This window comes from Gigantopelta aegis, unplaced genomic scaffold (assembly GCF_016097555.1).
Source record: "Gigantopelta aegis isolate Gae_Host unplaced genomic scaffold, Gae_host_genome ctg3594_pilon_pilon, whole genome shotgun sequence".
NCBI classification, from domain to species: domain Eukaryota; kingdom Metazoa; phylum Mollusca; class Gastropoda; order Neomphalida; family Peltospiridae; genus Gigantopelta; species Gigantopelta aegis.
This window is the reverse complement of record NW_024533414.1, coordinates 1-108,716: the sequence shown is the minus strand read 5'-3', so window position 1 is coordinate 108,716 and position 108,716 is coordinate 1. Positions and strand designations below refer to the sequence as shown.

The window sequence follows — 108,716 nt, the reverse complement described above, 5'->3', positions numbered from 1 at the left end:
ATGCTCAAATAGTAATTAATTGAAATGTGGTGCAATGTATCAGTTTATTTGACTACTAAATATTAGCAGCTTAAAGCTACTCAAGGTTTAATCGTGACATTTTACTTAATTATAATGACAATTTCTCATTAATGGAGAATGGAAAGCCAAGCAGATGTTGTACCAGTAGTTTCCTTCTTGCATCTTCTGGAACCTATCCTTATTCCACCTTGCTGATTTTTTAATATTCGTATCAAGGCCAAAGTCCTACAACTACTACCCCTCAAACCACAAGATTGTTCAAATATCAGATTGTTCCTATTGATCTCATTCAAAAAGATATCACCAGGACTTACTCCAGATCAGTTAGCCTTAGTGAGTGCTGAAAATATGAACTTTAACAGCCGGTGGTCCTTCCATTCCTCAGTCGACCAACAAGATAAAAAAGGAGGTATTGATGATATTAGGTGTGTTATTTAAAGCTTGAAGGTGTGGCACTTGAACACATACTCAAATGTAAACTAACTTTCTGTGGAACTTATATATATTATTTGTAGTTAGCAATCATAAATATAACATTTATTTTCATGTTCTAACCATGATTGATTTGAATAAGAATGAAATGAGGGTTTTGACAAATTCTCAAAATTTAAAAAAAAAATAAGTTAAAAATAAATAGTTCCACTGTATCTAACAATTTCTATTTGATTAGCAATTTTTATGTACTTTGATGTCTTAAAAAGATGGCACTACATGTAATAAATGTGTCATTATAATTGCATATCTTTTAAAGGCAATAGCTATATCCTGTTGTATCTTTTACTATCAAACTTGCGTATTTTGCTAACTTGTATAAGACTCATGATCATTTAAACCTTTTCTAACACTTATTATATTGGCAGTCTCCCAACAGCAACAGATCCTTCTGGATTATTCTACTTACCACACACTGTTATCAATAGGAAGTGTCAAGGTAATTAAATTTGCCATAACTTCAAACGAAACATTTAATGAAATCCCCAAATTGAAATTGTAGACAATTGTATTTGTGCCCACAGTAGTTTTAGTGTTGGCCACGCTTGTTCCATCTTGCCTGTGCTTTTTAGAAGATCTTTATGGCTTTTCAAGCTTTGTCTTCCCTTAACAACCTTTTTATCTAAAACGACTTGCTAGTCATTACCTTTTATCGCTTCTCTGATAAAGTTTTGTAACTGTAGCGTTGTAAGAGCGCATTGCCAGGCCCTCCACCCACTTTGACCTTCGCCCACGCAGTGAGAGGCTAGATACTCTTGTATATCAAAAGCACAATGTCATTCCCTTCTCTGGCCAATTTTAGGACTATCAATAATAGCTATCTATAATATTGAGTATGAGCTTGAAATTACAAGTCTATGTTGTATGATATATTAATGAGACAATGATTAACAGTGATATCACTCCAAACCAATGTCTGTTAACATTCAGAATATAATTGCTCTCAAATTGTAAAATAAAGTGGAAATTCACAGTGTTGGACTAGACTGTTGGACTGTCGGTAATAGCTACTCACAAAGATTGCTCATAAAATGTTTTATATGATTTATTATTCAAGTCATATATGTTATTGCAATGAAGCCTTATTGTAAATCAGTTCGCTGCATGGTGAATGACAAGTTAAATCAGAACCCAGTTCCTCTAGTTTGTTTCAAATTATTAAACTAATTTTGTCCCACTATATAAACTCAAAATACACAACTTACTTTAGAATGTATTTCCAATTAAGACACTCATTACATTTGATTATTCGCACCCTTTCACATAATCATTACAATGACCTGATTGTTATAATGCTTGCTCAAGCTCATTTTAAATTTGTATTCATAATGATATTTTAACCCAAATTGTTACTACCATACTTGTACAAAATGAATACTCATGCCATTATAGTATAGCTATTAATTATATTAACTTATTATATTAGAAATCCCTAGCCTATTCAAATCTTATTATAGCTTATTCATACCTTGAGAATTTCAAAGTTTTTCTTTAATTTGAAGTATACTAAAAGTGTTACAGTGATGCTGTACAACCATTTTTTCAGATGAATTTTAAGTGTTTGTCAGTTATTGTATATAGACACATACTTAGTATTACAGGTGTTTTTTTGTGTTAAATGTAGGTAATTTCCTGTTCCTTAACATAAAGATTCTTATTTTTTATAACTTAAGCTATACTATATACAAGGAAGCAATCTCTGTCTACATGTCTATCAATCTGATACTACTCTATTTTCTTCTACAATCAAGAGTTTGGACAAATGTAGCCCATGCTCCTGCTAGGCCTAGTAATGGTGAGTCTTCTATGAAGCAGGTATCAAATATGAAGTTTCTCTTTTAACAGGAGTTCAACTCTATCTGGCAAGTGAGTCTACGACTATAACAAACCTTCTTCATGATCAGGAGCTCCAGTTTTTGACAATACTGACAACAATAATGATGGCATTGTTGATGTCTTATGTGTCACAGTGCCAAACACAGTTACAATATAGGACTGTGGTACTTTCCTAATGGAAGCCAAGTATCAGTGTTCACTGGTATGCTTTGATGATACCTCTGCCCATCTCCGTTTTTTCAAAATGTTTCACGGGACAGATTGCTCTTTGTTAGAAAGACAGGGTTTAGCAGGTCTTAAGGTCTCTATCATGTACTATTCCAGATGAGATATGGAGTTAACAACACATTGGTTGTTGGTATATTATAGAAGTGAAGAAGTTATTAAAAATACACTAAACTTTAAGTATCTCATAATTCAACAGATGGTCCTAATGTTTTGTACAATGCAGTTTTGATGATACAATAGAGACAGTTTTTCATTAATATCGACTAGAGACATAGATCCTCCAACTATTTACACTCAAATTTTGAGGCTACAAATAGTCCTCCAACTATTTATTTGTTTTTATCATGACATACCACTTAATATAAATAATTACAATATCTCTCGTAAAGTGGTTAGATGGATCACGATCAAGGACAGAAGTTACCAGTAACTGTCAAGACAAGACTACGTGGTATAGTACAAGTGTTCTGTATCAAATATTAAAGAAATGCTAATAACAAGGAGACGATTAAAGGTTTGGTATATAAAAGTATATATAATATTGTTAAATAAATTTATAATCGTTCCTGGTTATAGTTGCTGGCACTCCACAAAATTATCAGTTACAAACTGAAACAGGTCTAACTCATCTCAATATATTACATGGTCTACAGTTGTTGGTGCTAAAGGTATGAATATTTTACAACAACATCAATAACATTTTTAGTTGTTAAGTGCTGGAAACTGCCATTGATACACCATTTATAATATCATCTGACTAAGACTAAGACATACTTATAGTTTGTTTGTAGTGGCATATGAAGTAAAGACAAGACAATGGCACATGTACTAACCCTAGCCCTCACAGTGATGCTTTAAATATCTCTTTAGGTAAATCACATTATATTATTCAGTATATATATATAGTTTTACTTCATTTAATCTTAGATGTCCCTATAGTTACTCCATGACAGTGAAGTCATCTCCTACCACTATTAACAAATTGGGACTTTCTCCTTCACTACCTCCAGTTGCTTACAATTGTGACTATCATCTGTAGTGAATTATGTGAATTAAGAACCACTTACCAAATGAGTGATATAGTTTCTTCAATATCTATCACATTTGTTAAAATAATCACCTGGCAGTTACTGTAACATCAACTCCTTGTTGGCTATTTGGAAGAGAAAGTGCAAGATTTACACGGCTCTTAGTGCTGTTACCAGCTTAGCAGGTAATATTTTATATCATATCGAGCTTTAAAAAAAAACTATTTTATCATTATAATGTTTATTTCTAGCTCCCTACCTCCTCAGTACAAATGTAACATTAGAAATTACTGATTTCTTATCAATCACTGTTTCATGGAATCAAGTTGACTGTTCTAATCAAATGGGCCCTTACTGTTATTTAGTGAAATATACTAATGTCACATATAGTGAGATTGTTAACATACCTGATGGAAACAGAAGAACATATACTGTCAATAATCTTAATCAAAACACTTCATATATTTTTACATTAGTCAGCCTAACAATGACAGAGGAATTGGGTCCATATAGTCAAGAGGAGACATTACAAACTGGTTTTTTAAGCTTAATATATGCCTACATTTGTACCTATTAAGAATCAATTTTTAACATAGAGTTTGCGTTGAACTCTTCAGTTAATTATGTATAGATCAGACACAAAGATAGAGCTAACAGCTTATTTTATATCACAACAGCAAATATTCTAATATTTTATTAATAGCTTACTTTGATCTGGTATCTTATATAAACTGTATGACCATAAATGTGGTTGCCTGGTCTTTATTTTGTAGGTATAATTGCAGGTCGTTAATAACATCAGTTACACTATAAGTTTTGGAGATGTTGTGATCACATGGAGTGAACCTGTCATATTAGCAGAAAATGTTACAATAATTGGCTACAACGTTTTGTTAGCGACAAACAATTAACAATGAGTGGATTTCAATGTATCACTACTACTAACACAAGTTTTCACATCAGATACCTATACCCAAAACACTGTATGTCACTAAGATATGTGTATAACAGATAAAGGCAGTGGTATTATGGAAACCATCAACTACCAAACATCAAATATACCTGGTAAATAATTCCTATATCAATAATCAATTTCCATATTCTGCTTATATTACAAATAGTTTAAGGTTTAATGATTACGATAATGTTTAGACAAGAATAGCCCTCTAATGGGCAAATAGCATTATCCATTCATACAATCTCTGTTATTGTAATACTAATTATTATTACTAATAATCATGTTCAATTTTTATACAGCATTAGAAGATATTCAAGCACATATTAAGAAATGTGTTCTCTTTATTAACTGGACTACACTAATTATTCAGCACTGGTAACAAACTATGCTACTCCAGTATAAGGATGAAACACTACATCATATCAAAACATATCCTCCCCATTTTCAATGCCAGTATCGTATCATCAATTCTAAACAATGACAGTCTGAGGTACAAGTCTATGCTATACTGAACATTAATGGAACAATGTATAATAGTGATTATATCACCTCCAACAACAGTGTACATTATCAATCAGTCTAATTGTTCATTAATTACACCTCACATCGCCTCAATGTTCGGAGAAACGTTCGCGAAACGTTCTATCTCTCACTTGGTATAGATTGGAATAGCAGTGATGGCTTTTATTGGTTCGTGTTATTGTTAGCTGTTGTGATAGCAGTTTTGATCATAATATTATGTTGTACATATAAACGTAGTAAGCCTAAAGTGACTCCTTCAACATGTACTGAATTTAGATCTGAGTTACAAGATAATAATATACCATCACAATCTAACAAAGAACCTCATTTATCATGAGCTTGAAATCATGTATGTAATTATGAAAAAAACCATGAGAATAATAGCTATTATTGTGTATTACTCTCTCTATAGCACTCTACCACATGAATATGAAAGAGCAATAATGTAGTCCCACCAGTGTATGAGTCAATTGGCAATGTGGTATATGATATCTTGTCCAAAAGATCCATAACTACAATGTAGTTGTTAATTGATTGTATGACTTCATGGTAATGACTTTAATTTCAAATAATTTATATCATATTATTAACATTGTTATATTAAAGCCATACTAATGATACTGTAATAAGTCCTTATGTTGTAAAGCATCATTAAACAAACACTATGTTCCTATTAGCTATAATGATGACAGGCAATATTTAATACTATTTGGTTTAATTTAATCTATAAGACTGTCTGTGAGGTCTACCAAATGTTTACTTATGTATTCATATCTCTTACTTGTAAAGAAAATTATTGATATTCTACAAAAATAAACAAATCAGGCTACATTGTAATAGATGTATAAATGATTACTTAGTATTTAACTTAATGTCAGTGAGTCTTGAAAGATCTAATGGTCACATTAAATTATATTGAGTTTTTAAAAACTTTTCAAAACTTGCTTAATAATGGTTATATATAACTGACCTGTTTTTTTTTTTGTAAAACTAATCATTTTGTGTTAAAAATGATGTTGTAAATTATGATGACTATGGTTAAGTAAATGTCTTTTAGCAAACTAAAAGTTCACAGCACCTAGGTAAACTCTTATCCCAATAGTACTTTAGTTCAATGTTGATTATCTTAAGCAATATGATACTTATGGGATTTCATTTATTTGGTGTGCATTTTTAATGTAGTACCTGTTAAAAGCTACCATTAGTTGTTAACGATAGACAATTAATGTCCACACACCATAATATTATGTTTCAAGCATTATACCAATAGCTCATCGATCCATTGGAAAGACAGCATTGACCTAATCAAGTTCACTAATGGTTTATACTTAGGAGAAACTGTTGAAATATGTATTACTGACCATGCATGTACCAAAATGTACCAGAGTAGTGAAGTTATTGTGAATAAATCAGTAGTAGTATTCCCAGGCAGCCAACAAAACTGGAAATGGTACTTTATGTTTTCTCATTTCAAAACTATTCCAACGTATAGCAGAGATTGAAGAGAGTAGGTTGGACTGTCAACCAAGACATATCAATTGGACAAGACAAAGTACATAAGTCTTAACATTTGCTAAGGGAAGTTGAGCCTAATTTTTAGTGTAAAGGTCATTCACTATATAGTGTGAGCGACTATACCTGGATTACCTGCCCACAACCATTAAAAATGTCTATCAATTTTACCTAAAGTATTTGTGAAGCAGCAGACAATGGAAATATAGATGGGCTTTCAAGGGTTCCTGTAACACTGATGAAGGTTATTAGTACTCTCTCATGTTAGTATAGTGTAGTAAATTATGCGTGGTATGTTTTCTTAATATATTGTTTTAACTTATTTAGTCATTCCTTTCCTCTTTAAATTTGTGGTTAGACAGATGATACAGCTGCAGTTTCAGCTTTGTTATTTGTCTTAATGTATGACTTTATTAGTTTCCAGTATGAGAAATGTTTGTCTATTACATCATGTTATAGTTCACCTGATCATTTTTTACAACTTCACACTCTGCACTTAGATTACCTCATTTGTCACTGATCATGTACCATTTACTTATAAGAATGAAGTGTTGTTGTTGTGTATATTATAAATGTACATTTGTTTCAAAAAGATATCTTCTTAGAAATTTAAAATATTTGTTATAGACAAGACAAATTAATGTATATATATGTGTGTGTGTGTGTGTGTGTGTGTGTTGAACAAGTGTGATAAAGGAGTCAATGTTATAGAAGGGAAAGAAATTACACAAAGGAAAATATGTCATGTTTAATATAAGCAACAATTAGGAAACTTTTACTGATGCAGATCAGGTCATTCACATAAAAATGTTATGGTTTTAATTATACAAAGGTCATTTGTCAACGTCAAAACATACAAGCTCATTGTATTTTTGGAACTTACTAATTTTTCCAATCTTCATAACCAGAATTCCAAACTTGGAACCCAGTTGATAAACATTTGAGGCTTTTTCTGTTTTGTTTTGTTTATAAATATATCACACATTGCCTTTTTTTCTGATCTCAAATGCATCCATAATTATTGAAGCATTAGGTAATAAATTATTGTTTAACTCTATGTATTGTAGTGATGGTGTTAGAAAACAAGTTCGCCAAAAAGTAATGTGCAAGTACTGACCATTTATAATATAAGGATTCACCAGTACACCCCTAGAATAATTGCATCATTTCTCTGGTAGGTCCCAAGTGATTGCATGTTATTTGAAGATGCTTCATGTTTCTGCAGGATATTAAGATGTTAGTAATACAAGTTAGTCCACATCATAGAACAGCCATGGTTTTACAATTGGATCTGGATTTTTCAGTTATTTTATACTGCCGGTTGAAATGCACTTTACGATCTGTGAGCTTCTTTCATGTTGAAAATAACATTAAATAACCTGTTATCAGTTCATAGTTATTATGTGACAATGGAATAGGTATACTTAATCCTTGTAGACTGGTGTTGGATGAAAGCCAGTTGTTAGAAAAAGATATGTAAGTGTTTGTTATTAACCAGCATTCATTTTAGGAAGGTTCAAATAATCCATATATAGAGGTATCATAGGTCCCTCCCGACTTCGTAAGCGGTGAACTTCCAGATATTTTTATCACTTTGTTTAATGTCACATGTCTTGTATACTAGGACCATGCTGTCCAAAATGTAGTATCCCTCCAATCCAGACTTTAAGAACTTTGAGTGTAGTGTTTCTTTGTAAGCTATAAAAAGATTTTCACCATTTGAGCTGTGCTTAGAGATAATTGAAGTTGTTGTAAATTTGAATAATAATCAAGCAACAACTAATGTTTTCCAGTAATATATCTGATATTTGTCTTTCCAGATTTGGGTGACCAAGTATAAGACAATCTAATCCTTTAATATGAAGAAGATTTATGACATTAATTGATAGGTCGTTTGTATTTCTAAAGCAGACAGTGGTGTGTTAACCTGTAATAACTTCGTTGATGATACATTGCCAGGTAGACCTAGTTGAAGAGCACCAGTGTGCAGTTATCTCTTAGTAATTGGTAGATTGCTTCAGAAAAACTGGGCTTTCATTCTCAATATTTAATATTGAAAGGTTGCCGTATGCATTTAAAAGTTTTTAATTGATTTATTTTTGGTTACTCCTTTTATCACGCTATTAATTAAAGCACAATCTTATCAGTGAAAGATACTTTTTCTGAGTCAGCAAAACACAATGATAGTTCATGTAGAGCAGTATTGTTTTTCTATTCAGATACAATTTTTCTCATTAGTCCCATTGTGTATTATATTTGTAGAATGTGATTGGACATAAAATGTAAAATCCAGTACTTTTAGATGTTGTAATTTATCAACTGCAATAATATTAAAGAAATGTCAGACAACTGATGAGGATGATTCCAAACTAATAAAACAATACTGAAGACTATGAGAAAGGAGATTGGAATAATTTCAATCCCAATTTTAAGTCACCAAAATCTGACTGTGCTTCTAATACTTTGCAGCGGCTGCTACCCATTATTAGTGAGTTATAAGAGTTGGCATTGTCTGTTTTGAATTATCTAGCCAGTGCAAACAATTCCACATCATGTTTACAATTTTTCAAGAAAAACTGAGACATAATTGATCATATTGAGAAATTTTTGGTTTTGAAAGAGACACAGTGAGTGGTTCTTTATTGCTTTCGATAGTACTTGACATAAATCCTTGTTTGTGATTCGTGTAAGAGATGAAAGATAATACCATCAAGGTCTTATCAGGGAAAAGAAAGGTATGATGGACCTATGTGTGGTCGATTAATATCTAAATCCTGATTGAAGTGGGAATGATACAAAACCTCAGAACCAAACAAAGGTCTTTTATTACACTCTAGGTCAACCTTTTTGTTGAAATATTGTTGATAACTATCATGTTTAAGATGAGATAACTGCCACAAACCTCATACACATTCGAAAGTTATCGTTAGCAAAGTATTCAGCAAAGATTTCCTCAGACTTCTCATATACATTGGCTATCCACCATGCTGCTAGAAATTCCTGGATAGTAAGATGAATGAACTGATATCCTCTTCATCAAATACATTAAAAGTTGTCATGAGTCCAAGATAATCTTCATTTACCAAATTTGAAGAGATTGATAGAGTTGGTGAGAAGTAAAAGTTAATTTATTTTCTTTTAAGTTGAGGTAAGCAACTGACACAATTCTTGAAATGGTACATTCAAAACTGATGTAAATGATGAAGGCTGTTCAGTCTTCTCGTTCAATTTTGTGAGTATTCTTAATTTTTACATGCCTTCTGATAGTTTGTAAAATAAAGTTCTCATACAGTTCTGTGAGTGTTTAGTGGTAACTGTCCCATCTGATTTACAATAAACTAAGACAACTCAGGACAAACAAGTGAATGTAAACATAAAGACAAGACATCACTTCGTACTTCAAGATCTTTGAGAAGTCTCTCAGCTAAATCACCTTTTTTGTTTGAAGTGTCCCTTTGATGACTTCCTTGATTTCACTTTCTAAAAATCCCAAGACCTTCATATGTCTGTCGATTGAAGATATTTCTAAAAGTGATGATGAAGCATAGCTACGAGAGGTAACGATCACGTACATTTTGCTAATGCATTTTTGCGAATTATGCGAGTTGGTATTGAGGATTGTCTGAGGTCAGAACTCAATTCATCCCAACCATCAAAAAACTATTAATAGTCCTTCCCCCTCTCTGTCTCTCATCATTGAACAACTTTAGATACTTTTGAACTCTCAATAACAATTAAATCTGCTAGTGAACTAGCTTGAGCCACTGTTTCATTCCTGAGAGGACAGTAATAGTGCCAATTCAAAGTGTCCACGAGTCAGTTCTCCATTCGCCCACATATTTAACAGTTTATGACAAAGTGTGGTCTTCCCAATACCAGAGGACCACTATTACAACTCTAAGTGATTGGCCACTATCACTTGTTTAGAATATCCTGATATCTATCTGTTTATCTTGAGCAGTGCAAGGTATTTTGTCAATCTCTCCTCGTAGCATGTGCCACTGTTTTTGCAGCAATGTTTTTTCAGATGAGATATCTTTGGTCTAGTGTTTCTAGAATGCTAGTCTTCCAAGAAATCTTTGCCTATTCGGGAGGGCCAATCAGTAACAATAATAGGTTGGTGTTTGTATTGGTCTCTAATAATTCCAAAAAATCAGGTTCAAACGAATGATCGATGGAACTGGAACAGTATATGCACCTTCATTTAATAAAGAAGCATTATTTATATGTATATTAAGTAAAAGGTAATTGATCATTACCTAATAGTTTAATATAGTGTTAGCAACCTCTCTTAGTTTCCTGACTTTCTTCAACTCTCAATACATTACAAACATTTACTAAATACTCACATTTGTTTCCATGTGCTCGTAGTTGTCTTTTGTAATACATTCATCAGCATGCTAGCTTTTTGTAATCTCCTACTCCTGTGGTTGATATGATATCACTTTTTATCTCAAAATGGTATCAGAGCTTTGGCATACAATGCATAGTAACAGCATAAAGTATTGGAGTAATAGCCTCAACAAGTTTAGCGAGTGAGTACGAAATGTTTCACCATGGATCAGACTTATCTATATTAAATTAGAGTTATAATTATGTGAATGTGTATTATTATACTTACTTCATCTTTAATATCTAACTGTTGTCTAAGTACAGTAGCAATGTCATCATCTGCACAATTCTTAACAGCTGAGATAAGTTCTTCCCAAGAGGGAGCAGTAGTATTTGCAATCCACCATTGTAGACCCTCCTCTAAAGCCAAAGTGAAAGCTTTGATCTTTGTTTGCCATTGTCATTAGTCTTTTCTTTTCCTCAGTGGTACACCTAGAATGACTAGTAAGCTCAGTCCACTTGTCCTTTATAGCAAATGACACTTGACAAGAATTGATAGAGCATTTTTTGATGTTAATTCTATTGGAATGAGAGATATCATTTAATAGTTAAGCAATGATAAATAGAGGCATTATCCCCTGCTAAACCACAAAAAAAAAATTCAAATCATCATTTAGCAGACCTACATAACATTTTATAAACGACACCCCACACACACACGGACTCCTTAACATGAAATCTGCCGACTATCTACGCCAGTTGCCATATACATAATCTGTGTTGCATTTACTTAATTTTTTTCGTCCGTGTATTATTATCTACTGAGAGCTCAGCAAAACATTTCCAGTTGGATTGGGTTCCTTGTTTCAAACTTTGTTCTCAGACCCGTCTGTTGAAAGTTCTTCTCTAGAATGACTTGCTAGTACTAAACTTTTGTTTGTTTTCAGTAAGTTTTGCAGCTATAGACACTGTCATTGACGAGTTAGAGCAGTTCAAGTGCATTTACAAGCCAACAGACAAAACAGATAGACACATATCACACAACACAAGTACTGCACCCCCACTGATGCAGAGAGCAACAAGGTTAATGACAGAATTCACACAATGCCAGAAACAATGGTTGGCATATCACTTTGCATCTCTGTATAGCAATATATAGTACTCTTAACAACCAGCACCCTTGCAAAAATTTAGTATTTATTATATTTATTAGGTTTTGATGTTAATTGTAAATAATGAAGCAGCTTTTAGCAGCTCTAATATAACTTCATCATAGCTGGTTTATAAATTATTGTTATATAATATAATTATATGTTTCAATGCTTACCCATTTAGGACCAGGATTAAGTTCGATATCACCTGATAAAATGGCGGAGAAACAACAAAATGAAGCCTATAACATTACACCACAAGTCCAGCCGATTGTCCAAGCAATATCGAATTCACACATTTTTGGTAAGTACGTTGGTATTCCTGTTTATTACAGGTATATTGTATTTGATGACAACAATACCATAACCCCAATAAGACTCCTCCATTGGCAGAACCAATCATGACTGCGTACAAGAAATGGGTAAACAAAACTAAGGAAGATACACCTACTAGGGAGCGGCTGGAGACTATACACCCACTTGTTTGATAGCAATGAATTTATTGATTAATAAATAATTAAATTATTTTATATCAATGAATATTAAACAATAAAAAATACCTGTAAGTGCCAGATGTTTTAATATACAAATATACATAATGCTAGTCTTTCGCTAGTGGACTCCTGCCTTTAACTAAGAATTCATCATCGATAATCTATAGGCACTCCTTTGTGACCAGCACACAATATTGAACTGATACAGATCCATTGTTAAATATATATTATTTCTGCCACTATATTTTAGTACAATGTCTTTCCATTGTACCATATAAATATTAATCAAAGTACAGTTAATTATAAATTTATATATTTCTAACAATCAAGATCACAATTGTATTAAAGGTTGACTTGTTTGTTTGTCATTTTGACCTTCTTTTCTTGCTAATATACTCTTGTAGAGCAACGAGAACAGATGTAGTTTCAGACTCATCTTGTGACTTTGCTTCAGAGAGAGAGACATTTGAGAAGAATGTCAACATTACCGGTAGCTTTGATAAAAATGTGTAGCATCTAAAAATAGAAGATATGACAATATCATTTGTATTTATACAGTATTACTATATGACTAACTAACTAACCACTCATAATATAAATGTTAAAGTAGTATATTATCAAATTCATACATCAGAGGGTTATTGGGCACTGCCTGTGTCAAAATTAAATATTGGGAGTGGCTCACTATTGTATGTTCAAGCATCTCTAGGGTTTAGGCTTTGGGACAGAATTTGTAACAGCATAAGAGTGTAGTATATGCTGACAATACACTCCCACAATCATCAGAACATTGACACAAAATCGAAACAAAGGAAATTAATGTGTTACTACAATGTACATTAATATCAATGAATCTAATTGTCAATATCAGGAGCACTACAACAAGAAGCTTGTCATAAACTCTATCTAGCATTTTAAGTTTAATTTATTATATGAAGATAAACGTCAACATCTGAACTAGCAAAACAATCTTAGGACAATTTTTTTGAATTGTGAATTTTGAATTTAGTATTTAAAATGTCATAATATGATGACACTCAGTTGCATCATATACATGAAAATATGTATGTAATCATACTTATAAAGAGTGTAATAAAATATGTACGTATGTAAATCATACTTATAAAGAGTGTAATAATTTCTTTCAGCATCTCCTACACCCGTCTCTTCAGAGCATTCATGTCTTGAATATCTATTTACATAATTATTGTTTATGATGTTTATTTATACAAATAATTAATTACCTTAATTTATAATTCTCTATGATTCTCTTGAGAAGAAAGGGTCAATTTCTGACACACCTCGTGATAATAATGCTTTAGACCATTTCTTGCAGAACTCATTAGTCTCTATATAAAATATATAATACATCATTGGATATATCACATCCTATAATACATCACTGGATATATCACATCCTATAATACATCACTGGATATATCACATCCTATAATACATCACTGACATACCTGTGAAGAGATTGTAAGACTACTGCCAGTTATACTATGGTAACAGTGGGTTGATCAAAGTCACTATCTATATCAATGAGCTATATAGTAAAAGAATATTTATCAACTAATTTTTTACATAAAATTTGTAAGATAATCATGTTAAATTGAGATATGATAGTTATCATGTACCTGTGTTTTTTGTGCCTGCATTAATATGTCAACACTACAACTACTAATGAATCTAAAGACAATAAAAAACTTATTACTTAATCATCTTTATTTATAACACAATGTTATATGGCTTGTGTTAAATAATTAATTGTATCTATTTTTAAAACAGTAATCTTCATGTCTCATATATAAGTACTACTTTATCATTGTTTGTAGTTTAATTACAATTATAAAAGTTATAACATAACGTATGACATGATCACAAACCTGTTTAATTCTTGAACAGTTTTTTTACAGTATTGTCTCCAGAAATATTAACTGAATTATTAAGAGCCTAAGAAATTAAAAATATTAATTAACAAACAATAGATGGTCATCAAATATTTAAACTATAAACAATTAAAATTGAAATAAAAGGTTAAGGTTGGGTAAAGGGTTAAAAATAAATAGATAGCAAATGATGCTTTGCTGGTAAAAGTCAACCATACCATATTAACATAAAAGGTAAGTAGTATTTACAAACAATATGTCCTTTAATGTAATTATGAAGAACATATACTTACAACATAGAGCAATGTTGGCAGATTGTCATGATATTTCAGAACAATTTGACTCAAATAGAATAGCTAAAAAAATAAATGAAATAATTAATAAAATTGCTTTAGTGTAGTCAGTAACAGCACAATATAACATGAGCTATAAAGTATGTATAACTATAGTATAAGTATCGATATATTTTAATTAATTAGTTTGTGTTAATTACATGTCCTAATAATCAGTAATTATTATGAAAATAGTAAAGATTGTATCAAATAACTTAATCAAACTCTTGGTATCAAAGTAACAAGAAGGTACTAAATAATGTACAAAATTTTAGGGTTCAACTTACAGCTGATGTCCAAGACTTTTAGCTGCTGAAATATATATGAATCTGATGTAACAGCTGTAGGCTAAAAGGAGACAGAAATAAACGAAATAAATGACTAAAATGAACTATATAATTTAATAATATTAAAATTATACAAATGTTATTAACAAAAACTATGACTGTTATTATTTTACTTACCAAATTTTGAAGAAGAAGGTGCTAAGTACTTGCAAAAGAGTCCAGTTCCTCCCGAAATAATTCTAGACCAGTTCCACGTGTTGATAGACAACATAAAAGATACTTTGGTTTTTCCATTTTGTCATTTGGTCAAGTAGTATCAATAAGACAAGTATAAAGTTGAGCAGGATCAGTAACTCTTAATGGAAATGATAAACAATAACATTAATGTTACATATATAATAATTGGTATCCAGTATTTTAACTAATACCTAATATTACTGTGGTACATTAGAAGAGGATAATTAAAGCATTATTAACACCAAATCAAATTATTGCTGTGATTGTGTTGCTGTTATAAGCAGAACTAACAGAATATTTACATAATTTATTCCATACTTGTTGATCCAACAATCAACCAATCATAATACACTGTCTGTTAAGTATGTCAACTATAACCAATCGCATATCACAGCATTACGTAATGTGACGATAACTTAGTATGATGTATGTTATCTTGATATACATACCCTGCATGAAAGGATGATCCTACTCCACATAGTGGTTGTAATGTCCAATATTTTACTCTCAAAGCAAGTAACAGTCTTAACAATTTAGCTTCTTCATCGCCTTTTAAAGTACTTGCTATAACTATTAAACTAACAAGAAAACAAATAATTAACAATAACTTATCTGTATAATAATAATAGTTAGTATAAAATATTGACATTATATTGTACTCATAAATTTATATATCCTCTCCTATCAGGTAGCAATGGTCCTATTATAACTGATGAGCTAATTGTGGACACATATGGTCACCCTGTTAGTAGAAAACATTCTATTCATGTATTACAGCACCAGTTATTATAAAAAGATAGGATACCTACTAAGATAGTATATATATTTGTTAAGATCAATTATGACTTTGGTATGTCCTAAATGGACTTAGTATACGTTGAAAAAAAGGATGCTCAGCTTTAAAATAGGCCAACAAAATATATAGTTTTAGAAGAGGCCCACCATATACTCATGTTGAGGTAGTGTGGATTGCTTTAATGATGGGAGATGTAAGAAAGTAGTAAGAACTTTAAAAAGAGCTAATCAAACAACATAGCACAAATGAAAATATATTATAAGTTTTTAAAAAGCTTGTTTTATGAGCATAATGGTCAAGTATACCAGTAAACAATAATTGACATTTACTTACCTTCTTAAAACAAACAAGGCAAACGTTCTCCTGTTCTTGGTTGTCTAGATTTGATTAAATCATGTAAAAAAATTAACTTTTGTAATTAGTTTATTCTTAAAACCAGATGTTCTGCAAGGGGAAAGAATGTCTGGGCAAACTCACATTTAAAGTTGGGGTTTTACTAGAATTCAGGAAGATCAATCAACCACAATGGTTGTGTCCTATTTTATTGTGTGACTCTTTATATTAGTCTACTATGAGGAAGAATAAGGTAAAGTTGACTTTAATGAGGAAATCACCACTAATATTAAGAAAAAAGGATGAAGTTGGGGCTCAATATCTTTCATTAGCTTCACTAGTAGCAATGTGAATTCGTATGTAAAAGAAGCCACAGAAAGTAAGTCATGTGACCTGAGGTATAACAACATTCATTAGTTTGTCCACACGTTCCCTCCTCCTACAGAACATCTAGCTTTGAGACTTTAATTGGTTGTAAATTGGTGCTACCAAAATCAAAATGGTTCATTGGTTTTAAAGTGCATATAAACTAGGCTGGCAGTCAATTGTATAACACAAGGTATAGTGTACATTGTTGATACATACTTATCACCAAGGCTCATGATATCACCAGATGAAATATCAGACATCTTCAGTGGTCTAAAAAGACAAAATCTCCATCATTCCACTCTAAGTTAACATCCTCCTCTTCCTTCGACCGACTACTACATCTTCTGATTGCTCAGTCTTTGAATCTACTACATCTTTTGATTGTTCAATAAAATCATCCATGTTTTCAACTGCCAATCAAAAGTACCACACCACAACGGAGGAAGTGCGTAGGCGAGATTGTTCTCTACTCTACGCTTCGTAAAGCTTTAAATAGCTCTACCCACTCAGCACAGATACTAGCTTGTATATAAATCTGGTAATAATAATGTTTTAAGGCTGTGTAATGATAACAAACAATAAAAATACTGAAATACATGTATATAGGGAAAATGTAATATTATTATTGTTGTTATACTCTGAGTATTTCTACTTTGTCCTGGAAACAGATAGCTATCCAATCTGATTGGTTAATAGACCACTGAACTTGATTGATCTCAGATTGTGCTAAGTATGCTAAAATAGGGACTTCAATTGGTTGAGGCATCTGTTGTATATCCCATATTAAGGCTTGATGATCATCAGCTGGAGAGAGAGAGAGGAGAGAGAGATTTAATTTAAAGTAAGGAATCAAATAAGTGGACAATCTGTACTGTCCAGACCATTCTTATCAGGGTTAGTGTATAACACACATGTTAATTGCTAAACAAGTTCAGAATAGGCTTGGTTCATAATATCATCCCCAAATGACAATTTGACAAAATCTATTTTCAACTGAATGTTAACAACCCAAAATGTCATTAAACAATGTTAACTATAATTTTTTTTTACTACCTAGCATGTACAAGTATGCCAGGTGATTTCTATAATTGTATTAGACCATGGTGTTCTAATGTGTAACAGACTGTTCATTTTTAATATATTGTTATGTATGGGGATAAACATACTTACCAGCAGTACATATTGACATGAAGAATGTGGGGCCCAAGTAATTCCATTAACAGGTGCTCTATGATTACACAATCTAGCTACTGGTGTACTGGGTGCTCTAATATCAATTATAATGACCTATAAAAGATTATTAATTGATATTAATTATGCATACAATATAATTAGAGCATTATTGGAGTGTATTTTTTACTTCTACTCACTTTTTAGTGACTAATGTACAGAGAGACTTATTCTTAACCTCTTGACTGTCAAGAGCAAAAGTAGCAGATAGTTTGGATCTTGTCTATTCCATGCTAGTCTGAGTAATGGATGTTGTTTGGGCTCTTCATACATATATAGTAGAGTGTTTCTAAATTTTCTGTGAAAAGGTAAAATAAAATACAAATACTATAATAATATATAATAATAATAATAATAAATAACAAGGATCATTAGTAAATCAATCTGTCTTACCACAAAGGATTGATGCTACCTCGATATGTGGGTCTCAACAGCTCTGCGCAGGCCGGAAATGCGGAATAGAAGGAGCAAATTCATGCCGCCTCTGATCTCTTCCACTCTCATGAAGGAGACTGGGTATGCTAATCGTAGACGCCAAGAATGCTTTCAACTCTATTAATAGACCTCTCCTTACTTTGGAATTGTTCGTATCCTATGGCCTCGGCGCCTCAAGATATATACTTCAATACCCATCGAGGCAGGTCCCCTCTTATTATCAAAAACTGTAAAGAGACCCTCTTCAGCTCAGAAGGGTAGTACAAGGTGATCCCAATATCAATGTTCTCTTATGCCATAGCCACTTTACCATTGATCAATGAATTAGAAGATCATCCTAATATCACCCAATTAATGGTATGCTGACGACTCTACCGCCTTAGGCAGTATCATCTCTCTGTTGACATGGTTTGAAAACCTCCTAAAATGTTGGTCCCGATACGGCTACTCTCCGGAACCATCCAAGAGCTTCCTTATAGTCAGTGAGTCTCTAGTCATGAAGCAACTAATTTATTTAATAATTATGGAGTTAATTACGGGTTGTTTACTGGTCATAGGTTCCTAGGAGGCTTTATTGGTGGACGAGAGAGGCCACTACCTCCTAGTAAAGTCAAAAGTGCAAAGAATGGTCTCCATCACATTGAACTCCTCTCCACCATCGCCAAGACACAGCCTCAGGCTGCCTTCATCACTCTAACTAAATCTTTACAACATGAATGGACATTCATACAGAGAGTGATAAGAGACAACGGTTCATCCTTAAACCTTCCAGGCATTGGAAGACTTACTCGTTTTCCACATTCATTCCCTCCCTCTTAGGTCATGACTGTTTCAGACTTAGACCGTACACTTTTCTCACTACCAATAAAGATGGGAGGTCTCAAATATCAGAATACCTACCATCACGGCTATCACCACTTTGACTCGTCCGAGCTGCCACAAGGATATGTTGGATTCAATTACTTGTCATTCAGAATTTTCTCTCATGGATCACATCATGACAGTCTCAGAAGCTCGTCATCAATTCAACCAAATTAAGTACATCACTGACACCAGATCTGGTCTTCTGTATTCAATCAAGCTGATCCAACCATCAAAGATCTTTACAACGTCACAGATATTCATGACTAACTGGTTGAATACCCTTCCCATTCAAAAAGATCACTTTGACCTCTCTGCCACAGAATTCAGGATACCCTATGTATACGGTATCTAAAAAACCTCTGTTAAATATCCACCTCACTGTGACGGCTGCGGGGAACCATTTAGTACCTCACATGCTCTCGACTGTCGCAAAGGCGGGATTGATAGTCCAACGACACAATGAGATACGAGATGTATTATCGAACTGTCCTTCCCAGATCTGGAGTCAGACAATTAAAGAACCTGTTTTTATCGATGACAGCCCCGATTCAGACAGGAATCTTAAAGCAATATCGGTATCAGAGTGTTCCTGGCAATCACAAGCGATGGTCATTATACGATGTTCGTGTCCTGGACTCGGATGCCCCTCTTATTGAAACATTTCACCTGCTCAAGTCCTTCGCAAAGCAGAACAAGAAAAGAAGTCAAAATATAACCCTATCTGTGAAAGGCGTCACTCTTCTTTCACCCCCATTGTGTGTGACGGTAGATGGATATAATAAATAAATAATAACATAAGTTATATCAGTATTGTGTATATACTTTAAATTAATATAGTAATTAAAATAACAATTCCGAGAAACCTAATCAATGTTTCTTTATTTTCTTCACACACACACACCACACACCCACACACACACACACACAGAGTGAAATGTAAATAACTCAAGGCAATCTTTATTGTCTTTCATTAGAAAACAAGAAAATTACTGATTGTACAAAAACGTGAAATGAAAACTATCCTTTATCTGAAGAATATTTGACACACATATAGGGTCAGTCTTTTGTATGTGAGGAACTTGGAGACACATATTATTGTTAAAGTTTGCCGGTATAATTTCAGATTTCCTTCTCATCTATTAATCATCTCATTTTAATAGTGGTCAAGTTATAGAAGACACTCTGCCAGTAATGACAGCAATCTACCCTGCTCCAATTGTTAGGACTAAACAAAAATCAAAACATTTGACTTTGAATCACCAAGGTCCTGGCATGCATTATTATTAAGTAGATTTTAAAAGTAAAAAAGTATGGTGAATGAGAGGAAAACAATGACGCAAGAACACAAAATATTGACTTTGTTTTGATTCTAGAATAGCTACAGACAAAAACACCTTCAACTTTTTAATTTTATACAAAGTCTATTTTATTCTTTATTATTAACAATGCTATAATCTTATTATTACTAAAAAGACGCTACATTGTCTTTGCCATCATCTCCCTCAGAGGTGACTAAGCTAGAAAAACCAAAAAGTTTGTAAAAAAGAGAACAAGTCACAACTTTCTGAAGCTATCTTAAGCCAAAACCAAGATATATATTCATTTTTACACAATGAATGATGAATTAATTTGGCATTCAAGTAACAAATTTTTTTTTCTTTCATTTCACAATACTTAATACAGTAACATCCTCAGTTATCCGAATACTCACTTATCGAACCCTCGATTATCCGAATGATTGCTTGTGTTTTACTGTGCATGCACAATCATGTGTTAATAATTTATTAACTTGTTAGACAATGGAGAAAGTGGCTAAGAAGAAAGAAAGTTGTTTTAACAATTGAGGAAAAACTTGAAATTCTGGAGTCTATAAAACTAGAACGTCTTATACCGTTTTATATCGAAAGGTAGGAGTTGGAAGATCACAGTGGTCGATTATCAGTTGATGAACCTTGTTTCCCCCCCCAGTCACAGAGTATGCTGCCGATATGCTTAAACAAATGCCTTACAATAGTTACAACACCAGCCAGAAGCTACGCCATGTAACACAAGTGTCTTACTATCTTTGAAAGACCTTGCTGCTAAAAAAAAAAGATTTCTTCAATGAAACAAAAAACTATAACTTTCATTTTATGAATGAACCAAATAACATAATCATTTCAATTAAACCATTATAACTTATTCATTTATCTGAACAAATTCACATATCCGAAAACAGAGACAAATTTCTTTAGTCCCAAGCTGTTCAATAACTGAGGATGTAACGTATTACTATATCATTGTATTTTACAATACTTAATTTTACACTTGAGTAAATCAAGTGTAATATTAATTTTTTGCATTTAAAAAAGCTTTGGACTCAATGAATATGAAGTACTATATTTGCTGGTTGTTAAGTACATGCGCAGTATCTCCACAGGAAAAAAAAATATGTTCTTAATAACAACCACATGGTGCTTAACAAATAGCCTTTTAGGAAAGAAAAAGTCCCATCTCATCAGTTCATTACGCAGTAAGTATAAAGCTCATCAGAATCTCACTTCTCCCAGTCAGGCCTAATCTTCAAAGTACAAGGACATCATAAAATGGTATTCAAACACTATAATCCCAAACCTCACCATCTTCTTACATGGAAGTGATTAAATTCAACTCCTGAATCCCGTGAGCGGCCTATGTTGTCACATCACTGGAGTTACTAGGCCAGCTGTTCTTTCATTACGTTACCTTCATATAACAGTTGCAGGCATAGCATGGCTTTTTTTTTTGCATACTTAATATACATTATAAATATCCATACCATAAGGTTAATTCTTTTTATTTTTTAATTTACATTTCTAACAAGATAATGGGGCAATAGTATTCTGGGGTAGTCTGTTTATTATAATATGTGACTACTAGGTATAATATTATATCATTACTATAATATACCTATAATTATCATAATTAAACCATCAAAATTTACATCTGAAAACTAATCAGGAAAATGCATCAGTAAAAAATACAGTGATCTCCCTTTTTTTTGATGTGCTCTCAAAATAATTTATAAAAAAATGTAAATTGATTTACTTGTTACTTAAATTCTATTTTGGTCATATGTCCAGGTACAAGAAATTACTTGACAATGTTCAATAAAGGTCATATAGTCCTAGTTGTAAAATATCATACTCCTGTCAATACAGGTGTAGTTTATTTATAATTACAATTATACCATGTAATAATCAATTGTATGCTTATTGAAGTCTATGGTAACAACTAAAGGATTGGATCATCAGCCCATCAATTGATGTAACAAGCAATATTGACAATGGATAACAACCATCACTTAATACTCCTCCAGCTTATGTAACAATATATCAAAGATAGTTAACCTGGTGTATATGTTTTCATTATCAATGAATACATAACTGAATTGTAAGTAGTTGGGCTATTAATTGATTTTAAAATATAAATTAATTTCAGTCATAACTCAATTGTGCAATATGACCTTCAAATTCTACAACTTTATCGCAGAACACCGACTTTAAATTCAAGAAAGCTCTGGAGACCCTAAAAAGAATACTTGGAGTCAGTTTACCGGGACACTCAAGACTAAGTCACAACACCAATAAGCCATTGTCAACTGTATACTCAAAAAGGTCTCAGACTGCTTACTCCTTCACTGGCATCTGGTTCCCACTCATCATAGTACTTGAGATTAGCGTATGTCACAGATGGTAGTGGGTCACATTTCACGTTACGTTCCATGTGCCCATTTTAAAGATTCGTCCCTGTAACATCTGCAAAAAGGCAAAGAAAAGGCCATTTGGCTAATATTGCCCAGAAACTAAGATATTGTGAAAGGAGTGAAGGTAGCTAATCTAATTGAAAGATATAGAGGAAAAACTTACAGACAGGAAAAGATCCTTATGCATTATATAATAGCAGTTTTGATGATGTAACTATAGATTATCTTAGAAGACCAGAGTTAATCGTGATTTAGATGAAGATGTCCTTGAAAACTTTTGAAAAAGACAAGATAGACGGCTCTGTCTTCATTGAACTAAATGACGAGTATCTGAGAGAGCTTCTGTCCCATCCTTAGAAGTCGTATCAAAAATTCGCGCAAACTTGTCCCCCCCAGATTTTCTACAGAGCCACATTTGGTAGATTCCACAAAAGACTTCTTATATTTTTTTATTCAGTATTCAGAGCAGACAAAAAAAAAAAAAACCGAGAGGCTCAAGCCCAAACATTTTTTTGTCAAAAGGCTCTGTCCTCGAAAAGTAACTGCTAAATCACCTGGACCTGATGCAAGTCCTTTTTGCAAAAGAGTTTCACAACACAAATCTTCATCCAGTGATCTCATGAATGAAAGACTCTCCCAAAATATTTTTACGTTTGGTACCCCAAGCCTAGACTAGATATAAAAAGGAATGATTAAAGTATACAAAAATGTTCATATTACTGTTTATCATTAAGAGTTACTGGAAGCCTATCTCAATATAATGCCAAACTAATTTTCCTAATGAAAAAGCCTGAGGTAGCCCCCTGTAGTGAGGATAATTTGGGTCCCCCCCATACTTGTCATTTGATATCCTTAACAATGTGTGATAGGGAGGCTCTCCTCAAAAAGAGTCAAGCAAAATCCAACGATGCCCATTATTACATTGATCGTTTAAATATAAGAGGCAAAGCGCATTAAATTGAATGTCAATAATATCTCAGATCTATGGTTGGAAAAATCACCTGTAATGCATATCAACTCATGCCACCAATACCCAGTCCCTTTTGCTTCAAAAAACCAAACAGATGACAATAGCAAAGTAGCTTTAACTTAATTGATGTTAAGCATTCAGTAAAAAAGACAATGACAAAAAGGAAAGAAGAGCGAACTATTAGACAGGTAAGTTCCAATGTGATAATTTTGAACATTGATCACCACGTTGATCACCACTTACACTTAAACGCATTAACGCATGTTGTGAAATATGGATGGGATAAGCCCAAGAGAAATGAAATTCTGTAGTTTTGTGATGTAGTTAAATATATAAGGTAAGTTTTTTTAAAATACCCTGATGATGGATGGTTCCCCCTCTTGTGATTTTTTTTTCAGTACAAGAATCATGCCCCTGAGAATTCAACATGAATACGTCAACTATATTGTAACTTATTTATTACCAGGGACAACATCTTGTATCTCAAATCAAATTTCGTCTTCCCTTAGAATGTGTAAAGATCGAGTTTATTGTGTGTGCAGTTTGGCTCTTCAAATAGCAGTCATGATATTATCAGTACTGAATGTGGTTTTTTGTCCAGCTGGTCAAGGGGATCTACTGGAAGTTGCAAGCATATTGGAACATTGTCCATAGTTTCCTTGCAGACTTCTTCAGATTTAGAACATCCACCTGAATACCTTATATTCACAGATATATTAAGTCAGCAGTGGAATCGTCCATGCTGCTCATAAGGTAGAGCCAATTCCAGTTGATCAGTCGGGAGATGACCATGCAAAAATACTTCCTTCAAAGTTCAAGATAAAGGATCTCAGATGATATATGAATCCTCGACCATTACATCTTTGGCAACCTGATCCTAAGGCTATTGAAAACCTTCGTGTGTGACCCTTTAACCATCAACTAACATTGTGGCTTCACTAATATACTAGTTTTTCCCCCATCCATCGAAAAGATCAAATGCATGATCCATCCTTACAGTTCTTCCTCCAGTCAGGATGGTGTAACTCTTTTTGAATATTCCTTTAGGCGGCCATAAAGGAAGATCTTTAAATTTTCATAAAGAGGCAAAATTAATCCAAGTTATATTGATTTGACTAAACTACTGTGGATACCAAATCTGTATCCTAGGTCCCTTTGTTTTGCAATAGGCCAAGTTGCAAAAACTAACGTCATGAAAAACTCCTCAAGTGGTGGCAAAAAATTTTCTTTGACGAAGACGTTTTTGTTGTTCTATGCACCCCTTTCAACGTCACAAACCTCTTGCCTTCTTGGACATACTTCAAAAAGAGCCACAGATGGTCCAAGAAATCATAACATGCTTTTCAAAGTAGAGAAAGACGGAAGCCCAGTGTAAAATTAAACCCTTGGTTTTTTTTCAATCATCTTTTTGATATTACTTAGTCGTAACATTGCCACAGAGTTTACTTCTTCTAATTTGGTTTTCTTCTAAGTTTGCTACCTTTGGTTTTTGAAGTGTGAGTAATTCTTCCCACTTGTTTCTTTTTTCGTTTGTTCATCTCAGTTTTGTGTGTAGCCATATCTTTTTATTTGCCCCCCCCTCTTCATCCCGCTTCCAACCCTCAGTATCAAAAATGCCTGAGCCATCACAAGCTTTGTCCCTGATCCAAGTGGATTAAAAAAATAGGTTTTCGATCTTTTTTGGGAGGTTTTTTTTCCTCCGCTTTTTTTACTCCAGCTTTTTCCTCCATTTTAGACGTTTTTTCCTTGGGTAGAAACAATGAAAGGAACTTTGCTTTGAGATACAAAAAATCTGGCCCTCTGCATTTACAAAATGCTTACTACAAATTCATGTGTGTGGGGGGTCAGCAGAAGGTTTTTTATGTCCAATTCACTGAACCCATCGCTTTAACAGTCTTTTATTTTCTTTAGAGGAAGAGAAAAAAAAAATAAAATTGCATCAACTCTTGCGAACAACCAGCATGAAACCATTTTTTGCAAAAACTATACTCCTATTAAACCACACTGCCCCGTAATTTTTTTTATTTAAATGATCTTAATAAAATAATGCTGACCTCCTATTAAACATGATGGTTCACTTGAAACTAGTAACAAAGTTAATTACAGTTGCTTAGCCAGGAAGGGTGCCAAAGCACCCCTCGTCCCATCTTCAAGCCTTTGTGCTCGCCGAATGGCGAGGGTGCGAGCCGCTATATAGCAAAATACGGCCATATCGTGAAAGCTAAGAGGGGGGGGGGGGCTGGCACGGCGATTTTTTTGGTTTTTGTTTTTTTTCGATTAAAAATGCGCATGCCCCCGCTAGTTTGTAATATTAATTCCCAAAGGGTAAAGATAAGATAGTTTCCAATGTATAAAATAAAATTGGCCAGTGAACGACTTCTAGAAGCTTTTACCATCACTCCCGGTGCCCTAGCAAGATGTCAATGTGAGATTTTGCTAGCTGCGATATTGGAAGTTTATATGAAAGTGAGAAATATATCCGATAATTGTTCAAGTTTCGCCTGCCTAAAAAACCATTTCAAGCCAGGTCCCACGTATTGTTTTTTTCCCTCAATTTTGCTACAGGGCGCAGATTTCCAACACAAATGTTGCATTCTATGTTTTTTGACTCCTGGGCTGGCTCTATATATGAAGTGGCAAAGGGTGGGGTTTTGTTTATCATGCACATTTTGTTTGCCAGTTTTCCAATCAAAGGTGTTGATCCCGGCCGTTTTGGTTACTCGGACCTTATTAATCTCACCAAGCCATTGGCAAAATACTGGCAAAACATAAAAGAAAAGCAATATCATCTAACAGCAATCACAAAATGTTATGAACTTTCCAGCGTGGTCCCCTAATTCAGCTTTGTCTATTACATGAGTAATTATGTAAGAACCATCGCTGTTCTTGGAATAAGAAAGCAGAACGAAGCATTTAACATCACTATAGTACACTATGATCCCTCCAAGCCAATTGCCTAAATGTGTAATGCACATCTAAACACAGTAAAAAACAACACTAAAACAACAAACACGATGTCTTAAACTGTTCTACTTGGATCCATTGGAACATCATCTGAGGAATACATCTCTTCAAATCCAACAAGAGGGCTTTTTTTGGGAACTTTTTCACTCAGACACCAGCCAAAGCTGTTAAAGTTGTTGGAGTTCTTGTAAAGAATATTCTATAAGTTCTATGAAATTACCAAGGACCATGTTTTGTTGTAATAAAGTTTGTTTAGGAAAAAACTCTTGAAACTACTGTCCAAGCAAGACTTAACAAGTGCTGTAGTGAAATTGCTCATATACACGAAGAAGAAATAGTTAATTAATTTGCCTGGCAGGGCTTTTTCTACCTAACCTCCTCGTTTAAGGCCCGCACTATTTTATAATAGTTACAGCCCCTCAAACTATAGAAATGCAAAGACTTCTGAATTAATTCCATATATGGATATTGTTCTCAAAACTTAACATTGGAACCTTAAGTTGATGCTCCTTGGCATCACTTTGCAATGTTTATGCACACAACTTTATATGAGTCAATGAAATTTAGCAATATGTATATTTTTCATGAATAGTTTTTTTACATATGAACTATGATATGAACCACACCCATATGGTATATACAGACTACTGACCTGAGATCAAACAGTCTAAACTGAGCCATCATAACCAACAGAAGCCAAACAAGTCCCGCCCACTACCAGCTCTAGTAAAGGCTATATCATGTACCTTAAATAGAAGAAAAAAAAATAAGTGTCAATTTTATATACAAAACCTAACACAAGCAGTACGTATATTTGTGAGGAAACCCTATCAATTATGAAAATCCATAGTATTGACTATTATTATTAAGTAATCATTTAAATATAACCTGTTCTTACAAAATAGTTTTAAAATTGGTAGAGTAGCAATAGTCATAAAATTTGTAATATCAAAACATTATAATAGTCTTTAAGTTGTGTGTGTAGTTGTCTCCTTATAATGGACTGGTATATAGAAAATGTTGTAATATAACAAACCATTTACCTCTTTATCATGAGCTATAGTTTGAGTTTTTACTGATCCATAACAGTCCTCCCACACTTCCTAATAACTTGACCATTCTAATAAAACAATTGAAGAAATAATAGTAATTATTTTCACATATGAAAGAAGTATACATTAAAATCATATAATTATGCACAAATTAGGTGAACACTTGTAAAACAGTACCAAGGTGCCAACTAAATTTGCTGCAACCAGATATGCTTCTATAGCCCCGTTTATGTAATAGCGTATATGTATGGATGTAACTATACAATAAATACCAATGCATAATACATTATTCAGTTAGTTCAGTATAGACTCTATGAACGGATGATCCATAGATGTGTTAAAGTGGAGCAAAAGTAAAAAAAAGAACAGAACAGCAATCGTGACATGTGTCTCAACTCAAAGTGTATCTGGGTCTTGTGTGTAAGGACAAGAAAAATTTATGGAGCTTTGGTTTTCCTTACAGAACTTCCTCTATAACATTGACAAAGATGACGAATCAAACTACGAAATATTTTATAACTATTTCAATGAAAGTTAATTGTCCATTGTTTTGTAGTTTTTGGAATGATGTGTGACTGTGCTTTAAATCATTTAAAGAGAAAAGTTAGTACAATCTATTGAGGGATGTCCAAGTTCAATGGAATTCATTTCTTCACAACCTAGCATATTCCATTGTCTATCCTATCCCCAATGTACTGTTGGACAAGTTATACTGTCAATGATACGCCTTATATTAAAACACAGGATTTTCACATTGTCCATCCTAGACAGTCTCATAAGATATTCTTTTCCCACCAGCAGCCTACCCAATCTTGCCTATTCTATTGCACTGTGTGATGGACTCCTTCTTGCTACAACCAGTATTATTATCCCAGTGTCCCAACTTATCTCACTGTCTATGGTAGACAAGTTATAAGACAGTAGTGAAAGGGTTCATTTAAATATAATAGCGCATATTTTCCATTGTCCATGTTATCTCAATGTAACTGAACTCCATTCACCACAACCCCAAGTATATCCCACTGACCCATTGATCATTCTTCTAACTTTTTATTATACAAGCAGGCTGTTATGTTAACCAAAATACATCAACTCTATATTATTCCATGTTAACCTAATCCAATATTCTATGGAACCTGAGACAGACGATTCCAATTCTATGTGCCCTTTTGTGAACTTGAAAAATCTAATTGTCAACCCTTTATAATTATTCAATGGCTTCTGATATGAATAGACAGGGAAAAAAAAATAACACCTGCAGACTGCCTATGGCACCTTACTGTGTCACGATGACATCATCTGGTACCGTGTTCATCATACAACCAACAATTCTAGTTTTACTCTTCACACACCACGAACTAAGCTTCAACTATCATATCCCAGCAAGGTACTCAACTCATTGTCTTAGAGGCACAAAGGGTCCCCCACTTATTTTTTTGGAGTGACTCATATTACGTATGAACAGACATGAGTATGTCCAAAGTGGAACCAAAGATCTGAAGCCCTTGGAATACCCATGTTTTGTAAGTGCCTTTACAGTCATACGTTGGTCACTCTGGACAATGTGATAAATGCCTGTTGAAGTATTGCTACTTTTAAACTGTGACCATGCTTTCACTATTGCTAAATTTTCAGAGTGTGATGATTGAAACTTTCTTCCTCTTTCTACATTGCCAAAGCACAATGTTCCTTGAAGAAATGAGACATTAACATCTACTTGGCTACTTGAGTTACAGACGAACCATTTTTGTAAAGGATCAGAAAAGATTGCCATGACTACTCATCCCTTGTATTCAATCCTGTCTACAACTAGCAACTCTCATGTGTTGACTGCTGCAGTTTATTGCCTCAAGTTGTGGCAGACCAAAATTTTGTAAGAAGAGTGTCATAATTTCTGTAGCATTACCTCCTAGTATCAGTAACATTGATAAAGTTGATAGGTACCACCAAGTTAGTAGATTAAGATCTTAATGGAGTAGAATAGCGTTTTCGAAAAAAAAAAAAAAAAAACATTGACTATACTAACAAAAGGTTTTATCTTGTTATTCAATCAGAAATCCCGACACGGAGTAATTGTTCATGCTAAATACAACTAATTTAGGCATGCCTTGTGGGTCTATTTAAATTCAAGTAAAAACTCCACAGACCGTCCATCTTGTCTTTAAACAACAATTTATTGACAACAAACTCTATTGGCATGTAATATGTTGTGAAAAATTACGGATTTTTGTGTGCTTAAAACCCCCTGTTGTTGGCAAACAATAGCAAAAACACATTTAAATATGTGTGAATCTGCATTCACTTTGCCAGCACCTGTGCCTAAGTGTAAAACGTACAAACTGATTCTACAAATAGGATAAACTATCCTATCTCACAAAATTAGTAACTCAAAAAGAATTTTCTTGCACTTGCAAACCGAGCAAATTGTATATAGATGATTTTAGCAAATGTTGGTTTAAGTATTAACTTAGTCACTTCTTATGTATTCTTATCATGTGGACAAATTTGAAATAAGAAAACCTAACCAAAATTAGTGTTATATGTGCCAAGAATGGAATAAGGAATGGAAACTCATCACTGGGTCATGGAAAAGAAACGCCTCAGGGTTTATTACTGAAATTTTCAAATATGAAGAAAAATAGATTGTCCTCCTTGGCTCGTAAATATATGTATGCTGTGTATCCACAATTACTGACTGATCCGACTCCATGCTTATTCTTAAGATTACATTCAGGGCTTTCAACCTTTGCATGCTAAACATCACAGATTAGTTTTGTGCACTGAAAACCTATCAACAAAATTTTTAAATATGAAAAAACGTTATATAAATCACCATTTTACATTAAAGTTAAAATCAAACATAAACTTCTCAACATACTGCAATCGGTGAAATATTATGCTTTTGGGTGATAACGAACAATGCAAGCAAGTAATATTGAGTATCAAAGGGAGATTTATAGCCAGCTATTGTATTGGTTTGTAAATCGATTTCTACTATAGAGTGCCGGTTGGCCAATCTTCTACAGCGGCACAAGCATTAAACGAAATGGCTGAAGCCAAGACTACATTGACATGGAGACGCCATGGATTGTTATTATTTCTAGTCATACCGATATACCTGTGGGCACAATTGATATCCTCAATGATCATTCTGAGATATTTACATTCACCCAATTTGCTAATGATATTATTTTTATACCCTTCGAAGATCTTGGGGTAAAATGTCTTACATCATCTTTCTCATTAATCGTATTCTCTGGGTATTACGTTTGTTAGATTGAGTAAGAGCCACTATTGTATTTTGGAAAACGTCAGGTTGTAAACAAAACAAACTCTTTCAATGCCCTTTGAGCATACTCCTCAACCCTTTCTACCATACTAATACAATAAACAACAAGATTCACATGAGAGAGAGAGTTGTCTTAGTTGACTGAGATATTCTTTGTCTTTGTTCAGCCCGTCTAATAATCCATGTGAATCCATACAGTAACTTATACCTTTTTATCCTCATATCGTACAGACTTTCTGGAAAGGCTTTTGCAATGAAGATAGGCCTGTACAAGGATCAGGACAACCAACCTTCCTCAGCGCCAATTTTATGACCAACAAGCCCATTTATTAGTGATGATTTTCCTGCTCCTGTTTTACCGGCCCAAAAAGAATGGAAACTGAATGCTCAGATTTGGCAAATTGTTCTATTATTCCCATGGCCAATATCTTTCAAGTTCCTATCATCAGATAATATTGCAGCAGTGTTCAATTGGTTTTAAAAAAATATGAAACCAAGCTTCATTTTCAAGGCACTCTTCTACTTTATTTTCAAGGCATACTTCTAATTCATCTTCAGCTGTACAGTGACACACCTTCATTTTCAGCGTCATTGACACCAGTAGTTCTATGGTGCCAATCTCCAGGTGTTTGGATGATTTGCTCAGATCCAATGTTTGTCATTTCAAGGTTTTCTGACACATCCAAACAATACTCAGTATAGGACATTATGCATGAAGATTCTGGTTCTATAATCAATTCTTGATTCCATTAAATCTTTGGAAGTAGCCATCACGAATAATCAAAGCTAACTTTATCTTTAGTGATATTGTGCTAGGTATTATAAACAATACTATATGTCATGTGAGTTAAGGTGTGTAATAGTACTACATAAGTTATTCCAGGAATTCCTTCTTTGTGAGACTACTTCTTAAACAAAGGCCACAGTCTGAATATGAACAGGAGACAGATGTGAGAGACAGAATGGCCATTTGTGTCTGCAAATTTGTCTCAAGATGTGATGTATTGACAGTACACTTGCATATACACAAGAATGAAAAACCGTATGTATGTTGTGAATATTGCGTTGTTAGGCACATATGGTTATTAAGCGCATACTGTTGTTAAGCCACACATTTACTTGGTCAGAACTCTTTTTTTATTAAGCACTAATGAATTATTAATAAATTATTAATGGAATTATTAATAAGCAATGTTACATTAATGTCACGTGGAAACACGAGTGTGAAAAAACGAGTGTCATAGAAGTGTCTGTGAATTTAGTATGTCTGAGGCATCAGTGATCCTTTCAAAAGAAACAGGATCTTTAAAACAGTCAAGAAGGAGCTACACAAGAGAAAGAGTTTGAGTTGTTATTGGTACAAAGCAAAATAATTCCAATCTATACAAAACATGTAAAAAGTTTACATTAAATACAAAAACGGTGATGAGGTGGATAAAAGATGAGGAAAAAATCAAGAAAAGCAAAAAGGTACCAAAAGAGTGAGTTTATTAAGAAGTGCTCAGTTTCCTTTAATGGAACGAGCAGCTCCATGCAGAGTTTCGACGCTACGTCAAAGGGGTATCAAAATTAAAGGCTGGTGGTTCAAGAACAGGGCCAAAACAGATTTTTAATGAACAATATCCTGGTCAAAATTTTCTTTTTCAGATGGCTGGTTTGCTGGTTTTAAAAAACATTATAAAATTAGCTTGAGACGTGACACCAATTCATGTAATAAACCACCAGAAAGCAAGAAAGAAGCTATTCATCATTTCCATCATTTAATTAGAGAGATTTCTCTAGAAGGAGAACAAGTTGATGAAAAGTGGGCAGATTTCATTTAGGTTGTATCGCCAATGTTGACCAAACACCACTTCCTTTTTCTTTCACTGATGGTCCCCTACATATGATGATGTAGGGTCGAAAGAGTGTATGAGTTCGTGCTGCATCTTCAGGGTTGGAGAAAAGACAATGCACTGTTCAACTTACCTTGTTTTCTCGAGTTAAGCCATTGGTTATATTTAAGGTAAAGGTAAAAGAATTCCTTTAGCTGAGTTGGCTCACTATGATCGAAGAGTAAACATCCATTTTCAAGAAAATGTTATGGTGTGATGAAACTGTTATGACTTACTGGGCTCATCATTGCTGGAAACCACACGTTGAAGCTCCCTACTCTCCTTATTCTTGATGAGCACAAGGCTCAAAAAACTGATGCACTGATGGACATTTATAGACTTGAGTGTCGTACTACTCCTGTCTTAGTCCCTGCTGGATGTATGAGCCTAGTTCAACCACTTGACGTCGTGTTCAATGCTCCATTTAAAAGTAAAATCAATGCTTTTGCAACTCAACATTTACAAGAGCATTTAAATGAATACCTCCATGGTAAATTTACAGCCAGATAACGAAGAGTACTTTTTACAAAATGGATTGGGGAGGCGTGGACAGAAATGTCATCAAAGCAAGAAATGATTCAACGAGGTTTAGAAAATGTGGAATCTCTGTAGCTGTTGATGAATTGGAAGATAATGAACACACCGACACTGGAGATGACCCTTTTTCTGATGGTGATGAGGATCCTTTTGCTGACATTGATGAGACACAAAGTCTGTCAATAAAGACTAATAGCACTAATATGTATTGTACAAGTAATCTTGAAAGAATAATCACATGCATACATTTTTTTAAAAAATAAAGTAGTTCTGGTATATATAATAATTATTATTACTGTACATTATTATTGTTATTAATATGGACAAGAGAGAGACCTTTTTCTCTTAAGGACCAATTCCTTTAACTTCTTCACCAACTTCTTTTCTCCAATAAAGATATAACAACTTCCAAACCATTCCCAAGTCTTCTGTGTCCTGTTATCCTAGCAGTGATTTCTCCTTTGTGGTTGTGTAAACAGTTTTGACAGCTCCCTAGGTGCATGACCGATGATGAATCTGTCCTTCATCACAGATACAGCAAAACGATCATGTTCATTTCCTTCCTCTTTCACTAATAGAAGAACTTCTCCAACTGAAGGCATCCATACTACTTTTTGTAAATGTGATGACCTCGAATCACGCTGTCAAACGAGAAGTCAGTAGAAACACCAGCCATATTCTCCACGTGCTCGAGTGAGAGCCACACCCAGAAAAGTGACATCATCCACAAAGGCTATTTGTTAAGTGCATATGGTTATTAAGTGCATATTTTCTTCCTGTGGAGATACAAGCGCATGCGCTTAATAACCAGCATTTACGGTATATACGATATATACTATATAATAAGAAACCTTATATATATATATATATATACTGAAGTATCTAAGTCTGTTGAAGAGTGGTCGATATCGTTTAGACAGAGCGGGTTAGAACAGAATTGAAGGACAAAAGAACAAAGCTGTTCTTTGTCCTTCAATTCGTTCTATATATATATATATCTATATATAATATATTACACATACACTAATTAATATTAATATAATTAATGATTATAACAGTCTAGTACAACAGTCTTACAACTTCCACTAGAAAATTAGAAATAGTGAACTGTCCCATAGCACAGTGGACCAGTTATATTTTCTTACCAACCACCCTAAATCACTGTTCTGTGGGACAAGTTAGACAGTTTAAGGTATTCATTTTATCATTATCTAGCACTATTCTGCTATCCTTCCTATCCCACTGTACAGTGGGATAGGTTAATTATATCTCAACTCCATCTTTGTGCAGGTTAATTTTATTATTATCATCAAAAAATGTACAACAAACAGATATCACATGGTCCAAAACAATCATAAGATTACATAGAAGAAAAACTACAAAAATTTAAAATCAGTCATTTTAAAGTTCACTTAATTGCAACACACTTAAGTATTAAGTTGATTTAAATCATTATATCATTATTATTATGTCAGAAAAGAGATTTTCCACTTAGACAAAAAATTGTCAAAAGTATTTCAGTCAGAAATCACAACAAAAATTTTTTCCTTCTCTCACAAAGTGACCGCGATTAGCAATACGAAACGCCAAAAGGACAGCCTGATATTTGTTATTAGGAATCTGATACCACTTCTCTTCTTTGCCAGATGGATTTATTATGCAAGAAAAATTGGCTGAAAACTCAACAGGTTTACTTATAACATCTTCATTTTCGTTGTTTGTAATTCGGTGTTCATTGGACATAATGAGTGCAGCTTGGCCAACTTCTTTACAACGCATAAGACATGCTAACCAAAATGGCTGCAACCAATGATTACAGTGAGCATGGAGACGCCAGGGATTTGGAATACTTCTTGTCACTCGATGATAACCTGTTGGCACTACAGGAAGAGCCTCAATGGTATCTTTTGAGACACCACATTTACTTAACGAGGCATCAATGTTATCTTTATAGTCTTGAAAGACCTTGTTGAAATATATTACATCACCTTCCTCATTATCGTATTCTTCTGGGTATGTTATACCGTTAGATTGAGTAAGAGCAACAATAGTATTTCGCAATATGTCAGGTTTTATTTGTATAAATGCTGTCAATGCCTTTCGAGCAGACTCTCAAACCTCTCTTTCATACTAATACAATAAACAACAAGATCAACACGAGAAAAGAACAGTCTTTAGTTCATGGAGATACTCTGCGTCTTTGTCTAGCCCGTCTAGTAATCCAGGTGAAATCCATACAATAATTTTTATCTGTTTATCATTATACTGCACATACTCTTCAAAAGGATTTTGCAATGAACACAAACTTGTACAAGGAGTAGCACACCACTACCTTCCTCAGTGATTTTTTTACCAACAAGCCCATTTATTAATGATGATTTTCCTGCTCCTGTTTTACCAACAAAAAGAATAGAAACTGATTGATCAGATTTGGCAAACTGCTCTATTATTCCCCCCAGCAATTTCCTTCAAAAAGTCCCAGCACCAGATATTATTGATGATGGATCATTTCCTTTTAACAGATTCCGAAATATATAGCCATTTTCAAACAAGCTCTTCTAACTCATCTTCAGCTGGTACATTGATCACATCTTCAATTTCAGTATAACTGACTTTGGCAGTTGTTATGGAGGAATCTTCAGGTCTTTGGATGTTTTGTTCTGATCCTCTATTTGTCATTTCATCGAGGCTTTCCAATGCATCAAAACCGATTATCAGTGTAGGACATCAACATGAAAATCCGGGTTCTACAGTCAATTCTGATCCATTAAATCTTTGGAAGTAGCCATTATATATATCAAAAACAGTCAAGGTCAACCAGACAACTTTATCTTTAGTGATATTGTGCTAGGTATTATATAACAATACTATATGTCATGTGAGTTAAGGTGTGTAATAGTACTACATAAGTTATTCCGGAATTCATTCTTTGTGTAGACTACCTATCTTAAACAAAGCCACAGTCTGATATGAACAGGAGACAGATGTGAAGATAGAATGGCTATTTGTGTCTTTGCAAAATTATCTCAAGATGTGTTGTATTGACAGTACACTTGCATATACACAAGAATGAAAAACCTTACATATATATGAATATGGAAAACCATTGAAAAGGTGTCAACTTTAATTGAACACCAATGTAAATGATAGACATTGACTTTCTTGGTCCTATTTTTCAGTCTATATATGTAACTTATGATTTAACAGAAACAAGTGATAGCTAAGAAAATGCTTTTGTGGCAAAACTCAAATTGCTTTAAGAAAATTAACATTGCTCTGCTCCTTTCAAAACCATAGACAGTCTCACAACACTATCACAATGTGATGACTGTAAGTATAGCTGAAGCTGAGAAGGTCAATGAGGGTGTAATACCAGAGAAGACAAACTGTAACAATGGCAGAACAACAAGAGATTTATTTGCATGCCCAATTTTGCAACTGAAAACAAAGACCCAAATTGTATTGCCTGTTGACAAGAAGTCTGTGATATCAAATCCTGTTGACAAGAAATTCAATGTTCGCGTTATCAGAACAGTTACAAAAACTGTGTGTCTAATTTGATATTTACACTTCAACTAATATTTGCATTAATCTTTAGGGTTTTCATGTTGGTATGAAATCACAAAGATTGGGATTAGGCCTGAGGAAAGATGCTTAGAATAATTTGGAAATTATTAGAAACCAGTTCAGCACAAGATAATATGACAATATATTATCTTGTGTTTGTCTATATATCTTGCTTGCATCTTTCTGTTGGATTGATGCTAGCCCTCCCCTAGATTTAGTTCATTTTTTAGAAAATATTTTATTTACTTTTCCTTTTTTTAAATTTTTTTTGTAAATGCAAGTGTTGATAGTCAGTAGCAAAAAAGCAGCATGTTGGAAGGCAATGAGGTTCTATCTTAAACACCTCCCCAAAAAACAACAAGGAAATTCTATTGCTAGGCTTGCATTCACTGGTTTATCAGTCATATCATATTGATCATGGATATTTTTTCAGTTGAATATCAAAGGCAGAAAATAGTGTATACCTACTGCCAGAAGTAGGAGAAAGTTAAACTACAACGAAATAATTTAACATTTGACCAACTGTGTCAGGCAATGACTAGTGGGTGATATGACCAACTGTGTCAGGCAATGACTAGTGAGTGATATGACAACTGTGTCAGGCAAAGACTAGTGGGTGATATGACCAACTGTGTCAGGCAATGACTAGTGAGTGATAAGACTTCACAACTTTTTATTTCAATGTCAAAAATGTGGTCATAATAAAATTATCAAGCTAACGACAGCATTGTTCACAATGATAATACTAGGGCCTGAACGAATGTCTCCATATTTGAACATTCCTTCGATTTAAGAATGTCCGATTTGAAAAATTAAAAGTTTTGGTTTAATAATTGTAAATTTAGCACATGTCATGGCTAGTTCAAGCTCATCGAGTGGCTCTACTCTAGACAGTACAAATGAAGACGCTAGTAACAGCACGTTTGCTATGAAGTGAGTGAGACAGAGACAGAGGCGTCTGACACTGTTTTTGACTCTTTGGAAAGGCCCAATCAACCTAAGTCGATCGTTTGGGACTTCTCTCCGCGAAAAAAGAACATGAAGAGTGTGACTTGCCGTTTGTGTCAGAAGCAGTATGCCTACCATGGAGGAACAACTAACCTGAGGGATCACCTAACACGTTGTCATCCTAAGGAGTTCTCGTCATCAACTAGTACTAGAAGCAGCCTTCTCTTGATACATTTTATCGAGATCTAAATGCTCGGCCGCTCGATCGAAAGAGATCACCGCTCGCATAGTCAACATGGTAGCTCTAGACCTTCGTCCAGCAGCAATAGTGGAAGGAGCTGGTTTTAAGAGCTACTAAACTTTCTTGAACCAGGATACAAAATCCCCTCTGCTACTCATATTTCAACAGAGGCTACGTAAGAAGCACTCATTGGCAAAGGACTTTGAAACGCAAACTTCAATGTGTTTGCAAAGACTAGCTCTGACAAGTGATATATGGACAAGCTGTGCTAATGATGCTTACATTTCTGTGACTGGGCACTTCATATCAACAGAGTGGAATTTGGTTTCCTGTGTTTTGGGTACTTACCCTTCCCTGGACATCACACTGGCGTGCTCATTGCGTGAGAACTAGAAGAAGTCTTCAAAGACTATGATCTTACTTTGGAAAGAGCTGTATCCCTTGTACACGATCAAGCCTCAAACATGGAGTTATCTGGCTGAATTACTGAAAGAGGGCTTTCAGTGTGAGAGTCTTGCTTGTGTAGCACATCGTCTCCAACTCTGCATTGGTTCAGGCCTTTCTATTAGTTGTATTTCGAGAGCTATTGCTGCAGGAAGGAAGTTAGTGGTACATTTTCGTCACAGTGCCCTGGCTACTAACGAGTTTAAAAAAACGCAGAAGGAATGGGTATGACACCTAAGAAGATTCAACAGGACTGCCCAACAAGATGGAACAGCACCTATTACATGGCAAAGTCTTTGATTGAGAATCGTTGGCCCTTAGTTGCTGTACTTTCAGATGAAACTGTTACTAAACATCAATATCTCCACCTTGATTTATCTGCTGATACCTGGTCATGCTAAGTGATCTAATCAAGTGTTTTACGTCCTTTAGAAGTAGCTACAGTTTTACTGTGTGAAGAAAATCATACCTCTCTGTCGTTAGTTCTTCCAGTGATACATGGTTTGATCAGTCAACTTGTAGCGACTGAAGAAGACTCTGTGCTTATCAGGCAGTTTAAAGTCACTGTGTCAAACAGAGCTCAGAAGAAGGTGGGTCATTTGGATGATGTGACCACAGCATCAGTTGTCCTCCACTGTAGCAACCGCACTTGACACAAGATTCAGATCCTTAAAGTTTCTAAACGAAGAAGAAAAGCTAGCTGTTAAGAAGTCCATTTTGTATCTTTCTGAGTGTGTTGAGTCTGTTGACCTCAATAATGGGCAAGATGCAGATCCAGGTTTCCTTCAAGCGTCTCAAGACTACAGCAATAGATATACTTCTAGGACTAGATGAGTCAGGACACACCTGATGACACAATTGAGAATGAAATGGCAAGGTATTTTGTGAATCTTCTTCTTCCAGGGATTGCAAAACCTCTTCAATGGTGGAAAGACAATTCACCTAGATATCCAAAATTAGTTAAAGTAGCCAGGGCTGTATTGTGCCATACCAGCTACCTCTGCACCTAGTGAGAGACTGTTCTCGATTGCTGACTAACTGTGACCAGGCTAAGAAGTTGCCGTAAAGCCAGAAATGGTTGATAGTTTGGTTTTTAAAATAAGAACTATGATTTTTTGTTTAGTTGAGCTATTGACCACAAGAATTTTTCACTTATTACAATTAAGTAGCTGTGAAATTATGATTATATTATATACCGGATGTTCGTTTGAATAAGATAACCATAGTATTCGAAGTGGTAATTTACTGATTTGTTCAGGCCCTAGATAATAAGATAATGATGATTGTATCTATTATACGCTGTTCATGTTGAGAATGAACACTAACTCAGTATTATGACTTGGGCTAGGAATGAGTCAGAGAGAAATAGTTTGGACCATTCAAAACGCGTGAAGAAACTACTCTATTTCCATATATACACATACAAGTACACATGTTACATCATTAATGTATTACTTACTTACCTCTAGTCCCCATACTGTACATATTGTATCATTAATGTATTACTTACTTACCTCTAGTCCCATATTGTACATGTTGTATCAATACTAGATGCTCCTAAAATGTTGGGATCTGTCTCGTTCCAATCAAATGAAGTAAGCGGAGCACAAAACTTGAATTCTTGCTCTAAAAAATACAAAATAAAATATACAAAAAACAATATACGCAATTATATAAAGTAGATAGATGAGTGACTTAAATGATGCAAACTTAAAAGGAGCTCAGTATGTTAACACAAACATTAAATGGTTTAATGCTTAAAGAAAAACCTATATTATATAATGTAATTTAATGGCATATTGAACTGAGTTAACAAAAACCCTCCACTCAGTCCATTGGTCAACCCGGTGTTAGAAAAATGTTACTGACATATTTTTGGAAAGGGTTCACAGTCTCTGATTCTACAAGTCTATTCCTCAGCCTGTAAGTCCTTCCTAAACTTTATATTCCTTATTCAATATCTCTTTCTTTTCCAAGGTAAGATCGTAAACATTTGCTATGTTGTGGCCCACATCAGAACCAAGGACACCAAAACCATTAATCCTACCTTCATGATTATGACACATTAAAGTAGCACTAGACCAACCCAATCCTTTTGGAAATACCAGGCTCCCCTAGACTTCCATATATGGTAAAAACAAACAAATCTAAGCAGAATCAGACATGATCACAAAGCAATCCCTACAAATCACATGCTAAGTCACTTATTTGCCGACTGGAAATGAGACAAGAGATATATGGATGCTGCTATGCTCCAGGTCACCTGCTACTGCTGGTTCATTGACTTCTAAGTTTGAATGCTGTGGCACTTTTTCAGACTCAGCTCTACATACTATCATGCTAAACGATAACAAAATGGCTTAAATACAAAGTATATGTATATTTATACATGTCCATTACATTGGTTATCACGTGCAACTTGAAAGAAAAACAGTCAAAGCTAATAGCAGACTCTGTTGCACAGATGTATTACAAGTCAAAGCATTATATACATTAAGCCCATGCTACATGTGGGTCTTGTCTGCTTGTATGATTTTTTTGTATAATTGTTATGTATAGACTCTGACGGAGCTTGCTGTGGTGAGTTGTTCATGTAACTATTCAAGCTATCAGTTTTAGAAAACTACTAAAACTGCTCAAATATTACTGCAGAGACAACATTGCAGTTCTAGTTGAAAAACATCAACAACACAGATAGAACTCCCATGCTACAGAAAAAAAAATATTAAAAAACACACCGAGCAGCTGTCACAACAAAGAGAACAAAAACAACTATACAAAACCAACCAAACAAAAAACTGACGAAGATGAAAAAACATCAAAAAACCATAACAACACCTCCACTAACCCACAACCCCACCATAATCAAGGTAAATAAATCTCTAAAAACAGAACGAGATAATACTATCCAAAGGACTATCTTTCTGGCCCATTCCACTACAACTACACAAGAAAAATTAGAAGACAAGAAAATGTTATTACAATTACAACTAAAAGAATTCTTCCTGAGTCACCCACAGGAACAACAATTATTATATATCTATGGTATATCTTCCAGATCTGTATCTTTTCCAAATTTATGCACAGAATGTGAAGTTTGTTTTCTAAACATTCTTGGAGCTATGAACAATGCATGCAGAAAACTGTGATAATGAGCCAAGGAAAGATGATAATACACAACAGAGATTATGAGCATAAAACATATAAAGGACAGTTCTATACGTACCCTGAAAGCAGCAATCATAGTCCTGGTCATAGAGGTTTTAAAACCAACAACACCCATCCTTCATATGACCAATGAGGTTTTTCTTGGATCACAACATTAGATACTTGATTTCCTCATACCATGATCGTTAGAAACAACAGCCTATAAACATTCCACCATATACAAACCAACCCCACAGCCATGGTGTTTACTATAATGAAACTGTACCATCTAACTACAAGTCACAAAACTTGTACCAAAGTATTAAAAGCACACACAATCATCATACAAAAAGTCATAAGACCAGACTACATAAGTAGGTTAACTAAACATTATATCATATACCCTGATGAAGGCTAATGATGACCAAAACTTACTTATTAACTTTCTAATAAAAACCTTATTCTCGTATTAATGTTAACAAAAGTGAGTCAGTCCTTGTTCATAAATAAGTCAGTGTTCGTAAAACAAGATCATCTAAAACTTTATAGATACGATTGAAAATAAGTAATAGATGATAGTATAGAAATCAGGTAAATAGTCATATCTAAAGTCAACGGTGCCTATTATGCCAAAGAACTTTAATTATATCTACTTTTAGAACAACCTGGATTATTGATTAACAATGTAGTGATGATTGATTTTATTCTTTTGCAGTAGAATACATATAGCTTTTAAACTTGTAAGATTTGTAATAAAATTGCCTCAGCTTTACTAAAGTTGAGTGTTAAAAGAAATTTTGTGCTTTGATGTGTTTGAGAGTCAAGGAAGTTTGTAGTTATAAAGAAGCAGTCAAACCCAAAACTTAGAGAAGAACCAAGCTGTACAGCACTTCTCCATTTGGATAAAAAATAGACAGTCTAGACGAGAGCTCTGTGTTTCTGCTTGTTGCAACACACTAAGATTTACAGTAGCTAGTGCACATGTCAGATGGTGGTTTCAAAAACAAAATGGTGCTCATGTGCACTTCAACATAGAATATTCCTAAAAATGTGTTGTTCTAAGCCGTACAATTTTGCTTACCTCATTTCTAATACAATCTTGTGTACATGTCTATTTCATGAATAACAATTACAGTATTAAAATAATTAATTAAATAAATAAACTCAGTGTAATCTCCAGACCTCTTAACAAAAACGTGAAATGGTCAACAGAAGTCAGCCTTTCTTGTTTTAAGGCAATGCATTAGCAGTCCATATACTCACACTCATAACAAAAACTAAAGAGAATACTAGATTGATATCCTGTTAGGCACAGAAGAGGACCCCACTGAAGAGTTTACTACCTTCTCCGACTCAAGATACTCACACTAATAGCAAAACCAAAAAAGAATACTATGATTGATATCTTTCTGTTAGGCCCAAAAAAGCAGAAGAGGAACCCAGTGAAGAGTTTACGCCACCTTACTCCGACTCAAGATACTCCACACTCTAGCAAAAACCAAAAAAGAATACTATGATTGTATAGAATGTTTGTACCTGTTATGCCCAGAAGAGGACCCCAGTGATTTTCAGTTTTTATACCTTCTCCAGACTCAAGATACTCACACTCATAGCAAAACCGGTCAAGAGAATTGCCTACTATGATGTAGATATCCTGTTAGGCCAGAAGATGTTATTATTAGAGAATATTCAAAAGATCTTTCAGAAATTTTTATCTAATACAGTAAATCTGGAAAATTTTGTCTTATAAAAAATTCATGTATTAAAACTTCCGTGTTTGATCTTGCCCACAAAATTTTTCAACATCGAAATAGCAGTGCACAAACTTGTACCTGTAAGGAATTGAAGAGCATGAATGAAACGTAAGACTTTCCCAATCTACGGTATCTTTGTTGATGCGTAAAGAAGGGTCTAGAAAGGTCACAATCAACTTAATTTCTGTTGACCAATCGATTTCATTACCAGACTCTGGGTAATAATCTATATGTGAGTAGCAGGACATTTTAGCTTTAAGAAAATAAATGAAGCTATTTGATTTTTGTTATCAAAGTGAGACTGTCTTATAACTCATTTAATATCCACCTTGCAAAAAATGTCAATGTAACCAGTATGTGTTGAAAAGCGAGGTTACAAGTACATATAAGGCTTTCTTATTTATCCTTTTTAGCATTATTTGAAATTCCACTTTGATCTGCAACAGCAAAGAGGTTCTAACTCTATAAACTACACTGTCATGTAAAGGCACAATAACATACTTGTGTTATTAGCTGTCTGTAGTGTCTGACATTGGAATGACTGGAGCTATCTATTGTTAATAGTTATAATAACACTTACATTATTGAGCATACATTCTTGTCTAATATCAGAACCATTGACTCTCCATAATCTGAGATAGTCACCTGATGTAGCAACAAGATCTGGAAACTGACCAACCTAAGAAGAAGTTATATGCTTATTAATGTTCATATACAGCAGTGTGTGTTTTGTAAATATGTAAATACTATATCATGACAATGGCCTTCATTGACAATTGCTTTATTCATAAGGGCAGGATTAACCAATCATTATAGGTATGTATATATATATATATATATATATAATATATATATAATTAATATCATATAATATATAGATATATATACTATATCATATATATATATATATATATATAATATATATATATATATATATATATATACACATATATGGAGGATTCATACCTTAATCATTATGTGTTGATACATATGTATATAGGTAGGATTATTCCAATATGAATGCAGAGCAGCTATGCTATTCACTATAATTATTTCTCAAATCCTAAACCTCAATCTTATGCCTACATGGGATTCTTGACTTGTGAGATTTAATAAATGTACATGCATAGTAACACTTAATATAATTTATATACAATATGTGTATAGTCAGGAAGTATAATGTTAATATTAACAAAGATGCTTACCAACATCTGGTATCACATGATTTTAGTAGTGGGATAAGGATGATCAAATGTGGCTGAATGTTTAAATACACCACACTCTTCATCTAATTGAATAATTTGAACCTATAATGTGTAAAAAAGTATGTAATTAGAATACAGGATATATTTGTTATATTATATTGAATATTACATAGGTGATAACCACAGACCTTTTCCTATTAAAAGTAGTGTTATGTAAACAAATTTGTGCTGTATTCTCAAGGTCAAACCAGTTAAAACTAGTAATTTCAACAAACTAATAAGACCGACAATATTTCCAGCCTTCAGCTTAAAATTAATAAAATTGCTTACCAATACACATACCACTATAATTATAGAAGGCTCAACTTTTACCACATACCTTATTGCAGTAGTCTTCGATAAAGCTTCCCACCGCTAGTCTAAATCGCTTGTCTTGTCTGACACTCCAGTTCATGCCATATACAGTCCATGGAGCTGTGTATCGATAGATTTCTTTCCTTTTCGAGGGCGGAGAGTGACCCAGCATACCACCACTTTGCTTAGCCATGTTGTGGCTATGTAAATTGTAAATATGTGAACACGAGATATTTCAATATTATTTTTCTTATTATACGTCCAAGGCGTGGATAACATGATTGATTGTTTTGGAAATTACTGATAAATTTCGTCCATGGCCGTGAGACTAGATCGAGCTAGTATATCAACAGGGAAATTGAGGACTTTATAACAATATTACTGTTTTCATGTCATACAATTAGCAATATAACATATATAAATGATAAAAATGTAATGTGATTCTAATCAGTAGGGACTGAATAATGTATCCTTACCTATAATATAAACCTTAATGATATATATAATACTGAGGCAATTATAAATTAAGATTAATAGGGTAATATGTAGCATGTGCTATAAATGTATGTGTTTCAGAATCAAGACAATTGTTTGTCTGTCATACAATGAATAAGATTTTTGTGCATGTAATGGTGACACTGAACCCTGAACTTTCTAAATCAGCTAACAAATTAACAAAAAATAATGATAATTAAACATTAATTTTAATCATTGAAATAAACAGAAATTAAAAAGACAAATTCAATAGTGAATATGTCGAGAATCCGATCAAAGATAGCCAGTCTACAAAGAGTCCGTTAATTACACGCTGGTAAGGCGGGAAAATATTGTCAGCACACACCTAGCAAGTAAAAAGCTAACACGTGACCAACCACATCAAAATGCATGACTACCGGTTAGCACACGTATAGCAAGTAATAGCAAACGCGTGACCAAGTCTCGTTTTAATTCTTGTAAAAAATGTTTATTGCTTTAAATATCATTAATTTTATGATAGTTTTTTTGGAAAAAGGGACATTAATATACTATAGTTGTAAAAAATAAGAATTCAGTATAAATTCGTATACAACAACAATGATAAGAAAAATAAAGTTTCAAAAGGGATTCAAACAATGATAAGAATAATCCTAAGCTAAAAGCTTAAGTTAAAAATTAAGTTAATTTTTAACTAAAATATCTTTAAAGTTAAGGATTGACTTTTGAAAACTTCAGTGAAAAATGTTTTTTAAAGACAATAATTATAATAGAAAAACTGACAATTTTTAAAGCTAAAAAACAAAAAACAAAAAAAACTAAAGAAAAAAAAGAAAAAAAAAAAAAAATGATGAAGAGTCCCTAAGAAGTCCAGTGAAGGTCTCCAGTCCAGCAATTGTAGGAAAGAGAAGATAGAGAGTTCCAAGAGTCCAGTCAGTCCACCAGTTGAGAAACATAGAGGAAGAGAGAGAGAGACAATAACAACTTGATTACTAAAGAAATAGATGAGAAGTGGATGATGGATGGATGGAAAGACAGCTCACCTTTTTCACCAGTGCTGCTCCTGCAGGGAAGAAAGAAAGAGAGAGTAGTTATGAACTGGTAATGACAATGAGTGAATAGAGAGAGAAGAGGGACAGAGGAAGTGAAAAGTAGCCAACCAACACGCACACACACACACAGCACACACACACGCGCCCTAGAAGATCAGAGCTCTCCCCCGCCACTCGGCGGCCTGAGATATTAAAAAAAAAATTTTTTTAGGCCGCCGAGCGGCAGGGGAGAGATAATTTTAGGGATTGTATGAATGTGTGTATAGTGTATGGGCTGGTTAGCCCAAAAAAATATAAAATTAAAATTAAAAGAAAAGGAAAGAAGGCTTGAAGGAAGAAGACAGGAGAGACCAGCCAGGAGAGAGCGACTCATCTTTTTCATCAAGAGAACATCAGGGAACTTCAAAGAACATCAGAGGACTGAGAACAGTCAGAACATCAGAGAGAACAGTCAAAAACATCAGAGAACAGTCAAAACATCAGAGAACAGTCAAAACAACAGAGAACAGTCAAAAACATCAGAGAACAGTCAAAACATCAGAGAAACATCAGATAACCCATAGTAAGAGCTTTCAAATTCAGTCCTGTAGAAACGAAATTAAAAGAAAAAACAATTAACGAACTAATTGATGCAAACAAAAATTAAAAGAAATAATAAGTAAATAAAAAATTACAGAAAAGAAAAATGAAAAGAGTGATCATAACTGAATGAAAAGATGATCCAGCGACGAACGAAGAGATGAGTCGTGGAGAGGGCGATCCAACGAAGAGATGAGTCGTGGAGAGGGGCGATCCAACGAAGAGACGAGTCGTAGCGACGAAGACCCACGGGGGTGTGTACAATGATATAGTGCAAAATGGAGTTCGTTATATATTTTCAGAGGCATCTCCTGTCATGCTTCATTTTGACAAACAGAAGATACAAACGCGTGAAGATTTGGCGGGAAAACATTACCACGTGTGACCAATATTAATTGATTTTTAATTGATCTGATTAACAATCAATTAAATGTCTTCTAAATACATACAATATTACAGTAATTTATCTATTCTAGCCCCACAATTGTTAACAAGTATAAACAGCTTCATCTTTGTAATGTAACAATGTTGACTGAAACAATGATCATAATTGAAAGAAGAATTAAGTTCAGTAATGATTATTAATATAAATCAACAGCTAACAATGCAATGTAGCCTTTTCAATTAACTGTACCAACCTGGTTTGTTGGTCAGTTTAGCTGACAACCAAAAGAAAAATAACGATGAAGAATGTGAACAAACATTGCTCTCAATGAAGTCATAGCTACATACATGAACACACATGTATAATATATACATGAATGTTACTGTTATAGAGAGACTTTCAGTCCAGTTCTGCTGCTGTACCAGATATATCTGGCTCCATTTCCTCTTTTACAACTGGTTTCTTAATGTTACATCCAATATATATAACAAAATTAAACAATTAAGGAGCCTATATTGAAATATCTCGTGTTCACATATTTACAATTTACATAGCCTTAACAAAAAAATCCAATTGAGCCTTTACTTCTACGATCATGTGACTCCACATTTGTCTCCCTTAATTTTAACAATTACATTACAAGCCCAATATTTACCTTATCAATTTGTATATTAAAATTAAGGAGGTGTGTTCATACAGGCTAAAACATGTGATAGATCAGTTATTATATTGGGTATCTGGACATATCTTCTCTTTGTGCTTTAGCTATTATCAACTCAATCATTCCTTTGCTTATTTTATCATATGTATCCTCTTTACGCCATCCAGTTATTCCTAATATGGAAATAAGATAAAGCTATCAGTATAATAGCTTAAAGTGTGTCATCTCGTAGATCTCATAACTAAATAAAGTGTTTTGTCTCTGATGTGGATATGTGTCAGGACTAAATATATACACAGACTTATCAAAGTCTTCGGTAAGAAAAAGAACTACTAAGACAAGTAGAATGAGTAAATAATGAACAAGACAAATATCCTTTATCTTCTCCCTCACAAAAAACAACCAGCTGTCATTTTAAGTGCTCCATTCCAGATATCAAGAATATTGCTTCTTACCAACAGTATCTCTGAGCTCTCTTCTGCTAGTCTAAGACACTCTTCCTCTGATACTTGAAGTTTCCATCTCTCCTCCTACACCAAGACGTTGTAACATACATTATTGATAGCATCATGAAGGTGCAACAACAGTAGACTCAAAAGCTTTGGGAACTCGGAAATCAAGACTCCAATATCTGCAATAAAAAAGTAATGGAGTGTAACAATCGCATATGGAAGGTAATGAGATTGGTTATTAACTTCAAATAAAGTAATTTGATTGGTCGGAACTTACAAGTTAGGTACATTTATATAATGGATAGTTTACATTTTATCAGAAGGATAGACTTGTGGATCATAACCAAATTTAACCAGAGTTTTTTCCATGGACAACTAGTGAAAATGTGCTAATCAAAGGCAGCAAACTGGAGCAAGAAAAAAAAGATAAATATATTATAGTATATAGTACATGTCATTAGATTTACAATGTAATGTGAAGCACACATTAAAACCTTTCTTTAAATGACACATTAGAAACTGCTATCAGTACTTGGGACAGAGGTTAATAGCAATAATATTAAAGGACGTCAAAGGTGCTCAATTTATGGTTACAATTGGATGGCATTTTAAATCAATATAGTTAAGATTCATACATGTTGATTGATAAACTAACATTCTTAGAAAAGTAGCAGTGATCTTCAATTTAGCTTGAAGAGTCACATGAGGCCATACAGCTCCCTCTTCAAATAACTAAACACACACAAGAGAGAGCAAAGGTATCTTTTGAGAATTTTGGTTTAAAAATTTCTACTCTTACCCATTTAAGTACTTTTAATTTTGGATGATTACTAGAAGGTGCATCAGGATGAGATTCTTGTGGTACTTCTAAACAAAAATGAAGTAAAATCACCCACTGTGTTAAAGACTGTGTTAAAACTGGATTAAATATATGATTAGTAAGTACTGCACCATTAGTGACCCTCTTGAGTGAAGGGGATATTATATGAATAATTACATCTTTTAGAGTGTCCTCTACCAAGTAACATTTTCTTTGCCTACAAGAAGATAAGGAAAATGTGAAAAATGTAAAGAAGCGATCTCAACTTGAACAGATTTTACACCAACTTGAGTCTAATGTCAGGTTTATATCTATAAGAAATAGTTATTATAATTATCATACAGGTTTAGTGACTAATGCAAATTTAAAAGAAACACAGAAACGTCCACGGAGAAACAAGAGTCATCCTTGAGCTCTAGTCAAAATGTATGAAGACCAGCTTGTGTTGCATAAGATATAAAATGAATGAACAGACCTTAGTTTAGGATTTGGTTCAAGTGGTAATCCTTTATTAGTCATGTTATTTAGACCAGGTTTTAATAACTTGATAATCTGTCATATCAAAACAAGAAAAGGGCTATAATTTACACACACACACACACACATATTATATATACACACTTTCAACTATTCATATGAAGAAATTATATGAAGAAAATATATACTTACCTGGAAATTAAAAAACAAGTTACAAACTAACCTCAACAGGTCAGCATTATAAAAATAATCTCTTCATTCTTTGCCATTCTTACAACTATTATCAGGAACATTTGAGCTACTAGATCTAGTTGTCCTAATTCTTCTCACCTTTGTTGTTATGCAATATGTTTTAGAAGCTCTGGCAACAGCTGCCTTATAATAGATATAATTTGGATGATATCTCAACTCAAGATGATTATAGACTTTCTCCTGTTGACAAACCTAATGAAATATTAAGAAATAGTGATGTGAAGGACAGACAAGAGACATTTGGGGTTTAAAGTACTTTGAAAATGTAAGTTATTTTTCAACGAATGTCAAAGGTTTTATATCGATTTTGGGAATGTATGTCTGGAAACAAAACTATTTAGTAAAAGTATCAGATATATTATACTAATTAAACAGTACAGATTATATACTGGGAATGATTTCACATAATTACAACCAGTGTAAATGATTAGTGCTTACAATGAACCATTTATTCACAAATGTTCTGATTAAGTAATTTGAATGTTTCACTTTTGTACTTGTCTTCATACCTCCAAGTATTTCAAGTCTTTTCTTCATTTTCAATAATTCCTACTATCACAAAGCACCAATAAGAACATATTACTCAACATAATCTACCTAGATATTCTATGTAAACCAAATCCCTTCATCTTTTAGGACATTCAGCTATAATCATCTTATTTCCAGGTTTATATTACTCCAACAGAACCTGCCATGAGCGCCATTAGGTTCTCCTTCAATTTTTAACCTTTTTGTCAATACTGGTCCACGCATGCGCAAACTATATACGTGTATTCGTGTAATAAAATTATAGCCATGCTGTTTTACATAATATTACAGCCTCCTTGTATCACCAACACAGCTAGCAATTGCTATGTTAGTGGTGTCCTCCAGTGTCTGGTGAACCACCCTATTTTTTAGAATTCCTGTAATCAACCAGCAAACAGCATGTTCAATTGTCAATGTACAAAGTCAGGTATAATATTTTAAAGTTAATATAAAACAATTCAAATTAATGCAAACTTATGTTGTCATGCAGGAGTATGTTTACTGAAGGTATTACTAAACTTATACAGGATGTAACAGGTATAGCAGTGGTACAACAACACTTTCATCAGAATCTCTTGTTCAAACTCTATCAAGTAAAAGAGAAAAAATACAATAAATATCAAAGCTTATTATTGAAAAAACAGATACACATGAATCATTTGTTCTGATAGATACCAAGATGCTCATGAGTATTATGTTCAACTAGTCAATAATTTAACTGAATTATTTGATGCAAGGTAAGGCCTTGTATCACATTTTAAAATGTTTTTTATTGACTACAGGACAAAACAACTAGTAGAAAAAAATTTTCTAATGACTGGATGGAAACAGATTACAATTCAGTAATAGTTTTATCAGCTATTTGACTCTTTTTATCATAGTGACATGTAGCAAATGCAATTATAGCAACAGTAAGATACAGACTAGTAGTGTGTGCTTGTATTGAAAATACATGTTAGTAGTGATATTAAGAGTGATACTCAATATTATGTTGAACAGGGTAACAAGAAAATTCACCTTCAAGACTTGATTTTTGATGAGTTAGATAATTCAGTCAATATTCTAGACTACATTTGTGAAGGGTATGCACCTATAATCTTGTTATTTGACAAGATCAGTCATAGATTTGTCCCTAAGTTTAATATAATACAAATTTAGATGTGGAAGCTGTGGTGAATCTCTTTAGACTATTGATGTATGATGTAAAAAACATGCCAACCTTTATGTATTCACATAACAAAGACTTCAACATTGTTAGTCAAACATATTGTAACAAATAACATTTATGACATGTTTAATAGAACTGAATGTCCAGTTGTTCAAGTATAGGTAGAAAACATTAGATAAGATGTATGTATGTAGCTAAATCTGTATATTAACACACTATGTATGAAAAACTACATTAAAAGTAGGCAATGTCATTTATAAAAACTTGTAGGGATAGTGAAATATCAGAATAGACACTATTCTTAATTCACTGAAAACAATACTTATAATAGTTCTATATCAGTAACAGTAATGTATGTTCAAAATTGGCATTTTGTACAACCAATCACTAGTAACATAACTTACTCCTGTTAATACAGCAAAACCATTCAACAAGATCCATTCATGCTTTTTTATCAATCAGATGAAGGTTCGAATGTACATGCACTTTTCATATAGAAATTGTAAACTGCAGGCAATAGAAACAACCACTGTCTATGTCATCTATATATTATATGTCTCACTACAATGGACTACCTAACAGATGAGGTGAATAGTATGTGTATACTGAATGTCAGTCTGAAGAAAATGATTTGAGGTCATTCATGCGTATATGGACATCATAATGGCAAAGGGATTAACAAACTACCAAAGATCAGGACGTTGTCCCTTCACAAGATCAGTGTACAATTGAGAAGTTAATATTAGAAGTACCTGAAAATCTTACACCTATTAAAGAGAGATAAAATGAAGCCTCACCTCTTTCCTTATCTCCACTTCCAGAAGGGAGTTGACCCCTGTCCCTTGTTACTACTGATAATATATATCCAAAACCTGTTTGACTGGTATTTTTAACTTTGTCCTTATAACTTATTATTTATCTGGCTTCTATTCATGTACTATATTTTACATTGCACTTTTTAAAAGCTTAAATTTATAGCACCACTTCTTATAAAATTGAGACATAAAATTATGAATGTCATATTAACTGTTGTTATATAAACAGTCTTAGGTTGACCCTATATAATTAGCTAATTATAGCTACGACAACAGCCATTAACTGAAGAAAGTTATCCAAAGCTGGAGCACTTGAGGAACTAAAGGAGCTGTTATAAATTTAGATAATGAAGAGAGATGTTTTAGTAATGATTTTTATATTTTTTAAGTTCCTATAAAATAAGATATGATAAAAATTATTTAGTAACGTTGTTCTAGTTTGCTTAAGTAGAGCTGGCTTTATTCTTGGTCATCAAAAAGTATTCTAACAGTCTTTTTAGTTCATCGATGACTGTAAACAAATATATTCATCGGTTCCGTTAATGAGATTCATAAGCGTACACAGTGCTGCCCCACAAGAGATTGAAGACAAAATCTGCAGTACATATAAAAGGAAATGAAAACCACCTTGGATAGGTTGTGTTGTGGGCCAGCGTTCTGCAATGCATCAGACCTCTGAGATGGTTACCAGCATACTCTTCGGAGTATCCGAAAGGCCGACTAGGATAGGGCTGGTAGTCTCCCTTTAAACGAGAAGAGGCTGGTGTATTTGTGGTTCCCGGTTCCTGAATGCGACATTCCCTAAGAGCTGGAATCCCGTACGGCTGGTTTTAAGTTAGGGCGATGCTCCAGCCAGGATTACCTCGCGAAGACGAGGGTTACCAAGCCAGGTGGCGGTCCCAGCTAGCAATAGCAGGGAATCCTGGAGCCTAAGTGGAAGCCTGAGTGGTGAGCGAGTAGGAATCGTTTGGGCAACACAACATGTTTTTTTTTCTTATTTATCCCAGCTAGCAGCAATAGCAGGGAATCTGGAGCCTACCTAAGTGGAAGCCTGAGTGGGTGAGCAAGTAGGAATCGCTTGGGCAACTTTTTTTTATTTTTAATAAATCTTAACTTTATTTAAACTACAAGAAATGTCAGTCAATCCAAAGTAAAGTTAATGTTAAGTTTTAGTAGTTTTACAAGTTGCCCAGTTTGTTATGATCTCACATATTGCAAGTTGCCTTGGTGACACTTTTTTTGTCTACGAATTGGACCAGTAGCAAGAAATTTAAATTTAGACCTTTACTACACGCAATATACATATAAACTGCAAATTAACACTAATGTTAAATAGATTATAAACAGCTATAATGACATAAAAGCATATCATATGAACGTGGAACATACTCCTGTATGTTGTAGACTTACTAGTTGGTATGTTCAACACTTCAGTTATACACAGCTAATAAAACACTTTAAAATATACTAAAAGGACCTTTAATATACACTTTGAACAATTTAGTGTACTAGTCTTCTCTTTCAAAGTATCTTGGTGTCACCTAAAATCTTTCCTGCTTGACGTTTATTTAGCTAATCAATTTGTTCACTCACGTCTACTAATTATAACAAGCATCTAGATCATACATAATAAATTAATAATCAAAAATTGAGGACCAACATGCTGAGTACTATATAAATCAATATATATACCTAAATTTAAGTAATTTTAACAAGACATAGTTATCGATTGATGTATGCTGTGAGTAATGCTAACAATACACTCTCTAAATGATGATGGAATCATGGTATTAGCATTAGACAACTGCACTTATAACTTAAATAATGGCTAATTTTTTTAAAAAAAGTATTATTTTATAACTGACCAGTAGTCAAAGAAAGTACTGTACCCTTCAATCAATCAGTATGCTGCAGCTGCAAGGGTTAATTATTAGATGAAAGTGAACAAATTAATTCCTGTTATTGACTAAAATGTATGCTAACAATACAGTCAAAAATGAAATAATGTTCTTGGAATAGCTAGATACAGACTAAAAAGAGTTCACTAGAGCTAGTGTAAACTTTTGAAAGGCATGCATGCTTTCAAGATTGCTAGTGTCAATGGCTTCATTGGTGGATTCTAGAACATCAACTGCATCTGACCATTAAAAAAAGCAATATTTACAAAATTTACATTACACACATCAACTAAATAATAATGATAATGAATGATTGTACATAATAGTTTTTTCATTACCCACATATTTTTTTAGTGATGGAAACAAATCAAGGATTTGATAAACAGGTGGAATGTCTTCAATTATCCATTTTTTTCAACTGGAAACAGTGGCATACATCAAAGACTTTATGTCCGACACTTCATGATCATGTTTTGCCAGATGATGTTAGAGAAGAGCAAGATTGCTCTCATCAACATCATGGTCAGTCTCTTGGGATTTTTCTGTATTAAACTACATGTAAATATTAAAATTAGGAAACAGTTAATACAAATCATGTAACCTCAATGTATACTCACCAAATTTTTCTTATCAGAAACTTTTTGTCTCTTGGGGATACCACCTGATTCAATCTGGATGGAGGTACATAATAATAATAGTTTCATTGATAAATACAACATAATAATGATGTATTAGTTTACAAAGCTAATTTATTACCGAGTGTTTCCTAATGGGACTTTGGGGTTTCGCAATTTTCCATCTACCACATGGAAAGAACAAAGTATTTTAATCATGATACCAATAATTATCTCACCTCATCCAAATCTGATAAAGATGATGGTCTTCTCATGTTGCTCATTTTCTGCCTGAGCTCTTTTTTTTTCAAGTTCTCTATCGAACAAAAAAAAAATACATTCTATAGCAATAATAATGAAATTATTAATAATAGTTGAAATCAAAAATTTTCAGAGAGGTGTTATAATTTATAAAGTGCAATAACTTACAAATCCATTCCCAGGTATAAAAACATTAGATAAGATGTATGTAACTAACACATACATCTGTATATTAACACTGTATGTATGTTTATTTGTATCTCATTCAGAAAACTACATTAAAAGGCAGTTTCATTTATAAACTTGTGGGGATAGTGAAATATCAGAATATATACATTACTCTTCATTATACACTTCCACAGAAAACAATACTTAATAGTTCTATATCAGTAACACAGTAATGTATGTGCAAAATTGTATTTTGTACAATCTATCACCAGTAACATAGGTTACACCTGTTAATACAGCAAAATCATTCAACAAGATCCATTCATGCTTTTCTATCAATCAGAAAAAGGTTCAAATGTACATGCACTTTTCATATAGAAAAATGTAAACTGCAGGCAATAGAAACAAAATTCCTGCGTTAGCATTTCTTAGTATAGTGTGGTCAGTGAGTGGAGTTGCTAGCTTGTCTGATTATAGATCTTCAGCATCTACATTCACTGCGTCTAACTATATCCCTTATAAAATAAAGTTGTATGGAGACATTTACTTGAGTATGTTTTTTAAGACAAATGTTAACTTCAGTGTATATATTAAAAGACATCAACAAGGTCTCATTTGATAATAGATATTGTATTACTATATTATTGTAGGTGATACTGTTGTGAGTAATGTTACTAAAGACTTACAAGCTAATAAAATTGGACTGATCCATCCTGGAGATGAAATAATGCAGGTAATTATAATATTTTATAAGTTGTCTTTGGAATTTATTGCACTAGTTGAACAGACATAATCTAAAAGATCTAACTCATTGTGAAGCTAGTGATCTATTACTTAATGCATAGTCTGAAGTTAACATTTATCTATAAAAATCTACTCAAGTAAGTATAATGTAATTTTAACATTATTATAACACAGTTTTAGTACACATTTTTAATGCAATCTTTAACACAATTTTAATAAAATTTTAACATAATTTTGATGTAATTTTAACACAATTATAGCACAGTTTTAGCACAATTTTAATAAAATCTCAACACAATTTTAACATTACTTTTAACACATTCTTAATGCAATTTTAACACAGTCTTAACACAATTTTAATGCAATTTTAACACCATTTTAACACTATTTAACACAATTTTAACACATTTTAATGCAATCTTAACGCAATTTTAACAACATTTTAACACAATTTTAACGCAATTTTAATGCAATTTTACACTATTTTAAATGCAATTTTAACACCATTTTAACACAATTTTAACGCAAAATTTTGGCACACAATTTTAATGCAATTTAACACAATTTTAACTTTTAATGCAATTTTAGCACAATTTTAACACTATTCTAATGCAATTTTAACACTATTTTAATGCAATTTTAACGCAATTTTAATGCAATTTTAACACTATTTTAATGCAATTTAATGCAATTTTTAACACCATTTTAACACAATTTTAACGCAATTTTGGCAAATTTTAACACTATTTTAATGCAATTTTAACACTATTTTAATGCAATTTTAGCACAATTTTAACACTATTTTACTGCAATTTTAACACAATTTTAATTCAATGTTAACACAATTTTAACACAATCTTAATGTAATTTTAGCACTATTTTAATGCAATTTTAACACAATTTTAACCACAATTTTTCATGGAATTTTAACACAATTTTAACACAATCAACGCAATTTTAACACAATTTTAACAACTTTTTTAACACAATTTTAATGCAATTTTAACACAATTTAAACACAATCTCTTAACACCATTTAATGCAATTTTAACACTATTTTAATGCAATTTTAACACAATTTTAATGCAATCTTAATGCAATTTTAACAACATTTTAACACAATTTTAACGCGATTTTAATTCAATTTTAACACAAGTTTAATGCAATTTTAATGCAATTTTAAAAACACCATCTTAACACAATTTTAATGCAATTTTAACACAATTTTAACACAATCTTAACACCATTTTAATGCAATTTTAACACTATTTTAATGCAATTTTAACACAATTTTAATGCAATTTAACGCAAATTTTTTTAACAGCATTTTAAACACAATTTTAACTCACTATTTTAATGCAATTTTAACACTATTTTAATGCAATTTTAACACAATTTTAATGCAATTTTAAACTCAATTTTAACACAATTTTAACAATTTTAACAAATTTTAATGCAATTTTAACACAATTTTAACACAATCGCACACCATCTTAACGCATTTTAGCACAATTTTAACACTATTTTAATGCAATTTTAACACGATTCTAACACATTTAAATGCCCATTTTAATGCAATCTTAACACAATTTTTATCACACAATTTAATGCAATTTTAACATAATTTTAATGCAATTTTAACATGATTTTAATGCAATTCTAACACCATTTTCATCTTAACTTGATTTGCTTGTTATTATAACTTTACTCATAGTAGTTATAACAGTATACATGCATCCAACCAATATTTCTAATAATTTAGACTAATTATACAACAATTTTTAAGTAGGTCATAGGTCTTGCACCATGTAATTTGAAATTTTTGTTCTCTCTCTTAGTTGGTTTAAAAAGATATATGCACAATGGTTCCCCCCACTGTTTTACTAGGTGTTACTAGTACAGTTGTAGCTACCACAATAATTATTGAGAATAGAGGTAGATTGGCCCATTAATATCATTGCTTATATTAAAATATCGGTATATCAGTCTCAGCGTATATATGCTGGCTTGATCTAAGCTATGAGACACAAAAGAATATTAAAAATTATATAAGTACCTTAGTCTAAGAATATTTAATCAGTGGTCAATTGTGACTTATTTGAATTCTTGTAATAATGTAAGCCACTCCTATTTCAAGTTCTGATGCTCAAAGAAGGTGTATAGCTTAAAGCTTGCTCTTTGGTCATTCTAGCTATAACCTTTTTATCACAAGAGTTCTATTAATAAAAAGGTAAATTTTGAAAATGCTAAAGTACTTTAGTATACATTAGTCAATTATATTTAATACAGTACAGTTGGTGGGCAGATCATTATCCTGCCTTATCTTATTCACTCACTCAATACATTTATATAGCTTACCACTAATGCACTAATAGTTCTCCACCATGATCTTTTATAACCTCTTGTAAATGTTCTTATCTATAAGTTAAAAAATTTTCAATGATCATATAAAACGTTTTAGTGAATAAATTGATAGAAATCGTTTTGTAGAAATAGTTATAATAATGATATTTACATCTGCCAACAAAAATGTCTTGAATATGCCATATCAATACCACCATCCATGAAACCAAAATCCTTTGCTGGAGATACCTGTGTGGGTGTAAGTGTATGTGTGTGTGTGTGTGTGTGTGTGAGAGAGAGAGAGAGAGAGAGAGAGAGATGATTACAAGTCCACTATCTTTGTTTTTAATATACAATGATATCTGCTGCAGGAGCTCTATCAAATATATCTCCTTCTGTGATTTAAAAATTGTATTAACTACATACTATTCTAATACCTCAACTAATGTCTTGTATTATGTAGAGTACAAAAGTCACTGCTCTCCCATACCTCAATCATACGAAGATTTATGTCTCTTAAGAGTAATTTGAAACCAGGATTAGGGTTCTCAGATATATCTGCCTAAATTCACCCAACTTCTTGTCTGAACTCTCACAATGAACTTATCGAAAACATAGAATTCACTAGAAAAATGATTTTTGAGAGAGTAAGCAAGTAGTAAAACCATTTTAAACTAATTCTTTGATTCTAAACCCTACACTCTAAAAGCATAGTAATATGTATGATGCAAAGAAAGCAAAAATGAAACAAATGTTGAACCAAATGATGCATGCCTGGTTCTTTCTATGATGAATTAAACATGTATCGATTCACTACATCATACATGCTATCGAAGGGTCTGTTTGATGCATGAGAGATTGAGAGTTATCAAGTGGCTTCTGACAAGGAATTGTATGAAGTTATACAAATTAATATTTAGTTAAGTACACATAACGCGATTAGTTTAGTTTCCATACATTATTACAGTAGTCTTTGATAAAGTCAGTCCAAATTGTGTCTTGTCTTACACTCCCACGTACGGTCATTTTCGTCTTGTTTCAATATTACATTTCTTATTATACGTACAAGGCGTAGCAACCTGTTCGGAATGAGTGGATTGTTGAGAATTTCTAACCAACTTCGTCCACGGCTGCTGAGACTAGATCGAGCTAGTATATCAACAGGAAATGGAGGACTTTACAACAAGATAGCTGTGGTAAAACGACCTAAATACATTCAAAAAATAATGGGAGGAGCTAGAATAAATTTAATCTTAACATAACTTGTCCGTATATGTACATTCATATGACAATAGATATTAAAGTACTCCAATATCTATTATATGATATACACATGTAACCTGCAGATGAACTAGTACTATAATGTATTATTTATATTATATATAATACATATGTAAATACACTGTATCATTTGTCTGTCTGAATTAGTTTTAATTAGTTTTACTGGTTAGTATTCATGCATGCATACCTATATATATCATCTAGGTGTATGTTGGTCTTTATTGCCTTTGTTGTATATAACTATCACTATGCACAATGACCAATGAAATTTACTGCACAAGTACACTACAGAGTTCTAATGTGACTTATTTACCATTCTGAGCTTATGAAATTTACTATTTAGTCGCATGGTGACCTGTCAACATTATACCAACATTTAAAATCTTGTTTATCTTATAGGTATTATCAGGAAGTGGTGTGTATGATGGCTCTGAAATCCATGAAGCATCAATGTAAGATAATAGTTGATTGGACATTTACTGAGATTCTTAGTTGAGTAAATATTTCTATGATTATAATACTTATTTTAACAATACAATCTCATCTAACCTACATATTAACAACCCTATATATATATATATATCAGCTAGATTTTACCAACATATAATTTATCATATTTCTTATACATTTGTAACACTAATAGATGTTTAGTTCATCTCAGTCGACACAGTGCTGAGGTCAGTATATTTGCACCTGATAAGCCTCAGTTGCATGTGATTAATCATTTGAAAGGAGAGCCAATGGAAGGAGAAAAAAGGTAAGTTGAGTTCATGAGGAAAAAAGGATTTTTCTTCACTGCAATAGCTATGTACATGTATAATATAATGTCACTATGTGTGATTGTAAGCTAATGTTTTTTTGTATAGGAATGTATTAGTGGAGTCTGCCCGATAGCTCGTGGTGACATCTCACCACTGAACGAACTACAGGTAAAATCTTTTGATGCTGTTGTTTTTCCTGGTGGATTTGGAGCAGCCAAGAACTTGTGAGATATATTCTATATTATTAAATTGATTGATTATAAAAGAAGTAAAGTGATATTGAGTATGACTCATGCAATTGGTAGAAGGATGCTGTAACTTGAGCTGTTTCTAGAAACAATATGGGCATTGCCTGCTTTAATGAATACGCTAAGCCTGTTATTAATTGTATCTTTTAAAGATTTAGTGATTAATTAACTATTAATTGCTTTTACTAAATTTAATGATTTAATCTGTATGAATTTTAGTGATTTTTCCAATTTATTCCCATGTAATTTAATCAATTTTATTTGTGAAAATAAAAAAAATAGCAGATACAAATTTTAACAATTATATATTATAATCTTCACTAAAATTGGTAAAGTTAATGTTATTTATTATGTGGCACAATAATTTATAATAGCCTTATAATTAATAATATCTAACTTTGATTCAAGACTGACATCTTGTATAGCACATCTAAAGGCTGATATATTTGAACAGCATATACTGAAAATGATGTCTTAGATGTGTACATTTTAGTATTAATGTGTGCTAATAAATTAATCAATATTAACTTGAAGTGCTTATTAATTTATATTCCATCTTGATATTTACAGATCAACATTTGCAACAGAAGGTGAGTTGATGACTATAGATGCTGATGTTGAGAGAATTATTAAACAATTTAGAGATGCTAATAAGCCAATGGGGTTAGTACATATTATATAACTATTTGTATATTTGTTTATATTATAGATTTTGTTGTATTTCACCTGTCTTACCAGCAAAGGTTAGTATCAGTTGTACATTGTTAAGATCTGTACAATGTTAACCACAAATTAACTATTTGGCTGACACATTTTAATTAATACTTACATTCAATGTAGTCATGTAATCATGTGGAGAAGCGAATTTTGTTTATAAAAATGAAAAATGTGTTGGCAATCCTTGGTCATGTGGTAATACTGTATATATATACAAGTGTGACCATCCACATTAATTAAAAGCAACAATATTATTTTGAACAACTATGCTTCCAATCAACAAGAACATAGTTATCTTGAATTCTTTTCAAGCCACTATATTAATGTTTGTATGGTTGATCAACCTTCTGACCTTTTCTGCTAGCTTTGCCTTTTAGCATTTATAGTCAGTTTATTAGCTCTTTCAATTTCCAAAGCAAGATGTTTAAACAAGACCCAAATTAAAGTGATCATCCTATATATTTTGAAGATACTTCCAGACAACATACACAAAATAGCTAAATGTACCAAAAATGCTATCGCTTACAAAATTCAACGCTATTATATATGAATTATGAACATCAACACTTCTATTGTATTGTAGGTATTCCGGTGTTCAAGTAACAGTTGGTATGGATGAACGAACTAAAATGGCAAATGGCCATATGCTGGTACTGCTAACCTATTCAATCTATAGGAGCTCAACATTACAATAGAGAAGTCACAGTATCCTAACTACTATGGGTTTTATTAAACTATAAAGGTTGCGTTTGCCAAAGATATCACAAATTGGTATTTTCTGTCTGAAAATTTTCTTAACTATTAAAATTCTATAGGAGTTGCATATTGATCAAGAACAGAAAGTCGTCACTACACCTGCTTTCATGTGTAATGCACCATTGCATGAGATCTATGATGGAATTGGCAATATGATAGCTACTATTGTTAATATGACTAAAAAATAAATGTGATGCATTGTAGTTAGTTTGTCAGTTAAATTGTGTATTAATTTCTAAGGAAGATAGGACATTAGAAACATTTATATTTTTACAGAATTAAACAATATATAATTCAGAGCTTTGAGCATTAGGAAGCATGTTGACTATATTTAAAACCACAACAATTACAGTAGATTTATTGGATTACTTGAACAATTAATAAAATTGTTAACTAAAACATTAAAAAAAACAATTAATGTTGTCTTCAACATTTTGTAAAAACACTACAAATATCTACAATATATTATTCAAAGTAATTACAATTGGCAGCTCAAAACAATACAGAACTATAAGAACAGTCTAATGTTGTAACACTGATTGATCAGGATAATGTCAATTATGATTTATACCAGGTCAATAATTTGGGTGTGTAATACGAAATGATAATATCAGCACCTGAAATGAAAAAATAATATGTCAGATAAAAATCCATTATCAGTGGCAAAATCTTAAATTTATAAAATGCTTTTATATAATTTTACATTGTACATACCAGCTCGTCTCATTGCATCAATGGTTTCCATAACAACAGTCTTCAAATCAAATGCGCCAGCAACACTTCCATGCCATAACATTGCATACTCACCAGATACTTGATATATAGCTAATGGATAATCTGGATACTAACATAAAGTAAGTCATGTGACTGATAGTAGATGACTTACGTCTTTTTAACGTTATGAACAACATCCAAATATGGCATTCCTGGTTTTACCATTATCATATCGGCACCTTCTTGAATATCTCTATCCTGTTGTCATGGTAATGATAACATATTCATATGATAGTTGTTATGATTAAAAAAGTAGGGACAGCTCTTTATATTTATGGAATTACTAAGGGATTGTTGGAACATTATCCCTATGTAATAGCACACAGCTGTTTTACAGTTTGTTATTTGTTACGAAGTAAAATATTACTTAATTTTTTAATCATAATAAAGTGCCTTGATAACATGACAAATCACTGATGCTACTGACATATATGGGATCAATGTAATCAAACCTTCAAGAGGTAATGTTACAGATATATAAATGTATTATGCAATCTAATTGGTCAGATATATTCTTAGAACTTCAATGATAAAAGCTATATAATTAAAAAGTTCTATTTTAAGATCATAACAAACTAATTACTTTAAAAGCCTTTAAACTTCCTTGTAAATATATTTCGAGAATTAAATAGATTGTTTAGGGTTAAAAATAAAGTAACATCACACACACATTACATGTTACATGTACATATGCCACATGTGAAATAGGACAATCACCATTTTATAGAATATTAACAAACAATCAATAATTACTTACCACAGCTCTATTAGCTAATCCTATAGAACAAGGCGGTAGCTGATAACATTTCCTATCACCAAATGTTGGAGCAGATTTAGCAGCATCTCTATATTACGTAGAATAGTGTAATACATAACATATAATATTATAATAACATAACTAATACATAATAGTGTAATACATTACATATAATATTGTAATACATAACATATAATAGTGTAATATAATTGTAATACATATAATATAGTGTAATACATTACATATAATAGTGTAATACATAACATATAATATTAACATATAATACATTACATATAATAGTGTAATACATAACATATAATAACTATTGTAATACATTTACTTATAAACAGACTCACCGAAATGGTCCATAGAAACTTGAGGCAAACTTTGCACTATAACTGAGTATACTAACTCTGTTTCCCTAATCCAGCTTTGATCAATCCTTGTTTAATAGCTCCCACTCTATTGTCCATCATATCAGAGGGAGCTACAAACGTGTGCTCCTATAAATGACAAAAGACTATTTGTTGATATATTATAATTACAACTACAATAACATGAAAACTATATATTTACAATTTATAGTCCTAGTCGTAAGTCAAAATGTCATATTTTAGGAATTCCACAAGTCAATTGATGGACTTAGTAATAAGAGAGAAAGAAGTTGGACAATATTTGATTGTTACCTGCTTTGGCATAAGCTAACAGCAACTTCTGCAAGTCTTTTAATACTTTTTTCATTATCAATAGTTCCACTCTTAGATAGAATACCTGCAAATGAGCTATATAGATAGTTTTTAATTATGCCATCCATCAATGTATCCAGCCATTTGTCTCTTAGTCCCTAGTCTATCTCCCTGTGTGTTTAACATTATTTACTTATCTATTCATTCATCCATCCATCCATTACCACAGTGACCATGGTTAGTATAAGGACAGAGACATACATCACATATCAACAACAGATTTGGATAAAGTTTAACAAGTTTTTGAACTGCTAATATTGCTGGATTATCAGGAGCATCTGCTGCAGTGCCATATTCATCCTATAATCTTTACATAATAACTAGTAAATTATTAATAATATACTTTAATAGCTTGTTGTGATACTCCAAAAATGAGAACAGCTCTCAGTCCATTTCGTACATGTATATCTAAACATTCCTGTAATCTGTTCACACCCCATCTTAAAATTATGATTTATTATAATAAACAATGACAAACTATTTTAAGGTATGTATGTTAGAGTTAGTGGTTGAGTTTCCATTTGTACTAGCATAGGTGTAGGAACAATTTTGTCATTGGGGGAGGGGGGGCACATATGTAACATTATAACATTGTTCATTTTAACAATGAGTATTTGAAAGACACCCACAATAAAAACTTCTTCTGTCATTTACACTGACAAAAATTTTTGAAATGTTTTTTACATAAAATGTGCATCTACAGGTGTAAATTGTATTAAGAGATAGGGATGAAAAGTGGCTAATCTAAAAATCAGTTGATTGTGAAACCATCTCAATACCAAAAATATTGGGGGGCACGTGCCCCCTGTGCCCCCCCCCCCTATTCCTACACCTATGACTATGTATATACCCTCACAAACTGAGATTCTATTTCTGCTATATATGAAAAACCTAATGGCCATTTTAAAACAAGCTGAAATATTTCAAACATACTGGCCAGGTTTAAAATGTGCTTGCCAATTAAGAATATTTAATGTAACTTGTTTAAATAATACATAGGAGCTAGAAAGGAACAACTACTGTAATATAATTTAAGCTATTGTTACATTTTTAAAATATACCTGGTCTAAAACAAGTAAACTAGATCATGTTGAAATGTCCATAAAATAACTAAATTGAGGTTAGTTCTTCTACACATGTTATTGTCATGTTGTTATTTAAAACTGAGTAAAAAAATTATACGTATAATTATGTGGAATCGTTTAGAAAGTGGACAAGGTCAACAAGGTTTAGTTAAAGGGCTTTAAAACAGACAAATATTAAGACTTAAGATCATTTATTAATCAATACTCACTCTAAATTAAGGGCACTATATATTAGGCACATACCATTACATAACACATTAAATATTCCTAACGTCTATACACTAATCCTTAAATAAAACAACAGCTATATTGTTATTACTTTGAATAGCAGTAGGTCAAACATTGACTACCTAAAATAGGAAGGCCTGTAAATTTGACAGAAAGTCTATACTTTGTCATGGTCAAGGGTTTAGTTTGTAGGGTATGAGTGGATCACCAATACATAGAGTGGCAAATAACTGTATATTATACAATGATATAAATACTATCTACCAACAAGCACTACTTTATACACATATATAATTACTGACCTGCTTTGTCTGGTTATTAGACTGACAATATCTTCTTTCACATCAGGGTCATCACTAAAAGGATTCTAAGTATTGATTGTAGTTAACTTAGGGTACACACTTACGTTACAAAGATAGGATATACAAAATAATCAGTTAAGGGACTAGTATGAGAATGATGAGACTGCCACCTCCTCAGAACGTCATGATGATAGCCAGAGTGCAGGCCATTCCTACCAACACAGAGCCACACCTACCATTAGTGGGCGTGTGAGTACTATAGTCACTTGAACATTAGTAAATGAATCCTCTCTATGAAGAAACACCAATCAAATTAGATAACTATTAGTTATCTAGTTTAGTCTAAGCTATTCAAACCCAATATGCAGTGTCAACTATTATTACTCTTAGTGCAATTAGATCACCCACTACTACAACAGTAATTATATATATATATATATCGAACACACTCATGATGTGTCATCCATGGATGCTTTAAGGCTCTCATTCCAATCCTTACATATAACAATATAGTTTGCATATCGCTGGACATTGAAAGATGTTATTTATCTCAAATAATTTTTGTTTCTTGACTTTATTGAAATAATTAAATGACTAATTTGAATTTAATACTTAATTCTAATTATTAGATCCATTCATTTTCAACTCTATTGTGTTGTACATGGAGTTTCTTTCTTTCATCAACACACTTTTATTTCCACATTATTCTCATCATAATGAGTAGGGATAAACTTTTTTCCAATCTTCCATGTACATGTAGTTTTATTTCATGTTGTTTGTGCAATCATTTTTGTAGTCTCACTGCAGAATGGATAATTTACATTTAGAAAGTCATAAATAATTTTAATTCTAATTATTCTTAGTGAAAAAATTTAACCTGAAATGTATTATATATTATTCAATACAAACACAATAAAGTTGTAATATAATCAAAAGTTAAAATGGGATCATTTAATTACATTGACATAGTCATATTCAGCAGACAAGTTTTTTTTTCATCATCTTGGCATTATTACTACTTAAGCATTCCTGATGATTATAGTCCCATCACAGGATGTCCAGATTTGCCAGGTCCCATTGAACCTTAACATCAACTTCTGATATTCATTTGGACGTAAAAGTAGTTATCACCAGAATATGGACAAGAAAAGATATATCCTCATTTGTTTGCTGTTATAAGTCAGTATGATTCCAGGTTTCCCTCAATACCAGATGGCTAACTAGCTTTCGCTACAGATTATAAGTAAAATAATATCAAGTTAATAAAAACAGTATCAATGTAACAAGATTTTATTACTGATCTTACCCCACAAGCTTTAAAAGTACACATGTCCTATAGTGAACTGGGAAGTAGGAGAAGTGACCCATTTCCCCCACTGTAATGAGGAGTAGTACCATCAAAGGTTATGGTACTGAAATTGTTGATTGATCCTTGACTGCCAAGTACTCATATGTACTGGTTGGTCCTTCTAACGAAACAATCAAATATTAACATCTAAGAATGTGACAATAAGTTTGTCTTTACCCCTCAGTATTGCTTGATCCATGATGATGTATATGCTCAGTCTTTGAACAACAGCTGCCCTAATAAAGAAAACCAACTGCACATAATGTTAGAATAATGAGAAAACTTGCCATAATCGAAGTTGAAGTTGGTATGATTTCAAAGTTTAAATTAGTGAACTGATAATTGTACTGACAATTTTGAAGTTGGTTCATCTCTTTTATAAGCTAGTTTATAGTTACAGATTAGCTATAAAGTTCTCTATAACAGTGGCTTCATTTACTATATTAGCATTCTAGCAAATAAGACACAAAGTTGCAATTGACATAGCTGGATCCAAGTTGGTAATATGTTAATATACTCTATGATGTTTATTCTGGTGTACTGTAAGCATTTAAGTAATAAAATTAAAATGTCTTGCATTTATTTTTATTAAAGAGTTTCCAGTTGACATATTTGGAGTTGACAGAATTTATATACTCTAGATCTAAGTGTATTACGATTTTTGTTGGTGTGCTCTAAAATAAGCATTTAAGTAATAAATTACGATTTCCGCTTCTTTTTCTTTTCTTAAAGATTTCAAATACATATTTGGAGTTGGTGATATCTTAATATATTCTAAAGTGATGATTTGTGTTCTTTTTTAAGTATTAAATTACAGTTTCCTCATTTATTGTTATTATCCCGTCTCGTTCTTAGAAGCCCACTAACGTGAAAATGTCGTTCTGGCAAACTTGGAGCATTTTCTTGGCATACATGAAGTATGAAAGCAGATGTTTGGCCCTATAACTTCAACAAAAAGGCTTTTATTAAAGTGGAGTAAAGTTGATATTTGTGATTGGGCTATTCATTGTTTTGGAAGAACAGCAAGTAGTCTTGGCACAGCATCCATCTTATTGTTTCGAACAAATACATTCACTAGTGTTAAATACTTGACGTCACAAGAAAATGAAAATCAAAAATAATGAATGAAAAAGAAAGGGAGTTGAAGACATGTATGCATACCACCTCATATGTCTAACTATAGTGTGTCCAATGTATTGTTTTACAAAACTCACTCATAAAACTTAACCTGTACATATATATACTTATGTATTAGTTCCTTTAACTTTGTGCACCACTCTTAATAAAACTATTGTAATGAATGTGATATTCAAGTGAAAACTGGAAGTGGTTCTAGTTTTTTGATGTACATGTTCAATTTAAACCCTAAATAACATGTAGTTTTATTAATAAAGTGTAAACTCTACCAAACAAACCTATACTAAGAATTAAACTGACAGAAATTACATGACATAATAGATTCATTAGCAACACATTAGTATGTGTTATTTATGTTATATACAGAGTATACATACTGTTAACAGAACAGAATACTTTGCTAAGTTGAAGTTCAACCTCATATTACACATACAATTCCAATCTCAAGTGTTGTTAAGGTATTATTACTCATAATAGTATTAACTGCTAAGCCATGTTTGAGGATACTAGACAATTAAATGTTTTTGAATGTGATTTAGGTATATAAAATTAATATGAATTTTAAAAACTAAACTCAAAACAAAAGAAGTGTTTTTAGAGTACATAACCGTCAAGAGCAGTAATTCTAACTGTATGTACATGATTGTTTTTGAAGTTTTCAGCAAAATCTTTGATTCTATCTTGAACGAAAAGTATATATATGATATGTCAAAGATATAGTGGCAAGCCATAAGAGGAGAAAATGGCCCCATTTGTGCAATATCAAAATAAGCTACCAGCAAGGTTTCTCAGCTGTAACAAATAAATCAAGAAATAATGAAATTGTTATTACATCAGTAAATTAACTATTACTGGTGAGTCTGTATTTATTAACAATAGTATTATTAATTTTAAATTTTAAATTAAAATTTAATTTTTTTTTGCTTGGACAAGACTTTTTAGATTCTATACACATATACATAGAATTACAGAGAGGGCCAATTTTAAATTTATAAATAATTCACAAATGTATGTTTTGGGTTTTATTACCATATAGTGCATCTTAGGAGTTATACTCATGCCAGATAAACATTCTCTGAATTGTTTTTTTTGTTGTTGGATTAATAATTTCAATGTATGCGAAAGTATTAGAATAATCACAGTTGATGAACAACTTGGTTATTTTCAAAGAAGCAAAAAGCATTTTCATTAGGATTTGCTTCAGAGGTTATGTTACCAATTGTTAATGGTAAACAAAGTTGGATAAATATCATCACCGTTCTTATGTGAATACTTACAAGGCTGTTTTTTTATTTATGAGTAACTTGAATGTAAGTCCAGGTGAGTCAGTTTTAATTCCTCATTGTTTGCTATAATAAACACTTCAAGTGTCAAGCACCTAGTGTAATCATCAACATTTTTCTAATAGGTTTAGCCCATTGATAATTAGACATGGTTTCATGTTCCATGTATAATTGATGTACTTCTGAAACACAACTAGATGTAATTTTCTAATGTGGTAGTTTTTTAAAAAACTATTTGTAATAAAGATGGCAATGTTTTATATTTCACACAGATACCATATTAATACTATTTTAAAAAATCAATTTACATAATTATGAAGTTACAGATAAGCATTGTGTAATGTTTATCTGTTCAGACAAACCTAGATAATTTAAAAGAGAGAACATCACAATTGTATGGCTGCCTGTTTGAACAAGAGTTTATCTTTACTTTATAGACAGCTATGTTACTAGAAAAAAAGGAAGGTTCTCTAGTTGCTTGACCACCCTTCTAATCTCAGAATTTAGGTTTACCCTGCACAAATGGTACACCTCCTATATGCTATAACTCTCAGATAAAGTTATCCAATCTGCTAAGAAGACATTGTAAATTTGCAATGACATAGATTATGATTGCTTAGTTATATATAATTGATTGTAATTATGAGTCAACATCAGCATATCCTAATCAAATTTTGTGCACTTTCTAATCACTGTAACCCTACATATTAGCACAATTAAGTGACACAAACATTTACGGATATACATCATTATCTAAATCAATTACATAATATCAGTGATATGATTGTGTTTTTCTGCCTGTGCTATTATTGGTTAATGGATTGCCATCCTTATTATCTTGTTTGCATTGTATTCTTTATATTTGAACTAATATTACCCATTCCTGTAGTGTTTTACTTCATTTTAGAAAATGTTATTTGTTTTATGACATTTTACTAGTTAGTTTAAACAATGTGGCACATTACAATGAACAGGTACAGCACCCCCACACATCCTCACATAATTCCTTCATTTAAATTTTTAAGTGAAAAATTAACACAAACAATTACATATCACAGTTGAGACATTCATGATGTGGAATGTAACAAAAAAAAGTTGTTAATGCAAATTTTTTCACTACACAACTCTATCATTTATCTTCCAGTGATTCACATTACAGTAACAATTTTACTAATTCCAATTATTAACTCAAATCCTCATTACTACTCCATTTTTCTTTATACCTGTAGAACCTGTAGATTTCTTAATGATTTTAATCTTTAATTCTTGTTTATTATTATCCTCGATGCCTCCTTTTATATCTATTTACATAACTTACTTATGCATTAGTGTCCTCTTATATTTCATCTATTACATTCATCCTTGCTCTGTTTGGTATAAAGTATCAAATTGAAGGAGTCATAATTTGATACTCAAACATATGAGTTTAAAATTATTTACTTATCAGGATTTTGTTCCTCAATCTTATAAAATGGCTTTTTTGGTCCATTCATTGATTTGATGATTATCTTTTATTGTTTATTATGAATTGTATGTTGATTGAAGAAGTCTTACCCACAAACACCTACCTATTTCATACATATACACATACCACATTGAATAAAGATTTACTTCAAATTATATTCCATGGCATATATAATGTTGTTGAGTGTATTATGAGATGGTGTACCCATTGCAATCATTTTTATAGTCATTCATGCATGTACAGAAACATATATTAAATATTAGGGGTTATTTTCAAATTTATCAGACTGCTTATCATGACATAATTGTTTACTGTTTTACTCTATTAGAACTGCTTATTACACATAATTGTGTACTGTTGTACTCTAATCAAGGGCTGCTTATAATAAAAAATCACTATTCAGGGCTCTTATCATGCATAATTGTGTACTGTTGTGGGCTGTTACCAATGACAAAACATGTACTTATAAGACATAACAGTCTCCTCTACTCAGAGCGCACATTACAACAGGCCTTCGCAGTTAGCTAGCACTTCAAAGTCTCTCTTCTAAAAATTGGCTTGGTGTTCTGGCTATAAAAGGGGATAGCTCCAAGCAACCTAGATTATAAATCATTCTTAGAAAAGATCATGTCTGATCACTGACTTCTCACAACTTGGGGGAAGTACTCAACACAACAAACCGTAGCAATATAAAATCTTTTTTCTCTTTAAACTGATATTCATGGTGGTACACTTTGCTCAACTGGAAATTCTCACACTTGGGAAAGTACTCTTATAGTGGTGCAATCACGCTCAGTGGCATGACAGGGTGGAGGAGATAAAGATCTGGCGGTTTTCTCACCAGTTATTTCCTACTGGATTATTTGCTGTGGGACACTTGCTCCAACCGGGGACCATAGACCTCCTGATGAAGGGAGAACAGTATGGCTTGTCCAAGGACCTCTAGTTTTGCATGCAATCAAAACCACCAAGATTTTTGAACAGGGGTTCGACAGATATGGAATGATAGGCCATGGAACGAGTAAATGAAAGTTTCCTTTTGTGTTCAGATGTCGTCCTCCTCCAGTGTATGTGGCCTGCCGCCGATTGGGTTTGTTATCAGACCTTTACTGATAATCTCTGCTGAAGACTCAATAAATTTTGTATTTGTTATTAATGGCTTACCCCTTGTTGTTGCAAGGCAAAATAGGACCAGGATTTTGGGTATGACAGGGGTTCTGGAGCGAATAATGATTGGGATCAATACTGGCAATTCAAACAATTAAATGATAGTGTTACTGTTACCTTGTTGTATATATTAGTGGTTTATAGCAACCTCCAGCAATATTGTTCATTTTCCTGCACGCATCCGCTATTCATGTTTGAAGCATAACCTATTCCCAAGTCTGGACTGAAAAATTGTTTTTTGCAGACAAAACTTGATTAATTTTGTACTCGCCTCTTGAGTAGTATAGTCTTTATATTTTGCTACTGACTAACTATATTCATGATCACAATCTAAGCTTACTTTTCCTAATAGTATCTTATGGACTATCAGCATGTGTAGTTATTCGGGCTTATTTATAACAACTATTAGCTCCATAGGGCTCTTATCATGACATAATTCTATTTGTTACATTCTACTCAGGTTACTGTCTATGCATCAAACGGTCTTCTCTAAGCGTTTAATATGCTGACATTGCTACTGTTGCTACAAGGCTGCTCATTCTCTCTGGGCAAAATGTAATCTCTATTTAGAGCTGCTTATCATGACATAATGTCGTCTTGAAGTAGAAAATCTTTAAATACTCTTTCTCAACCTGGACTGCTTATATTATGCATAAGATGCTGATATGTTAACTTGGGCTCTAAATTCAGTGCTGCTTATCATGGATATAATTGTGTACTGATTATAAAACTCTATGTGCTTCCATGCTGCTTAGTCATGATTATAATTGTTGCTACCTCACTATAATACTCTCTCATAGGCTGGCTAGTATCATGACTCATAATTGTGTATGCATAAGCGGTTATACTCTACTCAAGACTGCTTATCATGACATAATTGTTGCGTGGTGTTCGGAGCGTTTTCATGCCATAAATGTTCCGTTATACTCTGCTCAAGGCACGCTTATCATGACAATTTGTGTTCTGTTTTTACTCTACTCAGGGCTGATTACTGATATAATTGTGTTTGTTCGTCAGTACATAAGGGTGCTTTATCAGAACATAATTTCTGTTTTACTCTTACTCACAGCTGCTTATGATGATATAATTGGGTACTGTTATACTCCTATTCAACGGCTGCTTATCATGACATAATTGTGTTTTCTGTTATACTCTACTCAAGACTGCTTATCATGATATAATTGTGTGTGTTCTGTTTTAACTCTATCCAGGGCTACTGCTTATCATGACATAATTGTGTACTGTTTAACCTACTCTACTCAAGACTCTATCATGACCCTAATTTGTGTTTCTGTTTGCCCTACGTCTATTCCAGAGCCTGCTTATCATGGCTTCCTGTTGTACGCTAGGCTATCTGCATAAGCTAACTCTATACAAAGAGGCCCAGACCCAACGTTACAATGATCAGTACACTTATTCAGTGTTCACTAATTTTAGCTTGAAACATATTTACCAACTTTTAACTTTCACTATGGCCAATGTTACTCATCTATTCCTAAATCTGTTAATGTTTGATTTTCTTTATTTGATTGTTTATGTTAAAGTGGACAACCACACCTGAATAGAAATACTTGGGCAGTCACTTGCGAAACAATTATTAATTTAGTACTTCACCTTTGTGGTATCCCTCCTCAGTTACAAGCGCGCCGTAAAATGCGCCGCGCGTAAGGTACTCCTTCTTTCCCATCCATTCTCAAGACACATGTACTTTTAAGCTGTGTTGGCGCGTAAGCAATCAGTAATAAAAATTCTTGTTACCTTATATGTTTTTGTTTAACTTGATATTGTTTTCTTATAATCTGTTTAGGCCGAGATACGTTCTCCATCTGATATTGAGAGATTTTCTGCGAAACCACGGAATCATAGCTGACCTACAATGGCAAGCCAATAGGAAGAATCAACTTTTTTCTTGTCCATATTCTGGTGATAATTACTTATAATGTCCTAATGATATACCAGAATCGTTTTTTGATGTTAAGGTTCGTTCAATGGTGACTGGCCAGTCCTAGGAAATCCTGTGTCATTTTTGTGATATTGATATTACTAATAATAATATAAAAATTACCATGCACTTTACAGGCTTTTGTTTAAAAACTAGAGAATAAAATTTTACAGTTATTTCTAAATGTAAGCAATCCATTTTAGTAATCAACACAAATACCACACAAACAATATTACAATAACAATTACATATACACAACAGCGTGGAGAGAATTTAATTTCAAGACACTTCCAGTGGGAGGAGTAAGATCCGACTTGTTTATGAATCCAAAAAATATTATGACATAACAATCGTTGTTGCAAAGAAATTTTCAAGATGAAAAATACATGTAGGAAATCTACAATAAAGAAGCACCAGGTCCTTTCCAAAGAACGGTTGCTTTTCCGCGTACCATAGTAAATATTGTTTTTTTAATACTTTCATCAATAGGATGGAAGCCCAAATACTGAGTTACCACATGGACACACAACAACTAGTCTACGCTGCAACAATATTATAGTCAGCTAGAAGCCTAAAGTATTTTATTGAACATTAGTTAGAAGTCATAATAAGATATATTTCAAATGATGCTAATTTGCCTATACTGACACATTGCTAAGTGGATGAATTATACTGATGTAATACAATTATACTAATTATCTAGTCAACAACTACTCGACAGAACTGATGAAAGATACTTAAACATCTATTTTAATGCACATTGAGTATTTCAAATGTCATATACATATTAATAAAGTCCATATTACAAAGCTTTACCACATTCCTTCCCCGGCTGGCCTATAAAGACTTTACTAGGGGTCATAACAATCAACAGGTTTAGGGTTCCGACCTGATGATGTATCAATTGAACGTTCCTAATGTGCTACTATGCATGGGTGGTTTTGCCAATGGTACCTCAGGTTAACTAACCACTAATAATCATAGCCATTAGGTACAACATTGTTTGTTTGAAACACCGAATCATGATGATCTTTCAATGATCAAGATGATGGAGAAAGACATTACCAGAGAATGTTGCTTACTATTGCCACAATATTGTCCACAATGTAGTATATTTATTTCATGAGTTTTATATGTATAATTATTTTTATATTTTACATATATATAGTTATAATCATTTTGTTAGTATTATAATAATGATTAAGAATTATAAAGTTACTAATTCACTTACAGTCTCGACAGAACCAAGTAATTTTCTTTAGGTTTGCTATCTAGGTTAATATGACAGCATATAAATAAATACTTACATTTATGCAGCATGTTTACCAAAAATGCCCCATATGGTTTTCAATTCATGAATGTAACCTATACATATCAAAAATGAAGCATATCAACTTAGACTCCTTTGGTCCTCTGCAGTGACTGGTAGTCTGTCCAATGAGACAATTTACAATATGAAAATATTGAGATACAACTTGCTTTTCATTGATTAAACTATTGTTCTTGTTAGTGTAACCATTTCCATTGACATTGTCCTATATGATTATAAATGATCAAATAGGATAGAATAAAACTACTTTATTTTCATCCTATATTCTATATATATTATATTTTATTTGTCTCTGTTGAACACCTGTCATGTATAGTACAACTAGTTCCATTGTTTTTCTTGTTTATTCCTTTGTTCTTGAGGTATTTGAAAATATTAATAATACTTTATATAATTATATAAACTAATAGTATTATTATTATTATTTATAATATTAGTTTTATAGAAGTACATTAGTGAAAAATTATTTAGTTTATACAAAAAATAATTGCTCGCAGACAAAAAATTGTTAACTTATACAGGATACAATATAGTCAAACTATATATCTAAGAAACTACACTACATATTTGGGAGACAACTTGAATGCAGTGAAGTAAGAGGCATAACAACTAATGAAGTTTTGCCAAGTTCATTTTCAATTTTTTGACTCAGCTTAGTCCAGTCAAATGGGTACAACACTTCTGGAGGTACTTTTATTAAAGCACTTTCTGTAGTATTAAGTACTACTCAACACAGCAATCATGAGGGATTTTCAGCTTAACTGTCAAATATCTAGTAGCTTCTTTATCTGCCTCTGGCGGATCTGTATAAACTAAAGGAAGTATACTAGATATCTGGTACAATTGTAGGACAAAAATAGAGAATTGTAACATCTAAAAATACTATTTATTAGGTATGTATATATCTAATATAAATATGAATGTAACATTCATAAATACAATGTACTATCAACTTAAATATAAAGGTTCATAATCATGCAAGTATCAATCAACTATGAAACTTTTAGTATTCTTCCTGGCTTATACAATAAGTAATGTATGTACATAGTTACAGTTTCATATAAAATAATATACTTTAGTTTTCACATTTTCTGGAAAGAGTTATTGTTGCAGTTTATAAGTAGAATGGTATAAATTGTCAAAATAAGTCTGTTCTGTTTGTGGACTATAGCAATGGTTGGGTACTAATACTTCTCAGTTATATAACATACCAGCTCCTCCTCTTCTTGCATGGACACCAACATTTATTTTGAGTTGATTGGCATAAGTTGGAATACCCTCAAGACTTGTGACAAGGTATACATAGTAAAGATCTAAAACAATAGTTTGAAAAGTCTACAAATAGCATCAAAACAATACATCAGGAAATGCTTCTGCCAGGGCATCCCTCTCAGTCATATCTTTGTCAGTCATGATCACTTTTGTTTAGTCCACGCTGCCATTATACTTCTGAAATGTACCAATCATTTCATTAATCATGGCCCTTTGTTCTGATGCAACCAAGCACGCAGCAATAATTTTCACTTTGTCCATTTCCATCACAGATTTAGAAATACATAAAGTGGCATCCTTAATGAATTCAACTTGTGTGTGGCATCGATGAATAACATCTCAGGGAATGCATGAAACATGTCCTTCATTGTTTTAACCTGGTAAAAATGCCTAAGAGGTTGTGCTTCTTGTCAGTGACACATCAACAGTAATAGATGGGATCCTGCCGAAGTTTTTGATATGACATCTTGCAGGTCTTTCCCATGAGAATACTGTCTTCAACCGCAAATTAGTTGCAACGATTGTCAAGTCACGCAAAGTGACAAGTTTACCTAAATGCAAAAAGTACATCAAAGTTAGCTCTGAGACAAAGACATGATGCAGACAACACATCACAGTCCCATATAACATTTCCTGATTTACTGTGGTAGAAACAACATGATTTTGAATTAATTTCTTGTTAGATTTCCACTGCAGTCTCTTTTTAATTTCAGTTCAAAATACAAGCACTGCAATTAAATTAGTATATTCTAAGAGCAATGACACATTTTCATCCACGTTCCTTTGTTGATGAAAAGTCATATAAACTTTAGGATATCACGATCATGATTGTGGTCAAGCATCATTTCGTTCCTTCTAGGGCTTTGCTTGTCCTCTGAAAGTTTAATTTTGATAACTGCCTTTTACATTCTTTGCTTAAAATGTCCTATATATAATAGATTAAGTATCTGATAACATGTGTCAGAACAAAGTGTTAGTGGAATGGTTATAGTGTCAATTATGCTAGGGAGGTTAGGCTTAGACCAACTGACTTATGATTGTGCATACTCTCGTCCCAGACGCTATTCGCAAGCTTAAAGTAAGGTCTGGTCACACGAGTGACTTTTGTGTCCCAGAAAGGATGTGGTGCAGTGTTGATGTTAGTATGCAATTAGAGATTGATGTGGTGAAATATGAAGATCATCAAATTCAAATTGAATTATGTGTCGAAGTAAATGCATGGCTTACATTCATTGAAATCACCTTCAATTAATTTTACACAAAAAGTCAACTCGTTGTCACAGACCTACTTTAGCTTTCCAAGTAGTCTGGTGACGAGACTAATTGGTTGCAGTCCAATACATAATAAGGCTCACATTTGCAGTGATGGTCTGCTTCCATCTTTTGGTCTAGGACTTTAAAGGGTCTGTCAACCATGAATGCAAGCAAACGTAACAAAAGTGTACTTCAGTCATCAGCGTACTTTATTTACTCATTTTGGAGAGAATTTTTGAGCTTGAATTTAGAATTCTACAATCTCGTACGTAAAACTGGCAGTATATCTTTCTTTGAAATAGCATCAATAGCTATTTTGTCTGGAGTCCAGCTTTTAAACTTGTCTCCAACTTCAAGTTCCCACTAACGTACGTCGCGGTGGCGCTATCACCAAAGTCCTGACTGCTGTCCCTCTCACCAGGCTCCATCCTCGCCCACCCCAAATATACACATTTGGTGTTTTATCATTATAATGATTCATACTTCTACCCTCCCCGTGTTCAATAACCAACATCTTAGTGAGACCAAGATCATCGGTTCACTAACCATGCCTTTTATCTATTGTAATGACCGTGAAAAATGGAATAATGGCGTTCTAGCTTTTGATGGAACACATGTTCGATTTTAAACCTAATAAATATTAGTTTAATTAAGTTTTAGAAAGTGTATACAGTTACCACAGGGGGCTACTTATCATGACGTAGTTGTCTTCCCCCCCATCAGGGCTGCTTATCATGACATAGTTGTGCTTCTATTCAGGGGCTGCTTATCATGACGTAGTTCGTCTTCTATTCGGGAGCTGCTTATCCAGAACTTAGTTGTCTTCTACTCAGGGCTGCTTATCGTGACATAATTGTCTTCTACTCAGGGTGGCTTATCATGACACAGTCGTCTTCTATTCAGGGCGGCTTAATAGTGACATAATTGCTTCTACTCAGGGTGCTTTATCATAGACATAGTCTTTCTATTCGGGCTGCCTTATCATGACATAGTTGTTCCTTCGATTCAGGGTTGCTATCGTGACATAGTAGTCCTTCTATTCAGGTTGCTTATCATGACATAATTGTCCCTTCTACTCAGGGCTGCTTATCGCTGACATAATTGTCTTCTACTCATGCTGCTTATCATGACATATTTGTCTTCTATTCAGGGCTGCTATCACGACATAGTCTGTATTCTACCCGTAGGGCTGGCTTATCATGACGTTATGCTTTGTTCAACTTAGGCTGCTGATCATGTAGTTACTCTACTCCAGGGATGCTTATCATAACATTATTGCGTTGGTGCTTTGTTTTCCTATTTAGGGCTGCTGATTACAGGGCCTCCATGGTTGGGAAATTTCCCTAAACATGACATTGATGATAACTTAGGGTCCAGGGGAGGAATTTTTAAAAATTAAGGAATTGAGGGATTTTATAATTTCAACCTTTTAATAAGTATGTATAACTAATAATAAATGTCATAGCCTTTTTAAAATCTATTTTGATAAAAATGCCATGATGCATACATGGATAAAATTACTGATTAGCAGGCATACACAAAACAAGACAAGGAAATAGTATGAAAACAAAACTTTAATGCTATTATTTTGCCTAAACGGAAGCTGCCTTGCACTTGTGGTGGAATTTACACCTTCTGACAGTTCCAGTGCCAATGTGTCGACTTAGAAATGTATAAGTGATGAACGTTCTCATGACAATGACTAAGTTTTGGTTTAAGTTAAGAGACTATTGGTTTTTATAGGTAAAATAAGGAATGATTGTTAAACTTAAGGGGGGTTTAGGGGGTTACTAAGTTTGTATTTAGGGGAATAAAGGGAAAAATTTTATTTCCCCTAAGGGGAAAATCAAAATTTGAGGCTTCGGAGGCCCTGGCTTATATATAGTACTCTACTCGGGCTATTTATCATGACATAAGTTTGTATGCTGTACTCTCATAGGGCTGCTTATATCACGACTAATTGCATACTATTGTACTCTATACTGTAAGCTAGCTCTATAAAAAGCCAGACAACATTCCAAATCAAAAATTATCAGTAAAAAGTATTTTTTTCACAAATTTTTATCTTTGAAAATCATTTCGACTTTAATTATGGCAAGTTTCTCCTTATTCTAAAACTGTATATGTTTGACTTTTTATTGATTTGTTTTGCTTAGAGTGGACAACGACAACCACAGGTTCAATACGTACTTGGCAGTCGATGGAACAATTATTAATTTCAGTAGCATCGAATTTGGTGGTAGCACTCCTCAATTGCAATGGGAAAATGGGTCACTGCCCTACTTTTTCCCAATCCATTCTCAAGACTCGCAAAGTTTTCCAAGCTTGTGGGGTAAGATCAGCAATAAAAATATTGTTACCTTGATATGTTTAACTTATATCTGTACTTAATCTGTAGCAGAAGAGTTCTACATCTGGTGTTGAGGGAAATCCTGGAATCATTCTGGACTTAAATAGCAAACAAATGAAGATCAATTTTGCTTTTTCATATTCTGGTAGTAATTTACTTTAATGTTCAAAATGATATAACAGAAGTTGATGTACGGTTAAATGGGACCTGGCAAATCCGGACCATCCTGTGACTGGCACTGTCCAATCAGAATAAGTAATAATTCCTGTGACTGGGCACTGTCACAATCAAGAACAGGCAATCTTTAGTCATATTTTTGTATTAAATAATGTATAAAACAGGCTTTTTTGTTTTACCCAATGAGGCGCTTTTTTGTTTTACCCTTTGATTTTGTATTGAATAATAAATTACAGCGATTTTGTTTGCTTTTTCTTTAAAAAGTAGGATTACAATTACACTTTTTAATCTATCAAGCCAACACAAAAATGGATCACACAAACAATATTGAATAACAATTACATATACACAACAGTGGAAAGAATTCTATTAAAGACAACATTCAATGTGAAGGAGCAAGATCCGACTTCTTATGATGAAAACAATATGAAATACAATTACCATTGAAATTAATTTCATGGCCAATAACACAATGAAAATGAAAATAAATGTAGGATCTAGAATAAAGAAGCACTGTCATTTTCAAAAAGCATTGTGTTATTGGTTGGTTACCATAGTTTCATCAATATGATGGAAGCCCAATACTGGAGTTACCACATGGACAAAAATAGAAAAAAACTATCTCAGTGAAAGATGTATAAGCCAACTAGAAGCCTAGCCTAAAAATAGTTTTATTGAACATTAGTTGAAGTCATGAACAGATACTATTTCAACTGATGTAATTTGTATACTGCACATTGCTAAGTGATGAATTAACTGAGCTAATACAATTATATAGTTAGCTATCAACAACTACTGACAGATCTGAGTAAAGATGCTCAAACAGCTATTTAAATACGCATGATACTGCATGGGTTCAAATTGTCATATACATATTAATAAAGTCCAAAGCTTACTACATTCCTTCCCCATAAAGACTTTACTAGGGGCATAACAATCAACAGTTTTAAGATTCGACCTGAATGATGTAATAGTTGAAGTTCCTGCCTGTGCTACTAGGGGGTGGTTTTGCCAATGGTACCTCAGGTTAACTAACCAATAAAATCATAGCCATTAGGTACAACATTGTTTTTGAGAACACTGAATCATGACAATCTCTCAGATCAAGTTATGAGGAAGACATTACCAGAGAATGTTGCTTACTATTGCATATATGTCCACAATGTAAGTATTATTTTCAGAGTTAGTAATTTTCTTTAGGTTTTTATCTAGGTTAATATAGACAGCATAAATAATACTACACTATTCAGCATCCTACCAAAAATGCCATATGTTTTTTCGATTCATGAATGTAACCATACATATCAAAAATGAGCATATCAACTTAGACTCCTTTGGTCTCTCTCAGTGACTGGTGCTCTGTCCCAATGAGACAATTTACAATATGAAAAATATTTTGAGATACAACTTGCCTCCTCATTGATTTAACTATTGTTTTATTGTAGTGTAACCATTTCCATTGACATTGTCCTATATGATTTAAATGTAAATAGGATAGAATAAAACTACTTATAGTTTCATCCTATATTCATATCTTATATATTATATTTCTTTTGTCTCTGTTGAACACCTGTCATGTATAGTACACTAGTTCATTGTTTTTTCTTGCTTATTCCTTTGTTCTTGAGGTACTTGAAAAATATTCATAATAATACTTTATATAATTATAAAAACTAATATTATTATTACATTATTTATATATTTATTTTAATAATAGCTTATATAAGTACATTAGTGAAAAATTATTTAGTTTATACCCAAAAAAAATTTTGCAGACAAAAAAATAGAAATTGTTAACTTATCATGACTACAATAGTACAAAACTATATATCTAAGAAACTACACTACATATTTGGGAGACAACTTGAATGCACTAAGTAAGAGGCATAACAACTAATGAAGTTGCCAGTTTAGTTTACTTTTTTTGACCCAGCTTAGTCCAGTCAAATGTGTACGAACTTCTGGAGGTACTTTTATTAAAAGCCACTTTCTGTAGTATTAAGTACTACACAAACAGCAATCAGAGATTTTCAGCATTAACCGTCAATAATCTAGTAGCGTCTTTATCTGCCTCTGGATCTGTAAAATAAAGACAAGTATACATAGTAAAAAGTTCAGTTAAAATGGATATCAAGCACAATTGTAGAACAACAAGGGAATATAACATATAGAAATATTACTCGTAAAATACATATATATATTTAAAATGCATATACTATTATAATTTAAAGCTAATAATCATGCAAGAATCAATTGACAATAAAAAATTAGTGTTCTTCCCAGGTTTACAAATAAGTATGTACATAATTAAAGTTTAATATAAATTAGTATATATTTAACTTTAGTTTCACATTTTGGAAAGAGCTCTTGTGGTAGTGTTATAGCTGGAGGTATAATTATTCAGGTCTTCTGTATTTAGATTATGGAATGGTTGGGTAGTAATACTCTTGTATAGTTTATAACATACCATCTCCTCCTCTTCTTGCATGGACACCAACATTAATTTTGAGTTGAGTGGCATAAGTCGGATACCCATCAAGAACTTGTGACAAAGTCCCTACATGTAAGGAATCAAAACATAGTTAAAAAACAAGTCTACAAACAGCCAACAGAATACAAACAATCTGACTTTCCATATAATGTCAATTAAGAATTGATAATGAATTATATTCACCATAAATGGCTATACACATATATATTACTGACAATTAAGTTATGAATGTACATTCTTTTTATCTAACAAGTCTAACTTACACTTTTCAGTTGTGTGTCTGTACAGACTACAGCAACCTTGCTGCTATTTCAACAACTCTTTGCTATCTTTGACAATAAGGTTAGCTGTTTGGATAAAATCATCTTTAGAAGTGACATCACCTTCTTCATCTCTATAAAATGAAGAATATCATATCACTAAACTTGAAGTAGTATAAGTAACTACAGGTATAATGTATCAAAATCTAAGAAAAAACTGAATTTGAAAAGACAATTTTATACCTTGCCCAACTTGCACATTTGCATCATCAGTCTGAGCATACGTTTAGTAGCTACTACCATATCATTATCTTTCTCCTCCCTTGTGTTTACTTGTTTATGAAGATGATGAGCAGCAAAACTAGATGAAAATGAGAATTAACATCTCAATAAGTAGAATGATATATCAGTCTATGTTGTGATAAGGCTCACATAAAGACAAATTACGACATATAATATTACATACAACATTAAATACAAGAATGTGGTTTGACTACATTTCCAAACTGAATAAAAAATACATTAAAATTTAAGATGTATTTTTACTCCAATAGGATTGGATATTGTGGTTGGAGCTTCTTGGTTCCATTTCGTCAAGTTCTGCTCCCTCTATTGAGTCATAACAACATTGAAAAGTTTAAGCTATTGAGATAGAGTTAACTTACGTTTTCTTTTACAGAAGGTGTACGAGCTGGATTAAAGTATAATTACTGTAAAATTGAAGAAACAAAATTGCTAACTTACTTCTTTTCTTTGGACACTGGTGGGAATAGGAGGTGGAGTAGCTTCAGAACTAAGTTTACCTAGTAATAATAGAGAAATAATACTTGATGTAACAATATATGTACTTTTTCTTTTAGCAGGTATTGGTGGAATGAAGCTGAGAAAAAAATAATTTATATGAATTTTTAGAATTAAAACATACGTTTGGTTTATCCTTCGTCTGGGAGGTATAGGAGGTGGAGCACTAAATGTAGCAAAAGTTGAAACCTAATGTGATTAAGTAACATGATGTATACAATGTCTTATAATCTAACCAGTTGATAGATACTCAATCTGAATATCTGATCTGGCTAGAAATCAAATATCTCATCAGCTACCCTCTTATTTTCAACTGGAGGGTCATCTACAACAGTGATGATTGTTCTCAAGGACACTTCAAGTTCTCTTATCAATCCAAACTTGCAGGACCTCTGATAGCCTTTTTGTGCTGTCATATGCTATGTTGTATTCAGCAGATTTAATGTCACCAGTATCGTACAGCAAGTTGTTCTCCAATAGTATCCCACATATGTTTGATACAGTGAAGCAGTGACATAAGATGTTGTTTCTTTGGTTCTTTACCTAATAAGGATATTTTATAGTACAATGTAGAACATGTTATACTCACTTAACAAGTCCATAGAAATTTCTTTTCGAGATGAGGTTCTCTACATGCTCAGGAGAATGGAATAGCAAGGCTTGGCAAGTTCATCTAATAGAAAAAATAATTCAATATTGATATTAGCAAATCCTTATCTTCCCACCTGTCTTGCCCTTTAGTTGCTTGTAATTCATTACTAGCAAATAACTAAACTCTCTCCGTCTCTCATTCCTTTAAAAGTTAGCTCTAAATCTGCAAGGTCTTGGTTGGGTTTGAGTGATGCCTTAAACTTTAAGTAAGTAGAGCAGTGTCTGGTTGACTTTTATCAAAGCTTTTTTAGTGACCTTCATTACAAAAAATAACATTTTTCAACTAAGTTTTATACTTTAATTATACTTTAATTACTTTTAAGGTCTTGTTTCAATGGTTTGATTTGAAAGCAATCATTACAAAGTATAGACTTCACTTCATTGACTCTGGATCAAAGTGGAAAGAGACTGGTTCTATCTTATTCCAACTTTCAAAACATTTCTCAGTTGTTAACTCTCTATTATAGACAAACACTACAAACACTTTATAGATACTTTAGTTATATACCTTAAATAAAAGGGCCCAAGATTCCTTGTGACCACAGCTTGTATTGCCCAACTGGACTTCAGCATATGTTTGAAAAAAATTGTCTAACAATAGCTATAAGATGGCTCGCGACAAAAAATAGCTTTAAGCTTTTGTTTGACAATGCTAAATACAGAGAAATCAGAAACTTTACAACACCCTGAGTTGTCTTAGTTTTGAAACTTTTGATCAATTTCAATTGGTACAAGTTCAATTTATAAGGTGTGGAACCTTTAGCTGTTATAAAAGCAGCTGTTGGGTTTCTCTTGTGATGTAAGCTCACATTATGTTGGAGATGAAGCTCAACAGGTCTAGAAATTTTCCTGTTGTTTCATCTTGTAGAAACAGCTCACGGGTTCAACTCAGAAGGAACTCAAACTCAGATTCTTCGGTGAAATAACCTTAACTTTGTTTCCACTTCCTGTCCTTGTTCTACAGAGGATGGTGGGATGACCACTTTATTCGCGTATTTGACTTCTCAAAGATCTGTCCTTCATAATGCTTTCATGTTCCACTCTGAAACACTTTCCAAAACTAGGACAAAATGCAAGAACAATTAAGTATAAGGATATGTACGTTTTTGTTGTGTATAAATGTTATACCATTAGGACCTTTTCTTTGGATTATACTCAGCAAAAATTTCCAATGTCCATCTTTTTCTTGAATATATCCAATTGAGTTTCATCATCATCATTCTGCAATTGTTGGATCTGCTCCTTGAGACAACAAACAACGAAATTACTCTACATAGCCATAGTGGCATGCACGATGTAAAAGAGTATTCCCACTCTAAGAAAAGGAACATGAGTTAGAGTTAGAAACAGATTCAAAATTTAAGATAAAGGAACTGACAATTACATTAATCCTGAAAACATTTTGTATAGTAGCATATTAGGAAAAATGATGTACTGTTAAGAATATTTTCATATGGTATTACCTGAGTAAAAGCATTGGGATTTCCTCCTGCCTGTATTCACAGTGACACTATTTCAGTATAACCAAAATTCTACTGCAACATGTAAAGGTGTTTCATTGAACTGGAATATAAAAATAAAAAGCATTTAATTAAATAACTGACTATGTACATGGTAGATTAAAAATTATTTACTGCTTATAGCCAATACTGGGATCTCCATCAGCCTGTAACAAGAGTGATTACTGTGTCAGTATTATTTGAAAATACTCCAAAATGTTAAAGGTGTTTCTTTGGTGCTGTAAAAGACATAAATGTTAAGTACATATTGATAGTATTAGAAATTATTGATGCATTTTAATAATTGCTTTACTAAGACATTACATCATTTTCTATGTTAGGATCTCCTCCTTCTTCTATTAGGAGTTGATACCATTTCGGCGTTGCCTTGACTTGCTGCATAGGTAAGTTGTTATGATCCTATAAAAGGAAGACAACATCAATAATTACAAAATATATAATTAATGACTGTACATACATTAAAGTTGCTAAAGTAAGGATTTATGAGATAACATCTTCTGTAGGAGATCCGCTATAATTAGGAAATATCTAGAAAACTTTGTAGATGATCCATGTATATTATCCCTCTCATGATCAAGCATCTGTTTTTTTCTGAACTAAATGCTTTTTTCACAATTAGTGGCAATCTTTAATGTTTTTATTTAGCTTGTGCATGTATTAACACAATACTATGAATATTTCATATACTGCAAACATTGTTTATTCATTTACCCTATTCTGAGCATTAACATTAGCCATACTATCACTATTTCATGCAAGCATTTTTTTGTTTATTTATTTACCCTATTCTTAGCATTAGCATTAGCCCCAACCTTCAAGAGCTCTTCTCACTTCATCAATATCTCCAATTCTAACAGCATCAATAATATCTGCATGAAGGAAGATTACACAGTAAACTATTAAAATAACTTTATGTGGTAATGTTTCACTATATATTTATAATCAATCATGTTCAAATTGTTAAGAGATGGAGCACTTTGCTAAAAATCGTATGAAAGGATAGATAATCACACCAACCAAACTTCTCATAAATTTAATAAAAGTAAGTCAACTTTTAGTGTTCACAATTCATTCATGTGGGCTTAGTGTTAATTGTAACAATATCATGTAGGTACATGTTTATGTATGTGCAAAGAAGATGCTTGAAGCTTGTAAAATTACGTCAAAAATCTAATTAAATTGTTTTTCTCATTGTCCCATATTAGACAAATCACTGTTGAATTATAAATCAACTAATGAAGACAAAAAACATACCATATCATTAGTTTCCAGATCCTCAGGATCAAATACCATTCCTACAAAGGATGAAATGGTACATATCACAATATCATAAGATATAATAATAATATTATGCTTAAATCATGGCTTATTTAGAATGCTGGCAGCTAAGAACTGTCTATTTTATAATTATGAATTATTAGGAAAAACTCCTTATTATTTGTATCACTACATAATGTCATGATCTCTTATAACCTTCAAAAAAAATCAAAGATATCCACAATATCATCTCTATCTTCATCTTGCATTCATCTAATGGAGTGTTGCCATCACTATTCTCAATATATGTGTACTTGCTCCATGATGTACCAAGTAGCGTATAACATCAAGATGACCTTGTTTACAAGCGAAGTGTAATGGAGCATTACCATCCTAAAGAAAATGCAAATGATCTTATTAACAGACAATGTTCCTTAAGAAATACAACTCGTGACAAATCAGTGAATTAGGCTAACAATGAATTACTTCAGACAATGATATTATTTATCACTCAATGCATAAACAGAAGTAATTTTTTTTCTTTGCAAGGATTGACTAAAATTTTGAAATGATAAATGTGTCTGCTAAATGACATAATAACATTATGAAAGAGCAGATAAAACATCACTCAATAACAAATGCTTTCAAAATTATTTTCATTTGACAAAAATAGCAATTCATTAATAAGAATTCATGTTCACTTATACTTTCAGCATTAGTTTCTTTGACAAATATTCTATACTAACTGAAGTATAAAACATGCATTTGAATTAAGATTTAGTTTATTATATTACACATTACTAGATCGGCAATATTGGGATCTTCTCCAGCCAGTATTAACATTTCAACTAGTGTTTCCTTATCATTCTCTGCTGCCCAATGCAAGGGTGTTTCTGAATTGAACATGAAGGAAGGAAATATATTATTAATTAGAGTGACATCAAGTAGAGTAAAACATGTAGTATGTATATATAATATATATATATATATATATATTACATATATATAATACATTGTAGTTTTATGGTTTACTCTACTAAAATTTTTACTTTGGTATCAATACTAAGATCTCCTCCACACTCCTTTAGTAGTGATGCAGTTTCAGTATGATTTCTGTACACTGCTTTTTGTAAGGTGATATCTTTTTCTGAATATGAAAACAAACAAATAAAGTAGTAGCAAATATATTACATATTGTATCATGCTATCCCATAATTGACTAACCAATTGCTTCATTTCAGAACAATAATAATTTAAACACCTCCCAGTAAGCTATAAATTCTTACACTCTTTTCTGAGTCTATGATTTCCAAAATTATGCAATCAGTTTACCTGAAATTGTAGCCTTATGCATCTTAAATTTATAAAGATAAATATTATGAAAATTTAAAACAGTTATCAATAAATAGCTTAGCAATATCAAAATTTTCAGAACTCAAAATTGCTTTTTATTAAATGCAATGCTCCAGAAAGTATCAAACAAGTGAAGACTAAAACATTATTTAATTGATGAGTATATGAGTAGCCTTTTCATGTATTATAGACAAAAACTTAGATAAGTAAGCCATTTCTTCTATTGTAAATACAATTTGGTTAATGTTCCCTTATTAAATAAAGATAATAACAAATATAGATACATACAACTACAGCAGACACAACATTTCTAAGGCAGTAATTGAAATGAAGCAATCTGAATGGTCAATATGATATCTACTTCAACCTCGATATATAATATATGCATATATTATGAAAGTGAGAAGTTTGTTATAGCTATGTATTACACAAGTAAAAACAAATTTTGAAAAAAAAGCATTAAATATAAGGATGGTAGGCAAACATCTCAAACAACCCCAAGTAGGAATGGTAGAATGGACATCCCTACATAGTAGCCACTATATCAAAATTTATGTTTTAAACATCAAATAATTTTGCTAAATTCATGCAACCTATACAACCATATGTTGGTTAAATCAATCAATCAATTTGTACAGTGGTTGGTACTATTCCTTTTTTAATAATATTATTACTTTGTCTAAAATGAATGGATAACCACCAGCTGCAATAACAGTGCTGCTATTTCAATATGACCCCATCTTGCTGCCCAAGTAAAGGTGTTTCTTTCTCCTAGAAAAGACAAATATACACTGTGAATGAAATTAATTTGCAATAATTATGGCATCCCGGCGTCTATGTGGGCTACTGTAATTGTCTATTATCCTTATTAAGAAATTAAAATGTCTACAATTAAATGGTGGTGATGAATTTTATGCATAATTAGAAAAGGTTGACATTAAAAATTACTTTATTAGTAACATTAGGATTTGCTCCAGCCTTTATTAACAGTGACACTACTTCAGTGTGACCCATGAAATGTTGCCCAATGTAAGGGTCTCTTGTGCCTAAAAGAAAATGTGTTCTTACAAAGACTAGTTTATTTCAATAAAATAAAATTAAGATATGAAGAAGACTTACATAGCAATAAGACAAAATGATGAGAAATGAACATGAACATGTACAAAATGAATGCATAGTCAAATGTTTACACTAGAAATTACTTTACTAGCAGCATCGGGATCTCCTCCAGCCTCTATTAACTGTGACACTATTTCTGTATAACCATTGCTAGATGCCATAAGTAAAGGTGATTCTCGGTCCTATAAATTGTGACAAATCCCCAAAACAATAAAATATCACTCAACACACTGTTTGACTAATACTCTGCTTAAGAAATTTTTCTATAGAACTTTCTTACTGCAAAAACTAAATACCTTATTAGGAGTAAAATTTAGATTTCCTCCAGCAATTATTAACAGTGATACTATATCAGAATGACACGTACTTTGTGCTAGCATAAAAGGAGTTTCTCGATCCTAAGAATTTACAAAACTTCATAACAAGTACTTGTGATTAATAGTTATTGATTCATTGAGACTGAGTTTGAACTTTAAAACAACATGCAAAAATAGAAAAATAATACCCAGTACTGTAAATTATTAAAAACAATTCCATTATATAATTTCGTTAAGTACATTAACTTTTTTATTAGACATATAATAAAAATTACTATTGCTAATGATTTTGTTTTTATAATATTAGCTTCATATGCATTTTTGTTGTTACTATACCTCAATCTTTAGGTAGTGTTTAACATCGCTCCATTCTCAGAGATGATCCACAGATTCTATGTTCCCAAGTATAACAGCAGTAACTAAACTCCTCATTCTATGGCAAGGAAGAGTAAAATTATAAAAATTCTAAATATTGGTCACCAATTATACTATTTTTCCTTTAATAAAATTTGTGTTCATTGGCAATTGGCAATGCAAATGAATTATTATTATAACAGAGTATCTAATTCAGACATTTAATAATTATTTTACTTGATGGCCATATTCATATAGGTGTAATAATTACTATAAAGTTGATGTGTATAATTAAAGAATAAAACACAGATCCAATAACTTATGAATAGTAAGAAACTGGTTTCTTAGTAAATATTCATCATTACTCGCTTTGCCAATTCAGTTTTTGCCTATGTCAATTAATGTGTTTGTCTACAACTAGCCGTGCTGTATCATAAATCCTACTGGTACACACTATATTTTTTACTATAAATAAATTCACAATGCATATTTCTCAGTACTGGATAGCTATTGTATATGTTGATAGAAGTGATATACATTGACTGGACTGCATTAGACTAGTATAGTACATACTAAAATAAAAACTCACTTGTTTCCTTTTATCAAAAAATCGTTTTATAGCAGCCATACTTCATGATAGGAAGTCCCCAGCCTATAAAATAAGTAATCATTTTAATTTAAAAAGGAGGATATGAGTAGCAAATTAACAGTTTGTCAAAATATATAATTATTATTAATAAATCCAGAGTACTTCCTGCTGTTGCTGCCATTGCAAAGCTGTACCGTTTTATTCTATTAATAGAAATATTAAAAGTAATAGTTATCCAACACAGTAATTAGTTAAGGAAATTTTTATGCTCTGAGTTAGAACTGCTTCAAGACAGTTTTTGCTTTTATTGTCATCAAAGATTGCAACTACTAGATGTCTTTAACTACCCTTTACCGAACAGTTTGAAATGGCGACCAGGAAGTGCTCCGGATGTGACGTTTCAAAATAAACTGGACTATATTTACAGCTACTAACAGGCAGAATATTGTAGCTGGGCAATTTCTGCTCATGTTCATCCTTGAAGACTTCAATGTGGACTAGCAGATGATGAACAATTGTACAGTATGAACCAAAGGATATTACAACCTATGAGTACTCCTATATATGTTACATTTGCTAGCTATCTCTCTATGCTTTCAGTCTTTCTACATTTACAGCACATTAGCACCCTTATTTAATATATTTAACACATGTATTATATACCTAGTTGTTTCTACACTTTCCAGATGACCTGTTGAAACTTGACTGAAGCTTTTATATAAGGGGGAAAACCATTGATACACCTCCAATTCAATAGAATAAAAGATGAAAATATTGCACATTTCAGGCCAATTAGGGTACTTTTACAGAACATAATTTCAGATTAAAGCTATTATTGTCATTAATACAAAGGCAAGTCTTCCATTAAGACTAAAGTCCAAAGCATCTACCGTCAATAGTTCTTGTAGTAGATGTTTGCTAACTAAGGGGTGGAGCCTCAGTATTAACATTAGCAATGACTAGTGCTGTGGTTTATATAGTGTCTAACTTACCACTACAGACTCATTCAACAAGTTCCAAATCAGGTCAGTACAGCTCTTTTGTCTAAGTATTGAGTACATGGAGATCAAACCACCTCTATAGTGAATATGGCAGCTGTTCTCCTTCTTTATGTCTAGGGGCAAAGAATGTTTGGGACTAATATGATATATATCAAGTAAGTAGTTTTGTCATGTGACCTACAACCACCAGATGCCTTGAAAACTACCTGACTGACATCTAATGTGCAATCCAAAGAGGCAATGAATATCAAATATAACAATGAATTTTTATTAACTGAACACCCCTACACAAGAAAAGAATGTAATATTCAGAATACCTCACATACACATTATTAACAAGTGTTAGTGTTCTTGGAATAATCAAAGCATTTGTTGAGTGTTTATATATAGAGGAGAGATCATGTATGGTACATTGATACTCTTGTTAATACATGTACTTGTTGAACAAAGTAACAAGGCACACACTGTATTGGGAATTACTAGTAAAGGACATAAATTAAATTGTGTATATGTGTTAACCTTACTCTCATTCTGATGTGTATGGAAGCCCTTGATGACATTTCACACTCACATTTCGCGTTCATGTGCGCGAATATCGCGTGTTCGTATATGCGCCATTTCTAGGCTTTTCTTGTTACTTAATAAAACACGGAGCGCGAGTACCACGAGCCGTCTCTTAGAATGGAGCGTCAGCGAGATGTTTCCAGTTAGATTGGGTCCCTGATTTTGGTTGTATATTGTAGGTCTATTATTTAGGGAACCGAGAACGGACATTAAAACTCCGTATAATCCGTTTATATTGAAATTGGAAATAGGAATTGGAATGTCCGCACATGAACGCGAACGTGAGTGTGAAATGTCGCCAAGGGCTTCCATAGATGTGACATGATTCAAAGCAAAGATGCAAATAGTTATAGGGTAGCAAAAGCAAATGGAGACATTAAGCTTTATCATTCATTATGTCATATGCTGAGATCTATGTACACTCTACCTTCATTATTACTTTTCTGACTCTGTTGTAAAATAGTCAAACACCATGAGGAATGTTCAAAACAAACAATTCCATTACATATATGGCCAATACACTGAAAAAAAGCATTTTGTTGTTTTAACTGAGGTCTTTGTTACCACAGTTTTTTCACTGATGTAAGCCAAATTCTTAGTTGGTACAATTCCAAAACTAGTGTAACTCAATATGTATAAAGCAACTATGTTGCATCTACAACCACATTGCTCTTACACCCACTTTACTATAGTAATTGACCACGGCTTCAATTGAACCTATAAGCAGATACTATTTTAACAACCCGTTAGTTTGAAATAATACCTATCTCTCACTCATATAGATTCAATTGTTGGACATAAACTACAAAGAGTACTTTTTGGCTTCTATTTGGCTTTATACATATTAAGTTAGACCAGTTTTGGCTTTGTGGTAACTCAATATTGGGCTTATATCATATTGATGAGATTCTGGTAACAAAGACAATGACAAATACTATTTTAAAAGTGAATATAACCAGTAGAATGTGTCCATCAGGCACAGTATTTAAACAGTTATAATGTATTAAGATTTGTTAGTCATGCTTTCAGCCCTTTTGATTTACTGCCTGGTCTCAACAAAGTGAAGAACTGCCATAAGTACAATTTCTTAAATCAAAATTTATAATGTACCATAACTCAAAAAAACTTTTAAAGTAGCCACAGGATTAATTGTCGCCACCAAAAAAATTTTAAATTCTATTTAACTAATGGAATATCAACCACATGCAGGCATGCAAGCACAAATATTTAGTCACGTCATCAGAGTACATTATTCAACGTAAGCTAATTTGTTGATACGCTGTACTTTTACAAAGCAACAAATTATATATAAAGTAACTAATTCACAGGAATATTAGATTCCACTCATGGATTCTAATTAAACATGAATGCAGCACACCTGCATGTATGAAGGTTTTTTATGACACCACTCTAACATTGAATTTTTGTATATTTTATGTGGGTACTTGCATATAGGAAGAACTAATTTATAATTGTGGCTACATATGTTTACTATTGTACTAAAAATATATTGTTTCTGAAGATTGTTTATGGCTTGTGTATGAATCCACAAATGGATTCTATGCCTTTACTCTTTGTTACATTCTTCTTGATCTGGCCATCCATTAGACTTAAAAGATGACTTAAGATCAGGCACTCTTTAGCTAACTATTAATTTTTGACAATAAATGTAGATTGAGTATGGGACATATAGATTAAACTTCTTCTGCATAACTAGGATCAAATAATTTAAACAATTAATTTGAGTCATTAGATGTTTCCATCATTGTTGTGAGCACATTCCAAAAATATGAAACTAATGTTCATTTATATCACGTTGTAAATATGTACATTATGTAAGATTGGAGCACAGTAAAGATTATTTAGTCATTTTAACAGCTAACTTGTAGTTTACATCAGTGGATTGCTATAGAATTTAGAATACATATGAATTATTCACTATATAATTTGTTGATATATTTTATTATTACAAAGCAACAAATTATATAGAGTGACTAATTCACAGAATATTAGACTCCACTCATGGATTCTAATTAAACATGAATGCAGGACACCTGTACAAAGGGTGTTTTTATGACACCACTCTAACATCATTATTGAATTTTTGTATGTTTTATGTGGGTACTTGCATGTAGAAGAACTAATTTAATAATCATTGCTGCACATGTTTTACTATTGCACTTAAAATATATTGTTCTGAAGATTGTTATAACTTGGTGTATGAATCCAACAAATGGATTCTATGCTGTACACTCTCTGTTACATTCTTCTTGATCTAGCCGTCAATTAGACTTGAAAGATGACTTAAGATCAGGTACTTTTTGCTAACTTTAACTTTTGACAATAATTGTAGATTGAGTATGGGACATATTATTAGGATCAATAATTTAAATAATTTAAACAACTAAATTGAGTCTAGATGTTTCCATCATTATTGTGAACACAATCCAAAAATATGAAACTATAAAGTTCATTTATATCACATTGTAAATATGTACATTATGTAAGCTTGGAGCACAGTAAAAAGTTTTTTTAATCATTTTAACAGCCAACTTGTATATCGTTTACATCAGTGGATTTTGTATAGACTTTAGAATACATATGAATTATTCATCCATATGTATGTTATATTTTATTATTACAAAGCAACAAATTATATATAGAGTGATTAATTCACAAGAATGTTAGAATCCCACTCATGGATTCTAATTAAAACACTGAATGCAGGACAACTGTATGAAGGGTGTTTTAATATGACACCACTCTAACATATTGAATTTTTGTATGTTTTATGTGGGTACTTGCATGTAGGAAGAACTAATTTAATAATTGTGCTACACATGTTTACTATTGCACTAAAAATATATTGTTCTGAAGATTGTTTATAGCTTTGTATGAATCCAACAAATGGATTCTATGCTGTTCATTCTTTGTTACATTCTTCTTGATATGGCCATCCATTATTACATCAAGCTGTAAATATGTGCAATTCTGTAAGCTTTGGGGCTAGCTAGCTAGCTAGAGTGCTTATATCTAAATTGTAACAAAGTATACAATTGCACAAGCCAACAATATTAACCAACAATACATAACAGAGCAAAAATGATTAAAATAATTTTATATTATTAATTGCATTTTTCTAATATGAAGTTGATGATGATGCATGTAACTTTCATGTATAATTTAATGCATTTTTGTAAAAAATTATACAGGTTCATTTTTGGTCAAACAACAACAATGTGCAGGTATTAGTACATTGCAACTTGGTGTTAATTGTATTGATAAAAGGTATATGTATATATATATAATATATTTCTGTTTTTACTGTATACATACTGTCAGTGCTCATGTGTACAATTTTTTGCTTGATTATAATAAAATTATGAAATATTTTTAATAAAAAAGCAATTACAAAATTAATGCCTAATCAAAATAGGGATAACAAAGACAAAATGTTCATAGCCAGATATGTAGCACTATTATTGTTCATTCTACTTCTTGATTGCAATTTTTCTAAATTGATTCAGAATACACTATTGTGGATCAGCACATGTTGAGGACACTTTAGTGGTATCTCCTTCATAACGAATCTCCGTATTGGTTGGGTCAACAACATAATGTTTAGGATTGCTTCCATTCTGGGTGTGCGAAAATGTCGAAGGAGAACTGCTGCTGCTGGTAAATTTACAGATAAAATCCACACCTGATCGGTAGTGAATTTTAAATTGACCATTCACTCCTCCATCCTTTCCAGTATCCTATAAATTAAAAACAAATGTATAAGATTTTTCATAATATTAAGTCCAATACCGTTATGGAACTTGTCTCAAATGGAGGAATTACAAATGGAAAGGATGTATTCCACCATCCTTTTGATGCATCTTGAACATGTGCAGTCTCCTGAGTATTGTTTGTGATAGTAAAATGATAAGGATATAACCTATAAAGAGGAATAAAAAGAGCATTTGTGATCATGATCATAGAAAAACACATCAATACTGCAATGTTTAGCACTGACTCATTGCTAGCTCGTATTTCTGGAGTTTAGACAAGATAAAATATAGTGTCCAGACTTGTATGTGATTGATTTGCACGTCTGTATTTATATACACCTACTCACATTTAGGAGTTCCTAATATAGTATTATAAATAAGCCAAGGCCATACTCTTGTCAATATAAAGTGTTCAAACTGGTTAATCTAGTTTTTATTACAGGCTTTTGATAAAATTGAGTGTAAATCCATATATATAAAGATAATTAACTTAAAAGCAGCCATGCACAATGCAACAGCTTCTATCGCAAAATAGTGATGTGTCTTTTAACACATCAATTTGTTATTCCAGATTCGTGTCACTCAATAGTAGTAAATAAGCATGTCTACAACATACATACTTTGCATATTGGTTTCCTCCATATTAATTTATTACTTGTTTAGACTAATTGTTTTAAACACTGTACAATCTAATTATTAATTTTATTCCATATATGGCTATATACTAGATATGTAGTTTAAATGTATTGTATACATTAAGTACATAATCATTATATTTGATGTTATTAGAAACTACTTGCTTATAGCTAGTATTAGTGTATCACAAATCTATGGATACCATTTCTATTTAAGTCCTTTCATATTTTCCCAAAATTCAGTACAATTTTCTTAACAACCTGCGAATACAACACCTATATATATATTATATTATATATATATATATAATTCTATATCATATATATATATATACATATATATATATACCCATATATATATATATATATATATATATATATATATATAGTGTATATATATATATATATATATAATATATATATATATATTTATACACACACACACACACACACACCATATATATATATATATATATATATATATATATATATATATATTCAGCTTACATCATATTGATTAGATTCCTGTAATGATGACAATGAATGAATAACAAAATACTATTTTAAGTGAATAAAATCAGTGGAATGTATTCATCAGGAACTGCAGCATTTAAATTATAAGAAGTAATATCATATATACCAGAAGTTATAATGAAAGTAGTTCTGTTAGAAAATTCTTTTATTTTTAGTTTCTGGTGGCAATTTTAATAAAATAAATGTTACTGAGATTACTATAAAAATCTACAAAAGATTAAATGTTGACATAAATAAAGTCAAAATGCTTTGGAAGATTTTAACAAAGAATACCAGAGAAAAAATGCACTTCAAGGTTCAAATTTGTTAAGAGCACATAACCAAGCACACACATAAGTCTTTATTTTTTTGATTATCTCCCTAAAAATGAAATCAATTTTTATCTATGATAAATATGGTTTTGTAGTTGTCTCAGCTTTAAAACTAAAACCTTATATTTTATAGACATGAGTATACTATTAGTATGCTATTTTTAAGGGATAATTTTAAAACTTCTATCTTTAATTACCATCTAGGTAAGTTATAAACTATTAGTATAATTTTTACAGAGAAAAAATTAAGGATATGTCTGTATAGTGTTAAGAACAGCACCTAATTTGGAGTCAAGCAGAATTTGTCTAAAATGAGAAGTGAAATTAAAAGTAACATAGAGTTATTATATTTTATAAAAGGTAATTCTTCTAATGAATTGAAGGTCTTGTCATACAGTTATACTTATTCATAGCTTCTTTCCTGTTATTAACTTTTGGACAAAAACATAGTTGGTTTATTTTCACAGTTTGAGACTACAGAATTTGTCAGTAGTGAATGCTCCATGCCATCTGCACCCATTGTAACATAGGTTGTGACTTCAGTTTTTCACAGAATTTCAGTCCATGCAGTAACAAGATGGCACTGATATAGTAACACATGAAAGCATCACAAGGAAATATCTATGTCTCTGTTTCTGTGTGTGTGTGAATCTCTCTCTCTCTCCTCCTCATTTATATTTTTGTATACTAAATTATTATCTTAATATTGATAATAGATACACAACGGGCTTTCTCAATGCTTGAAAAACGTAATTACTAACATACAATCACCTACTGAGAATCATTGATGACGTATCCCAATATAATTATATATTCATAGATTGCTGAGTGCGATGCAACCACTGCATGATTAAAAGAACAGCAGTGGCGTAGCTAGAAGTCAAGTGTTGGGTGGGCCCAGTGTATTTTTACAATAATGATTATGATTATTTCGATAAAATGTTATTTCATGCCAGATAGTTTTATATGGCTACTGCTGCAAGAGAATAAAAATGATTGACCATGATAAGATTATTCTTCTGTTGACATCTTTGGCAATAAACGAGTCTATAATATGACTGTATCAAGCATTTTAGAATGTCCTCCTTTTCAATGGAAAGAATGGCAATGTGATTCAGTCTATCTTCTGTCATTGTTTAGACCTGAGGTAGGTTTTTATGCCTTTCAAAGCCGAAAACACATCTTTCGCAAGAACAGTAGTGATGACTATGGTAAGCGATATTTTTGCAGCATTTTAATGACATTTGGAAATGCAGCCTTAACTTTTGAGAGTTCTTCTAGAGCTTCACTAATGGAGATGTTATGTCTTTTCATCTTTTTCTGATATTTTCAGGGTCTTCTTGGCCTGAGTGCATTCATTAACAGAACATCATGAGCAACACTAAGACTATACTGATTTATCATGGCAATAGTTCTGTTGGTTCCAAGAAAGATTCAGGACAAGGTTACAACTTTGAACTGCTTCTCATAATTTCCAGTGCTTCATCAAGAATCTACTACTTCATTCTCACTACCAGTACTTGTGATGGTATTACACATACTCATGCTTACAGCTTCAGTTTGATCATCCAACGTGTTTTTCTTGGCTGCATATTCAGGTTGGAACAGAAGTAATTAAAAAGTGAGTTTTTCTTTTGGAAGCCATCTCTGTCAGCTGCACTAACATGCTCATGCATGTACATGCAGGACCCCTCTGAATAAATTAATTATTATTGAGTTCAAATAATATTCATCTTGAAAAATGATGGTGGGCAGAGGCCCACCTAGGCCCCCCCTAGCTACGCCACTGAAGAACAGATCTGACTTGTCATTTAGCAAATAGCATAATTATGTTTATTGTAATCTTCTTTGTGGCCCATTGACCTTTTCTTACAATGCAACCAACTCTCAGACTACTCCTGAAACATGTACACAAGCTGTGATATGCCTTGTATAGCTTGACTGTAACAAAAGCCATGTCTTTCTTAATATTTCTGGGATATTTCAATATCCGTACGTTTTAAAGAGAAATAGAATATCTAACAGTATTGTATCTTTTTCAGATTGACAGTCATTGATCCTGATGGTATATATAGCTATACATATCAACCACGTAATGGACTGGACTGTTATCCAGAGACTGTTAGTCCAAGAAGTGCTGTAAGTGATATTTATTTATTTATATAATGTGATAAGTTAACTATTATTTAGATGTGTCAAATATATCTGAGGATCCAATGGACCATAATATAGTACATATAGCGCTGCAGTATGATCTATTTGATTGGTATTTGCATGAAACTAATCCATACTACTTTACTGTTACTTATTTGTTTGGAGATCATAGCAGGTTAGAGAGAACTTACCGTAAGGGTGTAAATATTCGTGGGGGATTTAATTTCGCTGTATTCGTGGGTTGTTGTTTTATCACGAAATTTAACTTTTATTCCACCCATGCATAATCACGCAAAGAGATTCCATGTCGGTCACTTTTTTCTCTTTTACACTGTCTGAAGTACTCTCTCCGTCAACCTGCCTCCCAGATTTTCTTGTATATATGGCACCCTCTCACCATGGATTTATAGGAATAGGTAGCCATATTTCACGAAAATCACGCTTGTGATCACAAACGTGCCTGATACCACCCATTATTATACTTCACCACCCACTAAACACGAAAATTAATACCCACGAAATTTACATGATAAGCAAAATTTAAAAAACACAAAAAATTTGTACCCTTACGGTATATTTATTTCTTTCATTGTATTTAATAGAAGTTCAATTGTACATTTTAACAAGATAATACCGTTGATAAACCTGTCATGGTTTCATTTGGTGAACCATCTTACAGGAATATGTATGTTCACATGTTGTCTAACTAAATAATTGTATGTCTCCATATTAGTTGTTTGAAGTACGTGGGAAAGAAATTGGTCAACCTACTAACCACTACTTTAAGAAGATTTGAAAACTTCAACTTACTCTAACGTTTGCTGATTTTTTACTTTTTTGCTGAATTAGAATTAAATGATAAATTGTTACAATTAATGTCCTAACACAAAGAAACATTTTACATTTATTGGCTTTAAATTCTTACAATATGGCCATGACTGTAAGATAGTGAGTGGGGTATGTGTAGAAAAGCAGTTACACAAATTTATAACTTAGCATACATTCCTTATATTGTTAATGTATGAAGTAGCAATACCATATGGGGATGACAGTTGATTGTCCCTGATACAATTACATTTTAACAAACATATATACACACTAAATGGAACTTTAATGTCCTACTTATAAGCCTTTTTCATATTATAATGCTCAGAAAGAAGGCAACCAGTAAAATAAAATCAGTTCTTGAAAATTTATAAATGATTTAATAATGAGTGGTAGAGATGGTGACATGAACAGCTCAAACAAGGTTTAGACATGAGGAGGAATGGTAATTAATTGCTACACAGTAGCTGTTGCTATTTTATGTGACAATATGTAGAAATTATTTGTCAACAAGCAGTCATAGATCTAATACCCAAATTACTAAATTAAAAGAAACTTACATTTCTGTATCTGGAGAATTTCTCTTATGATTTTTGGAGTTGTGACTCATGTTTATGCAATACCACCAGAGTTAGAGAAAAGAGAGAGTGATATAAACTCTTAAGAAGTAGTGTACATGAATTGGAGATGATGTTATTTTAAATAAAGTTTTTCAATAAATGTAGTATAATATTGAAGTAAAATACTGAAGTAGTACATTTACATTTTACTGAAAACCTAATAATTAGTTCAGTGAAACAATAATAATATTTCTTAATGATTATGCTACTAATTGTGAGCTTAATAACCACCATTTGCTTGTGTATGTGAAATGAAATGGTTTCATTTGCAATGACTAATACTCATCAGTAAATTAAACAAATGATTGAACAGTATAGATGACACACTCTCAATCAAAATAAAATAATTTTATATTGAGAATTGATACTAATATCATACTAGTCATTGTACCTTGTAGTGATTAATTTCTCTATCAATATTTATACAAGGCCATGATCGACCATGACTAGATCTATTTCTTAATCCTCATAAATAATAGCTAGCAAAGGTTTTTTTACTTCCATCTGTCATTAAAAGAAGTTTTGAGTCTTGAACAATTGATTCAAAAGGGTTCAATAGATCATAAAAAATATTATAATGACAGATTTTAGCTTGACATATATACAAAACGCACTTTAGTCCTCTTAAAGCGTGCCATGATTAAGTTCTGACTTCTGTAAGTGAAAAAGGCCGTTTAAGTTTATATAATATATGAATTTATCAAGATCTTCTCAGAGAAAGAACTGTTCAAACTTGAATAAAATGCTGCTCTTTGCACATGTGCATTGAGTATAAAAGTTATATAACTACTTTTGCCATAACTCATTGTGTTAGTTGCGATATATATATATATATATATATATATATATATCGCATGTGTATATGTAGCACACATGTTAGGATTTTTTGTAAAATTTCTGATGAATTATGTGCAGGCAATGGGATCAGCAAAATTGATGTATTTGTTTTTTCAATGTCAGTTTAAATCTATAGCGTGTAAGTTGTAGTTAAGGTGTACATCTACCAAAATAAGTCTATCAAATAGACTGTGGATAAGCTTTAAGTTCCTTTCATTTTCTTTATACAACTAACTTTTAAATTAATAACATCAAAAAATAAATTGTCCAAAAGATTATATAAATGTAATTGATCTTTTATCATTATAACTGACTATAAGTAGCACTCACCTGTATAAAGTTATGCCTAGAAAGCATCCATATCAATGTTAGATATAGCTTTTGTAGTGCACGTGCATGACCATATAAAGATGATGCAATTAGTTATGATATTTACAACAATATATTCATACAATTTTCATATCAACAGTATATACAATAATAGGTCTTTCTCCATGCATGTAATATATATTGAGGTCAAAGTATAATTACTAAAAATAGTAACATATAATCTTAGTTACTATGGAATAGAGAATCATTGCTGATATAATCCTAATACTCAATAATGTACATATACTTGCTGAGATGGAACAACGAGAGTTAACAGTTTTGACAAATCTACGTGTTTAGCTAAGCGATCTCAACTAGAGCAGTCAAACAATTATGTAAATTTGTTAGTAATGCTTTCAAATTACAGCCAGGCCTCAACAAAGTGAAAAACTGCTATATAATAAATACATACTTTCTCAAATAAAAAGTGGTCAAGTGCCATAACTTACAAAAAGTTTTAAAAGAATCTATAGATACAAGTTTATTGCCCCATTGGAAATGTATTCAACTACTGGAGTAAGAATTGTTATGGCTATCAACACATACCTATGCTTTTTGGCATTGCCATACCTATAGTTAATTTCATTTTTTAAATATATTAATTTATTTTAGATCAATACATCCATCTATCTTTAGTGATCATTATATAGTTAATGAGTATTAAATATGAAATACCGTCAGATTATAACACAGCTATAAATGATTGTAGTTGACAGGTCCAAGACTACACCGAAGATGCTTGGGACCAACCCAACGCCTTTTCGCTCGGTAGAGGCGTGGGAGGAGTCATGTTTGTGTGCACATATAAAACACTTATAACCTTAAAGATAATGACATTAGTTACAATATTCATGATCACAATGATAACTATTTTCATATTATTTATTATCTTATATTGATAATAGATACAATAATAGGCTTTTTAAATGTGTGAAATATAACGTAATACTAAAAAAATCATGTGTGTTCCAAGGAAGAGAGCTATTGATGACGTAATCCTAATACTGATTACATATTCATAGGATGATGCATACTGCATGATTAGAACGACGGATCTGAAGTTATTATTTCAGTTAGCAAACAGTATAATTATGTTTATTGCATCCTCTTTGTGGCCATTGGCCTTTTCTTACAAGGAAGACCAACTCTCAGACTGCTCCTGGAACATGTACACAAGCTGTGAATATGCCTTGTATAGCTTACTGCAATCAAAGTAATGTCTTTCTTGATATTTCCGAGACATTTCTTATCCGTAAGTTTTAAGAAATAGAATATGCTAACAGTATTGTATCTTTTTCAGATTAACAGCCATTGATCCTGATGGGATATATAGCTATACATATCAACCATATTTATGGACTGGACTGTAATCCAACCACTAACAGTCCAAGAAGTGCTGTAAGTCATATTTGCTTTATATATAATATAAATGTGATAACTATCATTTAGATCTGTCAAACATTATTGAAGGAGCCTGATCAAAAGTTTAGTGCTGGCATATGGTCTATGTTGATTGGTATTTGCAAGAACTAATCCATACTACTTTTCTGTTACTTATCTGTTTAGGAGATAGTAACAGGTTAGAGAGAACTTATATTTATTGGTTTCATTTATTTATTTATATCTATAACTGCAATAGTACATTTTAAACCAGATGATACAGTTGATAATCCTGTATTTGCTACATTTGGTGAACCATCTTACAGGGAATATGTACGTTTACATAGTGTCCAACTAAATAACTCTGTGTGTGCATATTAGGTGTTTGGAAGTGCGTGGGAAAAACTTGGTCAACCTACTACCTGTACTTTGGGAAGAGTGAAAATATTAGTTTTACACTAACATTTTCACTGATTTTTTCTTTTTTAATTTGCTGAATATGAATTAGTATTAAACGATAAATTGTTACAATTAATTTCCTAGCTAAAGCTATAATTTGTTTTCAGAAATATTTTACATCTATTTGCTTTAATCCTTATAATTTGGCCAGGATGTATGGTTAAGGCAATATAACTATAGTGGTGAATACACAAAATATTACTTGCCATGCACTCCTTATATTATTATGTAGAAAGTAACATATGTATACATTGAATGATAATGCTCTAACTTTAGAGTATTTTAATGGATGATGATCAGAGATAGACTTTAAAGTAATTATGAATAATGTTGTCATTTGTTCCTGTCAATTCATTTGGTAAAACATCACAATAGTCCAGAATAAATATATATATTGTTAAGTATTTCCAGCAATGGCAACCAGTTTGGTCAGCCTACCTTCTGTTAGTATTGTTGGCTAGAACATTTTTATTACTTGTATATGATTGCCTTCCCGTCATATAATGCAAAGCCATATGAATATTAAATATATCTCTTTATATTCTCACCATTCAAAGAATATATGTTTTCCAAAGAATTGGAGTTCACTATATATAATGATAGTTATTGTCTGCTACTGATTTATCAGAAAGGTCATTATAAACCACATGTATATAGGTCATTATGTACATGTATTACATGTGTGTATTGTTGTACAGATTATGTAACATTAACTTTATAAAGGTCATAATTTGATATGCAAGCATTGAGGTTAGATATTAATTATGAATATGTACAGTAAATTATGAAGTCTTATCTGTAAAAAACTATTTTTCTTAGACAGAGATATAGAATACACAGATACAGCATTAATAAAGTTGTACTTCACATAACATTTCTATTGCCTGGATGTATTGTTTAGATAGTATACAGATTGTATCATAATAATATGATCACATTGTATATGTAGCACACATGTGATGTTAGGGATATTTTCCAACTTTCTGATGAATTTATGTCCAGGCAATGACATCATCAAATACTACGTTATTAACTAGTTTATTGTCTTTATATCCTACTTGTGTCAACTGGAATTGATATATTTTATTTGTTCAAGTGACAGTTTAAACCTATAGCATTTAAGTTTGTAGTTAAGGTGTACATTTACCAAAATAAACTATTGATGGAATGTGATAAAGCTTTAAGTTCTTGTTTTTTTAATTCATTTGGCTGCTAACACTACTTTTAAATTAACAATGTGAGAAATAAATAGTTTAAAAGGTTTACTTCAAATGTAATGAATCTTTTTCTACCTAGAAAGCATCCATATCCAATGGTAATATTTATTTGAAAGATCATAATTTGATATGCAAGCATTTGAGGTTAATATTATTTATTATGATATATTGTACAGTAAATTATGGAAGTCTTATTTGCAAAAAACCTATTTTTCTTAGACAAGATATGGAATCACAGATACACATTATATAAGGTTTACTTCACATTTAATTTCTATTGCATGGGAATGTATTGTTTAGATAGTATCAGATTGTATCATATAAATATGATCACATGTGTAATATGTAGCCACACATGTGATGTTAGGGATTATTTTCCGAACTTTCTGATGAATTATTGTCTAGGCAATGACAATCAGGCAAATACTAAGGGATTAATTAACTAGTTTATTGTCTTTATATCACAAATTGTGTCAACCTGGAATTGATATCCTTTATTTGTTCAAGTGACAGTTAGATGGTGATGATCAAGATACCATACTTGTATTTGTCATTTTTTACAATTAGGTTTTTAACCACATATATAAAAAGGTTATCATAAGTTTAAGTGTACAGGTATAATGCATGTGCACAATCCTTAAAAATGATGCAATGAGTAGATATTCTTTATCACAATGATTAGAAATAATTTTTGAAAATAATAATTCCTTACTAATCACTTACCACTGCACAGTTCGATGTATAAACTTATTAAAGTCAAGTCACAAGTGATTAAATGTCTTGTCTTTACAATAAGGCAATTAAGATGTACACGTGCAATTTTGACATTGACTTACTATAAGTTGATTGAAATTATTATCAATAACCAAACACTATGGTGAGCTTTGTATACAATGTTGATTTTAAGTAGATTTTAAGGCCCTGAAGACAATATATTTTACACTATAATAGTAACATCCTCTTTTGGCAATAATGCCCACTTTTGATGACACCCAACAATGGAGTTCTCTAGCACTCTGTAATATGAACTGGGCATCATTAAATGGTTTTTGTAAAGTGAGAGTGAAACAAAACATATTGATAGCATTGTTACTTATGACTTTGTTTTGAAGATGTTACTGTGAACTGCAAAAACAATGGGAAAATAGACTTCTCTAAACATTAACTTCTTGATTAGACAGATGGTGGTCCTCGTATAAATTGATTGGTATATTTATATTATTATATAGAGATCAATAATATGTACTTTAGAAAATGTTTTGTGACATCTACAGTAGTTATACATGCCATTTCCCCCTATATAACAAAGAGGTGGCATCATACCCTTTCAATCAATATTTTTTTCATTGCCAGAGACTATGTATGACTCTAATGACTCAGTAAATATAGTTATTTTAATTCAGTTAACAACTTTCTTAATACATGTAATTTTTGTGGATGAATGTGATATTAAATTGAATATAACCAGGGAACGTAAAATTTACTTGCGATGATCCCAATAGGATCATTAACCATGATGTAAACTGGTTTTTACAACTTATCACTCACTTCTCACTGATTCCAGAATACTTGTGGACTTTCAACTGAAGTTAAGTACTCACCCACAACCAATGGATACAATGACATAAGCCACAATATGGGGAATTTATTAATGTGTACAGTGGACAATTTCCACAAAATACATAAGTCTACAGCAAAACAGTAATTTCTCAGATAACAAAATAAGTTCAAGTGAATAAACTACAAAAACACTGAAAAAAATCTAATATATAATAAGTAATATCCATTAATACATGATGAATGAAACAATGTTCAATAAGTATACACATTCCAGG

General features: G+C 32.3%; 3 pseudogenes; 1 reads left to right on the top strand and 2 right to left on the bottom strand.

The window, feature by feature from the left end:
* Positions 1–17,451: 17,451 nt before the first annotated feature.
* Positions 17,452–45,612, bottom strand: LOC121392323 (annotated as a pseudogene).
* Positions 45,613–60,198: 14,586 nt separating this feature from the next.
* On the top strand, positions 60,199–62,736 carry LOC121392322 (annotated as a pseudogene).
* Positions 62,737–63,431: 695 nt separating this feature from the next.
* Positions 63,432–79,391, bottom strand: LOC121392321 (annotated as a pseudogene).
* Between the last annotated feature and the right edge of the window lie 29,325 nt (positions 79,392–108,716).